A 109488-nucleotide genomic window follows, 5' to 3' on the forward strand; every position below is an offset into this window, starting at 1 on the left:
CCTGATTTCACCAAAGAGCCAACGGAACCAGGAAGGTGGAACTTAAGGGAACCCGGCACATTTCAAAACCCTGGAATTGGGGGCTTATTGGCCCCTAATCTCCTGCTACAGAATCTGAGTTGATGTCAATGGGACATTGAACTCCTGGGCAGAAACATCTAGCCGCTCCTGATGAGCTACTCCAAGCACTGGCAAATCTAGGGGCCAAATTTTGCTCTCAGGTACAGTGCTCTCAGCTGCAATCAGTGGGAATCGCTCGTAACCTGTCTTGGGGTAACGGTGCCCCAGAATTCCAGTCCCGGCTCTACTGCTGACATTTGATGTGACAGAGGGCAAGTCACTTTCACTCTCTGCCATTTGGGGATAGGAACACTTTCCTCCTTACTTAATTTACCCTCACAGCCTCCTAGGGTTGCCAGTTTTGGCTGGACATCTTCCTGGAGGCTTCATCACATGACATAATCTTTACTTAAAGATTCATCTTTAATTCCTGGAGACTCTGGGATAATCCTGGAGGGTTGGCAACCCTGCCGCTTCCTCTTTTGACATTTGTGAAAGCACTTTGAACTCTGAAGAGAGGATTTTTATCTCTGCTACACCCACATAACCTAGAATAATTTAACACCGGGCTGCTCCTTGCTGGAAAATTAAGTCACATTGGAACATGATGGTTGTGTCTTTGCTCTCTGCACAATGTTAAGAATATGTGGAAACCACACAGCCCCACCTGGGTCCGAAGAACCAGGTTTACTAACTGCATGCAGATAGACAAAGACAAGCTCCATGGGTATGGTGCTGCTCTGGCAGGATTCCAGTGGCTTCAGCAATAGAAGACAAGGATCCTGACTGCAGCTTCACCTCCCCACCCAGCTCTGGGACTGGAGGGGCAGAAAGCCTGGCTGCTCAGCCTCCATGCCCCCTCCAGCTGCAGGCAGGATGAAATAAAATTGACAAGAGTGTCCCAGCCTGCCTGCCTGCCGGGGAGCTGTCACTTTGATTTTCTTGACAGGGAGTTGACTTTTTTTTTTTTTGGCAAAACCTGAAAATTTCCCATGATTTTGCAAAAAAGGGCGTTTTGCTTGGGAAATGGTTCAGACAAATAATTTCCCACCAGCTCTAGTAAGAACCTATGGTACTAAATGACCAGGCCCCAGAAGGAATGTAACCACAGGGCACGTTTTGTGGCTGGGTCGTGCTAAGGACAGTTTCAGCTTTCTCTTGTGATTTATGTAATCCTTCTTGGTCAGTGGCGTGGCCACAAGATGTAAGTGACTCTTTGAAAAGTTCACATTTCCCCTTGTTTGCTCTAAGCCCCTGCACAGCCAACCTCCCAAATACCTTTTGGAGAGTCTCAAAATGCTCTTCATAACTATCGCCAGGACTAGTCTATCGTCTTAGTAAAACCGAGTGCCAGGAATGCCCTATCATACCCAGCCCACGGCTCACTGCCAAATGGCAGGTGCACAAACTATTCCAAACACTAGCCTGTTATATTGAAGTAAGCCTTTATGTGTGTGAATTTGGAGATAGGGTTGGGCGAGGTTGATGGTGGAGAAATGCTCTTCACAACCGATGAGGCAAAAATAATCTCTCTCCCATGTAAAGTACGCTGATCCACGTGCAATACTGGCTTTATGGGATCCTGGAAATGGCCACTGTAGCAGTGCTGCATTCACTCCAGTTAACCTTGGATAGATTTCCAGAGCCCGGTAGCTGTGTCTCTGTCCCCGGCTGTATTGCAAATGGTAGTGGATGAGCTTGAAAAAATGTAGGCATTGCCCCCTGGCGAAGTTTTGCTTTCATGTGTGTTACCTTGAAATCACCATAAATACGGACAGCCCCGTTCTTTTCCTACTGATGCTATAAGGGGGCTCCATTCACTGCAGTTAACCTTGGGTACAATTTCAGCGTCCTGTAACTGCTGCAGCTCTTCCTCTACCTTTTGGCCGTATCACAAAAGGTTAGTGGATGAGCTCCCATCATTAAGCACCATTTTTGCCTTTATGTCTTTTATATTTGCTTTCGGAAGCATTGAGGAGCAGTGACTTAACAGAATTTCCATGATCTCAGCAAATCTTTCATCGGTTGGCTTAACAGGAGTAAGGCTGGGCAGCAAGTTACGGGTTTTAGTTGCCATTACGCTCAGTAAAACCACCAACCTTTTTTCCTCCTGGATATCGTTGGCTCTGGTGCACTGTTCCGGTCTCGCACTACGGTTGACTCAGCCCTCTACTGAACGATCAAACAAATAAATGTCCCCCAGACATCCAAACATTTTTAAACTAATTTTTTATCTCCATGAGCAGGTCACTACCAGTCCCTGTGTTGCAGGCACCCCAGGATGAGGGACCCATCTTCATCACCAGTTGTTGTGATTTTGCTCACTTGAAAAGATGGTATGTTCTTACCTCAGGTTAGCTAACACACGGTAACTAACATGAGGTACAGTCCTAGTGGAGACAAGGCAATGTGTGGTTTTCATGTGTGGGAGTGTGATGTTATCTAATTAAAATATGATCATGCAAATCATTGTTGCTACCACTGTTACATAATTGCAACAAATCTTATACAAAGTGTGATGTATGCCCAGAAAGGGATAAGGATAATTGACCCAAAGTCAACCATTAGAGAGATGTTAGAACAGTATGTAAATGGTAATTAAGGCCATTCCATGGTAGATAGGCTAGAACTTTGAAATGAAAACCTATATTGTTACAAATTAGAGGTGATACTAATTGTATGTGTGGACTCATATTTTATTTGATGCTAGCCATGTAAACAGACAGTTCCTGTCTGTCACTATAGCTATTGATTCAGAGATCAAAAGGCTATATTAATATTTAGATGAATTGTAAACATAGTAACATCACCGTGTTTGTCTCTTTGAAATGTATAGCAAATCACCTGAGAATGATGGAAAACGGGCAATTGCCTTTTGTTAATCCATATAGCTAATTACCGGTGATGCTTAGGAAATGGATCTACTTCAAAAGTCCCCATAATTGTCTGTTGCTCACCAAAGGACTCGGAGCTGCCACAAGAAGGCCTGAAACTGTATAAAGATGCCTTGTGTCCTAATTCTTTTTATTTCAGATCTGCTTGATGTTTCACGCTGGGGTATTATAGAAGCTGTTTTGGTAAATCTAAGTATTGGAAAATCCACCAGCTTTGGGGATTGCCTGCCCCATTCGTTGGAGTTCACCCCAATTGAGTGATCTCAGTTGGCTCCCCTGAGACTCCGGTCACAGTGAGCAAGTCTCGAGGTGAAGGCTATGGGGGAGCCAAGGGTTAAAACTATTTTCACTGGGATTTTACCTCAGTTAGTCACCACATGCTAGCTAGGATGAGCTAAGAACTCACCTTCTCTCCTACTGAAGACCAGGGCTTCCCCGTGAAGACAACATCCGTTACGCCAGACCAGAGCCGGTTGAAAATTTTTTGTCTCTTGTTTTTTACTAATAACAAATGCTGGTTTGACAAAAATGGAAAACGTCTCCCTCAAAAATTTGGATTTCTTTGAAATTTTTTTGTTTTAACCCCGAAGCACCTTTAAATTGAAATATTTAAAAGTCTGGGTGTTTTTTTAAGGAAGTCGAAGAAATGTTGATGGAAATAAAATGTTTCCATGTACATGGAAATTTTTTACAGGAAAAAAAAAATGAACCGACCAATTCTATTCTAGGGCTATGTCTATATGAAAGACTTTCCAGCGGCAGAGCTGTACCAAGATTTCTTGTGTAGCTGCTCTATGCCAGTGCGAGAGAGCTTCCCCATCAACATAATTAAATCACCTCCAATGAGCGGCAGTAGCTATGTCGGTGGGACTACCACTCATGCCAGTGAAACGTATGTCACCAGGATTGTGTGTTTTTTTTCACACCCCTGAGCAACATAAGTTTTGCCCACATGTGGTAGCATGGAGATGGCCTGGATTTACACAAATGAGAGCAGAATCTAGCTAATGTAACCTCATATAACTACTCAGCTCCACCATGAGGATTGCTATGGGTTGGGTTAAACCTCCTTGAAGCTGGTAGGCATAACAGCGGCCATTCATTCAGGATAAATGTAAATCAGGATGGAACTCCTTTAAGGCATAAATACTTGAAATAATAGAAGCCTCCACCCAAAGCAAAACCACAGGCAAGACTGGAGTAGGGGCCAGCTTTGAGGCCCAAAGGGAGTTCTGTTGTGATCACAGCAGGGCAGAATTTTTCGGCTGAAAATTTTCCAGGAAAAATGCAGATTTGTTTCAGCCAAAACGTTTTGAAAATTTGTTTCAAACTCACCAAATTGTTTCAGTTGAAAAAACAAACAAGTGTTTAGTTATGACATTTTATAAATGAAACTTTGAGTGATTCACAACAAATTTTGTTTAGAAATGTACTCCTAGTTTGTTCATTTGTTTTTTATTTATTAAAAAGCCCAAAAGCAAAACCAAAGGCTTTGTTTTGGGTTGAACAAGGCACTTTGGCCCCAAATATTTTTTTTTTTTTGGTACATCCAATGATTTAAAAAACAAATCAGTTATTCACACAGCTCTAATTGTGATCCGATAAACTCAGGACCAGGGGATTGATTGAACTGGAGCGGTGTGTCTGTGTGTGTGAGGGAAGAAGAGAAACACCACAGAAACAAATTCAGAAAAGGCCTGGGAGCATGGCTCTGAGACAGAGCCTAGAAAGAGGGAGATTTTGGGGCTAAGTGCTAGCTAGAAAGGGGCTTGGAACTGTGAGCAAAGAAACTGTCTCCTGATGTTTGATTCCTGTTGTTTTCAGGGAAACAGGACTTCATACAGTCTTTGTAAGTGAACCAGATTGCATCAAAGAAATACCTGACTCCAACGTGACTTTCTTCTCCTAAGCAAACCAATCAGCTAAGCCTTGAATTTTGGCTAACCACTAGGGTCAAAAAGAGATAACTGTATCAATTTCCATTCATTGCAGCCAGCGGCGGATTTCTTCATTTTTGGCAAGGAAGTTTTGAAGAAAACAGATAACGTGCCAGTGTGGTGACATTTTGACAACACTTTTCTTTTGCTGTGAGCAGAGGTTTGCTTCTGAGTAGATCTTAATTGTTTGATCTTGCAGTCAAAGGTGCTAATTGCTTTACAATCTCAGCACCCGACAAAAGAAACAAACGTCTTCATACTTCATGGAGAAATAAAATACACCAAGTGTAGATGCTGGGTGAGCTCTGTGATATGGGAATTTGGGTGCCAGCAGATAATGGAGCAGGGGGCAGTGCCCAGGATATAAAAGTAGGGACTGTTGATCAGATGTGTCAGCCTAGTTTTGTGGCAGTGACCAACGTGTTCAGATCAGGAGCTAGTTGGTGGAGAAATCGAGCACCATGAAGTGGCTCATCCTGGCTCTCAGAAGGGCTGGTGAAGTGAGTACAGTATTCCAGAACAGATATTGTAGTGAGGCGTGCGTAGAGGTACCCACATAGTAAATAGATCAGCATTTCTGTATTCTGTTAAGTCATGTCCTTACAAAGTACTACTAATTGTATGATATTTGTAAATCTATTTCTGCCTCTGCTCAGGCGTTCCCACTTTGGGTGGTAACACACTGAGCTGTATGAGGAAGGAACAGCATTATGGCAGGATACAGAGGGGAACAACATGAGAGATACTTGGGAGGACGAACCATTTCCTGAGCTGCTCTTTTTCTGTGCAGAGTCACTCTGAAGAAAGGAAAGTCAATGCAGGAGAAAGGAGTTTTGGAGGATTTTCTGAAGCATCACAAAGTTGATCCTGCCAGGAAGTACCACTTCAATAATTACAATGTGGCCTATGTACCAATAGCCAACTATCTGGATGTGAGTATTAAGGCTTTCTCTCCGTCTGTCTTCTTTCTTTATGTAGTCTTGCTAGCCTTCTTTCCTACCTTATTACCTAGTCAATCTATGTACTTCTGTGGTCACAAGTCAATGGATCCCTCTTTTCAATCCTTGGAAATCTGTAACTATTTTGAAGTGGTTTGGATGAAAAAAATCTCACGGAATACAATGAACACACAAGTTCTGCGTCCAATTATATTTCTGTTTGGAGAAAAAGCAGAGTCTAGGTTGCCCTGTTCCCCCCCCCCAATTTATCATTCCCAAATGTTTGCTGTGTATTCCCTGGGACACATCGTGTGTCTTCTCCAGAGACTGGGCTTATGGTTATAGTGCAGGACTGGGAGTCAAGAAGTCACAGTTCTGTTCCTGACTCTGCGACTGACTTGCTGGGTGAATTGGGCAAGTCACTTCCCTTCTTCATACCTCGATTCCCCCATATGCAAAATAATGGACCACCCCTGTGGAGCTTAATTCCTTAAAGGCTGTAAAGACCTTTGGCATCTTCAAATGGAAGATGCTAGAGAAGTCAAAATGTTGGAAAATGATTAAGAACACAAAGGAATCCACCTGCCCACACGTCTCCTCTCTTTTGCAGTCCTTCTACTTCGGAGAGATCAGCATTGGAACTCCGCCCCAGAACTTCCTGGTTCTCTTCGACACCGGCTCCTCCAACCTGTGGGTGCCCTCTACGTACTGCCAGAGCCAAGCCTGCAGTGAGTACTGCTCAGCTGTTAAATATTGAGTAGATGCATGTCCTGTGTGCATGGCTCCTGAGAAGCGGAGTCCAATTCCAACTAGGCAAGAAGATACAGCATCTTGCAAACCAAAAATGATCCTCTCAGACAGTATTTGTGAATGTCATACTAAGGTATCGGCTAGTCTCCTAGAGGTCTTTTCTAAGCCCTGAATACGGTATGGATCACTCTTTCCTTATAAAAAGGTACTACAATATTGTAAAATAGTAGTCCAAAACTCTACAGCTGAGATACTGCACTGTAGAATACTGTAGTGTGTATACTAAAGTTTAAGCAGTCATGCTGGGAGGCAACAAATGTTATGAATGGCAAAACTATTACCCAGAGCTTTAGCTGGTATAAATTGGCTTCAGTAGAGCAACACTTATTTACACCAGTTGAGGATCTGGCCCATAATTCTTAAAGGTTATGGTTTCGGGTACAAGGTAGGCAAATAAAGAAGATGGGCATTAAAAAAAGTCATATCAAAACTCCCAGGCTGACTCTTGGCCCTGTTCTTTCTAGGGTGACCAGATGTCTCGATTTTATAGGGACAGTCCCGATTTTTGGGTCTTTTTCTTATATAGGCTTCTATTGCCCCCCCACCCCTTGTCCCGATTTTTCACATTTGCTGCCTGGTCATTTCACTCCACGGGAAGTCAGCTGTTGGGAAATGCTGCCTTGTCAGGGCACTCAGTCCGCAGTTGAATGGGACTGGCTCAAATCACATTGCAGCCACCAAAGAGGATGGCCATGATGTTGCAATCTTGTTTTTAATCTAGCCAATCATGCAAGGTTCAACCCCAGCCAGTCATCCACCTTTCCCAACATTGGAGTGACCTACACCCTGGACTATGGGTTTGGAGACCTGACTGTGGTTTTAGGTTATGACACAGTGACAGTAAGTGAAATTTGCGCCACCCCCATCACGCGTTGTCATTCGAGCTGTCTCTCTGGCATCATCGGACGTCACTGGGATTAATGGGGTTGTGGTTAGTAATGTCTTGTCTTGAATGCAACTTACTGAAGCGTGTACCCCACATAGCAGCAGGAATATATGATACATCTTTCTAGTTTAACTGCAGTGGGCTTGGAAACATTTATCTGAGGACACTTTATGAGGTAAATTCCACTGGCCTCAGTGTAGTGACACCAGCAGTGAATTTGGTCCTGTACATTTGATTTTTATGTTGTTAATTAGACCCTGTTAATACAGGACATAATAAGGGCTTGTGTACATGAGAAACTTGCACCAATTTTGACTTAAGGTGTGAATTAAAACCGATTAAGTTAAATCCGTGCAAACCCCCGTGTGGATGCCCTTGTGTTGTTTTGAGTGGCTTATTTTGGTGTCATTAAAGTTGATCAGGAACATAAGAGTGGGTTAGCTTCGTTAAGCAAAGTGACATAAAGCCACTCTTAAACCGAGAGAAGAGCTTCTATATGAACTGGTTTAAAAAGTGATTTAAGTTAAACTCGTGCACCTTTCTTGTGTAGACAAGCCTCGAGTTAACCAGTGCATAGGTCAGTTAGGAATAACGTTAGCTATACTAACCATTACTAGGCACAAATTCTATGGCTATGTTTTTTTTCCCGATTTTACTGTGCCTTGAATTTCTTCTCTGATTGAGACACTGTCCTCAACTGACTCCCACCCCATATGGAGCATATGCAGCTGCTTAGAGAAGCATCAGATCTAACCCTAATGATGTGCTTTATCGGACTGTCTTGAGCGTCAGCCACCCTTGAGAATGAAATGGTTACTTGTTTTCGTTGTCAACATTTAGGATAAAATTCTCCCCGCGGGCAATGATTTTCTTCCCTGGTAGATCCAGAACATCACCATTGAACACCAGGAATTTGGTCTGAGTCAGGATGAGCCTAGCAGCCCCTTCTATTACACATATTTCGATGGGATTTTGGGAATGGCTTATCCTCCTGTAGCCATACCAGGGTACAACACACTTATGCAGGAGATGCTGCAGCAGGGCCAGCTTACTGAACCCACCTTCAGTTTCTATTTCTCACGGTAAGATCTCTCTCTCCCCCCTCTCCTATATATTTTCGGTCTATATTTCCATCTCTCTCTCTCACCATATATTTACCCCTTAGTCTGGTTTCTTACTGTCGATCCATCACCCGGCCCCCCATGCACATGTATTTTATGCCCCATGCTCCAGAGGTCAGAATCTGATATTTTTACTATTTGAGTTTCCAGGCAACCAACGTATGATTACGGAGGGGAAGTCATCTTGGGAGGCATTGACACCCAGCTGTTCTCTGGCCAGATTACCTGGGTTCCTGTTACCCAAGAAGTTTACTGGAAGATTGGTATTGAGGAGTAAGTTTTGTTTGCAATCTCCCCCTTTATTAACATGGGCGTGAGCCTTTCTTCCTGATTGTCCGTGGGCAGCCTTTCCAGCTCTAATTAATGAAGTCAGCTGCCTTTTGTGAACTCAACTTTTCTGTGCCAGAGTCTGAAAAAAGGAGGAATTCTGTGTCCTTCTCTAGCTAGCCTAGAGAGATTATTACTTACACAAGATCTGATCTTGGCCCAGGATAAAGGTTGGGTCTGGATTTCAGACACTCTCTCAAAAGACTTTGGATCCAGGGTTTTGGTTCAAGTAATGCTAAAAGCGCCTATTATAGGCCCCAATTCAGCAAAGGTCTTAAGCATTATCTTTAAACATGTCCTGAAGTCCTGAAGCAGCTACTTAGAGATAGGGGCATGCTTAAGTGCTTTGCTGAAGAGAGAGGGAGTTAAGCCCGCACTGAAAGTTAAGTGTGTACTGCCGTTCTTTGCTGAATCGGGGCCAGTGGCAGTGCTTGGCTCTGTAGACTATGGGTCTCTGAACTGCACGTTACGGAATATCTGAAGCCTTGTGCTCTTGGCTCAGCCTGCATCAGAGGCATTCTCGTGGCTGACAGACGTGCACAGTGAAGTCTCTTGGGCTTTCCTCCTTAGGTTTGCTATTGGACAGCAGGTGACTGGCTGGTGCAGCCAAGACTGCCAGGGCATTGTGGACACTGGGACGTTTCTGCTCACCATCCAAGAGCAGTACATGGGGGACTTCCTGGAGGCTGTGGGTGCTCAGGAATCCAACGGAGAGGGAGGAGCAAGAGGTGCCTGGCCACACTGCCGAGGACATCTGTGAGGGATCTTGCAGTGCCTGACACGAGGAATCCAAGACATAAGATGAGACTGATGGGTTTTTGGGTGATCAGACAAGGATTCCTAGAGGAGCTCAGGGGTTTAAACCAGAGGTTTAAAGCTGGTGACAGCACTAACTCCATCTGGGGAACAGAAAGTCTCCCCTGAGTTTGGGGGGAGAGCTTCTGATCTCCCTTTCCCCAGTGTAAATCAGAAGCAATTCTGCCCAAGTCAGTGGGCCAGATCATTAGTTGGTGTAAATGGGCGTAGCTCTGGAGCGACGTTGACTTACACACTCTGAAGAGCTGGCCCAGTGTAAAGTCAGCATGAGATCTGAAGCAGGCCGGTTGGGCGTAACCTTGCAGGTGGCCACACGTCAGACAGAAGAGCGTGTGTGAGGCTGGTGAATTGCTGCCCATGTAATGGCAGAGTGCTGCAGAGGGGTTTCTACTAGAGCTGTGTGACTAACTGGTTTTGCAGTTTCTCCAGCCAACCAAAAATTTGGGGGAAATATTTGGTTCTGTTCCAAAAAAGGTTAATTTTTTCAGCAGATTGGAAGAGTTCATGTCAGGCCATCATACCTGGTATGAGCGTTTCCCTTGATAAGCTATAGCCCCATGGTTAGGGAATGGGAGAGCCCCAGGTCTGAATCGCTGCTCTGGAGTAGGGACTTGAATTCAGATCTTCCTCTCTCCCAGGGGAGTGCTCTAACCGCCAGGGCCAGGCTATGCTGGGCTGTTACCTGCAAAAGTCTAGGGCACTGCATCTATACGCTACTGAGGGCTCAAGACGTGACCCAGTTCATTTAGGTAGCCCACCTTTTCCCTACCAAGGGTTTAAGGTGTAAAGCACCTACCCTTACTCACGGGGCTCAAGGAAAACCTGGTCAATTTAAGTACCCGCCCTTACCCACGGTGCTCAGGGCCATACGGGTCCGCGGGATCTTTTCCCAGTGAAGAGCCTTACACAGCTGCGCTCTGAACATCTATTTATTAGCAACGTACAGAGAACACACACACCAAGCCAATCTCTTATGCTCACCACTCCCAATATACAGACAAACTTCACCCCATCAGGATTCCCTCGTGTGGGGGCGCCGGTTGATGCCTCTGCACGTCATGGTCGTGCAGAGGGGTCCGAGTTCTAGCTCTGGAGATGGTTCCCAAAGAGCATTGCTTTTTATTCGCATTATATAGGTAAAACTAGCGACCGCCTTTAACGTCACTAACGCTATTACATTATACGATCCCCCTAGGCAGAAAAATTTAACCTATTGTGCACTGGCACCTATGTTTCCTCCTCCCTGCTCAAATCTTTTTTGTGCTTTATCTTTCATGCCCGAATTGTAACTTATTTATGACTTTCTTTGTTTGTGCAGATGGTCAGCATAAATTCTCTGGTCAGAGCTTATCTGATCTATTTTACCATTTGTTGGGGTCTCTCTGTATCCCCCCTAAAACTTCCCAACACCTGGGTGTCTCTATTTTACAGCCCTTGGTGTTATAACCCTGGTTAGGGGCATTCCTGAGGTGGGGATGCCTTAAGCACTGGAATAATTTTTTCTCAATTTTAGTGGCGAAATCCCTGAGTTTCACTCAAGGCTAGTTTAGTATAGGGGTGAGTCAAGTCACAGGCTTACAGGGCTGGGTTGCTCTCAATCGCTTCTATTGAAGCTGTTCCACTTTGTATAAATGTTTAAATATTTATAGTGCCAAAGAGAGAGAGAGAGAGTGAATGAGTGTGAATCTTCTATTGACACTCACCTGATGGGTAAGAGGTGTGGATTTAAATCATTCGCTGCCTGATTCTCATGTTGAAATGGAACAGCTTCAACAGGAGAGACTGAGAGAAACACACCTTGCAATAGCCTAGTGGTTAGAGCACTCACTTGGCACAGGGGAGATCTGAGTTCAAGTCCCTGCTACAGGGTGGGGATCTTAATGTAGATTTCCCACCTCCCAGGAAAGGGCCCTCACCAAAGGTTATAAAGAGGGAACACATATGTGAGCACTGGCACATGGTTTCCTGGCCCTGAGAAAACTTTCCCCAGCTGAAACTATCAGATCAAGTTCATGAATAGTTTTGGTCCATTTTTCAGCAAAAATTCTCCCAGCTCTAATTTCTGCCCTCAGTTGGGTGGAATGGTAGATGCTGTATAGTGGCCATTCTCCTCTGTTGGGAGCAGCCTCTGCTCTAGGTTGTAACTATCTCAACCCCATCTTGTTCTTTTCTTTCACAGTACATGGCTGGCGGCAGCAACGTCCAGAACATGCCGACCACCACCTTCGTCATTAACGGATCCCAGTTCCCGCCGCCCCCCTCCGTCTACGTCCACTTTAAAGGCAAAACCAGCTTCTATCTTACAGAGACAATGAACCATGCACGGGTGTCAGACAGGGAGTCAGAGCTTCTGTGCAAAGACAGAGACCTTTCCCGCTCCATCCCACCACATTGCAGCTCTGTTTGCCTGTCATTTCTAACAGCACTCAAAAACCGATGGGGTGTTTGTGTTCCCACAATGCGAGCTTATGGGGGCCTGCTCCTGCTCCCATCAAAACCATTGCAAAGCTCTTAAAAATGCCACTGGCCTGTCAGAGTGCAGCTTATACATCCCTACAGACGTGTCTCTCTCTTTTTCCCCCTTACAGAACAATGGCTACTGCAGAGTTGCGGTTGAGACCACTTATGTATCTTCTCAGAATGAGCAGCCAATCTGGATCCTGGGTAACTTCTTCCTTAGGGAATATTATTCTGTCTTTGATATGGCTAACAACAGAGTGGGCTTTGCCCCATCAGCCTAGCCAAACCAGGCCTCGCCAGAACCGGATGAAGGCATTCCCTTTCCTGTCTAAAGCTTCTCTCCTGGACACTGTTGGGATCAGACTGAGTTCATATGGACAGACTGAATCATTCTTAATGTACCTTGCATACAAGCAGGGCAGGGATAGCTCAGGGGTCTGAGCATTGGCCTGCTAAACCCAGGGTTGTGAGTTCAATCCTTGAGGGGTCCATTTAGGGATCTGGAGCAAAAATTGGGGATTGGTCCTGCTTTGAGCAGGGGGTTGGACTAGATGGCCTCCTGTGGTCCCTTCCAACTGTGATATTCTATGATCCATACAGCCTTAGCTTGCTTGTGGGTAACAATCAGTGCTCTCCAGATGTATTATTGTGAATAAACTGCAAAGAGTCAAATTGCTTTTTGTTGCCTTTGGAGTTTGTTGAGTGAAGAATGAGCCCAGCTGTTTGTTTGTGGTATCACAACCTTATTAACACACACCAATTGCTACCTAGGTATAAAGGAGGAAATTAACCTCTCGGTGATCCATTTCTGCCCCAATTTCAAAACAGCTAAGCACATAGCAGCTCCCATTGAGAACAATGGATTAAATCCCCCTTTTGTTTCTATTAGGAAATCTTCTGTAGCACAGAATGACCTTTCTTTGCACAGCTGTAATGGAGATGCTGATGCTTGACTAGCTGGCAAGGGGATGTGGGCAGCTTCATCCCCTGATGTTAGCAATAAGCTTTGAGATTCTCAGATGGGATGGGGATAGCAGGCGAAAATGTGGTTGCTGTGAAGAAGGTAGAGATCCTGTTTGTGCTCTGTATTTACACGCTATTACCATCACATAGATGTCCTGAGGTGCTGGCTCTGTTCCTATCCAAGACTACCCTAACCAGTGGAATAGTACATGGTAGGGCTCTCAAGCAATTTAAAAATTAATTGTGATTAATGCTGCCCATTTCTTGTTTACAATGTCACCTGAAAATAAGAACAGGCATTCACATGGCACTGTTGTAGCCAGAGTCACAAGATATTTACATGCCAGATGTGCTAAAGATTCATATGTCCCTTCATGCTTCAACCACCATTGCAGGGGACATGCGTCCATGCTGATGACGGGGTTCTGCTTGATAACAATCCAAAGCAGTGCGGACTGATGCATGTTCATTTTCATCATCTGAGTCAGATGCCACTTGCAGAAGGTTGATTTTCTTTTTTGGTGGTTCGGGTTCTGTAGTTTCCGCATCAGAGTGTTGCTCTTTTAAGACTTCTGAAAGCATGCTCCACACCTCGTCCCTCTCAGATTTTGGAAAGCACTTCAGATTCTTAAACCTTGGGTTGAGTGCTGTAGCTATCTTTAGAAATCTCACATTGGTGCCTTCTTTGCGTTTTGTCACATCTGCAGGGAAAGCATTCTTAAAATGAACAATTTGTGCTGAATCATCATCTGAGACTGCAATAACATGAAATACGTGGCAGAGTGTGGTAAAATAGAGCTGGAGACATTCAATTTTCCCCAAAGGAGTTCATTCACAAATTTAATTAATGCGTTATTTTTTTAATGAGCGTCATCAGCATGGAAGCATGTCCTCTGGAATGGTGGCCGAAGCAGGAAGGGACATATGAATGTTTAACATATCTTGCACGTAAATACTTTGCAATGCTGTCTACAAAAGTCCCATGCAAATGCCTGTTCTCGCTTTCTGGCGACATTTTAAATGAGAAGTGAGCAGCATTATCTCCCGCAAATATAAACAAACTTGTTTGTCTTAGCAATTGACTGAACGAGACGTAGGACTGAGTGGATTTGTAGGCTCTAAAGTTTTACACTGTTTTGTTTTTGAGTGCAGTTATGTAAGAAAAAAACCTACATTTGAAAGTTGCACTTTCACGATTAAGAGATTGCGCTACAGTACTTGTATGAGGTGAATTGAAAAATACTATTTCTTTTATCATTTTTACAGTGCAAATATTTGTAATAAAAAATAATATAACGTGAGCAGTGTACACTTTGTATTCTGTGCTGAAATTGAAACCAATATATTTGAAAATGTAGAAAAACATCCACATTTTTTTTAGTAAATTTCAAATGGTATTCTATTGTTTAACAATGTGGTTAAAACTGCGATTAACCGCAATTACTTTTTTTGAGTTAACCACATGAGTTAACTGCGATTAATCAACAGCCCTAGTACATGGAGTTCCTGATTTCCCATGACTGCACTTAAGGAGCTTTAGTTCTGCCAAAGGCTGGTTACTGTTTCACACGTTGCCAGTGCAGAGCCTAATACGGAAACACAAACTCAGCCTTAGAGAGGTGACGGACTAGGAAAAAAACACAGACAGCAGCTGTGCGAAACCTGCTCCCACTGAAGTCTGTGGGAGTTCCGCCATCGACTTCAGTGGGATCAGGATTCGGAGGTGCAGCCCAGGCCGGCAGAAGAGCTGCCAGGATGGCTGAGGACTCAGGACAGATGGGGGTTCTCTCATGTGATGAAGCTGATGGGTGTGGGGAACTGTCCGCTGAAATGCCATTGTCCACCAGAGGTTGCCTTGCTCGCGAATGCTGCGTTTGCAAATCAGCCTTTGTCTACCACTGGAGAAGGGGAATCTGGGCAGGAGAGCGTGAGAGAGATTAGATACTACAGTCCACAGCATAGTTCAGTTCGTGTCTAAACCATGTTGTCGCTTAGTGTGCTACTGGAAGGCGCTCTGATATTATGGTGATGAGCATGGTATAAGAACCTGTTTAGACTAGACTAGAATTTCCAGGAAGATGCAATGCAGCCCTTCCAGCATTGTGTGTGTGTTTTACTATGTCTGTGGGTCCATTAGATAAGACTTTATAATCCATAGTTATTGGATTCCAGAGCACTTTTGTAAGGTTAAGGATTTACCCTGGAGCACTTGCTTATTATCATTTAATATTTATATTGCAGTAGCATCTAGAGGCCTCAATTGAAACTGAGGTCTTATTGTGCTAGGTGCTGTATGGACATAGAAGAGAGAGTCCCTGCCCCAAAGAGCTGACCATCTAAATACACAAAGGGGGGAGGGGAAACAGAGGCACAGTGATTTTTACAGCAGATCAGCAGCAGAGCTGGGACAATAATGCAGGTCTCCTGAGTCCCAGACTGGTGCACTAGCCACTGCCTCTTGGTCAAAATATCCTCTTTCCTCATAGTTGTGTATTGTGTTCTGTGCTAATTAGCTGCTGCCATCCACCCCAGAAGCAGCTGCATTCTAGTAGTGCTTTGGGAGTCTATCTATAAATGTTGCTTTCCCAGCCCATTCTTCTTCAGCCCATTCTGTCTGAAGGAAAGGAAGCACATGGTGACCTCAAAGCCTGGGGGCTTGAATGCAAACAATCAGCATAAAGGACCCAAAGGGTCAAATCCTGCTTTCATTTACACTGGCATAAAACCAGCAACATTCCACTGATGTTAGTGGGCTTCCTTTACTCACAGTTTTCACAGATGCAAGACAGCCCAATTTGGCCCCATCATTTTACCACTGAGAAATGTCCCTGGGCCTCTATATTTGGCACAAGGAAGGGAATGAAAAGCTTTTAGATGTAGAAATGTGCCAGGGCAAGGGCTGTGAGCTGGGCTTCTTTGTTTCAATTCCCAATGCCCCTCATTTCAGATCCAACCGTTTGCCACCAGGGAGCATCTTGGCCCGTTGTGGTGGCATGCTGAGGAGCATGTGTTGCTGGGGCAGTATCTATAGGGAGCAGAGAGTTGGAAACTCCCTTGTCTGAAGGCTGGGAAAGGAAAGTGCTTCATAAACTAGTCAGAGGGCATGAATGTGCCAAAGCAACACTGAGAAAGAGTGCTAATGTTGCCCTGGATTTGGGGGGTGGGGGGAGGAGTGTACCCCAGATTTTGGTCATGCAACCATATTGTGTGCATTCAGCCACCATGAATTAATAAAACAGAACACCACATAGTTAAGGGTTAATTTGAATAAGCAGAGCTCCTGGAAGCAAGGTCAAAGTTACCTGTAGGTTTGCAGTTTCTGCTAATTAGAATGGGAGGAGAGGAGAAAAGAGTCAACAAATTGAGCCTGAAAGAAAATAAGTGGATGAAAACCTTGAATTTGGGCGCCTTTGATAGAGAAGCTTATTATGACTAAGATTGTTAGGAATGTTTGTTGATAAGTAGTTTACTGAAGTTAGGAGAGATGATGATCCAGTAGAGGGTCACTGTGTTTTGTTAAGTTATAAAAAGACTAGATAATAGACCGTACTTTGGAGCAGTTCTCTGAAGCTCTCCTGAGAGACTTTTTCCTGACACCTGACTCCCCACTGGGGAAGCAACCGGCCATCGTGGTCCTGCTGCAAATTACTCAATACCATGTTAGAATATAGATATTTAGGCCTGCCTGTGAAAGCCTATACCTTAAAAACTTAGGTATTTTTATCACTTAGCTAGTTACAGGGGTGTAAAAACAAAGAATCAAAATCACAGTCTGCCTGTGGCCTTCTCTCACTAGGATAGTCTGAGGTATGTCTACACTATGAAATTAGGTCGAATTTATAGAAGTCGGTTTTGTAGAAAGCGTTTTTATACAGTCGATTGTGTGTGTCCCCACACAAATGCTCTAAGTGCATGTAGTCGGCGGAGTGTGTCCACAGTACCGAGGCAACCGTCGACTTCCGGAGCGTTGCACTGTGGGTGGCTATCCCACCGTTCCCACAGTCTCTGCCGCCCATTTGAATTCTGGGTAGAAATCCCAGTGCCTGATGGGGCTAAAACATTGTCGCGGGTGGTTCTGGATACATATCGTCAGGCCCCCGTTCCCTCCCTCCCTCCGTGAAAGCCAGGGCAGACAATCGTTTTGCGCCTTTTTTCTTGAGTTACCTGTGCAGACGCCATACCAGGGCAAGCATGGAGCCCGCTCAGCTCACCGTCACCGTACGTCTCCAGGGTGCTGGCAGACGTGGCACTGCATTGCTACACAGCAGCAGCTCATTGCCTTTTGGCAGCAGACGGTGCAGTATGACTGGCAGCCGTCGTCGACATAGTCCTGGGTGCTCTTTTAACCGGGCGCCTGGGCAAACATGGGAGTGACTCAGCCACGTCATTGCCCTTGTTTTGTCTCATGGCGATGGAGTCCTACCGGCAGAGCACTGTCTTTTAATCAGCAGCCAGCAGAAGATGATGGCTAGTCGTCATACGGCACCGTCTTCTGCCGAGCACCCAGGAGATGACGATGGCTAGCGGTCGTACTGCACAGTCTGCTGCCGGCAAGATGTATAAAGATAGATGAAGTGGCTCAAAACAAGAAATAGACCAGATTTGTTTTGTATTCATTTTCTCCTCCCTCTGTGAAATCAACGGCCGGCTAAACCCAGTTTTGAGTTCTATCCTTGAGGGGGCCATTCAGTTTCTCGCAAAGCCACCCCCTTTGTTGATTTTAATTCCCTGTAAGCCAACCCTGTAAGCCATGTCGTCAGTCGCCCCTCCCTCCGTCAGGGCAACGGCAGACAATCGTTCTGCACCTTTTTTCCGTGCAGACGCCATACCATGCGGCAAGCATGGAGCCCGCTCAGATCACTTTGGCAATTAGGAGCACATTAAACACCACACGCATTATCCAGCAGTATAGGCAGCACCAGAACCTGGCAAAGCGATACCGGGCGAGTAGGCAACGTCAGCGCGGTGATGAGAGTGATGAGGACATGGACACAGACTTCTCTCAAAGCACGGGCCCTGGCAGTGTGGGCATCATGGTGCTAATGGGGCAGGCTATGCGGTGGAACGCCGATTCTGCGCCCGGAAAAAAAGCACAGACTGGTGGGACCGCATAGTGTTGTAGGTCTGGGACGATTCCCAGTGCCTGCGAAACTTTCGCATGGGTAAGGGCACTTTCATGGAACTTTGTGACTTGCTTTTCCCTGCCCTGAGGCGCAAGAATACCAAGATGAGAGCAGCCCTCGCAGTGGAGAAGCAAGTGGCAATAGCCCTGTGGAAGCTTGCAATGACAGACAGCTACCGGTCAGTTGGGAATCAATTTGGTGTGGGCAAATCTACCGTGGGGGCTGCTGTGATGCAAGTAGCCAACGCAATCAAAGATCTGCTGATATCAAGGGTAGTGACCCTGGGGAATGTGCAGGTCATAGTGGATGGCTTTGCTGCAATGGGATTCCCTAACTGTGGTGGGGCCATAGACGGAACCCATATCCCTATCTTGGCACCAGAGCACCAAGCCGGCGAGTACATAAACCGCAAGGGGTACTTTTCAATAGTGCTGCAAGCACTGGTGGATCACAAGGGACGTTTCACCAACATCAACGTGGGATGGCCGGGAAAGGTACACGACACTCGCATCTTCAGGAACTCTGGTCTGTTTCAAAAGCTGCAGGAAGGGACTTTATTCCCAGACCAGAAAATAACTGTTGGGGCTGTTGAAATGCCTATAGTTATCCTTGGGGACCCAGCCTACCCATTAATGCCATGGCTCATGAAGCCGTACACAGGCAGCCTGGACAGTAGTCAGGAGCTGTTCAACAACAGGCTGAGCAAGTGCAGAATGGTGGTAGAATGTGCATTTGGATGTTTAAAGGCGCGCTGGCGCAGTTTACTGACTCAGTTAGACCTCAGCAAAACCAATATTCCCACTGTTATTACTGGTTGCTGTGCGCTCCACAATATCTGCGAGAGTAAGGGGGAGACATTTATGGCGGAGTGGGAGGTTGAGGCAAATCGCCTGGCTGCTGGTTACGCGCAGCCAGACACCAGGGCGGTTAGAAGAGCACAGGAGGGCGCGGTGCGCATCAGAGAAGCTTTGAAAACCAGTTTCGTGACTGGCCAGGCTACAGTGTGAAAGTTCTGTTTGTTTCTCCTTGATGAAACCCCCCGCCCCTTGGTTCACTCTACTTCCCTATAAGCTAACCACCCTCCCCTCCTCCCTTCGATCACCGCTTGCAGAGGCAATAAAGTCATTGTTGCTTCACATTCATGCATTCTTTATTAATTCATCACACAAATAGGGAGATAACTACCAAGGTAGCCCAGGAGGGGTGGTGGAGGAGAGAAGCACCAGGAGGGGTGGTGGAGGAGGGAAGGACAAGGCCACACAGCACTTTAAAAGTTTAAAACTTTAAAACTTATTGAATGCCAGCCTTCTGTTGCTTGGGCAATCCTCTGGGGTGGAGTGGCTGGGTGGCCGGAGGCCCCCCCACTGCGTTCTTGGGCGTCTGGGTGAGGAGGCTATGGAACTTGGGGAGGAGGGCGGTTGGTTACATAGGGGCTGTAGCGGCGGTCTGTGCTCCTGCTGCCTTTCCTGCAGCTCAACCATACGCTGGAGCATATTGGTTTGATCCTTCAGTAGCCTCAGCATTGAATCCTGCCTCCTCTCATCACGCTGCCGCCACATTTGAGCTTCAGCCCTCTCTTCAGCCCGCCACTTACTCTCTTCAGCCTGCCACCTCTCCTCCTGGTCATTTTGTGCTTTCCTGCACTCTGACATTGTCTGCCTCCACGCATTCGTCTGCGCTCTGTCAGTGTGGGAGGATAGCATGAGCTCAGAGAACATTTCATCGCGAGTGCGTTTTTTCCACCTTCTAATCTTTGCTAGCCTCTGGGAAGGAGAAGATCCTGTGATCCTTGAAACACATGCAGCTGGTGGAGAAAAAAAAAGGGACAGTGGTATTTAAAAAGACACGTTTTATAGAACAATGGGTACACTCTTTCACGGTAAACCTTGCTGTTAACATTACATACACAGCACATGTGCTTTTGTTCCAACGTCGCATTTTGCCTCCCCCCCAGCGCATGGCTAGCCCCTTCCCCCTCCCTGTGGCTAACAGTGGGGAACATTTCTGTTCAGCCACAGGCAAACAGCCCAGCAGGAACGGGCACCTTATTTCAACCAGGTGACCATGAATGATATCACTCTCCTGAGGATAACACAGAGAGATAAAGAACAGATGTTGTTTGAACGCCAGCAAACATACACTGCAGTGCTTTGTTCTACAATGATTCCCGAGTACGTGCTACTGGCCTGGAGTGGTAAAGTGTCCTACCATGGTGGATGGAATAAGGCTGCCCTCCCCAGAAACCTTTTGCAAAGGCTTTGGGAGTATATCCAGGAGAGCCACGAATGCCAGGGCAAATTAATCATTAAACATGCTTGCTTTTAAACCATGTATAGTATTTTAAAAGGTACACTCACCAGAGGTCCCTTCTCCACCTGGCGGGTTCAGGACGCAGCCTTGGGTGGGTTCGGGGGGTACTGGCTCCAGGTCCAGGGTGAGAAACAGTTCCTGGCTGTCGGGAAAACCGGTTTCTCCGCTTGCTTGCTGTGAGCTATCTACAACCTCGTCATCATCATCATCTTCTTCGTCCCCAAAACCTGCTTCCATGTTGCCTCCATCTCCATTGAAGGAGTCAAACAACACGGCTGGGGTAGTGGTGGCTGAACCCCCTAAAATGGCATGCAGCTCATCATAGAAGCGGCATGTTTTGGGCTCTGACCCGGAGCGGCTGTTCGCCTCTCTGGTTTTCTGGTAGGCTTGCCTCAGCTCCTTAAGTTTCACGCGGCATTGCTTCGGCTCCCTGTTATGGCCTCTGTCCTTCATGCCCTGGGAGATTTTGACAAATGTTTTGGCATTTTGAAAACTGGAACGGAGTTCTGATAGCACGGATTCCTCTCCCCATACAGCGATCAGATCCCGTACCTCCCGTTCGGTCCATGCTGGAGCTCTTTTGCGATTCTGGGACTCCAACATGGTCACCTCTGCTGATGAGCTCTGCATGGTCACCTGCAGCTTGCCACACTGGCCAAACAGGAAATTGAAATTCAAAAGTTTGCGGGCCTTTCCCTGTCTACCTGGCCAGTGCATCTGAGTTGAGAGTGCTGTCCAGAGCGGTCACAATGGAGCACTCTGGGGTAGCTCCCGGAGGCTAATACCATCTAATTGCATCCACAGTACCCCAAATTCGACCCAGCAAGGCCGATTTCAGCGCTAATCCGCTTGTCGGGGGTGGAGTAAGGAAATCGATTTTAAGAGCCCTTTAAGTCGAAAAAAAGGGCTTTGTCGTGTGGACAGGTGCAGGGTTAAATCGATTTAACGCTGCTAAATTCGACCTCAACTCCTAGTGTAGACCAGTAGCGATATCTTGGAGAGTTCCTGGAAGCCTTACCCTTCCTATTATTTCAATTGGCAAGAAGAGGAAAGCTTACACCACACACAGTCTACCTCTGGAACTCTTTGAACTACATATGTTCATGGAGGATAGGTCCATCAATGGTTATTAGCCAGGATGGACAGGACTGGTATCTCTAGCCTCTGTTTTCCAGAAGCTGGGAATGGGCAACAGGGGGTGGATCCCTTGATGATTAACCTGTTCTGTTCATTCCCTCTGGGGCACCTGGCATTGGCCACTGTCAGAAGACAGGATACTGGGCTAGATGGACCTTTGGTCTGACCCAGTATGGCCGTTCTTACGTTCTCACAATGAGCTTTGTCCTGAGATCCTGTGCAGATCTAGGACTGTGGGACTTCTTGGCCCCTGAGTTCATGTTACAGAAGGTGAGTTGGTATCAATGGCACGTACCTGTGTTGAAGTAACTCCTGAGGAAGTTGGGGCCAGATTGTGCTGTCAGGCATGGTGCCCTCAGCTGCAATCAGTGGGAGTAGCTCATATCCTGTCCTGGGAAAACAGTTCCACAGAATTCTAAGCCCGGGTTTTCCTGCCTCGTGTTTGCTGACAGGTGGTAAAATCCTCACGATGACAAGACAGTTAGGAGTTTTCACGTGTTGGAGCAGCTCAAGATTAAGACTGGTTTCAGAGTAACAGCCGTGTTAAACTGTATTTGCAAAAAGAAAAGGAGGACTTGTGGCACCTTAGAGACTAACCAATTTATTTGAGCATAAGCTTTCGTGAGCTACAGCTTCATCCGATGAAGTGAGCTGTAGCTCACGAAAGCTTATGCTCAAATAAATTGGTTAGTCTCTAAGGTGCCACAAGTACTCCTTTTAAGATTAAGACTGTGGTTTTTGGGTGGAGCCTATGGTTTACCTTTTCCTGGTCATGTGTTAAAATCACACCACCTTTTCTTTGCTAGATTTTACCTGAATTTAGGGCTTATCTACGTGGTAAATTACTGCATAGCAAGCGAGGGTGTTGATCTGCAGTGAATCTTTCTGCCACACAGTAATGGCCACTGCTACAGTGCACAGAAAGTCTCGGGGTTAGGCTTGGTGTACTATGCTTTCAAATAGTGCAACGCCAAGCCACACTCTCGCACTTTCAGTGTGCCGGAGCAGCATCCATGTGGGATGTTAGTGCATAGCAAGTTGGGGCCCTGTAGCATCATACCCTGGCTGGCTGCTCAGTAATTTGCCATGTACACAAGCCCTTAATCCCACGTGTCAGCTTTTCTGAGGTAAGAACACACCTTTTCCCTAGTGGCGACAAGGCCTTCCAGCGGTAAGTGGGTTGGAGTGACTTCAGATTAGAGCTGGTTGAAAAGTTTTTGTCTTAAGTTTTTTTTTTTTAATGAGCAAATGGTTTTTTCACAAAAATTGAAGCTTGCTCCAAATAAAATTCTGATTTTTTTAATTTAAAAAAAAAATTTTTAAGAAAAGAAAAGCAAACACTTTACACTGTTTTTAGTTTACGTTTTTGTTTTTTGATGGAAGGTCAAGAAATTTTGATGCAAATTAAAAATTTTCCCTTTCATTAACATTTTTTGTAGGAAAAAATAAATTTTATATAAATGTATACACTTTATAACTGCCCCTTCATTAGTATTATCAATTTTCCATTCATTCTAAAGAACGTTTTCCTTTGTTTTTGAAAAGAATGAGCCGGTTTTGGAAGCAAACAGATAATATTCCAGTGTGTTGATTTTTTGATAAGACATTCCTTTGTCAGAAGCAGAAGTTTCCTTCTTATTGGACCTCAGTCATTTGATCTTGTTATCGAAGGCATTACTTGCTTTATAATTTCAGCACCCAAGAAAAGAAATGAATTTTTAAATACACAGAAGGTGTTGACATTGGATTAGTGCGGTGCTATAGGAAATTGGGTGTCAGTAATTAATGGAACACGGGGCGGTATCCTGGGTACAATGCTCACGGTATTAAAGTAGCGACTCCGTATCACAGACTTCAGCCCACTTCTGCTCCGGAGACTGACACATTCTGTACAGGAGCCAGCTGGTGGAGAAATCAAGCACCATGAAGTGGTTCATCCTGGCCTTGGTTTGCCTCCATCTCTCAGAGGGGCTGGTGAGGTGAGTATCCCAGTGCCGGCACTGGTGTGATGAGGACATAGAATTACCTAGATAGGTAATAGACAGACATCCGCATTTCTGTATTCAGTTAAGCCATGCCCTTATCTTTCTTTAAACCTTCTACTATTTCTGTGATATGGGCAAATATACTTATGCCTCTGCAAGGGCTTCCTCACTTTGGGTGGTAAAACATTGACCAAGACGAGGGAACAGCATCATAGCAGGGACAACATGACAGGTGACGGAAAGATGAATGCTTTCCTTGCTGATTTCTGAGTTCTCTTCTTCACTCTGTGCAGAGTCACACTGAGGAAAGGCAAGTCTGCTCGAGAGGTGATGAAGGAGAAGGGAGTGCTGGAGGACTTCCTGAAGAACCACAAAGTTGATCCAGCCAGAAAGTACCACTTCAATAATTACAATGTTGCTGATGAACCAATAGCTAACTACCTGGATGTGAGTATTAAGGCTCGCTCTCTCTTCTCTTCCTATCAGAGGCTCGTTCACCTGCACATCTACCAATGTGATATATGCCATCATGTGCCAGCAATGCCCCTCTGCCATGTACATTGGCCAAACTGGACAGTCTCTACGTAAAAGAATAAATGGACACAAATCAGATATCAAGAATTATAACATTCCTAAACCAGTCGGAGAACACTTCAATCTCTCTGGTCACTTGATCTCAGACCTAAAGGTCACAATATTAAAACAAAAACACTTCAAAAACAGACTCCAACGAGAGACTGCTGAATTGGAATTAATTTGCAAACTGGATACAATTAATTTAGGCTTGGATAGAGACTGGGAATGGATGGGTCATTACACAAAGTAAAACTATTTCCCCATGTTTATTCCCCCGCCCACTGCTCCTCGGACTTTTCTGTTAACTGCTGGAAATGGCCCACCTTGATTATCACTACAAAAGGTTTTCTCCCCCCTACCCCCCCCCCAGCTCTCCTGCTGGTAATAGCTCACCTGAAGTGATCACTCTCCTCACAGTGTGTATGATAACACCCATTTTTTCATGTTCTGTGTGTATATAAATCTCCTCACTGTATTTTCCACTGAATGCATCCGATGAAGTGAGCTGTAGCTCACGAAAGCTTATGCTCAAATAAATTGGTTAGTCTCTAAGGTGCCACAAGTACTCCTTTTCTTTTTGCGAATACAGACTAACACGGCTGCTACTCTGAAATCTCTCTTCCTTCACTATTCTATAGCTCTAACTAGCTATTCCTTCCTTATTACCTACCTACCCACATAATTACCTAATAAATCTATGTACTCATCTGGTCCCATTGGAGTAGTACCTATTTCTTCTTCTTTATGGTGATAAGTCAATAGAAGGTTTTGATCCCTCTTCTCGGACCTTGGAAAACTGTAAGTATTTGTAGAAAAAGTGGCGCTTGGCTTCTGCTGTTTATTTTCTGCTTTGTTACTCTCAAGTATTTGCTGTATGTTCTCTGGGACCTTTCCAGAGAACGGTGTTAGGATTGTAGTACAGGGCTGGGAGTCAAGAAATCTGGGGTCTGTTCCTGGCTGTGCTACTGAATTCTGGGTGAGCTTGGGCAAGTGACTTCCCCTCTCCATGACTCCTTTGTCCAGTATGCAATAGGAGAATAATGGTAAACGTCTTCTCTCACCCCTTGTGAAGCTTAGCTCATTAATGGCGCTAAAAACCTTTCGGATCCTCAGCTGGAAGTAGTTAGAGAAGTGCAAAATGTTATTTAAAAATGATTAATAGTGCAAAGGAATCCACCTGGCCACATGTCTTCTCTCTTTTGCAGTCCTTCTATTTTGGAGAGATCAGCATTGGAACTCCGCCCCAGAACTTCCTGGTTCTCTTCGACACCGGCTCCTCCAACCTGTGGGTGCCCTCTACGTACTGCCAGAGCCAGGCCTGCAGTGAGTACTGCTTAGTTCCTCAGCGTTCGGTGGGTGCATGTCCTGGGTGCATTGTTCCTGAGAAGCATAGTCAAATTCCAACCAGGCAAGAACTACTGGTCCTCTCAAACAGGCTTGGGAATGTCATCCACCCACATCCGCTAGTCCCTTTCTGGAGCTCTTCACTAAGCTATGGCGACAATATGGATCGCCCTTTCCTTATGAACAGGTATTATGGCATTCTAAAGACGTGGTCGACAATGTCAGCAGCGAGGCTGCAGTGTATTCTGAAGTTCAAGGAGTCACACTGGGAGACAACTGCTTTGAATGGCATAACTATTGGCCAACTTTCAGCAGATGTAAATTGACATAGGTGGGTTGATTTCAAAAGAGCTACTCTGATGTACAACAACAGAGGATCTTGCCCAAATTTCTTAGCTACTCTGGTGATGGGTGCAATAGAGATAATAAGATAGATAATGTCGGTGACGCGAGCACAGGGGGTCAGGCCTAAAGGTTAGAGGAGGAGGTGGTAGTCAGGAATTGGAGCTCAGGGTCTGAACCGGAGTTAGAGGCCCCATGAAAGAACCAAGGAGCTAGTCTGCTGCCTTAAGAGCTAGTTTACTGCCTCTTTTTAGGAGCTAGCTGCCTTAGGAGCTAGTTTGCTGCCTCTTTACAGCAATCAGGCCACCTACCATAGGCCAGCTGCGCTCTGCAGGCTGGCTCTGCTACAGGCCCTGGCTCCTGACAGATAGGTAGGTACAGAAGACGGACCTTAAAAAATGCGGTGATGCAATTTGCATTAGTGCTCTTCTCTGTTGTGCAAAACCTCCTGGGCTAACTCTTGAATCTGTGCTTCCACCCCATGGGAAGTCAGCTGTTGGGAGGTGCTGCCCTGTCAGGCTACTCAGTCACCAGCTGGATGGGAGGCGGCCAAATCCAAGAGAGTCACCATGATCTTGTTTTTAATCTAGCCAATCATGCCAGGTTCAACCCCAACCAGTCATCCACCTTTTCCAACAACGGACAGACCTACACCCTGAGCTACGGGAGTGGCAGCCTGACTGTGTGTTTGGGTTACGACACAGTGACAGTAAGTGAAATACGCACTGCCCTATCCTGCGTTGTCATTCACACAGTCCAAGACCAGAAGGCACCATCGTGATCATGGAGTCTGACTTCCTATATAACACAGCCCATAGCATGTCCCCAAAATATTTCTCAGAGCAGATCTTTTAGAAAAACGTTCTGTCTTGATTTCAAAATTGCCAGTGATGGAGAATCCACCACAACCCTTGGTAACGTGTTACAATGGTTAATTACCCTCCTGGATAAATATGTATGTCTTATTTCCAGTCTGAATTTGTCTATCTTCAATTTCCAGCCATTCGATCGTGTTAGACCTTCCTCTGTTAGCCTGAAGAGTCCATCGTTAAATATTTGTTCCCGTGGAGATACTTTTAGGGTGTAATCAAGGCACCCCTTAACTTTCTCTTTGTTAAGCTAAACAGATGGATCTCTTTGAGTGTATTGCTATAAGGCATGTTTTCTAATCTATTTGAGCTGCATCTCTAAAATCATCAGACTGCATTAGTATTAAAAACAGCAGAGGTCATTGATAAAACTTTTCTCTAGAATATGTGACACATTGCTCTAGTCTTACTGCATGGGACATTTATCTGAGGACACTTTATGAGCTAAATGAATCCATGATTGGATTCCATTGGTTTCAGTGTTGTGATGCCAGGGATGAAATTGGTCCTGTACATTTGATTTTTAAGTTGTTGATTGGGCCCTGTTAATACAGGACATAATAAGGGCTTGTGTACATGAGAGGCTTGTGTACAATAAGGGCTTGTGCACCAGTTTTAACTTAAGGTGTGAATTTAAACCGATTTAGTTAAATCCGTGCAAACCCCAGGGTCGACTATCCTATGTCTGTTTAAGAGTGGCTTATTTGGGTGTAGCTGAATTGATCAGAAACATTAGATGGCACAGTCATCTGATTTCGTTACCGTAATTTTGTGTGAGATTCCAGGTGACAACAATTATGTTCTTCCCGGCTAGGTCCAGAACATTGCCATCACCAATCAGGAATTTGGTCTGAGTGAAGATGAACCTACCAGCCCCTTCTACTATGCTCATTTCGATGGGATTTTGGGAATGGCTTATCCTGCCATGGCAGTAGCGGGGTCCTATACACCTATGCAGGAGATGTTGAAGCAGGGCCTGCTTACTGAACCCATCTTCAGTTTCTATTTCTCCAGGTAAGATCTCTCTCTCTCTCAAAACCCATCTCTCTGTGTCTATTACCATATATAGCATTCTATTTTTCCATTTCTCTTTCACATTGTATCGGTCTGTCTGTCTGTCTCGCTCTATATCATATACCAGCTTATCCACCCACTCTTTATCTGACTCTATTTATCTATACGTCTGCTCTCAAACTCACCCACCCACCCACCGCTATGTCTCTTCACTCACTGGGTGACTGGGGATGGATCCCTTGATGATTACCTGTTCTGTTCATTCTCTCTGAAGCATCTGGCATTGGCCACTGTTGGGAGACAGGATACTGGGCTAGATGGACATTTGGTATGACCCAGTGTGGCTGTTCTTATGTCCTATCTGTCTGTCTGTCTACTACCATAAGTACCCCTCTGTTTATTTTCTCTCTGTCTAACCATTGACCCCCCCACACATACCATCCCACTCCCCATCCACATATATGTCACAGCTCCTGCTCCATAGGAGGGTAGTTTCTGTGTAACATATGTCTGACATGTTTAACCATGCGTGTTTCCAGCCAACCAACATATAGTTATGGAGGAGAAATCATCTTTGGAGGCGTTGACACCCAGCTGTTCTCTGGCCAGATTATATGGGCACCCGTGACGCAAGAGGTTTACTGGCAGATTGGTATTCAGGAGTAAGTTTCGTTTGCAACCCCTCCTCCCGCCCTTTCCTTTCCTCCTTACAGTCTGTAGGGAGCCTTTCTGGCTATAATGAGTGGATTCAGTTGTCCTGTGTCAACTCAAGCTCTCTGTGGAGGAGGATGAATTTGGATTGGATCTGGATTTCAGGCACCCTCAAAAGGAGTTTGGATCCAGGTTTTTGGTTCTAGTAATAATAAAAGCTCCTAACCTAGGCCTCTATTCTGCAAATGAATTTGAACTTTAAACACATGAGGAAATCCCATTCATGTTAATGGGACTTAAGCATTTACTTAAAGTGAGGCGTATGCTTAAGTGCTTTGATGAAAGAGATGGGCTTAAGCTTGTACTAAGAGTTAAGCATGTGCGTCTGTGCTTTGCTGAATCAGGGTCAGTGACAATGCTTGACTGTATAGAATAAGAGTCCTTGGGCTGCAGGTTATCGTGTACCCAAAACCTTGTCTCATCCTGCATCAGAGGCAGTTCCTTTTGCAGACAAGTTGCTATAATGATGTTTCTTGTATTTCCTTCCTTAGGTTTGCTATCGGACAGCAGGCGACTGGCTGGTGCAGCCAAGGCTGCCAGGCTATTGTGGACACCGGGACGTTTCTGCTCACCGTCCCACAGCAGTACATGGGGGACTTCCTGCAGGCTGTGGGTGCTCAGGAATCCAATGGAGAGGTAGGAGCAACAGGTGCCTTGCCATGCTGCCGAGGAGGTCTGTGAGGGATTTTGCAATGCCTGACACGAGGAATTTAAGACACAAGAAGATGAGAATGATGGGCTTTTGGGTGATCAGACAAGGGTTCTGAGAGGAGCTCAGGGGCTGGAGTCTTAAAGCTAAACACTAACTCTATCTGGGGAACAGAAAGTCTCTCCTGAGTTTGGGGGCAGAGCTTCCGATCTCCCTTTCCCCAGTGTAAATCAGAAGTAACTCTACCGATGTCTGTGGGCCAGATCCGGCTGGTGTAAATCAGCACAGCTCTGGAGTTATGCTGATTTACACCAATTGAGGAGCTGGCCCAGTGTAAAATCAGCAGGAGATCTGAAGCAGGCTTGGTGAACGTAACCTTGCTGCTGTTCCCATGCAAGGCAGGGGAGCGTGTGTGGGGCTGGTGAAGCTGCTGCCCAAGTGAGGGCGGAGTGCAGCGGGGTGGTTTCTCCCCTCTGTTGGATAGAAGGGTCAATACCTGGCAATGCTACTCACCTCTATTGGAGGCCCTGTAAGGGCAGCTTCTGCTCTCGATTGTCACAGTCGTAACCCTCATTTGTCTTTCGTTTCCGCAGTACGTAGTGAACTGCAACAATGTCCAGAACATGCCGACCATCACCTTCATCATCAGCGGATCCCAGTTCCCGCTGTCCCCCTCTGCCTATGTCTTCAACGTATGTATTATTTTAACAGCATAAAACACCTTTATCTCACCGAGACAGTGGCCCAGCAGGGAGTCAGAGTTTCTGTGCAAATGCCGAGACCTTTCTCCTGCACTGCCCCTCTGTTTTCCTGTCGTTCCTACCATCACTGTAAATGGTGGGGTGTTTGCATTCCAACAGTGTGAGCTTGTAGGGCAGAGGTGGGCAAACTACGGCCACATCCAGCCTGTGGGACCGTCCTGCCTGGCCCCTGAGTTCCTGGCCGGGGAGGCTAGCCCCCGGCCCCTCCCCTGCTGTCCCCCCTCCCCCGCAGCCTCACCTCGCTGTGCCGCCGGCACTCTGGCCCGCTGGTGGCGTGGCTGTGAGCTCCTGCCGCTCTGAGCAGCATGGTAAGGGGGCGGGGAGCGGGGGGTTTGGATAGGGGGTGGGGTCCGGGGGGGGGCGGTTTGGGGCGTGGGGTCCCGGGAAGGGGCGGACACGGACAAGAGGACAAGGAGCGGGGGGGGGGGGGTTGGATGGGTTGGGGGTTATGAGGGGGGCAGTCAGGGGGCGGGAAGTGGGAGGGGACAGATAGGGGTGGGGGCCAGGCTATTTGGGGAGGCACAGCCTTCCCTACCCGGCCCTCCATACAGTTTTGCATTCCGGTGTGGCCCTCGGGCCAAAACGTTTGCCCACCCCTGTTGTAGGGCCTGCTCCTGCTCCCATCAGTCATTGCAAAGCTGCCACTAATTCTGCTGGGGTTCCCGTGGCTAGCCTACATAGCCCTCTGCCTCGTCAAACAACAGCCCTGATGCGACCTCTCTCTGTTTTTCCCTCTGATAGAATAATGGCTACTGCACAGTGGGGATTGAGCCCACGTACCTGCCCTCCCACAATGGGCAGCCGCTCTGGATCCTGGGAGACGTCTTCCTCAAGGAATATTATTCTGTCTTTGACATGTCCAATAACAGAGTGGGCTTCGCCCCATCAGCCTAGACAAGCAGTTCATCGACTTGAACCAGACAAAGCCTTTCCCATTCCTCTTTTCCGCTGGACACTGATGGAATCAGATGACGTTCATATGGACAGATTGCATCCTTCTTAATTTGCCTTCCGCAGCTTTTCTTTGGCTTGCTTGCACCAAGCAGTGCTCTCCAAATGTATCGTTACAAATAAACTGCAGTGAATCAAATTGTCTTGTGTCGTCTTTGGAGTTTGTGGAGTGAAGATTGAGCCCAGCTGTTTGTTTGTGGGTCCCACAACCTTATGATGGCACACAAACTACTCACTGGGGCACAAAGCAGCACGTTAACTTCTTTGGGTCCATCTACACTGCCGTAAAAACCCTGCAGCACCGAGTTTCAGAGCCCGGCTCCACTGACTTGGGCTGGGGCTGCAGGGCTACAAATCACAGTGTCGAGGTTCAGGCTTGAGCTCTGAGACCCTCCCCACTCATACAGTCTCAGAGTCTGGGCTCCAGCCTCTGTTATCCACCCTGGGCCAGACTTTTAAAAGAGCTGGGCACTTAGGGTATGTCTACACTGCAATGCAAGCCTGGGCTCAGACCCAGACTTGAGCCCAAACCCCTTTCTGTCTACACACAAATCCCTCAAACTTGGGCCTGGACCTAGGGTCCTATCATCAACTTTCCTATTATAAATCAACCTGTGTGGTCTATGAGGGCCTGCTTCCAGACAGTTATAGCAACCTGCTTCTGGACTGGCAAGGCTGCCCCCTTGCATGTATTGTTACACTGGAGGGTTAGGCCAAGCTGCTCACAAAGTTCCAGAAATGTAGATTTCTTCATATGCAAGTTCTGGACCCACTGCTGGTCATCTTAGGTCAGCATGACAATGTGATTCCCCCTGCACTGTGCTTGTGGCCCTGCTCCAGAAGCACTGGTCTACATAGGGGGCATCAGCGGCTATAGTGGCTGTATTGAGCAGCATCAGCCAGTTCACGTCTGCTGTGTCTGTGTCCTCCTCCTCCTGATCCATCCATAAAGTTTGCAAGGTGCCTTTGGTGGGTCAGGAAACGCAGTCAAAATGTCCACAGGTGAGTCATGGAAGCTCTGCCTATTTCCCGACACAGGATTGAAAGCGCAAGCCACCAAAGCTCTTGAAAAAGGCACCTCCTCCATGTTGCTGGCACCGCACAGACCAAAATGGTGGCTCAGCAGTCTGTCTTGGTGGGCTGTTCAAACTTCCTGTACCATGCTGGGCAGACAGGCAAGATTTCCCACTCTACACCAGGGTCAAAGGGCTAGAGCAGGCACATTTCAGTAGGGTGCTGAAGGGTCTGGGGAATGGTTAATTTGACTCACATCTGCGTGCTGCAGCGTGGGCACCAGAGCCCCAGGTTTGCACCCAGATTAGAAAATTCTTAACGTAGGGTTAACCATCAGCGTAGATGCTCAAGACCTGGAGTTTTTAAGCCAAGGTGAGCTGACTTGAGGTCCACTAACCTTGGGCTTACATTGCAGTGTAGACAGACCCTTAGTGGCTCCCATTGAGAACAATGGAGAATTCTTCCTATATTCCTATTGGAAACCAAATTTCCGAATTCTCTTTCTTAGCACAGCTGTGATGGAGAGGCTGATAGTTACCTCGCTTACACAGGGGGCTGGGGAAGCTTCATTCACTGATATTTGTGATATGTTTTGAGATTCTCAGATAGGAGAGGGCGTAACAGGACAAAATGTGGTTGCGGTGAAGGAGGGAAGGACCCACTATGTTCCTTACCCCCTTACCTATGTACAATATTTACATGCTATGACACTGCATGGACCTCCCAAGGCTCCGGTTCTGTTCCTAGCCAAGACTAGCCAAACCAGTGGAGTGGTACGTGGTGCCCCTGCCTTCCCACAGCGGCACCAGATTTGGTTTTGCCTGAGACTCATTACTGTTTCACACATTGCCAGTGCAAAACCTAATATGGAAACACATGCTCAGCCTTAGAGGTGATGGACTAGAACAGAGGTGGGCAAACTACAGCCCGTGGGCCACATTTGGACCTCGGGACTGTCCTGCCTGGCCCTTGAGCTCCCGGCCAGGGAGGCAAGCCCCCGGCCTCTCCCCTGCAGCCGCAGTGCCACCAGCGCTCTGGGCAGCGGGGCTGCGAGAGCCCCGGTGTAGTGTATTAAATTGCTCCCTGTAGGAATGTGCTACTTACTTACGCCCAGGGCCAGATTAAGACCTTTAGAGGCCCTAAGCACTGAAAAGATTATGGTGCGCCCCCATAGGTAATTCAAAATAAAAACAATACTAACCTTAAAATAAAATTTTATTTTTCGAAATGGCACAAAATTTACATGTATACTGAAATTAAAATAGCTGCTTTCTAGATTTTCTGAGTGCAAAATTCTGGTTAAGTTCATCGAAGCTGACTCGACGAAGCATGTCCGCTTCCATACACAATAGGGAAAGTGAATCAAGTCTGTCCTGACACGTTGTTCTCTGAGGATTTTTTATTCTTTTCAGCTGCGAAAAGATTTTTCCCATGATGACTACTTCGATGCTTTTTTTGAAATATCAAATATAAAAATTAAAAAAAAAATCTCATTTTTTTTGGTGCCCCCTGCTTTGCTAGTGCCCTAAGCACGTGCTTCGTCTGCCTATTGAGTAATCTAGCCCTGCTGCCAGTCCTAGTGCTCTGAGCAGCATGGTAAGGGGGTGGGGGTGGGGGTGGATAAGGGGCAGGGAGTCCTGGGGAGCAGGCAGGAGACAGGGAGCGGTTGGATAGGTGTGGGAGTCCCAGGGGGGCCTCTCAGGGGGCAGGGTTGTGGATAGGGGTCGCGGCAGTCAGGGGACAGGGAAAGGGAAGGTTGGATGGGTCGAAGGTTCTGGGGGGGGCAGTCAGGGAATGGGGAACGGGGGGTTTGGATAGGTGTGGGAGTCCTGGGGGGCCTGTCAGGCAGTGGGGGTGTGGATAGGTGTCTGGGCAGTCATGGGACGGGGGGGTTGGTTAGGGGCAGGGGGTCCCGGGAGGTGGCAGTCAGGGGACAAGGAGTGGGGAGGGGGGCGGTTGGATGGGTCAGGAGTTCTGAGGGGGGCAGTCAGTGGGAGGGGGCAGATAAGGGGTGCGGGGCCAGGCTGTTCGGGGGAGGCACAGCCTTCCCTACCCGGCCCTCCATACAGTTTCGGAACCCCGGTGTGGCCCTCGGGCCAAAAAGTTTGCCCACCCCTGGACTAGAAGAACTCATGAGCAGCAGCTGTGCAAACCCTGTGCCCACTGAAATCTGTGTGAGTTCTGCCATTGACTTCAATGCACTCGGGATTTGGGGGTGCAGCGCGGACAGACAGAAGCAGACAGCTCCGGTGGCTGAGGATTCAGGACAGAGGAGGGTTCCGTTATGTGATGAAGCTGGTGCGGGGGAGCTGGCTACGAAAACCAGTGGATGGGCGAAAAAACTCCATCAGCCATGAATGCTGCATTAGTTAATTGGCCTTTGAGCACCAGTGAAAAGGGGCATCTGGGCTGGAGAACATGAGAGAGATTAGATACCACAGTATACAACATGGTTCAGTCTGTGTCCAAAGCATGTCATCACTTATTGCACTACTAGAAGGTGTTCAGACACTATAACGATGAACATGGGATAAGAACCTCTATAGAAAAGAAATTCCTAGAAGGTGCAATGTGGCTTTTCTGGTATTCTGTTCCACTCAATGTCCTTTGGAAGAGACCCAAAAATCAGGGTGGTTTGATTCCAGGGAACTTTCATAAGGTGAAGGATTTGTCCTAGAGACCTTGTTGACATTATCGTTACTTAATATTGATTTTACAGAAGCACTTAGAGGCCTGAATTGAAACTGAGGCTTATTGTGCTAGGTGCTGTACAGATATATAAGGTACAGAGCAGCAATTTAGCCCCTCTGAAGCAAAGAGATAACACTCCAGTGGTCTGACGTTTTGATAGCAGCTTGCTTTGTTGTAAGCAGCAGTTTGTACTGTAATCATTTGACCTCGCTATCTTAGAACCATAAGCCTGGCTTAATTTGCTTAAACTACATTGAAATAAAACTCACTGTAAATCAAAACAAGAGCATTCACAGAGGGGTTTGCAGTGGTTTAATTAAATGAGTTTTAAAAGCTTTATAAGTTAAACTAATGCAACTTTTTCATGTAGACAAACTCTGAATTAACCAGGGTATGGGTCGGTTAGGAATAATGTTAGCTACACTGACCATTACTAGGCATAAGTTCCATGGCTATATATAGAGAGATTAGATTATAGATATTTATTTGCTGTTTTTCATCTATATAGTGGCCTTGAATTTTCTTCTCTGAGGCAATGTTTTCTCCACTAACTCCAGCCCCAGATCAAGTATATGCCGCTATTAAGAAAGGCATCAGATCAGCATCTAACCTTTGTGAGGTGCTTTATCTCAATTTTTTGAGCATTGCTTACCCTTAATAATGATACAGTCATTTGATTAAATTACCATAATTTTGTGTAAAATTTGAGTGTGGAGCAATTATTTTCTTCCCCTCTAGATCCAGAACATTGTCCTCAAACACCAGGCATTTGGCCTGAATGAGGATGAGCCTACCAGCCCCTTCTGCTATTCTTATTTCAGTGGGATTTGGGGAATGGTTTATCCTGGTTTAGTGATGACAGGACACAACACAGTTCTGCAGGAGATGGTACAAAGCAGGGCCAGCTTACTGAACCCATCTAGAGATTCCATTTCTCCCAGTAAGATCTCTGTCTCTCTTTCTATAATTCTCTATATCACCAAATGTTGTTTGCCTGTCTTCTCTGTGTCTGTCCATTCCTCACACACATCCATCAACTAACCCTCCATCCCCATGTATTTTATGCTCCCTGCCTCACAGGTGGGTAGCTGGGTTGGGAAGGAATTTTCCTTCAGGGCAGATTGGAAGAGGCCCTGGAGGTTTTCCGCCTTCTTCTGTAGCATGGGGCATGGGTCACTTACTGGAGGATTCTCTGCACCTTGAAGTCTTTAAACCATGATTTGAGGACTTCAATAGCTCAGACATAGGTGAGAGGTTTATCGCAGGAGTGGGTGGGTGAAATTCTGTGGCCTGCGTTGTGCAGGAGGTCAGACTAGATGATCATGATGGTCCCTTCTTACCTTTATATCTATAAATCTATCTGATCCTTGTCTGATATCTGTTACCATTCGTGTTTCCTGCCAGCCATTGACCCTCAGCTGTTCCCTGGTCAGATTACATGGACATCCATTACTGGCAGTTCAGTATTGAGGAGTAAGTCCTGTTGGCAAACCCCTGTTATCGATGTGGGCATGAACTTTTCCTTCTTATTGTCCGTAGGGAGCCTCTCCAGATGTCATCAGTGGAGTCAGCTGCCCTGTTTAACTCATCCTCGCTGGGCAGGAGGCAGAACAAAGGAAGAAACCTCTGTGCTGTCCTCAAGATAAAATGGAGGGATTACTGCTTAAAGAGAGGTCTGAACTTGGCCCAGGTGAGCTTGGCATCCGGATCTGGATTTCAGACACTCTCAAAAGGTGCTTGGAGCCAGGGTTTTCATTCAAGTAATGATAAAGGCTTCTATCCTAGGCCCCAGTTCAACAAAGTTCTTCAGCATGCCCTAGACTTTAGATACATGAAAGCCCTTAAAGTTAGCTGCATGCTTTGATGAACAGAGAGGGAGCTGAGCATGCACTGAAAGTTAAGCGAGTGCTTCTGTCCTTTGCTGAATCAGGGCCAGTGACAGTGCTTGGCTCTATAGAATAAGGGTCTCTGAACTGCAGCTTATTGAGTATCAGAAGCCTTGTGCTCTTGGCTCAGCCTGCATCAGAGGCATTCTCTTGGCTGACAGACGTGCACAGTGAAGTCTCTTGGGCTTCCCTCCTTAGGTTTGCTATTGGACAGCAGCCAAGGCTGCCAGGGCATTGTGGACACTGGGACGTTTCTGCTCACCGTCCCAGAGCTGTACATGGGGGACTTCCTGGAGGCTGTGGGTGCTCAGCAGAACAACCAGGAAGTAGGTGCTATGAGTGCTTTGCACAGATGCTGAAGATATCCTGTGAGGATTTTTGCAATGCATAATACAAGGACTCCAAGACCATAAAGTGGGCTGTGGTGTGTTCAGACAAAGATTCCTAGAGGAGCTCAGGGGCTGGAGGCTTAAAGTTGGTGACAGCATTAACTACATTTGCAAGTAAGTACAGCAAGTCCTTCCCTGAGTTTAACTTTGGAGAGAGAGATCCTGACCTCCCTTACATCACTGTAAATCAAAAATAAATCTGCTGAAGCCAGAGGGCCCTATCACTGATTGGTATACATCGACATAGCTCTGCTGAAGTCAGAGGAGTTATGTTGACTAACCTCAGCTGGCCCAGTGTAAAATCAGCAGGAGATCTGAAGCAGGCGTGGTGAATGTAACCTTGCTGCTGTTCCCATGCAAGGCAGGGGACAGGGGAGCAGGTGTGAGACTGAAGAAGCTGCTGCCCGTGTGATGGCAGAGTGCAGCAGGGTGGTTTCTCCCCTTTGTTGGACAGAAGGGTCGATACCTGGCAGTACAATTCTCCTCTGTTGGTAGGCACTGCAAGGGCATCCTCTGCTCTCGTTTGTTACAGACTTAACCTCTCTGTTTCTTTGCTTCCAGAGAACATGGCTGACTGCAGCAATGTCCAAAATGTGCGGACCATCACCTTCATCATTAATGGATCCCAGTTCCCTCTGCCACCCTGTGCCTATGTCTTTAATTTTTGACTTATCTTAATGACATAACCAACTTTTATCTTACTGAGACAGTGAACCAAGCATGGGTGTCAGAGTTTCTCTGCAGATTCAGAGACCTTTCCCCCACACTGCAGCTCTGCTAGACTGTCCTTTCTAACAGCACTCTAAATGATGGGGTTAGTCTTCTAGCAATGTGACTTTCTAGGTACCTGCTCCTGCTCCCATCAAAGCCACTGAAATCTCCCTGTGCTTCAGGATTTAGGCTATGTAGTCAAACAATAGCATTGAAGCTGCCTCTGTCTGTTTTCTCTCTTACAGAAACATGGCTGAGGTTGAGATCACTTACTTGCCTTTTCAGAACAGACGACCCCTTTGGATCCTGGGTGATGTCCTCCTCAAGGAATACTATTCTGTCTATGACATGGCCATCAACAGAGCGGGCTTTGCCCCATCAGCCTAGACAAACAAAGAGTCAGCTGGACAAAACCACGCCATTCCCTCTCCTGTCTAAATCTTCTCTCCTGGATGCTGATGGAATCAAACTAAGTTTATATGGACAGACTCTATTGTTCTAAATGTACCATGGGCACTGTGTGAACCTGCCTTCTGCTTTTGTATATTTATCAGTGCTCTCTACATCTATCGTTGCAAGAAAACAGCAGTGAGTCAAATTGTCTCTTGTCTTCTTTGGCATTTGTTGAGTAAAGATTTAGCACAGCTGTTTATTTGTGGGTCTCGCAGCCTTCTTGTCACATACAAACTAGTAAGTGGGTATAAAGCAGCTGGGTATAAAGGGGTGTCTGAAGGTCTTTTGAAAAACTTCATCCTGAACAGTTGCTCTCAGTTCGAGATGAGCCTGAATTGGGGGAAGGGGTGTGGAGTGAAAAGTTCTAACCCACCCAGACTTTGGGACAAGTTGGCTTTGGTTCTGAACTGCTAGCCTCACTCCATGACTCATCTTCAGTCCTCATATTCTATCTCTTTATTACTAACATAGAATCACAGGGTGGGGTGCAGGGCTTTACGATCCCTGTCCCACCTGGCACATCAGCCGTAAGGAGCTGCAGGCTAATTTGGCTAGGTACTACAGCAGAGAGGAAACAGAATGAGCCTTCTTATACACCATTTAGCATTATCATGGGAATTCTCAGCAACCCGTCCTCATGGAAAGATGCCTAACTTAGGAGGTGTTGGGTGTGCAGCCAGAGCAGTGACATGACCATCCCTTTATCGTCTTAAGATCTCAGTGCTTTTCAGCACATAAACGTCAGGTCCTATGCGTTCAGGGTGGGATTTTCCAAGGAGTCTAAAGGGTCTAGATGTCCAAACCACAGTGAAAGCCAGTAAGATCTGGGATCCTAATTCCATTACACGCCTTTGAAAATTCCAGCCTCAGCAGCTGGCTGTATTCACCTAAACTGGGGTAAAGATTGCTCAGGATCCAGCAGGATAAGGAAAATGAGTTCTGTCTTCAAATACTAACTCTAAAAAGTTAACTCTAAAGACCCATGGGGGAAAGTGAAGTTTCTATTAATACTTTTCATGTACAGAGGCCTTTCATCTTTGGATCTCAACAGCGAGATAATTCCCCTCTTCCCTGCAAGCAAGTAAATATTTTATAGTGGGCAAAACCATGGCACGGAACGTGGAATTGACTTGCCTGAGATTACACTGTGAATCAGTGACAAAATGGGGAACAGTGCCCAGGTGTCCTCCTATCCCTTCTGCTACTTCAGCGTGTTACGTGAGTGTAACTGAAAGCTGGCTTTGGCTCACTGAGCACGCTCCTTCGAGAGACATATCGTGCTCAAGGCACCAGGAACAGCCTAACTGTTTATTATGCATAATTTGTGATTGTTATTACCATGTTACTGGAAGGTTTCGTCTCACATTACTATAGTGGGGTTTCCCATGTGATGCAATTACAGACAAATTCAGTATTTCTCATTCCCCTGACCCCTTCCACATTCAGCCACTCGCCAACCCTTTCTGGATGTGTTCCCAGAATCCTTTGAACTGGTTCCCATGCCTAATCAATGGAGGTAGCTGGGGTATCAGGGAAAGATGGTTTAAGAGATGCTTTTGAGGTCTGAGCAGGACCCAGTTGCAGCCAATAGGGCAAACCTGTTTCAGGAATGGAGCTGGTTCATGAACTGCTCTGGTGAGCAAACATTGTACTTCTTTCTCTTTTCTCACCTTCTCTTCTCTTGACCAAACTTTTATACTGAAGAAGTGTGTTAGAAGTGGGGATCCTGAAGACTGAATTCCCTTCAGGTGATTTAATCTATCACTGGTCACCAACACTGGGCAGGGGAACCTGCAAGTCCTCAGTCTGTCCCTGGAGCACCTGCCTTGGCAATCATCATAGGCCCATGGAAATAACTTAAGACATTTCTATTTTTCAATATTTGGGGAGTGGTCAGGTACTATAGCGTCGGAGACCATGTTGGGGGAAGAGATGCAAGCCAGCTCTTTAACATAAACATAATGAAATTCATTTGGTGGACTGGAACTAGATGAATTTAGATTAGCAATAAAGTGCACTTGTTTAAATGAGTGTTAAATGAACCACTGGGCTAATTTATCTAGGGGTGTGGTGGGCGCTCCATTGCTTGAAGGCTTTAAATCAAGCCTGGATGTCTTTCTAACAGACGTACAGTCTATGGCTTGGGTTATGGCGGAGGTCAAACTAGATGCTCATCGTGATCCCTTCTAGCCTTAAAAATCTGACCATGTAAGCAGTAATGCAGGTAGACAGGCAGGCTGAGAGCGTGAATGAAAGGGGACATGAAGAAACAAGAGGGGAGGTTGAAATGAAAATAGCAAGTTATCACTTTTCTGTGCCTCAGGACGCAGGGGTTTGTTGGGCCCTGTAGACTCCATATCTGCTGTTTTCTGTTTCATGAGCTCTTAAAAAGCCTTCTTGGATTTTTCTTAAGCAAAACATACCTGGTAAATCGAGGTGAACCTTTGCCACTGTTTATTCAGTTTGTGACTGATAACTTTCCTTGGAGTGAGTAAGAGGACAAATCTTATCTGTCTGCTCCCACTGAATAGCAGGGGACTGATAAGCACAATTTCCAAAACTGCCTTTAAAAACTTAGTGTGGATTAAAATGTGTTAGTAGAATGCTGACAAACCCTGGTCATCAGCGGGCAGGATCGAACCTGGGGCCTCTGGAGCTTAGTGCATGAGTCTACAGCATAAGCTAAAGTCTGTTAGCTAAGGTTGTAGAGTAGACTCATTTTACCGCTCTCTCTTAAGTGGTCTTGGTGCCACTAGGTCGGACAGAACACCACACCCAGAAGGTGTGCGGGTTACATCAGGATAACCCTTCTCCATGCTGAGAGCGTGCAAACTCAACTATACCGGCCCAGATGGGATTAACAATGCGTGGACCCTGGTATATCGGCCTGGATACAGCAATGCACCCAAATACAATTGAATTGAATGCTTGTGCATTCAAATTACAAAACCATATATACATGTAAAGCATTGGACATTCAAATGAATATGTCAGTCACCTTATTTGTATGTGAAATCAGATGACAGGCGTTGGGTTGACTTTCTAGTTTAGAAACGCATGCTCTGTATGGCATTGTGGGATTGCCTTGGAGGACTGACTAAGACAGTCCTGTAAAGCCTAGACCATGTTGTTTCTAACCCTATTTTAACCTTGTTCAGTCAAATCAAGCTCAAGACCAGCAGAGGTCAGAGATGTTTCTTTAACAGTATTTAGAATCTGGAAACTTCAGCACCAAAGTACATACCCCCACCACTACTTGAGCTAAAGGAGTAACTTCGTGAGCAAATGACAGAAGTAGGCTGTTATCCTATACGTAAACCAGCCACTAGAAGAGGGCATAACCCATACTTTACAAAAATTTTACATTAACACGTTAAAAAACATGTTATTTTCATTTACATGGTTTAAAAGCCACAGGAGCTGAATGCTCTGATTTAGGGTGTAAATCTGGCTATAATGCCGTTGACTTCAGTGGCATTATTTCAGACTCATTTTGGTTTAAATCAGAACAGAATTCACCTCACAGCATGGACAAGGACTGAAATATTTAAACTCTGGTGAAGTGTCTCATAAATGAAATCCATTTTGCTTAATTTTATAAACACACCCACCATCTAATGGACGTTTTATTTTCTGAAAGAAACATTAGACTGAGGTGACTAAAATAACTGAGTCTTTTGACTTCTTGATCACCTCAATTTTCTTCCTAATCTATCGACAAGTTTGTTCTTCCTTATCAGATCCTAATCACCTCATGCTACTGTAACTGGCTATACTTGCTTTTACTGAAAGGTCAGTGGAGCTGTAAGGACTTTCTTAGCATACTTAAGGGAAGAAAACACACAGAAAGTTTTGACCTTGGGTGAGTGCAGTGATATGGGAAACTGAAGTACAAACAGATAGGGCACCATGGGGCAGTGCCCCGGGTATAAAAGTAGGGATGCTAGACTTCAACTCACTTCTGCTGCAGTGCCCAACGTGTATAGGAGCTGGTTGGTGGAGAAACCAGGCACTATGAAGTGGCTCATCCTGGCCCTGTTTTTCCTCCAGCTCTCAGAGGGGCTGGTGAGATGAGTATCTCAGCTTAGAGGCTACGGTGGTGACTGTGGTCAGAGTAGCTCACTAGCCAGCTAGATAGCTGGAGCAATGCACAAGTATGCGGCAAGGCCATACCTGGCTTTATCACTAGCAGAGTAGGTCGTGTTAGAACTCACCCTCGAAGAGCCGCGGTAACTAATACTATGTTAAATGCTCAGTGAAGTCAAGGACATTGCAACAGCTAGTCATGCTTAACCCTAGGGCAAACTCTACAATTAACCATCAGCAGCTGACATGCTGCTAAACACAACAGTCCCTGTCTATAGTGAGTGCTAGTCCAGGGCTAACCTTTAATTGCCACAACTTCTCAAGCCCAGTGAGTGGCAACATAATTAGCTGTGGGAGGACCCAAGTTTAGGGAACAGCATCACGGTTGGGTCCTTAGATGAGCAAATGCTTGAAGGATGAGCAATTTCCCTGCTGAGTCTCTGGCTTCTTCTCTTCATTCTGTGCAGACTGACTCTCAAGAAAGGCAAGACTATCCGAGAGGTAATGAAGGAGAAGGGAGTGCTGGTGGACTATCTGAAGCACCACAAACCCGATCCAGCCAGCAAGTACCGTTTCAATGAGTACAATGTTGCTTTTGAACCAATGGTGTATATGGATGTGAGAAATGGTCTTTCTTTCTTTCTTTCTTTCTTTCTTTCTTTCTTTCTTTCTTTCTTTCTTTCTTTCTTTCTTTCTTTCTTTCTTTCTTTCTACCAACACAAATCACTCTCTGTTCATCTCTCTTCCATGGACCCTGTCACCACAGGATACATTATATTTAAGGGACATGGCTTGTCCCATGTGCCAAAGGAGATGCCCCCAACTTGCAAGATCTTTGACGGGCTTCTCATCACATGTTGCGGTCCAAATACAAGACAGAACAAGGCTTTAAGCAAGCAAGCAGGCTGGTCTGCCTTGTCAGCTTTCCACCCTCTCTTTTATTCTTTTTCTCCTTCTGCGCATTACATACTCCAACAGATAAAAGGAATACACTGGCTTTGTTTAATATTCTTATTTACCAATTTCTATCTACCGCATTCCTTGCTCTCGGGCCTTGAGCCCAGTCCTGGGAGGCTTCCCACGGTTCATGTCCTCTGGGCGAGTTTCCAAGGTTCATGCCCTTGAGAGGAGCCGTGGGTGCACTGCTCCTACACAACACTCAGGGTGTGCCCTGAATGTTGCCAAGTGCATGAACCCTGCATGAATCCTACAATCACATTTCATGTTCATTTGGCCAAGGGGTGCGTCTGGAACTCAAATGTCCCATTCCCTTTGTGAGCGCCCAGCCATCAGTGACCATCCGGAAGAAACAGGAAATTGATCTGATTTGGGGATTACTGTCTGTTCTCCAGAGTGTACAAGGGACCAGCGTTATTCCTGGTGTAACTCTCTAGCTGCATGGGGAGTTACACCACAGCTCAGACTGGCTCACTGTCAGAACCTCTGTTGGAATTCATATTGCAATATGCCCTTTCTAGGCATCCTACTACGGGGAGATCAGTATTGGAACCCCGCCCCAGAACTTCCTGGTTCTCTTCGACACCGGCTCATCCAACCTGTGGGTGCCCTCTACGTACTGCCAGAGCCAGGCCTGCAGTGAGTATTCCATCCCGGCTGGCTGTTAAAAGAATTTTGCTTCTAGGTGATTAGAGCCTGCAGTTAATGCACAGAGATACGTCCTAAGGACAGCTCGATTCCTAAGAAACTGAATTCATACTGAATTTTCATCAGTCAAGAAGCCACAGCCAACTGGATTCTGAAGGCCGATCTACATATATAGTAGCCCCTATAATGAATCGTGAATACCTGGCCCTTCTGTTGAGCCTTTCACCAGATGATTGCAACTCACTTTCCAGGCATCATTTAGGCCTCACAAACTCCATGGTTATTCAGGAAGTGTTACTGCCTCCAATTTACAGATGGGTAACCGGAGGGATGGAGCCAGAAATAGAACCCAGGAGTCCAGGATCCTAGCTCCCTGACTTCAGCTAGGGTTGCCAGGTGTCTGGTTTTCACTCGAAAAGGGACCCTTGTGGCTCCAGTCAGCACCGCCAACCGGGCCATTAAAAGTCTGGTTGGCGGTGCTGCGGGTCTAAGACAGGCTAGTCCCTATGTGTCCTGGCACCCACTGCGCCCCGCCCCGAGCACTGGCTCCACACGCCCATTGGCTGGGAACCACGGACAATGGGAGCTGGGGGAGGCAGTGCCTGTGGGCGAGAGCAGCAGGCGGAGCCTCCTGGCTCCCCCGCCTAGGAGCTGAACCTGCTGGCTGCTTCCGGGGTGCAGCACAGAGCCAGGACAGGAAGGGAGCCTGCCTTAGCCCTGCTGTGTTGCTGACTGGGAGCCCCCCGAGGTAAGCCTGTGCCCCAACCCCGAGCCCCAACCCCTGCCCTAACCCCCTGTCCCAGCCCTGAGCCCTCCCCCCAAACCCGGAACCCCCTCCTGTACCCCAAACCCCTCGTCCCTGGCCCCATCACAGAGACTGCACCCCCCATCCCAAAGCCCTCCCCGCCACACACCCCAACCCCCTGCCTCAACCTGCAGCCCCCTCCTGCATGCCAAAATCCCTCGGCCCCACCTCCCAGCCTGGAGCCCCCTCCTGCATCCCAAACCCTCATTCCCAGAGCCCACACCCCAGCCGGAGCCCTCATCCCCTCCTGCACCCTAACTCCCTGCCCCAGCCCGGAGCCCCCTCCCACACCCTGAACCCCTCATTTCTGGCCCCACCCCAGAGCCTGCACCCCCAGTTAGAGCCCTCACCCCCTCGTGCACCCCAAACCTCTGCCTCAGCCCAGTGAAAGTGAGTGAGGGTGGAGGAGAGCGAGCCATCAGGGGAAGGGGAATGTAGTGAGTGGGGGCGGGGCCTCTGAGCAGGGGCGGGGCCTCTGAGCAGGGGCGGGGCTAGGCTGTTTGGTTTTGTGTGATTAGAAAGTTGGCAACCCTAACTTCGGCCCTTCAGAGCTGGGACTCAAACCCAGGACTCTGGTTTCCCACTCCCATCCACTAACTCTGAGACCACAGAATATGTGAATACATATTTATATGGAAAGCAAGATCGGGGGGACAACTAGTGGTAAAATTGCATTGTATTTCTAGGCAACCATGCAAGATTCAACCCCAGCCATTCCTCCACCTACTCATCCAACGGGCAGACCTTCTCCTTGCAATATGGCAGTGGCAGTCTCACCGGGTTTTTTGGCTATGACACCATGACAGTAAGTGTTGTCAGTCTAGTGATAACTAACAATCATGCGGATCTTTCTGGCCAAAACCTACCGACACAGAGCCCTGGGGTGACACTCTGCCACAAATCCCTAGGCCCTGCCTCCCCTCTCACAATGGAGTTGTTCTGAGTGAGAGGAGAACCAGGCCCTGGGGCAGATTGTGGCTACTAATCCGAGGCCTTTCGTGGTCCCTTAGTACTGGTGTGAGTCACCGCTGAGGAAGCTTCCCTTCACCTTTAGGGCTGTGGTAGCTGCTCAGCTCCCTGTGCCCCCACCCCCCACTCGTGGAAAGGATGACAAGGAGACCCTTGAATGGCATCAGTGATGCCACTCGGCCATATGACAGCCATGAAGCATTCTACCTCTCCATACCTCAGAGGTTGTATCAGTGGGACAAGGTGGGTGAGGTGAGATGTGGTATTAGATCAACTTCTGTTGGTGAGAGAGACAAGCTTTCAGCCTACCCAAGGCTCTTGTGTAGCTCGGAAGCATGTCTCTCTCACCAACAGAAGTTGGTCCAGTAAAAGCTATTCCCTCCCCTACCAGGTCTCTCTCATATTCTGGGACTGACACGGCTACACCACCGCTGCAAACAGGCTTAGTGACACTTTCCCACCCTCTCTTTAGCTCCAGAACATCGCCGTCACCAACCAGGAGTTCGGTCTGAGTGAAAACGAGCCTGGCACCAACTTCATTTATGCTCATTTTGATGGCATTCTGGGTATGGCTTACCCTAGCCTGGCGGTAGGAGGCGCTACCATGGCTTTGCAAGGGATGCTACAGAAAAACCTGCTTTCTCAGCCAATCTTCAGTTTCTATCTGAGCAGGTAATGGAGCAATGGATCCATCCATCTATCCTATTATTTATTTCAGTGCCACGAAATAAAGGCAGTCCAGGCCCCAAAGAGCTCACACTGGCTCCTCTCTCTGTGTTTTCTCACGTCTCTCTCCTGGCTTTATCTTTGCTTTTCTTTATCTTTCTTTCCCCCTCTATTTCTCTCTGCCTCAACTATCCATGCTCTCTGTGTGTCTCCTTTCTCTTCTCACTGGTAACATAATCAGCTGTAGAAATTCTAGCCGAGGACGCCATCACTTTTGATAGGTTTCAGAGTAGCAGCCATTTTAGTCTGTATTCGCAAAAAGAAAAGGAGTACTTGTGGCACCTTAGAGACTAACAAATTTATTTGAGCTTAAGCTTTCGTGAGCTACAGCTCACTTCATCAGATGCATTCAGTGGAAAATCACTTTTGATGTAACCACTGTCAGTTGTGATGGCCCGTGTGGTGCTCCCTTCCTTGCACTCCACTGGTCTTGGCTGTATTGTGTTGTGAATGTAGGTAATGTCAAGAGCCAGAGGGACACGCTTCCTTTGTTTGCGTGTTTACATTTAATTTACCTTGAGTTAAAACCCCAGCCCTCACCCTGTGTTAACTGTCAATCTGTCTCAGACCCATGTGCTTTGTTGAGAAACCAAAGACAATCAAGAATGGGCTTTTCTGTATGCTGATAAATCCTCATCACAAGGCAGGGAATGATGTTCTTGTCTTTTTAAGTCTGGAGAGCTACTGAAAGTCTCTAATCCTGCCGGATATACAGTGTCTTTGGTAGATCATTTAGAGATTACTGTGTGTAGCTGATACTTTCTCTTTGTGCTCACAGCCAGCCAAGCTCTCAGTACGGTGGGGAGGTCGTTTTTGGAGGAGTAGACAGCAGATTTTATTCCGGACAGATCCACTGGGCTCCTGTCACTCAAGAGCTGTACTGGCAGATCGGCATTGATGAGTGAGTTGAGTTTTCGATCCCTGATTTCGAAATCATTCATTGTCTGTAGTGGGCTTCTGCAATTGAACATGTGGGGCGATATCGCTGGGTCTGACCCTTGCACGCAGCTCAGGAGGGGGCTTTATCATCCTCACTATAAAATGCATTGATGCCCCCATGAGCAAGGAAAACTCATGGCTCTAGGGGTTCAAAATAAGGACCTGAATTCTGCCCTTATTTTGACTCATACTTCCCCCACAGAGCTCAGTGGGATTGCAGGCGTCCAACACAAGGCATAACTTGGCCCAAGAGCTAGCACTGGAGCCTGGCTTCCTCGCAGGTAGGCGATGCTGAGTAAGGATCCTTAAGCCATTCGTTTATACGGGGAGCCTCGCACACTTGGCTCAATGTGCAGCAAAGAGAGTGCATACCACGTTTTCACCGTGAGCCCTGCTGCATTTATCTCCTCCTTAGGTTCGTTATCGGTGGACAGGCAATGGGCTGGTGCAGCCAGGGCTGTCAGGCCATCGTGGACACCAGTACCTCCCTCCTCACCATCCCACAGCAGTTCATGAACTACTTCCTGCAGGGTGTAGGTGCTCAGGAAAATGAGTACGGCGAGGTAGGTGGAGCAGCTGCACTACAGAGTCGCTGATGATATCTCTATGCCAGTGGTTCTCAACCCGTGGTCCAAGGGCTGCTGGCAGCTCAATCAGCACACAGCTGTGGCCCTTGTGACGTCCTCAGGGTCATAGAGGTAGCATATATATTGTGTGGATGATACCCACATAACACACAGAGAGCTGCGTATGCGGCCCACAATGGTAAAGAGGTTGAGAACCACTGCTCTATGCTCATGGAATGCCAGGAATTGAGAAGCACGGCACAGTGGGCCTGGTGAGGCTGAGTACGGCCCCCTAGGGCTTATGAGAGCCTGGGTGGAGGAAGGAATGAGGCTGATAATCAGCTTTTCTATCTGCTGAAAGTGCCGAGTGCACTGCGGAGGCCGGGGAACCTCCTCATGGTCAGTGCTACAGCATCCCTCCCAGAGTCCCAGCTCTCTGCTGGTACAGGAAGTTCATGTGACCCTGCCTTTCCTTTCACAGTATGTGGTTGACTGCAGCCGTGTCCAGAGCTTGCCCACCATTTCCTTCACCATCAATGGAGTTTCATTTCCTCTGCCTCCCTCGGCCTACATCCTCAGCGTACGTATTATGGGTTTGGAAGGGATGAGCTCCTCTGACGTCTCTTTATAATCTGATCGGCAGAGAGGAGAGCCAGGATTCTTAGCCAGTAGTGGGACTGTGTGGAAATATTTCTGATGATATATCATACAGTGCAGTGCACTGCAGTGCCACCTAGCTAATCACTAGGAGAGGGAGAAAAATTAGCAGACATAGGCAAAAGAGAAAAGGGATGTTTCCAGTTGAGACTGGGCTTGAGATGGAGAATCAGTGAAGAGCAGGCACAAAGAGTTAGTTCCAGACTACAGGACTCGGGGCTGCAAAGAATCATGACAGGTGGAACAGAAGAGTAAGAATAACAGATTTCTTTGCACCTGATCCTCCGCTGGTGTAAACTGGTATAGCTGCATGGACTGCAATAGAGACTCTGATTCCTTGTTTATATAAAATAGACATTTGTGGGCAGTTCAGATAAAGCAATGGTGAGTGTGGTATAAATACCTAGATTGAGAGATACTTGCACTTTTGCCAACTGCAAGCATATAAAGATCATGTGTGAGGCTGTAAATATAATGAAATGCACTTACAAATCCTGAGATCTTTAAACCAATACATTTTGGGTGCTTTTTATTTGCCTTTGAATTCTGAGCCTTCAAGACACATTTGCTTCACTTTTTCAAGCTTTTCTTTGCAACCAGGAGAACTAGAAATGTACTTTAGAAAAAAAAAGCTTAGACTCTCATGCTTTCTCCAGATTCCAGCAGCTGGGGCTTTAAAATCCCCCACCCATATTGAGAGAGTTAGTTAGTTACGGTGCTAGATGGCTGGAAGGATGGATACGAGTGGCCAGGTTGTATGAATAGCTAGAGAGGAGGCTGATGCTACGCAAACAGTGGGTATAAAGAAGGCAGAAGTTTGAGATCTTCTCTCCTTGTGTGTTTGGAGTATGTGAAGCCCCTTGTAGGCGCTGTGGCAATATAATAAATAAATAACTTGTCAGGCTGGCAGCAACAAGCCTGTGGCACATTTTACAGATGAGGGGGGCAGCTTTGAGCTGGCTCCTGCAACGAAGGGGGTGTCAGCAGAGCTGTATGAGCCTGGGGACGCTGCAGTCCCGTTTTTCTTCTCCTTACCCATTGTGTAACGGCCCAGCCTGTCACTTGCATTCTCACAATCCCCACAGAGGGCGCTGAAGTAGGGGGGTGTTTACACGGGTTGGATGTAATTTGTTCAGTTTCCCATCCACCTTGTGCTCATGATGCCCCAACCCTTCTGAGTCTCACTCATCATGTCTTACCTCCTTGGTTCACAGAACAATGGCTACTGCTCCGTTGGGGTTATGCCCACATACTTGCCCTCCCAGAACCGGCAGCCCCTCTGGATCCTGGGAGACGTCTTCCTCAGGCAGTACTACTCCGTCTACGACATGGGCAACAACAGGATCGGTTTTGCCACCGTTGCTTAGACATCCTGACCATCACTGAGCTGGGCTGGGCAGCTTGTCTGTTTTTTCCACACTGTTCCTTTCAGTTCCTGTGGACGGATTCTTCTGAACTAACCTTCCTCTGGGCTCTCTTTTTCTTTCTTTCAATCAGTAATAATAACCTTTGCTGCAATAAATTGTTAAAATCAATGTATACCTCGAAGTCTGTCTTGATGTTCCTGCCCAGGGGGTGCGAGAGAGCAACACCTATTGCTACAATGCTCAGGGTCTACCTGTAATGGTCCTGCAAGGTCAGATAACAGCAACCAAGCTGACACCCTGCACCTGCCACAAAGAGTTTGGGGGAGGTTATTGGGGTCTCTATAGCTTCAGTCTCTCCATGCTGCAAGCTCCCCTTCCTTTCGCTTTCATGCTCTGCCTCAATATACCATCTTCTCCCCACCCCGTGGATCTTTGCCACCTTGTTGTCTGGAGGAAGGAGACTCTGCTGCCAGGGTCTCAACAGGAGGCCAGTGAAGAGTACAGAAACCTTTGCTTTGCTATCACAGATCAATGGTCACTTCGCTGAGGCAGCAGTGTGATGCACAGAATTGCTTTAAGACCCCCTGCAAACAGCAAAGTGTTTAAGCCCATGCTAAAGTCCCACTGAGGTCCATGTTCACGCCTGGGCTTAAATACATAGCAGAATTGGGACCTCAATGCAGAATTGAGCTGCAAACAGCTTGCACAGCCTCCTCGAACACCTGAGCAGTCGCTGATTGTTCACTAGCCTACGGGAGTGTCTGTTGCTTTTTCACAAATACACAGGAATAATCACGAGCTGTTCCTGAACATTTCACTAACTGTGCCCAAATATTCGAGTGCACGCATGAATGTTTTCATGAATCATTCGTGTATATTTGCAAATAAATTGGAGAGCAGAGCGGGGCAGAGCTTCATGACTTGACTCTGGATTCGAACGTTCCCCAAAGTTTGGAGGTATTGGAATCTATCCCAACCCAGCAACCCCACATCTAGATGTTGCAATGTCCAGATTTTGTCCTATAGAACAAATGGAGAAGGTGGTAGTTGTAGGCAATGGCTTATGTAAGGTGACATCAGTGCTGCTATATTGCCATCTAGCGGTCTAACTGATACTCTAGCAGTAAGAGAGACAAGGTGGGTGAGGAATTAGCTTTTTATTGGACCAACTTCTGTTGATGAGAGAGTAAAAAATATCCCCCCGCTCCTTGTCATTGTAATATCCTGGGACCAACAAGGCTGCAACAACACCGTATACAACCTAGTGGCTGACGAGAAGTGATCCGGACAGCAAAGACTGCAATACCAACCTGGGGAAGCTGCAGACAGTTGCAGTGAGATCTGGCCCTATAGTCATAGCAATATTTAGGGGAAAGATAAGACAAAAATTTCTTTAATTTCACTGGGGTATGACACAAACTGAATCAGGTGACCAGAAATCCAACACCTGATGCTTCACATGATGGGGAACTCTCCCACACTGCTCTCGGCCAGGGTTACACGTTGGGAGGAGGAATGTCCTTCCAGCGCCCTGCAGTGATCAGTTTAAAATGAGATCTTATCTGCATAATGATACACATTAATATTGGTCATAAAAGTAGCCCAGCCTTTAAAAAAAAATCTAACCACTGGTATTTGACTCTATTACCTCCTATGGCATGGAGTTCCAGAGGCCAACTACACACTAGAGACCAGATTTCATAGTCAAAGAATCAAAAGTCTGGGAAGGAACCATCAGTTCATGTTGTCTGACCTACTATATAGCACAGGCCACCATAGGGTGACCAGATGCCCCGCTATTAGGTGCTTTGTCTTATATAGGACCCTGTTACCCCCTGCCCAATTTTTCACACTTGCAAGCTGGTCACCCTAGGCTAGCGGTTCTCAAACTTCATTGCATCGTGACCCCCCCCCGCCCTTCTGACAATAAGATTACTACACGACCCCCAGGAGCGGGGACCAAAGACCGAGTCTGCCTGAGCCCCACCACTCCAGGCATGGAGGGGGGGCAAAGCTGAAGCCCAAGGGGGCATGTAACCTTAGCCCTGGGCATTGGAACTTGGGCTCGAGACTTGCTGGGGCCCAGGGCCAACACCAGCCTTGGCGATCCCATTAAAATGGGGTCCTGACCCACAGTTTGAGAACCCCTGCCCTAGGCCACCAACACCACCCACCCACTGAAATTAGACCACACGTGCTGCAGGTAGGGAACAGGAGGGACTGAGGTGCGCCCGTGTCCGAGGCTCTGCAACGGCAGGGAAACGATTCGAAAGAGCTCAGCACCCACTTAGACACCTAATAAAATACTCAGGCCAGGGCTACACTACAGACCTATATCAATATAAGAGCAGCCGCCAGCCTGTGTCTCTGCCCCCCAAGGCACGCCGCTGCTGGTGGGACCCAGGAGCGGGGGCTCCAGTCCAGCCTCCTGACGCCTTCCCGGGGCCTGCAGACACGCTCTACAGGGAGAGGAGGCCCTGCCCTGGCTGGGAGGCAGTGGGGAGCCCCAGGAAGGTCACAGGCAGCAAGGAGCCGGACAGGGAGGGCTTTTCCAGCACAGTTCCCACTGCTACTGTCCCAGCCTTAGCGGCCACCGTGCTCTGCCCAGGCTCGCTCAGTGTGTGCACCCGGCTCCTGGCCGCCCACTGCCAGGCTGCCCCCCCCACCAGGTCCCTCCTGCTCTGGGTGACAGGCTGCCCTCGCTGCCGCGTGGGCTTTGTGCCCAAGGAAGCAACCATGTACAGCACCACTCCTCCTGTTGCCTCTGGCCTGAGGCTTGCAGCTTTGGGGGGGCAATGCCTCTCCCCACCCCAAACTATGCCCATGCCGCCGCTGCTCCGTGCCTGCCTGAGGCTACTCCACCCATGTTAAAAAGTGGACGGGCATGGCCCTCCCACTTTTAAAAGTGTGGGGAGCCATAGCCCACCGGCCTCCCTGGTTCTGGCCCCCTTGGCCCCCAGGGTGTGAGGGGGCCCAAATGTGCCCAGGGCCCCAATAAATCTTAATCTGCCTCTGGTGACAGGAGAAGCTCTCCCGCTGACATAGCGCTATCTACACGGAGCTTAGGTCGGGATAACTACATCGCTCAGAGGTGTGAATTTTTCACACCCCTAAGTGACGTAGTTATAACAAAGCAGGGCTGTAGTGGAGACCAGACTCCGGTGTGAAGAAATGTCCCAGAAATATTTCCCTGTTTGTCTCATCTCTATTGATTACTATTTAGTGTCAGAGGGGTAGCTGTGTTAGTCTGTCGCCACAAAAACAACGAGGAGTCTGGTGGCACCTGAAAGGCTAACAAATAAAACAGCCTTTAAGTTGCCACCAGACTCCTCGTTGTTGTTATTAAGTATTATTATTATTATTTTATTTCATACTGCGGTCGCACCTAGGAGCCCCGGTCTCAGATCCGCCCCCCCCCCAACTGTGCTCGGTGCTGTACGGACCCCGAGCAACGAGAGGCCTAAATACCTCTTTAAACTTTCCCCGTATAAATCAATCTGGGGTGGGGGGGAAATATAGTAACAATGAAACATTTAAAAGAAAAGTGGTGTGTGTGTGTGTGTGTGTGTGGAATGAAATAAATAATTAACAAGTCAGGCCTCTATGCTGCGGGGTGGGAGGGAAGAAAAAAAATGCCAGGGGACAAGGACAAAACTACAAGTCCCAGCATGCAACGGGCGCAGGGGGTTTGCTCTGGGAGGGCCAACCCCACCCCAGCCGGCCCCGCGGGGGGGAACTACACGCCCCGGCATGCCCCGCGGCCGCGGGGTGGGGGGGGAAAACTACACGCCCCGGCATGCCCCGCGGCCGCGGAGTGCTGCCCTCTTTTGGGTGCCGCGAGGAAGCGGGCGAGAAGGTGCCTGACAGCGGGAGGGGGGAGCGCTGCCCGCCCGGGGTCCCAGGGGTGACGAGCCCGGCCGGAGGCGCAGCGCGGGCGGCGCGGGGCGGGCGGCAGCGGCTGGAGCGGCCCCCCCCGGGGGAGCGGCCGGGTGCCCGGCCAGGCGCGCGGGGCCGCCGGGACTTGGAGCAAGTTGGGGAAAGTCTGCGGCGGGCGCTGACCTTCACGGGAGGGTAAGTGCGGCTGCGGGAGCAACACAGCCCGGGGGGGCGAACGCAGCTGGGGCGGGGGGGACGCTGCCCCCCCCCCCGAGTGGGGCTGGAGAGCGGCCCTGGAGCTAGTGGCGGACCCACAACCGGCAGGGGGGCTCCCTGCTCGGGGAGGGGGCGCAGCCGGTGGGGGGGGGCTCCCTGGTGGGGGGGCGCATGGGTCTGTAGCCGCTCAGGGGGAGAGGGGGCAGGCTGGACTCCGGGACCAGCCCTAGGCACGAATGGGCAGATGGGGGGGCGCACACACTGGACCCGGTACCAGAACCAGGGGCTGGGAGCTGAACGCAGCCGGGGGGGGGCGTTACCCCTTTTCCCCAGCACACCCCATGGCTGTGGGAGCGGCGAAAGCAGGAGGAGGGTGTGTATGTGTGTGTGTGTGGGGGGGTCTGCTTTCGCAGCCGCGCACAAAGCCGATTAAAAGTGAGTCTCCTGCATCTTATGTAACTGGTTACGGTGGGAAGCCAGCGCTGGTGCGCGCGCGCCGGGCCGAGCCGCGCCGGGCCGGGCCGGGCCAGCCGAGCTTTGTGCTTGTTCCTTTCGCCCTCTGGAAATAACTCCCCGGGGCTTTCTTTAAAGACGGACTCAACTTTGGAAAGTCCTGCCCGGTGCTTGAAACCAGCTCGCGAAGTCCTGCAGGGAGGAGTTTCCAGCTGTGATTGATCCTGGCCAGTGTTTGGGACATATTGGGTGACCAACTCCCTTGCGGGGGGGGGGGGGGGGGTTGGCGTGTGATGGCAAGTGGGGCGTTTAGACTGAATCATGACTCAATACTGAGTGCGCATCGGAGAGCCCGGCTGGCAGCGGGCGCAGGATGGGTGCAACAGCACGGTGTGCCTTGAACGCACTCTGCAGCCACGGCCTGTGCTTTGTTATTTACTATCTAAGGACCGAGCGCGGGCGTTTGGTGCTGCAGGCTCGACATCAGATCTTTATAATCTGAGGCCCTGATCCTGCCCTTGTATCTGGGAGGAGGTGAGCGGTGCCCGTGCAGATCCCCTTTCAAGATTAGAACCTTTAACACACGCCGCAAACCAGAGCCAAGGGGCTGTATTAGAGCTGTTTGTTAAACCTGTGAGTTCATTATTAATAGCATTTGTAATCCTAATTTAGCACTGCTATTACACTACTGTTTTATTCAGATTGTGGTAGCTGCAGGCACTTTCTGGGCACAAAGGAAGATACACTGTCAGCCTTAATCTGCCTGCAGTTTTAACATGTTTTCAAAACATGTTGCAAACCTTAACTAGCTAGTACTCACCAACCCCTTCTGAAGTAGAAGGCCCCAGTTCTGCTTTGGGATCCATTAGTGTGAGCCCCTTTGCTTGCACTAAGAAAAGGAGTACTTGTGGCACCTTAGAGACTTAACAAATTTATAAGCTTCCGATGCATCCTATGAAGTGAGCTGTAGCTTGCGAAAGTTTATGCTCAAATAAATTTGTTCGTCTCTAAGGTGCCACAAGTCCTCCTTTTCTTTTTGAGAATACAGGCTAACATGGCTGCTACTCTGAAACCTTTGCTTGTACTGATTGTCATTGACTTCAAGGGTTGTTAATCCCCATTTTATTGGTGGGGAAACTGAGGCAGGGAATCCATATTTGCTGTTGCTCTGCATCTTGCCGTTTACACCAGTGTAGAGTGGATGTAAAATGCTGCCCTTTTGATTTGGTGTGGTTTTCATATCCATGATGCGCTGGTGTAAATGACTCCACAAAGTACAGGTCAGCCGTGAGTTGGGCCCAGGTCACTAGATAAGCAATTCATTGTGTTAGTGTCAGGGATAAAACGCAGGGATGCCTGGCTTCCAGTCTTGCGCTCTTAGTGGTGAGAACGCACTGTGCCAAATTCAGATTGGGTGCAACTACAGCCTCTGATTAATTCATTGTAAAGCAGCAAGGATTGCAACAGCCCTCCGGCATGTTTCCTGATTCCACTGAACCTCAGCAAGTCAGATGATGGGGAAATTTCCCTTTAAAAAAATGTGGTTTTTTATTATTGTTTCTTTTAAAATGCAACAGATTCTTCATGTGACCAGGGGGCTTCTCCTTGAATTGTTTGCAATGATTTTGGGTTGCTTCTTGCCTCTCTGAGGGCCTGGAGACTTTATTGAAGAGAGTTGAACAGATGGTAGATGGTTAGTTTTTTTGCCTTTTAATTTCCTCTGCCTTGTTTATTTGACTTCATGCCACAAGGCTCCTGTGCGTGGGGGCTTGGAATGGGGATGCGTGGAAAGATCCCTGCTCAGTGCTTCTCTTTGCACTTCTTGTTTATGGTTGCTGGATCTACACCTAAATATGATATGCGCGCGCGCTCGCTCTCTCTCTCTCTCTCAGGTGGGTGGATCTAGGAAATAGCAGTAGTGGCTTGCTTTATTTCCAGAGCATTTGCCTCTCAGATTCAAAGACAATTAGAACAGGACCACTAAGGCCCGGATCCTGCAATCAGATCCGTGTGGGCTGGACTTCCATGCTTAGGGCTCTGGCTGAGTGGATCCAACTGCAGGATCAGGGACTTACTGGTCAACTGATTACTTGTACGTATGTAGAGTTCATGTCGGTGAAAGGGGCTGGATTGACAGCCCTGCAGGCTAACCACAGAGCAGGCAGCAGGGGAAAGCCCTATACTTGTAGGGCTATGGAGTGACCATTGTTGAAAGCACTTTAGGTTTTGGGAATAATCCAATTGGACAGCAGAAACCATGTGACTTAGGTGACCAATCGTGCAGGACCAAAAGCAAACGATGAATCCCAAGTGCTTGAAGCAGTAGTCAGGGCGCAATCCTTAGCAAGCGGTTCAGTGACGTGTTTAGTGGTGAATAATCTGCAAACGCAAAAAGGGGCTGAGCTCTTGCAATGAATTGTTAAGAACATAAGAACGATGAGACTGGGTCAGACCAATGGTCCATCAAGCCCATAGTCTGTCTTCTGACAGTGGCCAGTGCCAGATGCGTAGAGGGAATGAACAGAACAGGACAATTTGTCGAGTGATCCATCCCATCGTCCAGTCCCAGCTTCAGGCAGTCGGAGCAGAGACAACCAGAGCATGGGGTTGCACCCCTGACCATCTTGGCTAATAGCCATTGATAGACCTATCCTCCGTAAACTTATCTAATTCTTTTTTGAACCCGGTTATACTTTTAGCTTTCACAACATCCTCTGGCAATGAGTTCCGCAGGTTGTGTGCTGTGTGAATAACTATTTCTTTGTTTGTTTTAAATCTGCTGCCTATTAATTTCACTGAGTGACCCCTAGTTCTCGTGTTATGTGAAGGGGTAAATAACACTCCATGCCATTCATGGTTTTCTAGATCTCTGTCCCGTTCCCCCTTAGTCATCTCTTTTGTAAGATGAAGAGTCCCAGTCCTTTTTAATCTCTCTTCGTATGGAAGTTGGCCCATAGACCTAATCGCTTTTGTTGCCCTTTTCTGTGCTTTTTCCAATTCTAACATATCTTTTTTTGAGATGGGGTCACTGGATCTGCATGCTGTATTCAAACTGTGGGCATGCCATGGGTTTATATAGAGGCATTATGATATTTTCTGTTTTATTATCTCTCCCTTTCCTAATGGTTCCTAATATTCTGTTAGCATTTTTGAGTTCTGCTGCACATTGAGCGAATGTTTTCAGAGAACTATCCACGTTGACTCCAAAATCTTTCTTGAGTGATAACAGCTAATTTACACCCCATCATTTTGTATGGATAGCTGGGATTGCGTTTTCCAATGTGCATCACTTTGCATTTATCAACATTGAATTTTAACTGCCATTTTGTTGCCCAGTCCTCCTCTTTTGTGAGATCCCTTTGTCACTCTTCACAGTCAGCTTTTTGAACTTATCCTGGGTAATTTTGTATTATCTGCACACTTTGTCATCTCACTGTTCACCACTTTTTCCGGATCATTTTATGATTATGTTGAACAGCACTGGTCCCAGTACAGATCCTTTGGGGACCCTGCTATTTACCTCGCTCCACTGTGAAAACTGACCATTTATTCCTACCCTTTGTTTCCTGTCTGTAAGGACCTTCCCTCTTATCCCATGACTGCTCTCTTAGCTTAAGAGCCTTTGGTGAGGGACTTTGTCAAAGGCTTTCGGAAAGCCAAAGTACACTATATCCACTTAATCACCCTCCTCCACATGGTTGTTGACCACCTCAAAGAATTCTGATAGATTGGTGAGGCATGAAGAAAAGGAGTACTTGTGGCACCTTAGAGACTAACCAATTTATTTGAGCATAAGCTTGATTGAGGCATGATTTCCCTTTACAAAAGCCGTGTTGACTCTTCCCCAACATATTGGGTTCATTCATGCGTCTGATTGTTCACTACAAATGGCTTGCCTATCTCTAGTGCATGTACTCAACGAACTTGTTGCATTTATACCTCTCTCTGTATTCTCACGCAGAAACGTATGTGTGGATCTTTCTACTCTATTATTATTTAATTATAGTACAGAAAAGACATTCTCTGCCCCAGAGAGTTCCTCCTCTCCAATCATCCCATGATGATTGCTGTGGTATCTGAACATTGTCACTGCTGCTTGAGCTCTTTCTGTAGAGGCTCCTGCTGTATTAGGGATCAGTGTGTGTGCTGTGGGCCAGTCACCTTGTGAGAGGGTGAGCAAAAGGGCAGCAGGTCAGCTTGTGTGTCTATAGACACACAACTGCAAAGTGAACACTCTAACATCAGGGGTATTTGCAGAAGAGGTCAGGGATGTTTTCAAAGGGACACTGGGCTTGCCTGATTCCAGGGTTTGCCCTTATCAGTAGGAAATTGCGCCAAGGTGTGGCTCGTGGGACAGCGTGAGTCCAGTTTCCGGGTGCTTTGTTTGAAGCCTCCGTTTTTCGATCCAGAGCAGCAGGTCCACTGCGCACGTGTCCCAGCGATTGAAATCGGGCTCCGTCTCCTACCCTGCGATGAGCTTTGCAAAGCTGGCCAGGGGAGACAGCAAACTTTCTGAAACGCTATCTGGAAAGGGAAGAGAGAGCCCTGCATTTCCTAGGAACTGAAGTGATTAGTCATAGTGTGTGTGTTTGGGGGTGGAGGTCAGCCACAGGGCTTGGAGGATGTAATGGTAAAGCCTGACCTGCACCGGCAGCAAAACCTATTGTATAATTTAACACCGAGAGGCTGTGGGACTTCCCCAGCGGGTTGAAGGGCCACTCCTGTAAATGCCCTTCTGCTTCCCCTGCAACCTTTCCCCACCTGCCGAGAAGTACCCTGCTGGGGCTCAGCCTGGGAAACCCGGTGCTCTCCTGTCATGGCTTTGGCTGTGGCATGTGTTGGTTGACCTCTTGTCTCGTGGCATGACCGTGTGTGGTGTGCTGGGAAGCTCTGTGTAGCATTGTGGTGCCTTGGCCTGGCTCGTTGAGTCATGTGGTGTGATGCCAGCCCTGGGCTGTGCGTGGTGCTGGGGGTGCCCTGACAGTTAAGATGCATTCAGCTCTTTGCGGATCTCTGGAGCGCTGGCTCAGCATGGCTTTCCCAGGGGTTTGGTTATTGCTTTAATGACATGATTAGCTGAGGTTTATAGCGTTTCTCAGCACCTGTAGCCGACAGGGAGGCTCTGGAGAGGAGCCTAGGTGGTGAACTGCAGACTGGTGTGATCTCTTATTTCTTGTAAACTAATTTAGTCCTAGTGAAAGTTGCTAGAGTGACAGCCCTGGAGAATAACCACTTCTAGTTCAGAGTACGGCCCGGGCTGTGGCAGGGCAAGCTTCTCCATCATGATGCATCAACTGGCTTTTAAGGGGGCCCCTAGAGAGCATGGCCTATTTTGTTGTTTTCCCTGCTGACAAGGCCAGGTACAGGGGTGGAACAAACTCCCACAGGAACAAAGGACGGTCACAGACCTCACCATCTTCCCCTTCCACTGCAAGATGCGTTTCTTCAGCCTGCCTTCTCTGATGTGAACACAAAGCAGGGCAGAGGTTTAAAAAAGCTAATCCTTCCCCAAAACAAAACTCTCCACTCCAGGCACAGTTCTCCCCATTGGGTAAGGATGAGAGAGTGAGCGCACCACACCTGTTAGTCATGTCATTTAATGCCCTGCTGGAAGGCGCCCACACACTGCTGTGAGGAGGGCAATAAAGGAACCTGTTTGGAATAGAATTGGGAGGGGGCCCGCAAGGCACTGGACTGACACCACCAAACTCATTCCCTCTCAGGGCCATCCAACTCCCCCTTTCCATCAGTGTCTATGTTGCTAGCTCTTGGTCACTTTCTCCTTGTTTCCGTCCAGAGATACGGCTTATTTGTAAACCCAGCCCCCCGCCCCCCGAGATTAGCTGAGGGGCAAAGGCCTCCATTAAACACAGAAAACTAGGGTGAGTCTGACTTTCTTTATATAGATTTCCTTCAGCAACGCTGACAATCCAGATTTTGGTCTATCTTGGTGCTTATATGGCCAACGTTTGGATAGCATCTGAGTGCTCCCCAAGTGTGTTTAGAAATAGCACTGAAAATCTTCCTTCTTCCCTCCTGGCCTGTGGGAGAAATAGCCTGATTAATTGTGTGTCTGAAAGTGGGTGTGTTGCATGTTGTGTCTGTCTTTGGGTGTGTGTGAGATGTGTGCATGAGATGATTACTAAGAGGAAGCTGAGTCTTGGAGCCGAGTTTTGCATTTAGTTCTGAGCACGGTGAGGCCTGTGTGTCTAATCTCACTGTTCTATATTATCTATATACTGTGGTAGTACCTGGGCCCTGAGCAATGACTCAGGCTCCTAGTTATACTAGGCGCTGTCTAGATGCAACAAGAAGATGGTCCCTGCCTCAAAGAGCTTACAGTAAAGTATAAGGCAAGAGACGACAGGTGGATACAGACAGACAGAGAGATTGGGGGAGTGCAAGGAATGAGGCAGTGAGTTCCACAGTCTAGGTTAATCTCTTGTGAAAGTTCTGTCTCCTGTGTTCGTGAGCCTGTTGGTCAATCGTTGCATTGTTCTGATGGGACGTAGCCATTCTGGGCAGTGGGGGTTCCAGAGAGAAAGAGACGACCTCTCAGGTACTCAGGACCAATCCAGCTGGAGTTCTCCACCAGTAATTTTTTTGGCCTTTTAGACTTAACAGCTCTCAGGCTTTTGATACCCTGCAACACGCTGCTGATAACTCATCAAAGGGTTCCCACAGAAATTCCCCCTCGAGAACCTACGGCTGCTCCCCAAGAAATTGAAAATCAATGGGAGTTTTGATATTGAGGGGCCAAGTCCTTAGTCTTTAACAAACCCCTGTCCTGGATAAGTGTGTTTCCCAGACAGGAGGCATCAGGGACTGGAGCATCCATCCCTTTGTTTCCTCACTTAACCAATAATGCTTTCTCATATTCGAGAAAGGAGGCAGTACCAGTTGGCAGAAAGAGTCTGTTGAGGGCACTTGCTGGCATTGATCCTGAGGAGGATCTGGATTATACTGGTAGGAGAGAATGTGGGCAATTGGAAGTCATGTCAGTGGGAGTGAAGACTCTAGGGTATCCTGGCCTATTTTTAATGCAGAGGCTTCCTTGTCATGGGTATATGAGCCCCAAGGGTAAGTTTTCTGTGGGTGGGGTGATCTAGCTGTATCCAGGGGGCAGAGATCTACTGTAATGTTTGTTATTGTTACACATTTATTGTGGCAGCACCTAGAGGGAAAAGGGTGGGAGAGGAAACAGAGGGGAAGTGACCTGCCGGAGATCAGACAGCAGGTTATTGGCAGAATTGGGAGTAGAGCCTCGCTCTGCTCAGTCCCAGTTCGGTGCCTGAGCCACTAGCCGATGCTGCCTGTCAATGATACTGGTTACTTCATTATTTCAAGTCTGGCAAGGTGTCAAGAACTGTGATTTTTTTTTTTTTCCATGGCAGGATGCCTCTTTGTTGCACTCCCCAAAAATGCAAGGCTGGCTGGAGAAAGCATGGGATTGTGTTTTCCTGGGTCTGATTCATGCTGGCTCAGGGTCACTGTTTCCGGTCAGGGCCTGCCATGGCGCTGTATTTGCTTTTGGAAATTTACAAGGAAATTTATAGCTGCAGAAGCTGATATACTCCGTGTTTTACGATATTGTAAAAGAGTGCATGGTTTGAGGATTGGAGCACATCTAGCATAGCACTGCATCGCTGCTGGGCTATGCAGCAGGCAAGCAGACGTGCCGGGGTACCAGCTCTTGAAGCTGTGGATGGTGTAGTTAGACAACACAATTGTCCCTGTACTCATGGTCGATATTGGTAAAGCACACTATGTCGGGGAGGGGAGAACGTAGGCTTGCATGAGCAACTGGATTTCTCTTGCGCCAGGTGTGGACAGTCCGCTCAGATCATAGTTTAAGCCTGGTGTCATGTTGAGGGAAACAACATGGTTTCAGTGGAAGCCCAAGACTGGATGAATATGGAGACTGCATTTCCCCATGGTGACAACAAGAGATGGCTCTGTTGCAGTTGGGGCCTCTCTGAATGGCGCACCAGCCTCTGGAAGGCAACTGATGCCTACAGGGCTCTGTGCCAGCATGGAAAACCACGGTACCCCAACCATACCGTATTAGCACCTTCTAGGTTAGGATTGTGTTGCATCAGCATGGAGAAGCTTGTTAACACTTCTTCCCACTTTTGGAAATCACCAGAAGGCAATTCCCACTGCCTTGTCCCACTTCCCAGTTGGCTGATGGCTGTTTTCCAGGAAATGTTTCTGGTGAGCCATGTAGTGACTGAGAGGAAGATGAAAGCTGGAGGGGGCCATGCTAGAGACTCCAAATTTGCTGTTCTTATTTTAATAGCAGGACATGCTTTCTGAAGTGCAGAAAGAGACGTTTGGGCTTTAATGCGCTGGAAGACAAAGGGATTTTTTTTTTTCCTGATGTATCACAGTGACAAGAAGTATGAGTTAGCTTTTTTTCTCCATGTATCTTCCTCAGCAAGATCCCCGGAAGATCCCCTGTGATTTATAATAATGTCATGCCTCTGCCTCCTGACAGATTTTGAGGCCTTGCAGGTTTCCTTTTGGAGGAGAAATCAGTGAGACAGAGACAGGGCGTTTTCATAATGTGACTTGTTTATTTACATATACACACACACACGCTAGTCTGGGAACCCAGGTGGTCACAAATGGCATAAAGGCAATCCCTTCTTTCAGAAATCTCAGACCAAACACCTATGTCCTGTTCTCCAGAAGTAACCCTGCACTGAGAATTAACTCTAGAAAGAGAGAGATCAAGGCAGAGACCAATCCTCCTTGCTGTTTGCAACAGCTCCCTCCAGGTAATTTGCCTCAAAAAGCTAGTACAAATATAGCATATCTTCAAAGACACTGCACCCACACTAAGAACCCCCCACCCCACGTTACACAGTTTTACATTGCCATCTGCTGAGTGCCCCATAGCAACGATATCTCAAGTTTATATAGCGCCGTTCTCCTTGAAAAATGCCAAAGTTCTTTACAAACTTCTTTGAATTTTTTGCATTTCAACATTGCTTTTGCTGATGTAAACAAGTAATGCACCTATAGATAGTACATTATAAAGAAAGAAAAATGCCACACAATTTCCCTGTGAATAGAGGAAGAGAGAGAGAAAGAACCACATGTGATAGATGTTAGTCATATCACATGTCTGGGAAGCACTTGTATTATGGTGTTGATAATTATGGTAATTAAGTGCTCGTATTATGGCGATGACTGCCCGCACAAGAAGTTCAGTAGAATGTAACTTCAGAAAAGTTTAAGAGAATTTAGCATTGGCCACAGGTGCTGAATTGACTCCTGAATTCTTTGCCAGATTCTGTCATTAACTTGCTCTGTTTCTAACTACAAGACCATTAGAAATAAGGCATGCATTTTTAATGATGGTGGTGATTCACAATTGGAACAAATTAGTGGTGACTCCATTTCTTGGTGTCTTCAGATCCGAACCGGATGCTTTTCTGGAAGATATGCTTTAGTCAGACACACATTCTTTGAAGCCAGCCAGAGATTATGGGTCTACTACAGGAGTGAGTGGGCAAGGTTCTGTGGCCTGCAATGTGCAGGAAGTCAGATGGATGATCATGATGGTCCCTTCTGACCTTAAAGTCTATGAGTCTGTGATACAGAAGTGTAATTCTGTGGCCTGTGTTATACCAGAGGTCAGATTAGGTGATCACAAATGCCTTCTGATTTAAAAAAAAAAATCTGTGAATCTAGACCATAGTCCAGCCTTGAAATATATTTTGGGGAGGCCTTCATAGGCTGGGTAGGTTAACTCCAGGATAGTGCTCCTCCTTCTCTGTTCTGTCAGTGCCTCGGTTTTCTTAAGTGGGATAATAATACCATCTAAATAAGGATGGTAATACTTAACTGCATCCCAGGGAACGTGTGAGATTTCATTACTATTTTTAAAGTGACTTGAGGATCTTGGCTAAAAGTTATTCTCGAGGTATTATTATTTATTATCAGCTTTCATCATATATATGATTAACAAGGGCAAAATCCAGCAGGTTTTGGGGGGTTATTAGATATGCTTACGCTTTAACTCAGGTTATGTAGTATAAAGCCTTACTTTTATGGACTTAAATGGTGTAGCAAACTTGGCACGAGGCTTTGGAGTGATTTTATTTTGTTTTAATTTTGGAAGCAAAACACCTGGTGTAGTAATTCAGTGATTTGTGGTGGTTTTCCCCTTTTTTAAAAGCTTTTATTTAAAATATATACTTAAGAAATTCGAACAATTTAGGGCCAAATGCAGTGCTGGTGCAGTGCCTACGGACATTGCTGTGGTCCCACGGTTGTAATGGAGAACTGCATGTAGGCGCCCAGGATTTAAAGAGACTTTGCCAGGGTAGCGTGTCCAATAGAAGAAGAAAGGTGGGCTCAAACCTAATGGAAATGTTCATGAAATGGATTTCATTGCATTTCTCTGCATCTCTCTATCCATGCCTTTCAAATGTCCCTCGTCTTGGGTCTTGTCTACATGGGAACATTGCACTGGTTTAACTTAAATCGGTTTTTAAACTACTATAATTAAACTGGTGTGAATGCCCTGGTTGATGGTCTTGTTTTGGTTTGAGTGGCTGAGCCTGATTTGTCTGAAACCTATTCCCAGTTGATGGAAGCGAAACTGAAAAATGCCACTTTTTTATTGGAATAAGCGTATTCACACAGGGGTGTGACCAATTGAACTAAATTATTATTTTTTGTACTGCGGGAGCAGCTGGGAGTCTGAGTCTGGGACCCAGCTCCCATTGTTCTGGGCACTGCACGGACACAGAACAAAAAGACAGCCCCTGCCCCAAAGATCTTAGTCTAATCTGTTTAAATTCATACCTTAAATTAAGCTGATGCAACTTTCTTGTCTAGATAAATCCCAAGACCCAGGGTCACTAATGTTTCATGCAGATTAAGTGTCTCCCCACTTTTATTATTGAAAATTTGCTTCAGTTATAAAGAATCCTGAAACTGAAGTTATAGGTAGTCATTTATGCTAAAGGAAGGAATCCCAGACTATTTCAGGATTCCTAGACAAAGATTTTATTGTATTGCATGCATCTAATCTATCCGTCATCCTCCCCCATCACTGTGATGTGTGGGGAGCTCTGTTTTGGATTTAAATTGCCCCCCGAGAGTACTGAAAGCTGAAACAAGGATGCAGTTGTTGCATGAGAACCAGGAAGGGAAACTTAGCAGAAACAGAAAGTGAAACTGACCAGGCTGGCTTCACCGTTGTACATGGGGCTAGCTCCATAGATGGTACTGCCAGTACTTGTGCCATCGGTGGTGAAAAGTGAGCCAATCAAGTGTTTAATGTGGGTGAGTTTTCGCTTGGGGAGGGAATTGCTGATTCATCCTTTGTACTTCTGAGAGCAGGGTGCCTCGTTGGTGCCTGCTGGAATCAGAGCAGCCAGTCACCTGACTGATTTGTCAGATTCCCTAGCAGCCTGGTGGGAACTCTCAGAAAGGCCTCAAAGCTGCAACAAGACTGAGGTAAACAGTGTGTTGCAATATTAGCAGATGATGATGCAAAACCACAGGCAAGCCAAAGGGCGGGGTGGGAGGGAGGGAAAAGGAACTGATATGCTCCCCTCCTGTGGCTGGAAGGACATGTTTACAGCCAGAGAACAGAGAGAGGACTTTTCGGAAAAGTGGGAGGGAATGGGAAGAGATTCCTCTAGCTTCCTGAGTCACTGAGAACAGCACTAGCTTTGAGCATTTCCTCCTAGCATGAAGGCTGCTTTCCCTGGTCCTTTGAGGGAAGAGATTGGGTGTATGATGGGTGAGGTTTGGTGTCAGCATGGAGTGACTTGGGGCGGGGGGGGCGGTGAGAGGAGACCCACACCCTATCCATGGGGTGAGGCTCTCAGAAGATGCCCAATGAATCGGGACCTCAGAGTTGTGTAACCTAGTGCGGAGGGAGGTGTTCCATGCTATTGCCCTGCAGAGCTCTAGCTCAGGCCAGAGGGACGTGGGAAGAATGGTGTGAGCCACCCTGGGTCAGTCAAATTGCCAGATATTTCTCCAAGCCACTAAATGTATTTAATAGCCACTAATGTGGGAAATACAGCCCTGTCACCTCACCTCTTTCCTCGTCTGAAACAGGTCAGGGCACAGGGGCCTGATCCATCTCCTCCGTGCAAAGGCCCTTCTCCATTGTCTTTCAGGACTCCAACCTGTGGCCTTCTGTTCCTCTGGATTGTCCCTTTCATTGGCTCCGTCCCTTCATGCCCCAACCCTCTCTTCGCCATACGCTCCTTGAGGAAGCTAAGCGACACAATGTGCTGACGATCAGACACAGCTGCTTGGGCCAGAATCGCTCAGCTCGCTAGTGATTTGAGTTGGCACCTGATGGTCGGAGCCTTGTGGTAGTTCCCAACCCCACTGTCGAGAACCTGGCCGAGGGGGTGCCCCGTTAGGGCTAGATCCCGATCTTGGTTGTGCCAGCATCACTCCATAGTTTTCCATGGGATTACTCTGAGGTCAGACTCAAATGTAACCTTCAATAAACTCTAAAATGCGGGGCTCCCACGGAGTTCGGGGGAGGGGGAAGCAGCAAAGCTGGTGTTGCTGATTTCTCCATTGTCAGTTACATTTTTACAGCTCGGAAATGAACACTCCTGAGAAGTGGGCTCGGGGCTGGGACAAAGGTAGATCTGGGTGTGAAAGCAGGGACAGTTGTGAGGGCTATTTGGGAAGTCAAATCACACTCTGTCCCTTTGACTTGTTTATTATTGGGTCTGAGCAACAGCTGCAGCTCCTGTGTCCAGAGAGGCCGAGAACTCATGGGGCGATGCAGGCAAGGTACAATTACATGCAATCCACCGGTGGCCCAGTGGGGGCTGACTGATGCATGTTTATAAATACTACCTGCTTCCCAGCACTGTGGTGCATCTTCCAAAACAGCCAAGGTGAGGGGAGTCGAGGGGGATGGATGGAGGTTTCATGTAGCTCCACCTCCCTTAGGAAGGGGTTCAGGGTCCCTTCAATGACTGGATGTTTTGTCCCTTTTGTTTGAGATCACCAGGAGCTTACAGGTATATCTACACTTTGAGCTGGAGCTGTAATTCCCAGCGCAAGGAGTCATAATGTGAGCTCAGAGCTAGTGTATTGATCTGATTCTGATCCCCATTACCCCTAGTTTATATTGCTGTATCTCCTTTAACCTGTCTGAGTCGGAGCAGAATCAGATTTTGCTTGAGTACTGGTCTTCTGTGCTAACTACTGGACCATGATCCTTCTTCTTCTTCTTCTTCTTCTTTTTTTTTTTTTAAGTTCCCCCGCCGCTGCCCCCACCCCCCAGCTCTCATGATCTGTATGGGGATCATTCCTACAGGGGTAGCCATTAGAAAGTACGGCCCTTGCTGAAATTAATCTGAAGAGCTGCCATTTCCCCCATGTATGTGGGGAGAGCCTTTCCCAAGGATTTGGCTAAGGTCATTCTGATTTTCCCTTTGCTCAAGGGTAAAAAGGATGGGGGTGGGTGGGAGTGTTTTTAAACACTCAGTCCCTGGGTGTTGCTGGGTTCCCTTTGCCTCGTTTCCTGGGTCACTGAGCTCGAGTTGATTTATCTTAAATGGAGGATTGATCTCTTGCTGTCTCCAGGGTGTGTGGTCTTGTGACTTGGTTAGGACAGAGTTTTAGTGAGCTTTGCTCACTTGTCCCCTTCCCTCCCCCTCCCCTGCTGCCTGGCTTGTGATGTTTAATTCTGGCAGGGGATTGCCGCCCCTCCTTGTGAGCGTACCTCGGGCCAGGTGCACTAGGGAGCAGTTCTCTCTTTGCTCTGAAGCATCGTCTGTCGGTGGCCGGATCCCCAGGCAGAGCAGAACGCTGGGTTGATCTACGGTGATCCCTGTCTGTCTTTTCCGTACCCCCTTCCTGCTTCCAGCAACTTGCGTCTGATTTGCCTTGAGTGTGTACCCAAAATCCTTTGCAGCAGTTGCAAGGTTTCTAAGTCAAGGGGTGAGGGGACTGAGTGCAAAGGCACCCAGTGTTTGAGGAGGACCAGATGCCACGGACAGGCCTGGGACCAAGCTGATCATACTCCTTCCCCCTCCCACATACCCATACCTTAGAGGCCACGACCTCCAGCTGGGCTGGGGGCCATGCTTTGAAGTGTGGTTGATCATTGATCTCTCTACCCGGGGTTTGCTTTCCCTCACCTCGGATGAGGGTGAGGGCACTGGCAGGTTTAGAGAGCTGCTTTTATTAACCCTGTCACTGCTGCCACAGATGGCAGCCAGGGGCATGGCGGGTTGTCCAAGGGGATGGATGTACCTGGCACCGTGGGTCAGAACCAGATCCTACTGTGTGCTTAGCAGCACCAGTCCAGTTCAGGTGGTTATAGATGCTCTGGTAACCCTGACACAAGTGGAAGTGCACCCGGGATAAATGGGGGGCTTGCGTGTCCCCCTCAGCCCAGGTCCTGCTGTTGCACAGGTTTTGCTGCCCGCCTGCCTGGAGGGGTAATGTTTTCACTGTGCTAAATGTCTGGGCTGCTTCTGACTGTGGTATTTAAAGTAAGGAAGGGAAAACATTTGGCCTCTGACCCAAGTGCCTGTTAACAACACAGCGGTCCACGTTGCTGAGATGCCAGAGCTAAAAACAGGCCCCGTGACTCAGTCTCTCATTGGCCTCCTGCCCTTATTTGCTAAGGTTTCCCCTCCTGGGGGGCTCCGGGGGGGCCTGCCATGCCTATTAAAGGACCTCTTCTCCCTTTCAAGGCTGCATGTCCCCGGTGACATGAAGGGGGCCCAGCCCAGGATGCCGTGCATGCGGTTGTGGGTGGTTGTCTTCCGTCCATCTGCCTAATCGATCTGTCCACCCCTGCCTGCTTCAGCTGTGAGGTAGCAAGGGCAGAATTTCACAGTTTTCCACCGGGCTTATGCAGCCGGGTGCCAAGGATGTTTGGAAATGACGACGTCAATTAGCTCTCCCCCTTGGTCTCCGTCCCCCTGCGTCTCACCCCCTTCACAAAGCCAAGTGAATGGTTGGCAGGTTTCGTGCCTGTTCCATCTACGGGCGAGCAGCAGGGCCTTGTTTCCACATAGGTGTGTCGCCCCTACTGTGCCCACATCGCTTAGTCTTGGGGCCTGCACTAGATGGGATTGGATTGAACCGTCCGGTAGTGCCCACCATGAAATGTCTCGAGCGTGACAATAATAATATGTTGGTGGTGAGCCAGGAATGCACAGTGAGTGTGCGAGTGGTGCAGAGCTCGGACGCCAGTAATATACTACTCGTGCACAACTGGTATGCCGGTGCACAGCTAGTGTGCCAGTAGTGAACTGGTGGGACCTAAATAGCATCCTAAGGCTACTCTGCCAATTCACAACCCGTACTCCAGAAATATGCCGCCGCTGCTCCTCCAGTGCACCAGCAGTCGTCTCTTTCACTATTAGTATGCCCAAACTACGCTGCTGGCACCCCAGCATGCCACTAGCTCGCGAGAGGGACCCCAGCGATGTGCAAGTGCAAACCCCTATTGCCACTGGCCTTTCTGGGGTTGTGGAGGGCTTTCCCGTGACTGAGAAGCACCACAAAGATGGCAGGCGCTATGGAGAAGATGCTAAGGATCAGTCCTAGAGTTTAAGGCCAGAAGGGACCGTTAGATCATCTAATCTCACCTCCTGTGTCTCACAGCCAGCCCTCCCTTCAGTGTTCAATGTGTGAAGAGACATAGCCTCGCGGGAAGTTGCCTGAACCACAGAGATGGCTTTCTGATGATACAGCCTCCCAAGGCCTGCCAAGGGCTGTAAATAACCCGAGCGTCAGCAGCTAGCCATCGTCTCAGTGTGGGCTCATGGGATATGTCAACTCAGGTTTGCCCTATGCGCCCCCACATAAAACAAGACTTCCAGTCCTTCGGGGACACTAGCCTCTTCTTCATAGTGCCCCTTTCGTGCCTGCCTGGGGTGGGACATACCTCTGGTGCTATCTGCTTTGACCCTTCTGTTTCGGAGGGCTTGGACGAGGAGGCTTTCGGCAGATTTTGGTCTCTTCTCTCTGCTCATTTTGTGCCTGATCCTGGGAATTGCAGGGCATGGCTGTTGGGAATCGGTCAGGATCAGGCCTTTGAAGAGGTGGCAGGATTAGCTGGACCAGCTCCTTCATTGCCAGGTGCACTGAGAGATGTGTGTTGCGGCAAACCAACTGGCTTGGGGATGGGCTACGGAGCCTGGCACTGGTTCTAATCCCACCTGGGTCAGTAGGGACTGGAGTTGTTCCCGTCTGGCCACTCGACGTGATCAAGGTGGGAGTTGGTCTGTTGGGTAGCAGACAGGTGCCCAGGTCGCATAGGTCACCATCATGTGGCTGGGGGCAGGGAGGCGGAAGTGTCGCCCCTTGCGTCAGTCTAACAGGAGGGGCAAGGACTGCAAGGGCCGTGGACACTGAACTCCTCACTCTTGCCCCACAGGGTCCCACCAGGGGAAGGCTGGGGCCAGTGCGGGAAGCTTGCCTTGAGGCTGCTGGTGCTGTCCTTGCTCTGTGTGCACAGCGGGGGACTCCATTCTCCAGAGCCGTCAATCTGGCGCCTTTCACCAGCACTAAACCAACTTCAAATCAATAAGGTGTATCTGATTTCCCTGACCCTGCGGGCGACTTTGGGGCTGCTGCCATCACCCAGCTAAACCCTAGGAGGCCCCCCAGCCGAGGGGGGCATAGGATGCCTGGGAGATCTGTGCCCCATACGCACGGGGAGAGAGCTAGCCCCTGGCTTGTGGTTGTACGTGCCCAGTTCTGATCTGTTTGAACGGGACCTAGGAGGAGTGCTGGTGAGAAGGGTGCTCAGCAACCCCCCTCCAGCAGTGTGTAGACAAGGTCTGTACGCATTAAGTGGTAAATAAACAGAGGCCCTCCGTGTCCCTCCTAGCTATTTAAATCCACAGACAAGTGAAAAGATAAAGATAGGCCCTTCAGTTCAGCTGGCCTGGGAATACTGGCAGCCGGAACCCTGCCGTAGGGGCCTCTCTGGCCCCAAACACAAAGGGGGGAGGTGGTAAATAGACTCTCCACAAGGGAGGGTGTGTACTGGAGCCCCGGGCAGCAGAGCCAGCTGTGTGAGCCTTCACACAGAGTCCTTGTCGCTGTCCCCCTCTGAATCGGACTCTCGCTCCGGGGGTTCCCGCCGGTGCCAGCTCGGAGTGAGAGGCTCCTGGAGTCAATGCCGCATCTGTCTGAGCTACCGTTGTGTGTCTGGAGTGTTCCGAAGGCACCGATGGCCACAGGGAGCGGGAGGCTCCTGCTATGGAAGCCTGGGTGGTGGCAGATATTAGTGAGAGTGTAGCGGGGGGTTGGGAGAAAAGGGGAAGGAACAGCTGGCTGTGTGCGTGCAAGAGCCATCATCCCTCTTCCTGAGCGTGGGAGCCAGCTGTGAATGTCCTGCACCATTACCTGGTCACTGTCACCTGTGGATGTGCCAAGGGGCAGGGGAAATGCTGCAAATCACAAATGGTGGGTGGGTGGGAGAACACTAGGCCCAGGGAGACAAAAACATCAGAGACAACCTATAGGCTTGTGTGTTCAGAATGGACAGGGGCTTGGATTGTTAGGAGCAGAGATGAGGCCAAGCCAATGCCCTCCCAATGTCACGGCACCCTGAACTTGGGGGCCAGTTTGGACCCAAATCCGGACATTGTACCTGTCAGGTTGGGAGCTGACAGCCGTGCCACTGTAAATTCTAGGGTCTGATTCTCTGTGATCCCAGTACCTTGTGCACTCAGTCACTCCAGTGCAAAAGGGAGCGTAAAACACTGCTGAGTGGGAGTGGCAAGGATTTACACCTGCTCTGTCCTGGTAGAAATGACTCCCCAAGGTGTAGGGAGAATCAGGCCCCTGGTGTGGTCACTGACACCTGTGCAAGGTGAGTGTAAAACTCTAGCATATCGGAGCAACAGTCAATGTCCTCTTTGCGCAGGTGGCGTTGAGTCTGAAAGCTGCAAAGCAGGGCTTGGCTCGGGGTGTTGGCTTAGCTCTACGTTAGCTCCTAACCACCTGGCCGGGGACCCAGCTCATGTCCTGATCCTCAGCCGGTGTAAATAAGCACCGCTCCCTTGAAAGTAGTGGAACTATGCTGACTTACACTTGCTCAGGATCTGACCAAATATGCCCAGCCACTGGACTAGAATGCGATTAATTTGCAAGGGCAGACGCAAATAGCAGAGCTCACTCATCTCTGAAATGCACCTTGTTTCCCTTTGAATTCCCCAGCAGGTCTGCCGGGAGCATCGCTGTCTATTAGCTGTCTTTCCCTATGCTTCCCCATCATTGCTCCTGCTGGTGGTAGGACAATCAAGGGTAGACAGGACTCTGGTTGGCAGCTCAGGGTCTGGCCATTGGGATGTTTAGCCCTGCTCAGAGCAGGTCTAGGTGACACAAGGGTTAAAATGCTGTCACCATGTCTACTATAGGGCCCCGCTGGTGATAGCAAGGGGGAGTTCTAGGGGGAAATCAGGGGAGTTTTACCGGAGAAGGTAGCGTAAGCAAGGTCTGTGTGAGAGAGGAGTTGGTCCCATGGCTTTTTACCAGTTGTTGCCATGTGAGCTGAAACCAGCAGCCTCTGTTTCATTAACCCTGTCGCTGACCTACTCTACCCAGAGTAACAAGACTTGATTGCATCATATCAGAGGCTTCTCTGCTGCCAGAAGTGCCATCTTTGGGGTGAGCTGTGAAATCAAGGCCCTGACCCTCGTGGTCAATAAGGATCACATGGCATTTTTCGCAAGAATAAAGGTGTTAGTCTCAGAGTCCTGGGCAAATTCCAACTTGGGAGACTGGATCCTTCCTATTAAAATTCCACCCTCTCCCCTGCAGTTTTGGTTAGAGCCACGATTCTTCCTGTTGCTGCTCGGAATTGCTATGCAGCTGTTAAACAAGTCTCTCCTTCCCCAGAGGCAGCTGCATTTCAGCTGTGGGAACTCCAAATTCATAAAGCGCTTTGTGTGCCGTTTGGACAAAGGGCAAGTCTAGTGCCAAAAGTACAGGTGTACGGGCCGGTATCCCACAGACTCCCCCTGGCCTTGGGTAAGTCACATCACGTGTCTTTGCCTCAGTTGCCCTGTCAGTAAAATGTAGCTGATAATTCCTGCCATGCATGGGTGTTGCATGCCTGGGTTAATAAATGTCTGTGCAGTGCTTTGATATCAGTGGGCAGAAGTTGCAAAGGAAGGGCGGAGTATTATTCACTGAAGGCTCTTTAGCCTCTAGGGGAGGTGTGTGGGCCTAGTGGTTAGAGCAGAGGACTGGGCATCAGGCCTTGGGTCTATTCTTGGCTCTGCCACTGACTTCTTGTGTGGCCTTGGGCAATTTCTATAGCTTTGCTTCATGGCTTGGTTTTCATATCTGTAAAAGGAGGATAATGACCCGTCTTGTGGGCTGGGTTGTGAAGCTTGCTTAATTGATTTTATGACTGCAAAGCACTGAGAGATCCTTGGATAATACAGTGTAATAGTTCCTGGCCGTTACGAGTGCCACGATAAGACTATGCCCGGGTTGAACAGAGCTGCTGAAGCCTTACATGTTGGCAGAGAGGAACTATAGACATGCGCCCTCAAACTCCTGTTCCCATGCAAGGGTCATCTGAGTGTGACTGCAGAAGCTCTGCCCCTTCCTACACATCACAGGTGGCTGCTCACCTCCCCTCCAGCTAGCGGGCAGCAGTTGGGAGGTGCTGGAAATGTGCATATCTTCTTGGAGAGGTCACAGACCGTGCGGTAGGGGGACTGGAGATGTGGTGACGCCTCGTGGCCGTTGAGGCTATTTATTTATTTATTTATTTTAGCTTGGCTTAGTAATTTCTTCGTCACGTTAAGGGAATGAGACAAGCAGTCCCGGGGGCTTTTTGCAACTTCCTCTCCCCCGCTGCTGCCGGGCGCTACATTAAAAGCGGGGCCCTGGGGAAATGAGGAAATGCAGGAGCGGTGTAAGAGTCAGACAGATTTACCCGGACAGTGAGGGGGGGATGCTGCTGGGTGTCCCCGTCCTAGTGAGGATCTGATCTCATCTCTCTACTATTCCTGGCTACGGGGAGCCACGCTCGGCATTCAGGTAATGAGAATCGTGAGCAGCGGGCGTGTTGCACGTTCCTCCGTCCCCACGCCCAGTGGGTCCCAGATAGAGCAAAGTAAGTGGCTGTCCTTGCAGGACAGGAGGGGGGGCGCTGGTGAAGAGGGCAGCTGTGGGGCTATGTGATGACAGAGCTTGTTGGTTCTCCCATGCTGGAAGAAGGGCTGGAAGCGGGTGTGGTTTTCTGGGCTGTGTTTAAAGTGCTAGGGGGCTCTGTTCCTGGGATGCCTTGTCGGAGAGTAGCCAGCTCTGGGTGGGGAGGGAAAAGGCTCTGCAACTTGGTGATGCCCCCAGAGAGCATTGTGATTGTGGGACTGGGGTTCAGAGGGCAGGGGGAGCTGTCCGGAGGAAGCTGGAGGTCCGAGCTTTCGGCTATATATTGTCATTACAATTTCATAGTGGGGAAAACAAGAACAAACCAAAGCCACTGGTCATGGAGGGGTGAGGACAGGAAAGGCCTGGCACCTGTCGGAGCAAATCTCAACACAGAGTAAGCATCTCTGCTCTGCGCCCTGTTTCAGTTGCTGGTTCTTAGCTGCTCTGCATTCTGAACCAGACAGGCAGGCATTCGATTCAGAAGGGAATAGGGGCAATTTTGTCACGCCCACGTCTGTGTGCCTCCCTCGTTGTTGCTCCCCGTCCATCCCCGTGGTGCACCCCAGCACCAGTGCAGTGCCCCCTGGGCACCCGCTGGGCGGTGCGGGGGTGCAGCTGGGAGCCCTGCCTACACCTGCTGTGCAGTGCAGCCTTCGCAGTGTGACAAGCACAGCGTGAGCACCTCCATGGGATAGAACGCTCCATGCCATCTGCGGCGCTTGGTCTGGGCTGGCTGGAGAGTGCCAGCTGGGAGGCGGTGCAGGGCCCGTTTGTTACAGCTCTGCAGCATGGCAGTGAGCTCAGTTTGGAATAACCAGCTGAGAGATGCAGCGGTGCAGTAGCGTCTGTGCCAGCTGTGAATGGAGCCCCCTCCTTGACTCCTCCTGGCTCTGGGATCCCAGGCGCCCATCGCTGGTGGCACAGATCTAGAGCAGGGACGCTCGGATTGCCCTCTCCCACCCCGTCAGCCTGTGACGTGACCCCCCCCCCAACTTTTAAACCTTGAGCTAGGGCCTGTGTCACTGGGCCCCGGAGTCTCCATGGGCCATCCCTATGTTTTAAACTCGAGGATGGTGGTGATCGCCTGTGCTTTTTTTAGGGCCCTGCAAACAGGGTGTGGCTCTGAGCCAGTAGCAGCAGCTGCTTGGTTTGGCTGAGTTTGGGTGCCCCTGTTTTTTAGGCATCTCTGTATGTCTCTTGGGTCTGCTTCCTGGGCCTCTGCCAAAACCGTGTGAAGCTTTTGGTGCTGAGCTGAGCCAGGCCACCTCTTGGTGGGCACTGCCCTTTCCTTCCCTTAGTGGCATTCAGAAAAGAGAAACAAGGAAGGAAGATTGCTTTTTTTTTTTTTTTTGGTAGTATAAAGAAACAGTTATTTTCATTTCTTTCTTTTTCTGTTTCCTTTCCTAAACACTTGTGTTTATCAGTGAAGCAGCACAAACTGAGTGTCAGAGGTGCGATCTCCCCCCACCCACTGGGCCTTCCCCACTCCCCATTGGCTCCCAGTAACAACCTTTCCACTGCTTGGGGAGTCAATATTCTAATTGATCTTTCCATTCATGAAATGCCATGATCAGTCACAGCTGGGTAGCTCAGGGGATTAGCAATGGGCCATTGAGCCTCCTCCTTCTTGGCCTCCAGTTCATATTTGTTTAGTGGGCCTGTGTGGAATGAGTTTTGTGGCTCGTAGTTCAGCTGAAAGGTGTCGAAGGCACCACAGTTAGTCCCTTGGGTTGGGGGTCTGAGCAGAGAGGCTTCCCTCTGCTCCCTGGAGATCCTTTGAGAGCAGGTTTGTGGGGCAGTATGTAGGAAGCTTGCACTGCTGTACATGGCGCTGTGGATCAGTCTGTGGGGCGGGCACTCTGGCTCCCTGTGCTCCGTAGTGCTGGAACAGTTTTGTATAGTGTGGGGGCTGAGAGCCATTGAACCAAACTGTAAACCTTGCATATGATGGAAACCACTCCAAGCCAGGGGGTGCAACAGCACCCCTAGTTCTAGCGCCTGTGCTCTAGGACTGTGGGACACTCCAGGCAAATCGGTTACTCCATAGAGGATCCTGTCCGCCTCTGCGTAGCATCCAGTGCCCGATGCCAAGGGATGTGAGTCAGAGAGACTCCTTATAAAGCTGATGCATCAGTGATACCAGATCACACAGCCTCACCTCCCTGTAACGGCACAGCCGCTCTGCCCTGGGCACTCAGACTGTGCACTGAAAGAATGGTGCTGAGCATCTGCCTTGGCAGCTGGACATATATTATCCGTGGCAGGGACAGGCAGCCATGCCCAGGATATTGCATCCAGGGGCCCTGTCACCAAGTGACTGCTTGGCCCATCTGCCTTACAGCTTTTCTCGGTGGTCCTTCTATGCATATATTATTTACAGTGCATTAAATGTGTCTTGTATGGTGAGGCCCAATTTCTCCTCTGCTGTGCAGGACGGTGTTCCTGCCTGTGTACATCTCTGTCAGTCACTCACCAGAAGCGTAGATTGGGTTTGGAGAGGCATCATCCCCTCCTTCTCTCCCATCTGTCTCGAACACGCTGTGCGCACAGAGTGAAATTCAGAGCAGAGGGGCCAGCACAAAGAACTGCTGAAGTCTCATATAAGCCTTGAAATTCACCCCCATGCCGGGGAACCCTGCATGAGGCCTACAGGGGTGCCTGTCATACCTCCTTTTCAGCCTCCTTGTGAGTACCACGATAAGGCTGGCAGTTGGTTCCCCTTGGCTAGGGTGGTGGCCTGTAACCTGAGCCATCCTGTGTGCTTTGCATGTGCTATATCTGGAACCTGGCTCGTTACGAGCTTTATTTTTAGCCCTGATTTTTATTTTGTTTGTTTCCACTGACTGTGGCTTAGACTTTCTTCAGAGTCTTTCGGTGGCAAGGAGGGTCCCAGTGCTTGGGAGATCTGGATGGTAGGAGACTGGGGGCATGGGTAGATCAAAACGGCAGCACCTTGCTGTGTGAAGGAGAAGGTGAGCCATAAGTAGCGCTGGGTGTTAGGCTGCCATTCCTTCTGTAAAAATAACTGCGGGGCATATTTTATAATGGCATGGGGCGTACTGAGCCAACTGAGCGATAATTAGCTTCTGGGCAAGCGTAGCGGTGCCTGGTAACAGGCAGCTCCACAAACCCGGTCAGTCGCTGAGCTATGGTTGTGTGCAACTTTGGAAAATACAACTTGTTGCCAAGCAACTGCCCCGATGCACCGGGAGTTGCTGTCTGTTGGTAGATACGTGAACAGTCAGTAAAAACGACTCCAGGGGTCTGATTCTCTGGTGCTTTCACAACAAGTGTCATTTGCACCTGTGCGTAAGGAGTGCAAAGTCCTCCCAAAGCACAGCCTTCCACTCTCACCACTGGTAACGTTTTTGTACCTACTTTGTATTCACTTTGCACAGGTGCCAGTGACAGGTCAGGTGGGGAATCAGACCCTGTGGGCTTTCGTCCCATGGTGATGTGCGCTGGATAAAACCGATCATAGACGGGTTCCAGTTCTGTTCTTGGTTACACCAGTTCTGTTCTTGGTGGAATTACTCCAGATGGACTGGTGCAAATGAGAGAACAATAAGATTACGACCCCAGTGAAAATGAAAAAGATCCATCAACAAAATGTGCGTCAGTAAATAACAGTGAGATACTTTTAAAGAAGATTAATTCTTCATTCTGGCACCAGCCGTTGTATTTCAGTCCATTAATTTAACTTACTGTGGATATCTGAAATAAGCTGTTAGCTCCCATGCTACAAACTTCCTCTCCCCACAAATCATAGTGGGCGAGATTGTCTCATTTGCTCTGGTATAAAATGGATGAGATTGGAATTAAGTCTAGTAGTTTATGTCTACACAGCAACTTTCCCCCAAAGGATCCCAGAGCACTTCACAAACTTAAGGCATGGTCCTGCAAACTTGTAAGACTAGGGGCTGGTCTACACTACAAAGTTAGGTTGGCTTAGCTACATTGCTCAGGGCTGTGAAAAATTTCACGCCCTGTGCGATATAATTAAGCCGCCATATAACCCAGTGTGGACATTGCTAGGAGAGGTGGATTTACTACATCCATGGACGAATCCCTTCCATCGCTGTAGTAAGTATCTATGCTGCAGCTGTGCTGCTGCAGTGTTTCTAGTGTCCGTATACCCTAGATTTTCCAAAGATCTGAAGGCCAGATTTACAAGTGCTCAGCACCCAGGATTGGGGCCAGGTTTTCCAAAGGGCTTAGCACCTAAATATGCTGTCTCTTTTGGAAAATTTGGTCATTTATTATGCTACCTAAATGGGAGCACAGCTCTTTAGAAAAACTGACCCTTAGTGTAGCTGATCTCCAACTGTGATCCATGCTATATAAATCCAAGCTGTTGCTTTTTGTGTGTTTTCTTTTCTCTTTACTCTGGAAATAAGTCCTAAAGTGCTAAATTTGGATCTGAATCCAAATTCAGAACCATACAGATATTATATAAACCTTCCCTTGTGTGCGCTGTTTAAGAGTTATAGCCTTCCACCCCAGAGACAGCTGCATTAGAGTGGTAAGTGAGGAGATCCCCATGTAGAATTTAAAGATCAACTTCTTAAGCTCACTGGGATCCTTTTGGATTAATGGATTTTAAATGCAATGGGCCTGAGTCTGATTGTCCTTTAAATTATCCCTGTGTAAATCTGGAGTAACCACATTAGTATCGGGGTAAGTGAGGAGAATCAGAGAAATAAGTCAAGGAATATACCCCAGATTCTGCAGGGAACTAATCTTCCTGTCTTGGTCCCTGGCTGGCACCCAGTGGGTGATCAGCACTGTGTTAGCGTGAGGTATGAATCAGCCAGTCCCCACCCTGATGTGGCCGATACAGGCCCTGCATGCCGGGGAGGAGCAGCTCTCTGCACTGTCGAATTCCTGGCTTGACCCCCAGCTGTGGCTCTGTGAGCTCCCGTTTGTAGCTCAAGGCTGCACACACAGTGCCTTTGTTAGCCTGAGCTCTAGCCAGGGGGGTTGGGACGCAGAGCACGTCGACTGCAGAGCATCGCTTCTTCTGAGTGGGCCACTCCGTCCCCCAGGCAGGGAGCAAATTCATGGATGCCATTGGAGACTGCGTGGGGGAGTGAGCAGCTCTTTAGCTCAGGGACATCTAGCACCCTGATGCAAGGGGTTAAGATACCAGCCCTCAGCAGCGTAGTTAGGGACCAGGTCCTGGGTGTCGAGTTCCTAGTGCACATTTGGCCCACTCCTGCTGGTCAGGACTCTTTTCCTCCTCCGTCTCCTTTACCGCTCTGCGCCTCCTTCCCGTCGTCCTCCACTGCCCATGCTGCTCTGGACCCTCTGCCTCCCTGCTGTTCCCTAATCCATCTGAGTTTAGGATCCACCCTCTGGTCACTGTTTGCAGGCTGTACAGTGTCCGTAGGGGTGAGTGAACAAGACTCCAGCTTTGAGATCCCAACAGGACTCCAGTGCAGGTATTCCAGCCCCACAGCTGACCAGACCTCTCCTTCTCCCCGTCCCTACTGCTTGCCCTCTGCATGACTCCATGCTTCCCTGAGGCATAGGCTACCTACCGGACGCCTGTGAGGCTGAGCCCTGTGAAACAGCTCGAGTGCAGTCTGGCTGGGACAGCTGTGAGATAATCTGCAGAATCTGATGCAAATCCCCCACCCCTATTGAAAGCTGCTTGTGCTGTCTCATCACCAGGTGTAAATCGGCATTGCTTGATAGACTTGAATCTACATCCGCTGAGGATCTGGTCTTCTGTGAAACACAGACCGTACACCTGCATGATGGGGTCCCGGCCCCTGACTCTCTCCCTTCTCTCTATTTTCTTCTTTCATTCCTAGGTGCTGTCGTAATACCCACAATAAATAATAATTCATCGTGGTGCAAGAGATGCAGTGAAGCTAGGGGAAAGGGGAAGTTATCCTGTGTCTGGCGTGGGGTCAGACCAGACGTAGCAACACATGCTATCTAGAAAAGTTCACAGACCGCATGGGTGTGGGTGTATGTCCGGTAATAGAATTGCCCTGCCAGTATGGGACAGATCAGTGACTGTAAGGACCAACCCACAGGTAGTGACCCTAACAGGACAGGAATAGGGTGTTAACCCCTTAGTGCCTGCCGTGTAACCAAGAATATGTTTGGTGGTGAGTTAAAGGCACCAGGAAGAATGTTTCCCTGTAAGCAGCGTTGTCAGCCTTCCCCTCCCTTTAAAGTGGTCTCCCATCCTGGGGCCGGAGGTACCTGATAATGGGGAGGGGAGTGGTACTGGTTGATCCAGCCCCAGGCACCTCTACCACTGTGTGGGTGAGTGTTCTTGGGGGCCCTCATATGACCTCCTTCCAGCCCTGGCTGCCTCTCCCTCACCCCACTGTTGACATGAAATCCAGTGTCTTCTTAAATAGAAGCCTGGAACCCAGGGAAGGGTCATCCAGGGGCACAGCATGAGCTGAGTGATTTATAGAAGGCACCTGGGCTGTTTGGTTTGGTTGCAGCTCCCCGTTTGTGCCATTCAGGCTCCAGCAGTGCAGTGGCAGATGCTGCTGCAGGGAGAAAGCATCTCTCCCAGAAGCATGGTGGGTCCCTGCCTCTCCTCCTCCACTCTCTTCTCTGCCCCTGGAGCCAGCCTTTAGAGCTTCCCCAGCTCTCCCACCCTGGGGCAGCCACAGGACTCCTGGAGGCTGACCCCTCTGAGTTCCTTCCTCTCCGTTTCTCAGCCCCCGGTCAGCAGCACCGGCCCGGGGTCATTGAGACCCAGTGTAATCTGAGAACATGATCCTTGCCAGGGTGGTGGAGAAACTGCCCAGCTTGCTGGAGCCTCCTGCCCTGAGCTTCCAGCAGGGAGGGTGGCTTCTGGGGTGGGTGTCCAGAGCTCTGTTTCAGATGATCCTGTCCTGGATTCTGGGGCAAAGGGCAAAGAAATTCTGTTCTCTTCCTCCTTTTTCTCTTCCTTTCTTTCCTTCTCCACTCCCCATTTGTTCTCTTTTGTCCCCTCCCTTCCCTCTCTCCCTTCTCTCTATTTTCTTCTTCCATTCCTTTCTCTCCTCCGTTGCCTAGACACTCACTCTCTCCTTCCTGCCTGCATTCCCCCCTCCCCCCATTCCCCTCTTTTGTTTTGCGAGTCCTCTGCCCTTACCTCCCTGTGACTGACAGGAGGCACTGTTCCAAGTGGGGCCAGTGGGAACAGGTGCTCCGGTCGCAGGGCTGGAAGGAAACCCAATCCCATTGGCAGGGCTGCCTTGCTGGCTGACTGCTGATGCACCTTACAAGCCCCGAGGATGGGCCTGGGGGCTGCTGCCCGAGACAGAGCAGCCAAGTGGTGCCTTTCTGTTGGGGACTTGGCTTGGTTGGGAGGCGCATTGGCTTAGATTCACGTCAGGCCCTGTCTAACCGGGATGGGCCCTCCCCCTGGCCCTTGTCTAGGTTTAATCTGGATTTAGACTAGGATGCGGTTGCACTAGTGCAGGTAAGACCTTGCACGAGGAAGGGCCCTTTTTCTCTCCCTCTTGCCAGGGGCCTGCACCTCTGCGAGTCACTTGTTTCCTGCTCCGGGGTAGGAGCCAGTCAATGAGATGGGCATGGGCTCTGCCCTCCGGTATCGCATGGTAGCTGCAGGGAGGGGTGGAGCTAATAGAGATAGGGAAGGGGTTACAGAAGTGGGGAACTTGGCTGGAGTGGTGGAGTGAATGGGGCAAGGTGGCTGGGTGAGAGCTGGCACCTGAGAATGGTCTGAGCTGTAATCTACCTTGTCTCTCTATACTTCCATCTAGTTTGTCCATGGCTATTTGTCTCTAGATCTAATCTCTCTCTTATCTCGGTATCCTGCATCCGTCTGGGCCAGGCCCCCAGCTGGCATAAATGGCAAAGCCAATGGGACTATGCCAACTGACTCCATCAGAGGATCTGACCAATACCATTTGGATTACGATAGCCCTCCGAGTCCCCAGTCAGGATCGGGACCCCATTGTGCTGGGTGCTGTATGCACGCAGTGTCCCTGCCAGGAGACTTTCTGTTCTAAGTTAGTAGGTTCCCTAATGGGGCCTGCTTTTCCATCTCCCTGGGATCCCGTTCCCATTTAGCCGCATGTTGCATTACCCTAGCACTTATTCATGATCCTCAGGGGCTGAGATCTCATGATCGAGGGCGGTACAAGATGCGTGTAGCAGAGGTTACATAGACTGGTTTTGTGCCAGGTTTGCAGGTCTCTCTATGAGAATGTAGGGAGCCAGACGGTACTTGGTCTGGATGTTACTGGATGACCCTGAGGCTAATGCCTCTCATCTTGCAAAGAATCACAAGAATCTTTAATGGTCCACAGCTCGCGGGGACCTCACTTGTGCGTCTGGCCTGAAAGAAAGCACTGCTATGGGCCAGTGGTTTGGTTCACTCTCGGAGAGAAGAGCGCCCCCTGGTGAATCACCAGCACCACATCCTGCAGCACCCTGGGAAAGACCCCTCTTTCCCCCCGCTCAGTTCAGGAGAGCTCATGAGAGCCCAGTCTGTGGTGGCTGTTCTCCAGGCTGAGCTTGCTGCCTTCAGTTTTCATGGCCCTTGTGACTCCAGTGGTTTTCATTCTCCTTCTGTCAGACCTGTTAGCCTCCCCCCACACTGCGGGTGAGTCAGAGCGAAAGCAGAAGCTGCTGAGCATTACCGAGGGTGAAGCCAAGCAGAACCGGCTGGGCTATTTTAAAACAGGCCTAATTTCCCCCTCCCCATTTCGCATCAGGGGCCTGCCCTCACTTTGGCTTCCCTTTTCCCCTCACCCTCACCTCTCCCTCTCTTCAGGTGATTGGCTGAGGAATTTCCTAAGGGGAAATAGCAGAATTCTCTGCTCACCGCCAACCCCTGTTTCTTGTAAAGCAAGTTCACAGTTAGGGGAAGGAGGGAGGCACTGAGTGGCGCAGATTTCTTGGTTGTCCTAGGCCGTCTCTGTGCTCACAGACAGCCCCACTGAGAGACCAGTGGCCAGCGATCAGTCATAGAATCATAGAAGATTAGGGTTGGAGGAGACCTCAGGAGGTCATCTAGTCCAATCCCCTGCTCAAAGCAGGACCAACCCCAACTAAATCATCATTGTTTGACTCTTGCTTGTTGTCTCTTATCTTGTATGTAGAGTGCAAGCTCTGAAGTGTCCACAGTCAGCCTCATTTTATTAGCTCTTTGGGGCAGGGGCTGCCTTTTTGCTCTGCGCAAGTACAGCCCCCAGCACAGTGCGGCTCTGACCTTAGTATAGGGCCTCTAGGTGCTACTGGCATAGAAATAATGAACAATGATGGTGACCTCTTAGGTGTCAAGATGGATATGCAGGAGTTTGCACCCCCTGAGCTAATCAAGATCGATACCCGGTTAGCTCACTAGATGCAAACCCCAGCTTGAACTTGGGGGGGCAAGGGGGATGGCCTGTGATATGCAGGAGGTCAGACTGGTGGATCTGGTGGTCTCTTCTGGGCTTAAACTCTGTTTATTTACTTGGCGTATGCAATCCAGTCATGCCAAGCTACAGCATTCTTATGAACAACGTTGAAGGCATGACTTGCCTAAGCATAGGGGTCAGCCCTGGCCCAGCTACACCGACTGCTAGGCATTGATGGCTGACTCCAGGCTATTCCAGCATGTAAATAAGGTTCTCAGTCAAGATACGCAATGGATGGTTTTCCTGTCCCCTAGCATATTTTACAGTGGTGTGAGGCAACCTCCGTGCTACCTGCTAATCTGTGCATTGATCCCCTGTGCCGGTGCATGTTTCTGTGTAGACTCCCCAGTGCTTCCGGTTGTCTTTGATCTGCCGATATTTCAGATGCTTTCATGGCAATCCCAAGCTGGATCCTGAAAGGCACTGAGTACCCTCAGCCCCCCAAAGGGATGTAAAGGCACTCGGCACTTGACAGAGTTCATCCCCCCCCCTCCCCCCCATGTCCTCTCTCTCTTTCATCTCTTGGTTGCGTCAGCAAGGAGGGAGAAATGCAAACCTGACCAGAAACCTGGAGTCAGGAAGAGCGGCTCCCTTGGGCATCACGTGGCAGTGTGAGGAGGCAAACGTTGCTGGGGGCTCTGATACTATGGCGACGAAGGGGCCATGTGAGACCCTGGATGGAGAGGGGCCGCATTGTGCTCTGTCGCGATGCCATGAATCTGGAGTAACTCCACTGAAGTCAGCGCAGCTGTTCCACATTTACATCAGCGTCGCTGAAAGCAGGGTCTGGACTGGATGGATGGCCACGTTGCTGGGCATGGGGGACGGATGCCATCATTCTGTCTGCACTGCCTGGATCTGCTCCCGCGGGAGTGTGGACTCCGGGCTGCAGCGACATACAGCCTCTGCCTGGGGCAGGAAGGGAAGCAGGTTCTGGTTTACAGTGACTGTCAGGGACAAGCCTGTGTTGTAATTTGAGATGGGTGGTCATGGCTCGGCGCACATCACATGACCCCCTCCTCCCCAGTAGATAGCCTGTTCTGACTCTGAAGGGCCCAGAGTGGGCTACCGGCATCCTGTAGGACCGGGCCTCTGTTTCGGCAGAGAGAGGCAGACTCATCCTGGAGCGGAAGCAGAGCTTACTCAATGCCCTAGGCTGAGAGCCGTTCTGTGCTTTCATTTCCTACTCCTCCCTCTCCCATCCTGCTCATCTCTAGGTTTGTCCCTACAGCTTCCCCCTCTTTGGGCACTTCCAGCCCCTGCTGGCCTTGGACATGAGCTGGGGATGCAAATTCAGAGCCTCCCATGGCAGCTCTAACTCCTCCTATTCCCTGACACAAGGGGACCACCTGTGCACGTGAGAAGGGAGTTGGGCCTCTCTGGTCCAGGCAGTCCTTGGCCTGGTTGCTGCTAGCGAGTGCTGGGGGGTTCTGTGCTGTGGATACCGGTCTGCAAGGAAATGGACCAAGACCTATTCTCATCACAAAGTTGAGCAAGCAGCTTCACAAGGGCTGGATTTGAAATCCCTCACCTGCACAGCTGTTCTCCATTCAGCCTCCCCAAGCCACTCTGTCCTCAGTGGAAGGGATTATTAACTGCTTCACTGCCAAAGCGTGCCCCGGGTATATTCATGAAATGTGCTTCTCCAGTTCAGGGTTTCATTTTCACTTGGTCTCCTGGCTGTGTAGAGTTGCGGAGTGGCTTTTAAACAGCTGCTGTTTAATAGAGAAGCAATTTCAAGACCGTTTACAAAGTGCTTTTGGGTGCCTCCAAGATGGGCGCATACGATTTGTTGTCATTGCTGCTTTATAAGGCTTTTCCTCCCACTGGACACTTGATGTTTATGATTATTACTCGTCACTTGCATTAGCTGGGACGTGTCCACAGTCAGCCTCATTTTATTAGTTCCAGGCCACTCTATCATCTCTCCATTCCTGTGGCGTTTATTTCTGCACTTCCCTTGACTCTCCTTCGCCTCAAGGCTTAGCATCATCTTACACATTTCACCGTGTCCTCTGCTGTGTCTTCTAGCTAGTTTGCAAAAGTCATCTAACCAAAATGACACTTAATACCCCTCCCAGTGGGACCCCATGGGCACCTCTCACCACTCCCCCTCCCAGTGAGATGAGCCACCACGTATAATTAATTACCTTCCTCTTGCCGTTCAATAGCCAGCTTTTGATCCATGTAATCGTATTTCTGTCCAAGCCAGCTTGATTTAATTTCCCCCTTAGGATATTGCGTGGCACTGTGTATCAGATGCCTCATTGAAATCCAGATATATTGTATCCACCACATCTCTTCTGTCTAACGATATGTATTTTGTTTAAATAGAAAAACCCTTCAAGTTTGTCTGGCTACATTTATTCCTAAGTAAACCCGGGTTGTTTGGCTTCTATGTTTCCCCTTTAAATATTTCCTCCATCCTTTTGGTAGAGGATGTGAGTTAACTTACTAAGAGGGTCTTTACCCTCATTGTTCTTTGTTTAAAAATTGGTATCGGGTCTTTACCCTCTTTAAAAATTGGTATCAAGCTGGCACAGGTTGTGCCCTGGAATGAATGGAAAAAAGACCAAATAAGCTACTAGCTGGTGCAATTTTTTTTCCCTATGGACCTTGGCCTCGATTTTTCAAAGTGAGTTGTGCTTTTGGATGCCTAGTTAGAGACACTGTAAAGGGGCAGAGGGGTTTCAGCGCTGTCTGATAATCGGGTCCCTTTAAGAGGTCTCAAGTTGGGGCCCCCCAAACCTCTAGTGCTGGTTCTCAACCAGAGGTAGGCAGAGGTCCTCCAGGGGGTACACCAATTCATCTAGATATTTGCCTAGTTTTACAACAGGCTACATAAAAAGCACTAGCGAAGTCAGTACAAGCTAAAATTTCATACAGACAATGACTCGTTTATACTGCTCTGTATACTACACACTGCAATGTAAGTACAATATTTATATTCCAGTCGATTTTGTTTTATAACTACATGGTAAAAATAAGAATAAGTAATTTTTCAGCACTAGCGTGCTGTGACCCTTTTTGTATTTTTATGTCTGATTTTGTAAGCAAGTAATTTTTAAGTGGGGTGAAACTTGGGGGTACGCAAGACCAAGCAGACTTCTGAAATGGTTACAGTAGTATGGAAAGGTTGAGAGCCATTGCGCTTCTGAAACTCTTGGCCTGTGTCTTTTGCCTGATATGGAAGACTCAGGCCCTGCCCACCTGTAGGTCATGAGAGAGGGAGGATGGCCCAGTGGTTAGGGTACTGAACTGGGACTTGGGAGACCTGGGTTCTGTTTTCTCCTCTGCCACAAGAAACTCCGGTGAGAGTTTGGGCAAGTCAGCTAGCATCTCTGTGCTTCAGTTTACCCATCTGCACTGCCCTGCCTCACGGAGGGTTGTGAGGAGAAATGCTTTTAAAAAAAATATTCTGAGGTGCTCAGATACTGCCCCGCTGAGGGCCATATAAGAGCCAAGGATAGATGATGACGCATCTCTCTCTTCCCCCATAGATCTCGGGTTTCTTATAACAGTGAGTAAGTATCATTGTTCCTATTTTACCAGTGGGGGACACTGAGGCACGAAGTGGGGCTGTGACTTGCCTGGCTGAGGTCACACCATAAGTCAGTGGCTGTGCCAGGCCCAGGCCCTAGAGCTTGATTCTCAGTTACTCCATTTTCATGCTGGAGGGAAGGGGGGTTTAAGCCACTTCTGGGCTGCCTGGGTTCTGGAACCGTGCACGGACCTGCCCAGTCCCATACAGACCACGGGAAGCAAAGAATAATTATAGCACAGTACACTCGGCCCATGCCTCTGACCCCCATGCCAGGGGCTGGGAGCAGGGTCCGCCATATGGAGCCCCTTTCACTAACTCACACTTGGGCGTGCAGTGTCTTTTCTCAGGGGCCCTTTCCACACACTTAAAGCCCCTTTATGCTGGCAGAGTAGCACAGAAGGGCCTTGACATCGCTGAGAATGTCCCACTGTCTCTTGATTTGTAGTCCAGTGCCCTATCGCCCCTGGGGCATGCATGGCTCTTTTTGCAAGCGTTGTGATGTTAGCGCAGGTCTCCTGGACAAATTCCCTTTGAGCTAATTGCATCCTGCCTCCACGAATACTCTTTGCAGTTTTCACTGGACCCATTTTCTCCCAAACGCAGTGCTGTTATTGGGCATACTTAAACGGCACCCTGTATTTTGCCTCAGAGGTGACTGCATTTTAGTGGTGTGAGAATTGATTGCTAATACAGCAGCAGCTCTGTAGCGAAAGGGATGAGGCAGTTTCCATCCTGAGCCCAGTTTTGACGTGATCCCACCCACTAGAATATTAAAATGCTTTGGGACCTTTCTGGATGAAAAAACACTCAGTAAATGTAAGTCATTGTCTGGGCCTCTGGACTGGATTATTATCCAGAGCTGTTGATTGGTTTGTGTCTGTGTGTGCATGTGTGTATGTATTGGGGAGCAAAGATACGGTATTTAAAAACAATACACCTGTTCAGACAGTGTCTCCATGTACCCCACACCTTCCACATCAGATAGGTAGCAGTAGCCTCGCTTTGCAAACAGGGAGACTGAGACGCAGAGAACTTAGGGGACTTGCTCATGGTCCGAAAGCCACGGATGGAGCTCAGGAGTCCTGGTTCTGAAGCTTGTGCCTTAAACACAAGATCATCCTTCCTCTTGCTTCCTTGTTTATCAACATCATGGGTTCCCAGGTGTTTGAGTGTGCAAACCTTGGAGAAGAGAGAGAGGCAAGGGTCAGAAGTGAATCGCTAACAGGACTGTGCGGGATGGGAGTTAGACAAGTCCTCTCCCCCTGCTGCACTTTTCTGCTCTGGATTGACCTCTGTAGGACACTTTGTAGTGTCACAATTCATGGGAGTGGCATGTCTTGACTGAGTGGGAAAGGTACCCCGGTCCCCCTGATCACTCTCAGTTCCCTAAATATACAAGGAAACATCCCTTCCCCGCATTGCCAGATTCACTGCTCCTGCTGCTGAATTGTGTACCTCCTGCCTTCTTCATCTCGAATATCTCTCCTTCCCCCCCACATGTCTTCAGACACAGCAGTCTGGAGAAAAAATTCTGCTTTGAACCACCCGCCATCTTCCCCAAGTTACGGATGATGGGCTATCCCAGTGTGAGCTAGCAATTAGAGTAGTGGACCAGAAGTCAAGACCCCTGGGTTCAGTTCCACAGCCTGCATGGGCGGGTGGTTCCCAAATCTTTTCCTAAGGTGAATCGCCAACTGCATTTTGTCTTATTTATTTTTGCGACCCACCATTACGTATATGCACCCTCTGCCCCGGCACTGCAACCCTAACCCCCGTGAGCCTTGCCTGCACTGACCAAGCAGCTCCTATCCCGCAGGGCTGGGCCCAGCTCTGAGCTCATGATGGGCTCACCCCACCCCTGCAGGAACTCCCTTCTGCCTCGGGCCAGGGGAAGTGTGTGTTTTGCTTAGGCAAAGGACCCGTGATGGGTTAATCCGGCCCTAGATGTGGTGACCCACTTAGAACCTTCCTGCGACCCATCATTTGGGCAACACTTGTCTAGGGGATAGAGCAGACGGTCACAAGTCAGGACTCCTGGGTTCTATTCGCACTGACTCCCTGTCCCCATCTGTAAAAAGGTGCATCATGACACTGAGCTGTACCTGCCTCGCAGGATGGATGAGTCCGTAACACTCAGTACTTTAGAAACAGTATGTCCCAGGTAGGGCGGCTCCCTCTGGAGCCCCCTCGTCTCTGCAGGCTTCTTTAGCGCTGCTTCACTGCACCTGAATGGGCTCCCATCCCCTTTGTATGGACAAACAAGAGCCCTGTCTGTGTCTGGCTGCGTCGCTCTCCGTCGCCTCGTGCTGCTTCTCTCGCCTCCAGACTCTTGCGTGCAGGCTCGTGGGACAGAAGGGGCATTGTTTGCATTGTTCGAGAGTTAAGGTTTCACTCTGGCTTTGGGTTTAATGACTCCTGACAGTCTCCCCATCACCAGGCTATGGGGAGCACCTCTAGGTTTAGGGGACAAGGGAGACTGGGTGTGGGTCATGCTAGGTAAGTTAAGAGACAGTTAAACCGTGTCATTCCACTTCCTGTGCAAGGCTCTTTTCTTTCTTCCTCTTTCTCTCTCTGGCTGTCTCTCTTTTTTTTTTTTTTTTTTTTTTTACATGTTCTTTCTCTTCACAGATCTTTCTTTTGGCTCCCACCAGCAGCACATCAGTGGGATTTCCCTTGAAATCCAGGAATAACTAACTGGCTATTACCCTCTTTCTTCTCTGTCTGGCCTATTCTCTTGTCTTTCCCTTTGTGCTCCCATCTCTGTCCACAGCTGTGTTCCTGGCCCTTGGGTTTCTCTTGTAGCAATAGAGACATCACCTGGAAGCTCTCCATGGAAATAAGAGGCAGTCTGGGGTCTGGGTGGGTGGCAGAATATCTGGAACCCTGACTGGTCCCTTGTCTCAGAGCTGGGAAGTGCCTCAATCCAGGGCATCGATTTCCAGCTTCTAGGAGAAACCAGCACATAAAGGTCAGTGAGCGCTGGGGTCTGGATTCGCCTCACTGCACGGATTCCATGCATTGCTGGTTTTCCTCACCCACCTGCTTTCTCTCCCTCTTATCGGGCTCTGGCACTGATTTAGGAGCTCTCTCTCCTTCTGCCAACTGGCCCTGGTTTGACAGCAAGGCAGAGCAAGTTTGTCATGAAAGAGCCTGGCATCCGAGTACAGGCAGGGTCCAGACCTGAATCATTTCCTCTCCCAGAGCAGGGACAGCAGCTAGTCCAGGCACAGCGGGACCAGAGAGACGAAGGCGAAGATTGAAAAGAAATGGAGGGGCCTGAACTGAGGCTCCTTGGCTTCAATTAGATACATGGCTGTGTGCAACTGCTATGCCCACAGGACCTTCTGGTACCTGGCATTTCTGAAAATCAGGCCTTGCTTATCTAGGTGCCAAAATATCAACCAGGGCACCCCATTTTAGACCCCCTATTTTTGAAAATCTTGGCTGAATTTCCAGTCCCTCAGCAGAAGATGGCCTACTGAGGTCTGTGGGGTGGAGAACATCAGGCCTGAATCACTGGAAACTCATCTTCCCCCCTTCCCTAACAGAGGGTTGTGCCTTTGGTCCCTTGATATGGCAGCATGCCTGGGAAAGGGGTTTGGCTCAATGAATGGGGAGAGTGCAGCATGGCCTAGTGACTAGAGGACTGGACGAGGACTCGGGAGACTTGGTTCTATTTCCAACTCTACCACTGGCCTGCTGGGTGAGTTTGGGCAAAGTCTCATCCTTGCCCAGTGCCTCAGTTTTCCCATCTGTTCAGTGACCTCCTTTATAAAGTGCTTTGAGCTCTCCGATGAAAAGTGCCAGATAAGAGCTAGGGATGATTATTTTTTCCGAGTGCCTGCAGTGGGTCATTCCAGATCAGTGGCTGAAGGTGGAAAGATGAAGTCTTTGAAGCTGTCATGGGAAACAGTTGATGGCTTTTTTGTGTATCCTTCTTTTGGGGTTGGTTTATTGCTGTGGCTGTTTTTGTGGTGGGGCCCAAAGATCAAAGCCCTGTTCTGCTCCGTGTTGACTGGGAGTCAGAGGCTCTTTTCCTGACTGGGGGAGGCAGTTTGACATACTGGTTAGAGAACTGACTTCCCACGCTTCAGTCCTCTGCACTACCACAGGCTGCCTGCAGGTCACTCAGCCTTTCTGTGCTGCAGTTCCCCAGGTATAAAGCAGGGATAATAATCCTTTCTTTGCCTCCTGTATTTCGATTGTAAGCTCTTCCGGGAAGGGACTTCATTACATGTACGTACGGTACCTAATCGCCTCATAGTTAACCCTTATATCATGCTTTTTAGAGTGATCGCCCAGGAAATAATCACAAGCTGGTGCTGCCTTGGTAGGACTGGTCTTGCCATCCTTACGGCATGCTGGGGCCCTGATATTGGCTGGGAGGCCCCTGGTGGTAGAGGTCATTTGGCTGTGGATGCAGCTGTCATACAGAGAAAATACTCTGTGTGGCCACGGGCAAGCCCCTTTGCCACCCTGTGCCTCCGTTTCCCCATCTGTAAAATGGGGATAACATTGCTGACCCTCCCCACATGAAGCATATTGAGGTAGCGAGGTGGCAGGCACTCCCCAAGAGTGCTGCCATTAGAGCCGGGGCCCTCGGGCTTGACTTAATCCTGTTGCAGCCTTTGCTATGGTCCAACCCATCCCGTTTCTCTCAGGAGAAGCTGTGACCCGCCCCACACGAGCGCCATGGCGTCGCGCATCGGCCTGCGGATGCAGCTTATGCGGGAGCAAGCGCAGCAGGAGGAGCAGAGGGAGCGGCTGCAGCAGCAGGCGGTGATGCATTACATGCAGCAGCAGATGCCGCTGGCCCCCACGCCTGCCATCAACACTCCAGTCCAATTCCAGCCTGCGCCGTCCGTGCCGGGAGAGGTCTTAAAGGTACAGTGCAGATTAGTTTGTTTCCTTCTCTCCTTGGGGAGTGCGGGGGGACGTGGGGGGGGGAGAGTCTTGGTCGTGTTGAGAGCTCTAATAGTTTTTCCCTGCCTGGGGGGTGTGTGGATTTTTAGGTTCAGTCGTACCTGGAGAACCCCACCACGTATCATCTGCAGAAGTCACGGGACAAGAAGGTCCAGGAGTATATCTCTGAAACCTACGGGAACAAGTTTGCTTCTCACATCAGCCCCGTCCGGCACTCTCCAAAGCCTCCCCCGGCTGCCTCTCCGGGCGTCCGGCCCGGCCATGTCATGTCCTCTTCAGCTGGCAACAGCGCTCCCAACAGCCCCATGGCCATGCTCAACATCAGCTCCAACCCAGAGAGGGAGGTAAGGAAATTGCTTGGCTTTATAGAGCAGCAGGATCGAATAGGGGAGAGGAAGTGAAGGATTTAAAAGTGGCATGTGATCAGGGTCTCTCCAGTCCTGGCTTCTCTCAGCAGGAGGCGCTATAAGGAGCAGAGCGGAGAGCTGGGATTTCCCAGCAGGAGGCACGGTGGGACATAGGATATAAATATTTAGCTAGATGTAGCGCATTTCATGGACAAGGCAGCTCATAGCATCAAAAATGAAACCATGGAACTGAGGAAACCCTCAGCTGTCTTGTTTTTGCCCAGTGACCCTGCATCTCCAGCCGTGTGCTTTGTCAGAATGCAACTTTCTCTTCCAGATAGACGAGGTCATTGATGACATCATGCGTCTGGATGATGTTTTGGGCTATATTAACCCGGAAATGCACATGCCCAACACCGTGAGTGTCTCTGATTGACTTCTGGCCTGTTATCCTGACTGTGGAGGGAGGGGAGGAGCCTGCATCTGACATGTGCTGGCCAGGGAACTATTAGAGTATATGTGCTCGAGGGTATGGGGAGACTGAGCTCTTCCAGCAAAGGGTAGCTGCAGGGAGAGTGGTGACTGTTCTACCCATACCCTCTGGGCTGGATTGTCCATGGCTCTCCGCCCCTTCCATTGATGGCCGAGAGCCAGGGTAACCGCTGTACGCTAGTGCGGTCTAGCCTCAGGGCTGTGGGGAGCAGAGTGTAAGCTAGAGCAGCTACTGAGGCTGCTCTAACTCACACTGGGGGTCAGACAGGCTTTTGGCTGGTCTCAAAATATAGGGAGGCTCACTGGAGGCATGAAGCCACCTTTACCACCTGCCCCCTCAATTCCTGCCCTGAGCAGAGTTCGGCTGGAACTGAGAAGCTAGCAACTGGGGTGTCCCTGCATTGATTGTTGCTACTGACTGTCAAGGCTGCAACCTGGGATTTTGCTGCACGCTCTCCGTGTCAGCCCAGCACCTGGCAGGCAGTGGGAAATCATGCGTCATGGTGTGTACAAACTGGCTGAGCCTCTCTCCCCCTGCCCAGCCCCTAGAGTTGTAGTGATTATTATTGCCTAGTAAGTCAGCAGCCAGTGCTAGTCTGAGCTGGCTGCAGCCTGACCTAGAGACTGTAAACGTCGGGTTGGCATTGCTGTGTGTGGGCTGGAGGAGGGGAAAGCAGTGCAATAGCACGACTGACTGCTATGAGACTCCACGAGCCCTTTCCTTAGGCTTCTGCTTTTAAATGAGCCCCAAAGGGCTGGGAGGGCATAAGAGATCCGTGACTGTCCCCCATTGTGCAAACTCAGCAGGGTTTGAGGCCTGAACTCCAAGCACAGGCTGCTATCACTTGAACTTTTGGCCTGACTGTGAGGATTGCATTTTGGTGGTTAGAGCAGGGGAATTGGGAGTCTTGGTTTCAGTTCTTGATTCAGCCACTGCATGTCCATGAGCGAGTCCATTTACCTCTCAGTGTTGCCATTTGTAAAATAGGGCTAAGGATATCTAACTCCCAGGGTGCATGGTGAGGCTTTCTTGATTGTGCTTTGAGATTCTGTCACTGGATGGAAGGCACCATAGCAAGGTGAAGATTGATTGATTGATTTTTAACACCCTCCTCCCTTTCCATCACTTAGCGTCCCACCGTGAGAACGTATCATGCGGCAATGGGGCTACTTAGCGCTTTGTCAATGTTCATAGCTGGGATTTTCAGTGGGGCTTAGAGTTAGAGCTAGGAGTTAGAGCCTAGCGCCCAGTGAAAGTCAATTCCTCCCTTAGAAAATCTCAGCTTGATGGATTCAGTGTCCAAGCCATCACTGCCCTGCCCCTCGTGAATTAGGTCAGTAGCCTTGTCCTCATTTTGCACATAGGGAAACCGAGGCACAGAGGGGTGAAGTGACTCACCTAAGGTCCCACAGAGAGTCAGTGGCAGAGCAGGGGAGTAGAAACCAGCAGTTTCCAGCTCCCAGTTGCATGCTCAGCCCCTAGATTGTGGTACCCTTCATGCCAGGCCTTGTGATTTGGAATCTTACCGGAGAGCCAGCCCTGAGCCAGCTTTCTAGCTCCCTGATCCCATCTCCCGCTCCTCCTCCTCCTGGATGAGAACCATACTAATCATGTGCTCCCTTGTTTTTCAGCTTCCAATGTCCAGCAGTCACATGAATGTATATAGTGGTGACCCCCAGCTGACGGCCTCCCTGGTGGCTGTCACCAGCAGTTCATGCCCTGCCGACCTCACTCAGAAGAGAGACCTGACAGGTAACGCATGTGAGTTCTGACTGCAGCTTATGTGTGTGTCCATGTCTGTCAGGTCGGGCCAAATCCTGCGTCAATGCTCGTGCCACTGATGGTAGCGAGGGTTACGCGGGGTGCGGGTCAAACAGAATCCTGCCCACTCTGTTTGACGTTACGTACTGAGTGATGCTGGGAGAGGTGGGGAGAAAACACAGCTTTGTAACAAGCGTGGTGTGACCTCTTGGGTCTTTCTTGTAGATGCCGAGAGTCGTGCCTTGGCTAAAGAGCGTCAGAAGAAGGACAATCACAACCTGAGTGAGTGGATGGTTCATTCTAGCTGTACGCCTGGGTCTCCTGCCCTAGTTCCCTTCAGCCCAACCCCCATTCTTTTCCTGGAGGCACCTCTGTCTGTATCGCTGGTTTCCCTTTCACTCTGCCTTCGTCCTGCTCATCTGTCTGAACAGCCCATTCCACCTCGCACCTCTTGTGCATGGCATACAGGGATCCCCACAGCATCTCCGAGCAGGGCTCCACCTAACCCAGTATCCTGGCTGACAATGGCCAGTCCCAGATGCTTCAGAGGAAAGTACAAGAAACCTCATTATTGTGATTATTTTATTTTTATTGCAGTAGTGCCTCAGGTCCCTAGTCATGGACCAAGCCCCCATTGTGCTAGGGGCTGTACATACAGAACAAAGAGACAGTTCTTGCCACAAAGGTCTTACAATCGAAGTAAGATCAGACAGTATCTTCTGGACAGTTATGGGATAACCTGTTCAGGGGGAAGTTTCTTCATGAGCACTGTCAGGCCCTCACCACTGGCTTGCGGCCTGAAATATGGGGGTTTGTATCCCGTAGATATTGGTACCATGTCTAATGTAACTCTAATGTTCTCTTTCTCCATCAAAATGTCTCATCCTTTGTTTGAATAGTGCTAAGCTCTTGGTTTCAATAACTTCCCATACTAAATAGCATCCTAAGTCTCTCCCACCCCACCTCCGAGCCCCCTTGTCATACCCAGTACCTCCTATGACACCGCAAGCTACCCTCAACCACTTCTCTCCCATCCAATGTGGCTCTACACTACCCCACCTTTCCCAACACCTCTTGCAACCCACCCTCCTCTCTAAACTGTCCCTTGCCCACTGAATGTTTCCCCATCTAGACCTTTGCCACCCCACCTCCGACTGCCCTGTGCCTGTGAAGTCGATCACATGTAAACTGCAGTCCTCAAGAATTGAAGGATGCATGTTTGGGTGACAAGGACAGGCCAGCTTCTGAATGGCTCTCCTAGTCCCTCGGTCCAAAGCTGGGTTAGGAGAACAAGGGATGAGAATCTCTCTGGGGAACTTGGTGATTTCCATAATCCAGGCTGGGGACAGTGGGGGCTGAGAGTGGTACAGGCTGCAGAGAGTTGAGGCTGGTCCCAAATTCCTAAACGTGGGTCAGTTTCCAACTCTCTCTTTCCCTTCCCTCTCTTTAGTTGAGAGAAGACGAAGGTTTAACATCAACGATCGCATCAAAGAACTTGGAATGTTGATCCCAAAAGCCAATGATCTGTAAGTATCTCTGCAAGCAGTACAAGTTGCCTTGTCTTAGATATCCCACGTGGATTTGATGGTGCGTGGCAGAGGAATTGTTAAGGATGGTCCAAATGGTGTGGCCCTGGGGGATGAACCTTATTCTGTAGATCAGGAGAAAACTTCCTAATTGCAACTGTTGAGTGTTCGTCCCAGAGAAACAGTGGGAGTCCCGTTGTTTGACCTGTAAAACTTGACTGGACAAGGCACCTGAGAATTTACTGTGGAGATCAAGCCTGCTCTGGCCAGGGATGGACTAGATGTAGATGATTGTCTGCTGTTTCCTAGTAACAGGTTGTTCCAGTGCTGAGCCAGATTCTGTTTCACACATTGAAAATTCTCATTCCTTCATCTGATCTTCCAGCTGGGCAACTGCTTTGATACTGGCCGGTCGGGTGTCAGTGTCTGGTCCCACATCGGATTCCCTAGGAGTCTGGTGCTTGGTGTTTTCAAAGGCTGGGATAATGGCGTGTGTGTATTGACCCAGGCCAGTGCCATTCCCTACATGAGTGTGTCCAGGAGGTAATTCAGGGCATTACATTTGCAGAGAGGCATTTCAGTACAGCAGTGCTCATTAGAACTTGTCTGGGCCTTGGAGTTGGTTAGAAGGAGCTAACAGCACAGATTGTAATGACTTCTCCCATGTTGTACCCTAGAGATGTTCGCTGGAACAAAGGGACGATCCTGAAGGCCTCGGTTGATTACATCAGGAGGATGCAGAAGGACCTGCAGAGGTCGCGGGATCTGGAGAATCACTCTCGGCGTCTGGAAATGACGAATAAGCAGTTATTGATCCGTATCCAGGTGGGTTCCCATCTTCCCCCTGTCCCTCCATTCTAACCCAGCCCGAGGATGCATCCACACTGTAATAAGAGACCCATGACACGGCCGTGGGTCACCTGGGTCAGTTGACTTGGCTCACGTGGCTAGAGCTGCATGCTAAAAATTGCAGTGTAGCCATGCAGTCTTGTGCTCTGAAACCCTCTGCGGGAAAGGGCATTGGAGGGCAGGCTCCAGCCTGACCTACACTGCTATCTTTAGCTCCGTGAGTCTGATGCCGTTGACCCGGACTCTGAGACTAGGTGCCACAGGTTTTGGGTTTTTTTCTTGGTGTAGACGTACCTTAAAACACCTTTAGGGGCTCAAATCTTGTTCCTGCCCCTTCACAGGGGGTCTGGGCAAGATTCTGTTCTCCCTTAAGGCTGTGAAATTAGAGCCTCTTCATTGACCTAAATGGAGTCCGTCCAGACTCACACTGGCATCACCTGAGATTCGTTTCTGCCCCTTTGAGATGCTCCATGCACACACTGAGCCAAAGCTAGTGAAGTCACTGGCTAGGTTCCCACTGACTTCAGTGGGCTTTGCATCGGGCCCCTAGCAATGCTGTTTGCACAGCTTACTTATTGCAGACATGCAGGTCCTTTAGGGGCCTGCTCCTGCCTACCCTCTTCCTCACCTGGGCCATTTCCATTGACTTGTGAGTGCTGCTTTGCAGATCAGGCCCTTCGCTTGCAGCTGACCGGTTCCCACCAGTCGCAGGGACGAGCTAGTTTGGGAGTGCTTCCATTCAAAACAAGGAATACTTGCAACTCTTGGCGTTCGCGTGGGAGCCAGGCTTGCTGTGTTTGTAGCTGTCCCTGCCGTGGGGAGGCCTGTGCTTCCCAGGCTGTGGCACTTGGGCTAACACTTTCAAACCTATTTGCTAATGGCAGGCTCCAAATCCATCTCTGGGCACCTAAAGAGAGGTTTTTAGGAGCCTCAGTGTGGATTTAGGAGGCTCACTAGGCCGCCAGGTTTGGAAAGATTGACCTAGGGTTTATGGTATCTGGTGCTACCTGGATAGGGATGCTGACGCCAGCTTTAGCCAGGGATTTCATGTAGGTTAGCGAGCAGCCTGCTTGCACTAAAGCACTGAGCCTGCAATGTCCGCCTCACCTTATCCTTGGGTCGCTGATCACTGGAATTCAGCCTACGAAATAGAAAACCTGGCAGGGACTGGGGACTTTATGGATTAAAGTTTGAAGTGCTGTTTTCTTCTTTGCCTCTTCCTCCTTCTTTATTTCCCTGGGCATCCCCTCTCTTTGTGTAGTTTGCTATCTTTCTCTTCTGCTGTCTCTCTTGGAATCTCTTCACCCCTCTCCCAAGGTCCCTGTCTGTCTGTCTGCCTTTTCCATCTGGCCTTGTCACCAGTTCAGTCCCCTGAGAAGGATGTTCGAAAGGGGTGGAGCTGCTCGAGGATTTGAAATGAGCCATGCTTAGTGGCCATGGGGAGAGGTGGGAGTAACCACAAAAATGCTGTTAGGGGTTCTGGGAGCCGTGGGTCTTATTTGCTGTACTTGGAGTGGGTGGCGGCCAGGGCCAAGGTGGTCAAAAGTGCCTGACTTAAGACATCTGAAACGGTCCTGATTTTCAGAGGGGCAGGTGCTCAGCCCTGTCTGAAAATCAGGCCCCTTGAAGGCATCTCAAGTTTGGGGCCCAAAATCACCAGTTGCTTCGGACAGTCTTGGCCTGTAGTGTCTGCACTTTGTCAACCCTAGGGTCCTTAACATGACAATGGTGCCTTTCACCCATTGTTTCTGGCTGCTGGATTGTGTCAGTTCAGCTTTCAGGCTGGGGGAGGGTTCCCCACAGAGCAGTTAGTGGGGCGAGACCATCTTGGCTCCCTCCTGCTCCCTGTTATGGTGTTGTTGGTGCCCCTCGTAAGGACTCCTGGTTTGTGTGCTCTGTTCTACAGGAGTTGGAGATGCAGGCTCGCCTCCATGGGCTGCCTGCCGCCTCGCCCTCCGGCGTGAACGTGGCAGAACTAGTTCAGCAGGTCGTGAAGCAAGAAGCGACCGGAGAGGACGGGTCGATGGAGCCTCAGCAGCCCCAGCTACCTCCAGACCAGGAGACGCAGCAACAGCTGCCGTTGCTACCTCCGTCTCCCTACCAGCTGGACTTTACCCATGGCCTGAGCTTTGACGATGGCTCCAGAGGGTTCCGCGACCAGCTGGACCCCAGCCACAATGTCTCTTTCCCCTCTTTATCCAAGAAGGAGCTGGACTTGATGCTGATGGAGGACACCATGTTACCTCTGGCTTCTGACCCCTTGTTCTCCGCCATGTCCCCTGAGGCCTCCAAGGCCAGCAGTCGCAGGAGCAGCTTCAGCATGGAGGATGCTGACATGCTGTGACAACGAGCCGTTCGCAGCCTGGGGGAAAGGATGAGGAGTGAGGCTTGTTCTGTGAAGACACACATCCCCCCCCCCCCCCCCACGAGGACCCCAACCCACACTTGAGCCTACATAGAAATACATTTCTCTATGCAAGTGTTGTCACAGTCACTGGGAAAGTCAGACCCTTGTTGCTACAACTTGATCTGCAAACTTTCTTGCTTTGCCATGAACTGAGCGGAGCTCCCTGGCTTGGAATGACCCTAGATTTACAGCCCAGCTGCCTTGCCTTTCAGCTAAGCTTCCCACAAGCTGCATGCAGTGCAGGAGTGGAGGCTGGAAGCCAGGCCATCAGGTATGAGAAGGAGCCTTCAAGTCCCAGCGGAGGCTAACAGGGGGCTTGTCGCTCAGAGCGCCTTGCTGCAAATGTGCATTCAGCCAAGCTTCACCACGTGAACCCACGTTTCCTCAAAGTCTTCCCCAGCCCTGGCGCTATTGCTCTGAAGACGTCGGCAGAGGCTGCCTTGTACCATGTTCCTGCATTAGGCTTCCCCTTCCCTTTTCGGGCAGGGATGTGCAGCTTTCCCAAGGGAGGGTGTGGTGTCCCTAGTCGTCATGGAGTAGGGGAGGTGTGTTTCTCAAGGCTCATTGGGTAAGAAGGCTGCAGGGGGGAAGAGGAGGAGGAGGGCAATCTGAACAAATTATTTAGTGATACCAGAGGGACACTTTCAAAGCTGGGAGCAGGAGTGGGATGCAACAGCCTCATTTATTTGTCACCGGGGTTTGTAAAGGCACCGGCTTTGAGAGTGGACCTACTGAGTCCCATTCAACTTCCGCCCTGTGAGAGATGGGACCGAGCCTCCAACTTCAGAAGTGGGTTCCTAACCCTTGAAAGCGTGTAGGGGGTTGGGATGCCGTTTTGGGCCCGTCTCTGCTTCCTCTCACTCTGTTCAGATGAATCCCAAAACTTCCAAGTGATATTTGGTCAAAACCATCAGTGTGCAACTAAACCCACACTGGTGTTTCCGGACACCAGCTTCTGGCTTTGCACCCTCACTTTTTGGTGCTGGCCATTTTGCACTATTAAGCACTTGGGCGGCTTTTTCAAATGCACCTGAGGGTGACCAGAGAGTGAGTGTGAAAAATCGGGGTGGGGGGTAATGGGCGCCTATATAAGACAGAGCCCCGAATATCAGGACTGTCCCTATAAAATCAGGACATCTGGTCAACCTCGCCGGAGCGAGCCTCCCAGCTGAGGCAGATGTGCTAGCTGGGCTCACGCTAGCAGGGGCTAAGAACAGTAGTGTGCTGGTTGCATCGCGACCCAGGGGTTGAGATGAGCTTGTACTCATTGCTGCTTTACCGTGCCATTTACACTGGTTTTTAGTGCACTAGCTGGAGCAGAGCGAGCACATGTTCGCCTACCGAGGCTGGCAGGCGCACTCCCATCTGCACCCTAGACGTGCCCTGAGTGACTTGTGACTACCAAGTATCGCGTTGGGCTAAATCTGAACCTGAGACCTGGAGGCATGTGTGTGTGGAAACCTCCACTATGAACCACACCTGGAAAGGGGGTTTGAATGCGCCTCTGTACACTGAAACCTCCAAGTTGGGACCCTCACACCCAGCATCCCCAGTGCCTGAACCTAGCAAATCAAGCTCATGGAAGGCACCCTAAATAACTGATTCAGTTATCGTCAGGGTGAGCTTAGATCCCGTCTTCCGTTAAAACACTCAGTGGGCCAAATCCTGGCAGGCGTTGAGTGCCCTCTGCTCCCAGTGAAATAAGTGAAAGACTTGACTGAGTTGTTTTCTTTCTCAGTCTTTACTCAGGCAAGCCACCCACTGGGGCCAGTGGGAGGCTTTGCCTGAGTTAAGGGGCCTCTGGGTTTGGCTCAGCGTGTTCAGTGTCATCACGAATGCGTGGAAGATGGCCATACGAGGTCAAGTGATCTGGATCCAAACGCTTTCTGCTGAAACATCCATGGGAGGGAATTTTTCTGCCCTTTAAAAAGCACAAACCCAGCCATGGATAGAAGCTGGGAGAAGTTGCGTGGGGTGTGGGGGGAGGGATGGAGGGGGAATCTGAGTTCACGGCTCAGTGAGCTTGGCTCTGAAGAGGAGGAGAACAAGGTCTCTGTTCTACAGGGTTCTCCGGCAGCACCGAGGAGCTCAGTGATATGGGGAAACTGGTGTTCTAAATCTCTCGGTGTAGGTGCTCCTCCAACCCATGGCACCCTGTCTTGATCCCAGAACCAATATCCATTTGACGAGGAACTGCCAGAGAACATTAAAAACAACTTCTTTCCTCCAACAAGTCCCTCTTCGACTTCCTGTGTCTTCATATTCAGGTTGGAAACTCTCTCGCTGGGCGTGGTGTCCTAGAAACCACGGAAATTAGCCCTGCCGAGCTCAAAAGGAAACAGCGAGGAGTTATACTGTTTCGGCAAAGGGCTGTTCTGTGTCCTCATTGTGGCTCTGTCTTCCCCCTCGCCCCCAGTTGCTTCCATGTCTGCTTCCATGTTTCTGGCAACGCAAGCCATGTTCTCGCTGATTGGAAGAGGATATTTCCATCCCTGACCAAAACAAGGTTTGGTCCATTAAGAGAATGGAATCGAGAACTCCTTCAAAATGACCAGCACTGGCTCCTGACCCCATTCGTGTCGTCATAATTCAGAGCTGGGGCTTTTCAGACAGAAGGCAAATCGGTCTTTATACCGTGTCTTTTGTATCCTTAATATAAACCTGTATCTGGGCCCACGCGTAGAGACTGGGTAACAGGGCAGCCACCCTGGTGTGAAGCAGGAGGATGATTGTACATTGGTAACGATTGCCAGAATCTTAGCCAGGGCTCTTTGGCTTCTAAGAGCCCATCCCTGCCCCCCCCCCCCCCCCCCGAAGAGTTTCTTTGCACAGCTTTGTAGCTGAATCGTTTTCTGCTTTCTCAGTGCTGTTGATGTCGGCACAGCCACAAGGGGAATTGGGGTGGGGAAGAGGAGGAGGTGGTGTGGGGAGGAGGGGGGGAGATCACTTGTATTTAAAAGAAAAGACAACAGTATTCTACAGTAAGAGCCTAAGGGGCATGTGGGGAAGATGGGGAAATCTTTAATAATGATTAGGGTTGTCAAGCGATTAAAAAATTTAACACCATAGTTAATCATGCAATTAATTGCACTGTTAAACAATAACAGAATACCGTTTCCTTAAATATTTGTGGATGTTTTCAACATTTTCAAATATATTGATTTGGATTACCACACAGAATACAAAGTGTACAGTGCTCACTTGATATTTATTTTTGATTACAGATGTTTGCACTGTAAAAAACAAATAGTATTTTTCAATTCACCTAATACAAGTACTGTAGTGCAATCTCTTTATCATGAAAGTTGAACTTACAAATATATAATTATGCACAAAAAATACCCTGCATTCAAAAATAAAACAATGTGAAACTTTAGTTTAGAGCAGAGGTGGGCAAACTACGGCCCGCGGGCCACAACCGGCCCGCGGGACCCTCCTGCCCGGCCCCTGAGATCCTGGCCCGGAGGCTGGCCCCCAACCCCTCCCCTGCTGTTCCCCCTCCCCCACAGCCTCAGCTCACTGCGGTGCCGGTGCAATGCTCAGGGCGGCGGGACTGCGAGGTCTTTCCGGGTAGCGCAGCTGCAGAGCTGCGGCCTGACCTGGTGCTTTGTGCTGCACGGTGGCGTGGCTGGCTCCAGTCGGGTGGCGCAGCTGCTTGTCCTGGTGCTCTGGGTGGTGCGGCTGTAGTGCTGCCAGCCATCGGCGCTCCAGGCAGCGTGGTTGGGGGCAGGGAGCAGAGGGGGTTGGATAAAGGGCAGGGGAGGTCGGGGCGGTCAGAGGGTGGGGAACAGTGGGGTTGAACGGGGGCAGGAGTCCTGGGGGGTCAGTCAGGAATGAGAGGAGGGGTTGGATGGGGCTGTGGAGGGCAGTCAGGGGACAGGGAGGGGTGGATGGGGCAGGGGTCCCGGAGTGGGGCCATCAGGGAACAGGGGGGTTGGATAGGGGGCAGGGGCTGGGCCACACCTGGCTGTTTGGGGAGGCACAGTCTCCCCTAACTGGCCCTCCATACAATTTCGGAAACCCGATGTGGCCCTCAGTCCAAAAAGTTTGCTGCCCCTGGTTTAGAGCCTACAAGTCCAATCAGTCCTATTTCTTGTTCAGCCAGTGGCTCAGACAAACAAGTTTGTTTACATTTGCAGAAGATAATGCTGCCTGCTTCTTGTTTACAATGTCACCTGAAAGTGAGAACACGCATTTGCATGGCACTGTTGTAGCCGGCATCGCAAGATATTTACATGCCAGATGTGCTAAAGATTCACATGTCCCTTGATGCTTCAACCACCGTTCCAGAGGACATGCGTCCATGCTGATGATGGGTTCTGCTCGATAATGATCCAAAGCAGTGCGGACCGACGCATGTTCATTTTCATCATCTGAGTCAGATGCCACTAGCAGAAGGTTGATTTTCTTTTTTGGTGTTTTGGGTTCTGTAGTTTCCACATCAGAGTGTTGCTGTTTTAAGACTTCTGAAAACATGCTCCACACCTCCATCCCTCTCAGATTTTAGAAGGCACTTCAGATTCTTTAATCTAGGATCAAGTGCTGTAGCTATCTTTAGAAATTTCACATTGGTATCTTCTTTGCATTTTGTCAGATTTGCAGTGAAAGTGTTGTGGGCAGCAATATCTCCCGTACATGTTAACAAACTTGTTTTGCTTAGTGATTGGCTGAACGAGAAGTAGGAGTGAGTGGATTTGTAGGCTCTAAAGTTTTACACTGTTGTTTTTGAGTGCAGTTATGTAATCAAAAAAACTACATTTGAAAGTTGCACTTCCACGATAGAGATTGCACTGCAGTATTTGTATGAGATGAATTGAAAAATACTGTTTCTTTTATCATTCTTACAGTGCAAATATTTGTAATACAAATAATATAAAATGAGCACTGTACATTTTACATTTTGCACTGTAATTGAAATCGATATATTTGAAAATGTAGAAAAACATCCAAAAATATTTAATACATTTCAGTTAGTATTCTATTGTTTAACAGTGCGATTAATTTTTTTGAGTTAATTGCATGAGTTAATGGCAATTAATTGACGGCTCTAGTAATGATACTACATTATACCCCAGTAACTGCCCTAAGTATTGCAGGAAGGCTACAGCAAATGGTAGTGTTTGGGGCCATTACTGGAGAATGATGTAATATCTTTCTTTTATTAGTAATGTCTGGATCCCAATCCTCAAAGTTCAGGAGTGCTGAGATCCAGGCTGTATAGATCAGGCCCCATCTCCAGCCCTGATTCTGCACTGAGAGCTGCGCAGGTGGGACCCCTGCGCGCGCGCACACACACAGCCCCCTTGAACTTCAAACCCTGGGGACTGGTGCTGGGCCAGGACCTAAAATCATAAGGGAAAACTCAACCTGCCAACTCCCTGAGAAGGAAAGAGCTCGTGAATTGGATCATAGGGTGCTGAGTGTGAACATGACCATAGGGTACAGCTCTGGGGCAAGCGCGAGTCTGTGATGGGAGTGAGATGATCTCCAGGGTGTAGGCAGCTCCCCAGCTGACAGTGAGAAGTGCCAGTAGGAAGTGACATTTGCATGTGATGGTAAAGAAAGCGAGTGAGAGAAAGTGGGGGAGAGAGGGCAGCACCTCTTTCCCCTTTTGAGATGGGCGATCCCCAGCCCCTGGCAGTCAGGAGAGTCAGTGAAGAACAGGGGAAAGGGACGTCCCTAGCCTATGTTCCCTTTCCCGTATATTTGGTAGCAGGAGAGGGAACGACTAACCACTGCTCCGAGATAGCTGTCCAGCAAGGGGAGCTCTTGCAAATGTCAGTGGCATAAATGCAGGGTCTTGGGGGGAGGTGAGCGGCCAGGATTTTCTGTGGCTCTTTCAGTGAGTGGGGGCTGCAGGATGAGCGATGGGAGTGTCCGTTTTGCCACGTTAAACCAAGGCGTGGGCTGCCTCCAAGTGACCATTATTATGTGCCTATGAACAGGAGTAGTCCTTCAGAGCAGGGCCCCTGGAGCCCTATAGACTTGTGTTAAGTGCCTGTGGATGTTCATCCTCCAATACAGCCATTATAGACTCTGTTACGCAACACAAGTGTCTGTGTGGACGCACTGTGTCCCTGTACACATTTGAACAGTCACCCGGAGAGTCTTGTGGACTTCTGCTAAGTGCCTGCAGGCAGGCAGCATGCATCCTTGTAGAACTTGTAGAACCTTATAGATCCATGTTAAGTGCCTATGGATACATGGCTTGTCTGCAGAGCCTCACACATGTAGACCTGCAGAATGTAGGCTAAAAATCCAGCAGATACTGGAATTGGTGCATGGTCCGAGCCAGTCTAGGAAGAGCTGGTGACATTCTCGCCAGTGAGCTAGGGTAAGGTTCCAGGAAAGGCGGATGGGAAGCTGTGCCCAGTGGGATGAGAGTCAGATTCTTGGAAGTCCTGGTGGAACCATAGCCAGTGGGCCGAGAGGAACGTACCTAGACAGAGCCAGTGGGCCGAGAGGAACGTACCTAGACAGACCTAGTGTGCTTTGTTGCTCAGACGTTCTCATAAGGAGAGTCCCTTAGAGGAAAATAAAACTGCCTGGTTTGAATCCAAAGCTCTTTCTGAACCCACAGCAGGTTGATTCTGTGTTATAACTGTGCACTATTCGCGGCATGCTTCAGCAGACACAGGATGCAGTATATCGTGTGCATTATGCCGTGTGCTTGAGTGGCTTCAGGACACGGTATGTACTAGGGATGGGCATATATGTAACCTTCACTTAAGATGTCAGCTTGAATCACTTGGCTTTTTTGTTCTTGAGGTCTGAAACCGTGGCATGCCTTTATGCTTCCTGTCTGTTGGTGGGTGGGACAGGAAGTGATGTCATCTAGTGGAAAGATTTTCCCGGTCTGTTGCAGCATCTGCAATCTGACCGAAGCCAAGATTTGTGTGGGAAGATCTGACATCATAAGATTTCTGATAGGATGCGGGCCCAACCATCTCAGAAAAGCATGTGAATTTGGGAGGGCAAAGCTTGGAAGCCAGGTTTTGCAAAAGCGACTAGTGACTTTGGGTGCTGTATTTTCAGACAGTGCTGAGCACCCCACCTCTGAAAATCAGGCCCCTTTAAGATGCCTTGAGTTGGGTACCCAGAATCACTGGTCACTTTGGAACATCTTAGCCAGACATTTCTTGAAGTGCTCCTCCTCAATAGTATATACCGTAGTGCGGCATGCTTCATGGACTGTGAGTTGCGGTGTGTGCTGTATGCAGAATGGGGTCAATGTCTGTCAGATACAGTATATACTGCGCTCGGCTCATGGCTATGGGATGCAGAACATGCCTCACCATTATCCCCTGCTCCAGCCAGCGTGAGAAGTGGGGTGCTCCCCATGCCATGAGAGAACAGTCGTGGATTTTTTATCTTTTGTGTTTTTGTTTTTTAATGCACTGTGCTCTGATTCAAAAATTTTACTACTGTTTTATAAATAAATGTACAAAAGAATGAACTGGAATGGGAAAAAATCATTAAAATATATTTATTTACAGCGTATCCGTGTGTAGGGGTTTATTTGTGTGGGGCGAAGGACAGCAACCATGATGATCCCATGCATTTCCACAGTGGCTGTCATCCCAGAGATCTCAGTGGTTTATGAAAGCAAATCAGTATCACTTATCCTCATTTTACAGAGGGGGAAACTGAGGCACAGAGTAGAGAAGTGACTTGTCCAAGGTCACGTGGGCCAGAATTTTCAGAAGGGTTCATATCCCATAATCCGGGACAGATTTTTCCAGAGAGTTCTGGTCACCAGATTTGGAGTCAGGAAGGAATTTTCCCCCCAGGTCAGATTGGCAGGAATCAGATTTTTTTCACCTTTCCCTGTGGCATAGGGTGTGACTTGTCTGCTGGGATCACCTGGGCATTTTTCACCTAGTCAGTTCCCTGACATTGCAGGGGTCTTGGGCATTGGTGGCACCTTGGTCTCTCGTCTCTGCCTGTTGCACCCAACAGTACAGTTGCCTGAGGACTAAAATGCTTTAGTTTACTTGAAGTCTTAGGGCTCAGCATAGGGATATTAAGGGGAAACTGAATGGCCTGGGATATGTAGGAGGGTCAGACTAAATGGTTTGGCCTTAAACTCTATAATATTCTGTGAAACTATTTAGATGCCTAGATATGTAGCCAGGTTTTTGGAAGAGCCCTGCATGTGCTGAGTTTTTGAAAATCTGGCCATGAGTGTCACAAGGGGGAGTTGCTGTGGGCTAAAAATCTGTTTTTTAATTGGGTGCCCGAATGAGAGGTGAGCTCTGCTGAAAGCCGGTCCCAGGAGTCAGTAGTTCTGGGACACTTTGTGACCGGTGGACTTAGTGTTCGAATCCTGACTGCCATCAGCCACAGGTACTTTTGAGTTCAGTGGGATCAGGATCATCCCCTTCAATTTGTCCTTCCATTTGTCAAATGCTATTTTACACACATCTCCTCCCATGCATATTTTCTCAAATGATGCTACAGTCTATGCACAAATGTAACCCTGACATCCAAATATGCCTGGTGGTAGAGAAATCTGTATCCGTATCCATAATTCAGGATCATTTCCAGGATGTAATTTTTGCCCCTTGATGCTTGTCACTGAGAAAAACCGGATCCTTATTTATACAGGTGCACGATTATTGCATTTGAAACATACTGCACTTGTGACTTAGGAGCACAAGATGGTGCTGTTGGCACAGCTGTTCCAGAGCTTTACATTCCTCTGCAGGTTTTGATTTTGCAGCTGGAGCTCGCTAGCCTTCTGCAAAGAAATCAACGAGAGGAACGGGACTATAATTATTTCCCTTTGTCACGGGTGCTGAATAGTGACTGTCAGAAGCCCTGTAAAGACGCATCAAAACACCCAAATTTTGGGGGGAATTCAGACTATTTTGATTTATTTTTAAATGTTGTAGAATTTTGTTTGCAGTGGTGTTGCAGCCATGCTGGTCCCAGGATAGTAGAAAGACAAGGTGGGTGAAGTAATATCTTTGTATTGGGCCAACCTTGCTGGCGAAAGAGACAAGCTTTCCAGCCACGCTGACCAAACCCTCAACCCGCCTGGGAGGCAGGGCAGGGCTATTATATCCAGTGTGCAGATGGGGAAACCGAGGCAGGCTCTGACTTGCCTCAGGTCAGGGAGTCTGCAGCAGAGACCCAGGCCTTGTGTCTGAGGCCAGTGCCCTCACGAAGTAGCCATTCTCCCTCTGTAGTTGTTTGTGTCCCACTCTCTAAAGCACACTGGCTCTGTGGTGTTATCAGCTGCCACCCATCCTCAGTGGGTCAGTTTGGGAAGATCTCCGATACGCACGTGCAGTGGGGGTGGCGTGCTAACTGAGAAAGGAACCCTGAATCCACGGTGTGTCCAGACTCTGGCACAATGAACGTGACAAGTCTGGCTGGACTCTGTTCTGTGGCATACTGGCAATGTACTCCTCTGGGTGATGGACGCATGCTATACGCTGTCCCTGCTGTGGTGTAGGGCCTGAGTCAGTGGCATACTGCCAGCCTGCCAGAGATGGAAGATAATCATCTCTCTCTACCTAAAGCACTTCAAGTAGCTGTTGAGCAAGGGGCCCTTTCTAGTGCACTTGGGGGGAGGTGTGAGTCCCACCTTCAGCCTCGCTGTAACTCGCTGGTTGCAGCTCTCAATCTGAACATTTACGCTCTGCAGGTGGGATGCAGGGACTGGCCTCTGAATACATTCAGGGGTTCTCCCGCAGTGTGGTCAGGTTTCCC

General features: G+C 49.0%; 4 protein-coding genes across 5 annotated transcripts; all 4 read left to right on the forward strand.

Moving 5' to 3' along the window:
• Nucleotides 1-5352: 5352 nt before the first annotated feature.
• On the forward strand, nucleotides 5353-12530 carry LOC141975530 (pepsin B-like). Its single transcript, XM_074935962.1, has 10 exons — nucleotides 5353-5377; nucleotides 5468-5498; nucleotides 5682-5823; nucleotides 6440-6557; nucleotides 7361-7479; nucleotides 8408-8607; nucleotides 8797-8919; nucleotides 9544-9694; nucleotides 11969-12060; nucleotides 12371-12530. The coding sequence occupies exons 1-10, from the start codon at nucleotides 5353-5355 to the stop codon at nucleotides 12528-12530; spliced, it is 1161 nt and encodes a 386-aa protein (XP_074792063.1).
• An 11175-nt stretch (nucleotides 12531-23705) lies between these two features.
• Nucleotides 23706-30945, forward strand: LOC141975529 (pepsin B-like). The gene is made up of 9 exons (XM_074935961.1): nucleotides 23706-23761; nucleotides 24061-24214; nucleotides 25549-25666; nucleotides 26620-26738; nucleotides 27713-27912; nucleotides 28452-28574; nucleotides 29115-29259; nucleotides 29866-29964; nucleotides 30775-30945. The coding sequence occupies exons 1-9, from the start codon at nucleotides 23706-23708 to the stop codon at nucleotides 30925-30927; spliced, it is 1167 nt and encodes a 388-aa protein (XP_074792062.1). The 3' UTR covers nucleotides 30928-30945.
• An 11197-nt stretch (nucleotides 30946-42142) lies between these two features.
• On the forward strand, nucleotides 42143-49948 carry LOC141975528 (gastricsin-like). The gene is made up of 9 exons (XM_074935960.1): nucleotides 42143-42194; nucleotides 42675-42832; nucleotides 43693-43810; nucleotides 45311-45429; nucleotides 46066-46265; nucleotides 47098-47220; nucleotides 47674-47821; nucleotides 48306-48404; nucleotides 49696-49948. Exons 1-9 carry the CDS (start codon nucleotides 42143-42145, stop codon nucleotides 49846-49848), a joined length of 1170 nt encoding a protein of 389 aa, XP_074792061.1. The 3' UTR covers nucleotides 49849-49948.
• A 3868-nt stretch (nucleotides 49949-53816) lies between these two features.
• Nucleotides 53817-99776, forward strand: TFEB (transcription factor EB). Of its 2 annotated transcripts, none has more exons than XM_074936456.1 (9): nucleotides 53817-53919; nucleotides 92127-92349; nucleotides 92478-92732; nucleotides 93073-93153; nucleotides 94860-94989; nucleotides 95215-95271; nucleotides 96440-96515; nucleotides 97193-97340; nucleotides 99271-99776. In XM_074936456.1, the coding sequence occupies exons 2-9, from the start codon at nucleotides 92158-92160 to the stop codon at nucleotides 99706-99708; spliced, it is 1377 nt and encodes a 458-aa protein (XP_074792557.1). In that variant the 5' UTR covers nucleotides 53817-53919; nucleotides 92127-92157; the 3' UTR covers nucleotides 99709-99776. The 2 variants fall into 2 exon arrangements, with proteins under 2 accessions (XP_074792557.1, XP_074792558.1); XM_074936457.1 differs by having other exon boundaries at nucleotides 94860-94980.
• Nucleotides 99777-109488: the final 9712 nt, after the last annotated feature.

Source organism: Natator depressus, chromosome 21, assembly GCF_965152275.1.
Source record: "Natator depressus isolate rNatDep1 chromosome 21, rNatDep2.hap1, whole genome shotgun sequence".
In the NCBI taxonomy this organism is placed as follows: domain Eukaryota; kingdom Metazoa; phylum Chordata; order Testudines; family Cheloniidae; genus Natator; species Natator depressus.

Bases quoted from the DNA above. Each gene is read 5' to 3' on its own strand.
- LOC141975530 (XM_074935962.1), top strand. From the start codon at position 5,353: ATGAAGTGGCTCATCCTGGCTCTCA. The intron at 6,558-7,360 runs GTGAGTACTGCT...TTTTTAATCTAG, and splicing joins CTGCCAGAGCCAAGCCTGCA to CCAATCATGCAAGGTTCAAC. The intron at 8,608-8,796 runs GTAAGATCTCTC...TTGAGTTTCCAG, and splicing joins TTCAGTTTCTATTTCTCACG to GCAACCAACGTATGATTACG.
- LOC141975529 (XM_074935961.1), top strand. From the start codon at position 23,706: ATGAAGTGGTTCATCCTGGCCTTGGTTTGCCTCCATCTCTCAGAGGGG. The intron at 23,762-24,060 runs GTGAGTATCCCA...CACTCTGTGCAG, and splicing joins CTCTCAGAGGGGCTGGTGAG to AGTCACACTGAGGAAAGGCA. The intron at 29,260-29,865 runs GTAGGAGCAACA...TCGTTTCCGCAG, and splicing joins CTCAGGAATCCAATGGAGAG to TACGTAGTGAACTGCAACAA.
- LOC141975528 (XM_074935960.1), top strand. From the start codon at position 42,143: ATGAAGTGGCTCATCCTGGCCCTGTTTTTCCTCCAGCTCTCAGAGGGG. The intron at 42,195-42,674 runs TGAGATGAGTAT...TTCTCTTCATTC, and splicing joins CCAGCTCTCAGAGGGGCTGG to TGTGCAGACTGACTCTCAAG. The intron at 43,811-45,310 runs GTGAGTATTCCA...TTGTATTTCTAG, and splicing joins CTGCCAGAGCCAGGCCTGCA to GCAACCATGCAAGATTCAAC.
- TFEB (XM_074936456.1), top strand. From the start codon at position 92,158: ATGGCGTCGCGCATCGGCCTGCGGATGCAGCTTATGCGGGAGCAAGCG. The intron at 94,990-95,214 runs GTGAGTTCTGAC...TCTTTCTTGTAG, and splicing joins AGACCTGACAGGTAACGCAT to ATGCCGAGAGTCGTGCCTTG. The intron at 97,341-99,270 runs GTGGGTTCCCAT...TCTGTTCTACAG, and splicing joins AGTTATTGATCCGTATCCAG to GAGTTGGAGATGCAGGCTCG.